Source organism: Diadema antillarum, unplaced genomic scaffold, assembly GCF_040938485.1.
Source record: "Diadema antillarum isolate AM-2024a unplaced genomic scaffold, OU_Dant_1.0 seq00000728_RagTag, whole genome shotgun sequence".
NCBI lineage: Eukaryota > Metazoa > Echinodermata > Echinoidea > Diadematoida > Diadematidae > Diadema > Diadema antillarum.
The window spans coordinates 21,991-143,445 of record NW_027271630.1 but is presented as its reverse complement, the minus strand read 5'-3'; the positions used below and the strand labels follow the sequence as shown (position 1 = coordinate 143,445).

Below are 121,455 nucleotides of genomic sequence, written 5' to 3'. Positions count from 1 at the left end.
TACGTACATTTTGGTAATTCTATGACTATTTACAATGTATGACTGTTTTTCTAGGTGAACTGATTTGATCTTCCAATACACTATCAGTGAGAGAGAGAGAGAGAAAAAAAAAAGCAAACAAGATATTTACAACCATGCAATTTCATTAAAATCTTTGGCTGTCATCACAAAAGCTGTTGTGTCACTCAAGTACAGTATACCAAATCTCCATGGCGAGTACTGTATGTGGTACTTGGTACATTTGACATTGATGTAGTATTGTCTATCATCTTGTCTACTGTTATAGTTTACAGTTCTGTTTTTTCTTCTAGCTGATGTTGGAGAAATTACTACAGTACTACAATGTGTAGGATGCAGTCTCTGCTGCTACTCACCATTTTATTTTGAATTTACATTGATTTCAAGTGTGCTCAGTCCATTTGCGGTATATCCAATGTGAGCCATGGAGCTAAGCTCCTAAGGTGGAGGATATACAGTGTATGCCAACCATACGTTTATAATTCATGCAAGAACAAGAAGTATGCTGGTTGCCCAACACTTAAGTAGAATATACTGTATATCGACAATGATACTGGGCATGTTTTGTGATAGCAAAATGCTTTTGAGACAATAGATAATTACAGGCAACGTGTTGCCTGTAATGGTAAATATGGATGTATCCTTGAGACAAAATAAAGTACACATACAATTGTACTACTTGTGAAAAAGTACTCCAGTTGTAAAATAAATGATTAAATGAATAAATGAACAAATAAATAAAGTAAGAAATATACTGATTAAATTGAATAGATAAATGATGACCCCATAGTAATAATGAAAAGTTATAAATGTGCATGTCTGTCACGAGTTCACTAACACAGTACATTGTACTATAAAAGTATAGCTGGCACTGTATGGTCTTTTTTTTTTTTCATTTGTTATTAATTACAGTGGACTCCCGTTATAGGAAAGTCCTCGGGACCGATAGTTTCCTTTCGTTATTCATGTATCAAAATTTCTTTTAACTGTAAAAATAAGCAATGAAAATACATACAGTAGGGTTAATAACATTGCGGCCTGAATTTTTATTTTGTTGTAGGGCAAGTCCAAGATAACACGCGTGTTACGTATGGGACATTAAGAGACTTTTATGACCTGAAAAATAGTGTTAATGGCCTTTGATCATATTGAACTTTATCATGGTGATTGATATCTAGGAGAAGTATAAGCATGTAAAAAATTGAGAAAAATGATCTTGACAATTATATTCTAGAAGAGAAAATATGTGCCGTTACGTATGGGACCAGAAAAATTTTGTTTTTTTGAACATTTTTTTCAACCTCAAAACTCTCTGAAAGTATTTCATTCTACAACTTGTAACTCACTGTGATGAAAGTCACAACACTCAAAATTATCACAGGTAAGTTTCATGTCATTAGACAAAAAGCTCTAATTACAGGTTCTAATTAAAGACAGACATGACGTGTTACGTATGGGACAGTTGCGTATGGGACACTTTGTCCCCCATTCATTTAGTGTGTGGAGAACCATGTTTATGGGTATTTTGCATAATTATTGAAGTAAAATCAGTTGAAACTACTCAAATACTGATCCAGATTGTCAAGGAACCAATATTCCCCAAATATTCACCATCATAGTCATATTCAATCATATTTTTATATTTTTGTGACCAACCCGAGTATGCATGCCCTTTGTCCCCCATTCGTTTAGTGTGTGGAGAACCATGTTTAATATGGGTATTTTGCAAAATAATTTTGCAAAATACCCATAAACAAATTTTCGCATAATTATTGAAGAGGAATCAGTTGAAACCAGTTAAAATTGATCCAGATTGTCAAGGGAACAATATCCCCCAAATATTTACCATCATAATCATATTCAATTATATTTTATATGACCAACCTGAGTATGTATGCCCTATTTTTATCAGGATAGTTACTACTAAAAAATTGAATAGTTTAAAGTGTTTACTTCCATTGATGAAGGGCAGTGTGCAATGTAGTTTCAATAAAAAACAACTTGACACAAGAAATATTAACTTTAATAAATAAGCAATACCTGCTGCGTGGAATTCCAGTAATCGAATAGATGTATGATGTCTGTCTAGCAGTCGGGTCATAGATTTGAGTCACACCTCAGTATGTATACCCATGAATTTTGTTGTGGCTGCTATTGAAAACTGAATAAGGACAATTTGTGTATCACTTTCAATAAAAAAAAAATCATTTAACTTTATATATATATATATATATATATTTATTTATTTTTTTTTTTGATATCACAACCGTTTCAAGTTGGATCTCCATCAAATTAACTTTGAATTCCTCTAGTCTTAGAATTCTATGTTCTTTGGTAATTCATATTACAGTTGTATTGGTTTCCAGTCCTTTCATAAAATGACGAAAACTAAATCCCCATTTCTACAAAAACTATACCATCCCTTTAATGCTGATTTCTATTGTGTATTTTGCCATCTTCCCTTCCCCCTTTCTGAAAATTGTTCAGTCAAGTACATGTATTGTTTCAAGTGTCCATAACTCAAAAAGTAGCTACAAAGTTGAGATGCTTTCTTCAGGATGATTGACCATTTGTGTACTGAGAGACCTTCCCAGCTAGCTACATGCATTCACATGCAATATGTATGAGGATGTCCCATATGTAACGCATTTGTCCCATACGTAACATTATTTCAATGCCTGATAAAAAATATCTCTTTTACTTTTTTTTTCTTTTTTCTATGGTATTTAATTTCTCTAAACAATAAATTAGAACTTTCCAAAAGGGCATACAAATAACCTTAGCAATTTCAGAAAACACCTAAAAGAATTACCTCAATTTGTTACGTATGGGACATCTCATGATAGGACACGAGCTAATTTACATAATCATTTGCATAATTCCTTAAATTTTCATACCAAGTTAAACTATTTGATGAACTTCTTATGTCCACATATTAATCAAATATCATTTCCTTTCCTTTGAATAAATATGAATTTTTATAAATGTCCCATACGTGACGCTGTGTTTTACAGTTATGCAAATGAAGCCCTTGAAATTTGCATAAATTTACATAATATCATTTTTTCCTCCATGGAAATCAAAACTCATAAGCTTCAAAATGATACCAAATATGTCAATATTGAGCAAAGATGAAATTTTGCCTTCTGAGGGGACCTTATCTTGGACTTGCCCTGTAGTAAACCTGAATTTCATTATAACCGTGTTCGTTATAATGGGAGTGCGCTGTAATATGTGTATGAAAGCTTGTCATGTACACGTAATGAAGTTTTCAATGCAGTCGTGTATGAATGACTTGTATCACAGCATTCCTTAGGATGCATCCTGTCTTGGATTGAACAGTCAACTCAAATGTCAGGATGATGGTCATATCTTGTGCCTGCTTTGATATAGTGCAGATGTCGACTTCCATGTAAACTATGACTGACATTCCAAGTGAGCTCATAAACTGTAGGAATATGCCATTATTGAAAGTTGCATGTATTTTGTGAGATATGAAGTTGATATTTTGAGTTGTAATCTAACTCAAAAGTTTTGACAACAGGGCCCAGTGCTAGAAAGTGTATATTATGAAATAATCTTCAGGTGCTATGGAAACCTTTGAATACCACTTCTGATCAGGAGCCGGTACAGAATCAATTCCCCCCCCCCCCCCCCCCCCCCCAGGTATTTCAGTTTGTAAATATGTGTATACTTTTTGTATATATGTGTATACTTTTTGTATTTATGTCATCATGTCATGTATGTACGTGTACATAATAAAAATTACATGAGCATGTATTGAAGCATACCTGTTATAGTGTTTTTGAGTAATATGATGATGTAAATGGGCTACACACACCTCCCATCAGAGATACCAAGTTCATTGTGCAGAGAGCAGGCATGAAATTTACATGTAGTGGCTCATAAGCAGCTGAGCAGCGGGAGGAGCTGTAGCATTTTTAAAGGGATGGTACAGTATTGGTGAAGATGAGAATTGGGCTTATAAGTGTTTGCAAGATACCAAGAAAACACTTATGGTATACCATAGTACAAAACATATCATTTTAAGAGGAATTCAAAGTTTATTTGATGAAAATCGAGTTTGGAATGACTGAAACATCCAAAAACAAAGTAAAACGAAGCGATCTGAATAAAGTGTTCTTAATAAAGTGTGGGTCCCACACTTTATTAGAAGTGCTCCTTTTTTGGATATCTCAACCATTTCAAAACCAATTTTCATCAAATAAACATTGAATTCCTCATAGAATTACATGCTCTTTCATATTTCATGAGAGGTTTCTCACTATCTTACCAAAAAATTTTAGAAACCTGAAATTAGGTCACAACCAAAACTATATGATCCCTTTCAGCAGTGAATTGTGTGGTCTGTTTCATATTACACATCAGACATCTGAGCAGTGTAATTTTTCAGTCTTATTGCCCCACTTTGAAAGAAAATGGAATTGCGGGCCAAAAACTTTCCTAATACCTGCTGATGAAAGTCAGTGGGCTTTTGGGTATACAATAAAATAGCAGGCGATTCCGTTGAATAGACACTATTGTAGACATGTACAGTATCTTTACAGCTACTACCAAGTTTGCCTGCTTGGCAAGTGTTTACCACTTTTAGCAAAATATGGGTAGCCGGCTGGCCATGCATCCAGTACATGTATTAACAACTTGCCCTGGCTAATAGTCTTCTACAGTTGTAGTAAAGTATTTGTTTTCCCTCACTGAAATGCAATTTATGAACTAGCTCTCAATACTTCCAAGTTTGCTGTAGATGTCTGATTTACACCTGTAATTAATGATATGGGCTGGCTACTTAGGGGCAATACATTAATTGCCCCCTCTAGAAACATATTGCTCTCATCTTCGACTCTGGCCGTACTATTCTACTTCAGACAATACATGTTGTACAAATGTATCCCCCTCGAGACCAGTCCATATCATTATACATGTATTTCCTAATCCTCGTATCAAACTACAGCTGTAAACCTAAAACCCTATCAAAACTTCCAAGTCCAAGTCCTAGTCCTTAACACTGGAGCAACTGTCGCAGGAGCAAATATATCTCCTGTCTATCACGACACATGTTTGCTTTTTTTTTTCATTGGTCATAAGGGTATAAACAATGTTTTTATATATGGCACCTTCAAAATGCCATGGTTTACAGATCATCATGGAAAAGGGAGGTTTTCAATACCTGTTGACACACATCTGATTATGAAAATTTGATGATTGGCTTTTGAGTTAGTCTAAACACATCCAAGATGCACAGAAAGGAACTGCATTAAGTTTCTGACAATCATCTGCAGGTATGACTAATGCAGTTCACCTAAAAACCCATTTCAGTAAAGTGGATGCAGTTTCAGATTTTTTTAAAGATTCTATTCAATGGGAGCAATTCTGTCACATGAAGCATACGGTTTGGAAATAAGGACCTCTTCAGTTGTTCGTTGCCTACACTACATTGTATAGTAACTGCAAGCAGGTAACCTGCTTGGGATTCAGTGAAGGCAGTTGGGCTAGTGGAGTTGGCAACTTCCCACAGCATATTTACGCTGCTTGCTTGAAATTTTGAAGTAACAAAAAAAAAAAACTGCCAGTCATGAGGACTTTGTTATGATGAGGAGTCACCTGTAGTCTCTGTGTGTACCCGGTAATCATAATTTGTCAGCATTTATGTTGCATTAATTAACCTGGAATGTGTACAATTAATGTTCATAAGCTATTTTACCGTACTAGGCATCTGGTTTGGTGCTCATAAGACTGAAACTTAGGTTTTTCAAGTGTTGAGACTAACAACAGCTCATTGATCCATTATCTAGACATATAGTACAGTACAGGGAAACCCACCACACAGAGGTTACTGTACCATACTCAAATTTCTAATCAAGATTATTATCAGCTCCAGATTAATGATCAGGCAAATACTTCTCGGGTCAATGACTGTTCTACATTGTGTACCTTTGAGCAGATTTAGATTTCAAAAGCAGAACTACAGTGTATGTCTGATATCACAAAAGATCACCATTTTTAAACAGAATAGTCGGATTATACTGAAAGAGTTTATATGTGCATGATTATGTATGTAACTTTACCCCAGTTCAGTTGTGTGTTTTGTTTGTTTTTTTGTTTTTTTGTTTTTTTTTACGTTCTTGTGTTGGAACATGCACTGAAGAGTTGAGAGAAACTCCAGTTCACAATGAAGTTGACTTCTAAAAAGGTGCAGCACCACGTCATGCTCATGGTGACTTTCACACAGGGAGTAAAATCACACAAATTTGTTTCATTCAAATTAGACATACCGGTACATCAGGAAAGTTCTGTAACTTTCAAGATGCCAAGCTTTCAAGAAGCTGTGATATTAGTTGCAACCATACTGTGAAAGTGGGATGAAGTGATGATGTCATCACCTCACAACTTTACAACTGCTTTATAAAGCGATTGTAGATATATACATGTACTGTATACACAAAATTGCAAGATGTGTACCTCATGTTTGGGTCTATCATGCAGCAATTGCAACACCTTCACTCCCAAAGTCAGAACAGCTTGACTTTTATTACAACACAACAATGGTCTGACATTAAAGAAAAACATACAGAGTGAAACATAAGTGCAGTTAAAGGACAAGTTCACCCTCATAAACATAAGGATTGAGAGAATGTAGCAATATCAGTAGAACACATCATTGAAAGTTTGAGGAAAATCGGACAATCCGTTCAAAAGTTATAAATTTTTGAAGTTTTTGTGCAGTAACCGCTGGATGAGAAGACTACTGCAGTGTATGAATAACTTAGATGTCACATGCGTACCATATAAGGAAAATATAAAGGGATTTTCACAAAATTTCATCTTTTGAAAAAAGTACACATTCCCTTGACTCGTTACCGACATATGTTATGGGTAATATTATTCCCCCTGCCCTTAGAAAGAGGCAAGTCAAGTGCTCTTTTATTATGCGAAAAAAGTGAAAATGTGTTAATTTTCTTTACATTTTCTTTATACTGTTGTATGCATATGACTCATAAGCTATAGTAGTCTCCTCATCCAGCTGTTCCAACACAAACATTTTAAAAATTCATAACTTTTGCATCGATTGTCCAATTTTCCTCAAACTTTCACTGATGTGTTCTACTTATATTGCTGCATTCTCTCAATCCTTATGTTTATGAAGGTGAACTTGTCCTTTAAAATTGTCCAAATGAAAATTTCATATGAAATTTGGGAAATTTTGTATTGTTGTGGATAGATGAAAGTCTCTGTCGCAAGACACCAAAAAGTTTTATGACAAATCATGATGGATACAGAGGAGGTTTGTGCAGTGAGTGCATGAAATTTTATATCCATTAAAGATACATTTGAAGTGAACTTAATAGGACATTCCAGACCAGTTAAAAACTTACTGTAAAACATGATATATTCGCGGCATGAAATTTTCGTGAATTGGAACCGACAGCCTTTTTCGTGGCATGAAATTTTCGCGAATTGCCACTGGCGTTCAATGCATGTAGTGTAGACAAAAACTTTCGCGTGCATTTTAATTTTGCGAATTTTGGCGCTCGCGAAATTCGCGAAAATAAAATGCACGCAAAAATTCCTCGTTTTACAGTAGTCTGAAAAGAAAGAGCAAAATCTTATAAGCACAACAATGAAAATATGATCATAATGGGATAAAGATTTCAATAGGGACTTTATGAAATTGTGAAGTTTCCCTTTATAGTTTGGCAGAACAGCTAGTCATCCAACAGTTGACATGAATAATTTGCATATTGTTACTGGTCATCCCAACCATGTATATTCCGATTTTCGGTCAAATTTTCAATTTTGATATTTTCAGTATTTCGATAGTGGACATTCCATTGTACACACTGTGATATTCTCAGTTTCTGCAATTGTAATTTGGTGTAATTTGTGTGTAATTATCATTTCTATAGAGTGTTGTCATTTCATTTTGTTCTAATAAATTTACATTTCCCCATAGAGGCGCTTGTTAAAGAACAGTGATATGCCAGCCTCTCCCATATATGACAGCTCGGATGACCGCAGGCATAGTGCGGTCGGTCAACAAAACTGTTGTACATCAGTGAATTGACTTTGCATGTAATATTGGTGATATACGATGGTTCAATGACTGCAAGTACAGTGCGCTTAGTCAACAAAACTGTCGTATAGGGGACACACACATTAAAAAACAATGGTTTTTGCAGACCGAAAAACATACATGTAGCTCTCTTGCGATTTCTCCCATATTTCGTAGCAACACAATTCGTGAAAACATCACAAGTAAGAGTAAGAATTAAAGTCTGCGATACTACAAAAGTAATTGGAAACACCAGACATTAAAGTGTTCCAATCATGACTTTTAAAAAAAGGTAAATTTTAAACACGATTATATCGAAATATCATTCTTATGTGAAAATTGCATATACAACTGTTCGAATGATCACAGACGAATGAGTGAGCTGATCATGTCATCATCTAACAATTTTAGATTGAGTGTGTGCACAAAAAAGAAAAAAAAATGACAATTAAATTTTTCTGCCATAATAATGTTAAACATATTCCCAGCTGAATAACCTCAGAATAGTGCTAAGTCAGATTTGTACAGTGTATATTATTAGGATTTGAGGGTAGGACATAAATCTATGCATTTGAATGAAATAACTGGAAATTTTAAGACCTTGTGCACAAGCTATAAGTATGTTGCAAGTTGTGAGGGGATGACAACAACTAACTCATTTCCATATTCATATTGACTGTCGATGAGAAGTGTTTTTCGAAACTGAGCAAAACTTCAAAATTCCCTCACTTCCCGAAGTTTTATCTGATTTCAAATTTTCACTGTTACCGGTATGCTTATAAATGTGTACTCTTTCTTATCAGTGAATTCAAAAAGTAAAATCTAACAAGCTAAGCAACCAAAATCAAGTGTATTTACGGACCACCATCCTCCCTATATCAAGAGATATCTTCATCATTGGTGTCTTTACAATCATGTTGTACATGACCATTTCAAGACAAAACCCCTACACAAAGACTGAAAGGGGGAGTCTACCCTCAAAATTGTTGGTGTGAAAATTTGTTTGTGTGATTAGAAGCACAGAAATGAGAGGAACAGGACAGTAAAAGTTTGAGCAGATTCTGAGCAAGACTAAGAAACAACAGTGCTATACTGTTACATGAATTTTGAGTTGTTACCTGAACCATCAGATGTGGGGCCCCAATGTCTGTATATAGGGCCCACATATTCATCTTTCACGCATGCATTTGACTGTACATGTGTACATTATATGTAGCTTTACAGATGCAAGCTTTGGTAAACATGCACACACGCACCGCGTGCGCGCGCACACACACACACACACATATACAACTTGTATATACAGGTTCTGTCACAGCTGCTTTCAATCAAAGTTCAAATCCATGCCATATTCACTGTGGCTCTTCTTCAGTATCAGAGAAAAATTACACAAACAGAATGGCAAGTCTTTCATTAAAATGAGACAAAGTGAGATGCAGTTAATGGATTTTCTCAATGAACACTGATCTTGGCTGCATGACAGTGGCGATCGAATCCAGAAGGGGCGCACTGGGCGCATGCAATCTCTTTACTTTTGTTAAAACAGAAGAAATAAAAAGAAAATATAGGGGGCGCATGAACCCCCCCCCCTTAATTTTGTCAAGGTGCCTCCCCTTTACCGAATTCCTGGATCTGCCCCTGCATGATGATAATGATGGCTTTGTTTCATGCAAAAATGTGAAACTTTAAAATTACAAAAATCTTTTTGTCTGATTTTTGTGAAACTTCTATGAATTTATTTTCATACTTTTCATAAATAGGTTGCACTGATCAGAAACATGTCACTCCACCCAACCACTCAACAGTCTGCACTCCAAAGTTACAAACGTGTAACAGTGGCTTTATGTGTGTTGGAAAAATTGTCAGAAGGATGGCATGTTTGAGATTGGTTGTGAACACTAACACTATTATGTGTAGCTACGACAGAAACAGAATAACTGACAAGAGAAAGTCATTTAGATATATTTAAATATAGATAGATACAGATATATCTGGGCATGCCAATTCCTGTTTCAACGGTATAAATCAAATTTTGCTGTCAAATTTGGTATACTGTAAAAGTGGTTTCTTTTGCGGTGGTTTTATATTCGCGCTTTTCGCGCTTTGAGGTTGAACCGCGAATTTAACATCACGCGAAAATATTTTGAACTCGTCGCTTGTTACAACGCTATCATTACCGACCGCGAATTTAAGCAAACACAAAAAAGTCGGCACCGATGGAAACCGCGAAAGTTTCTGTACGCGAAAGAAACCACTTTTACAGTAAAAGCTTGTCTTCATAGCATGCATATAAGTACATACATGTACATAAGTTTAAAGTCTGAGTTTGTAGGTGGCTTACAATGTTTTAATTTACACTATGATGGGCAGGCCCAGGTATTGAATCTCCCGTGTAATAGAGATGACTCGATTTCTGACCTCTTTTAATGAAGACAGCAGAGACTCCAACCCCAAGCACCTTCTGATCTGGAGATTCTCCCGCCCGAAACCCCTAGCAAATGGGAGACTCCAAGTTGATGTGTGCGAAGCGCGAAGTTCCTAGGATTCTAGGTGTTCTCTGGTGCTGTCTAAGGCTTATTTTTTCAACATACGATAGAAATAAGTAAGAAATCCTTTCCACCGGGAGACACACAGCCAGGGCGGGAGAAATCAAATCTCAAATGGGAGAACGGGAGATTGTGCAAAAATGGGCTTTCGGCGGGAGATCTCCCGTCGAAAACGGGAGAGTTGGAGTCTCTGAGACAGTTGCTTAATCTAACAAGGAAAAGTAGAAATTACGCGGTGCGTAATATATGTCCCTGCCAGAAGTAGCATTTTGTAGCAAAATGTACAATATAGGTCAAAAATCAAGGTCAAAGAAGTCGAAGGTCAAAAGTTTGTGCAGAAGTTTTGAAGCCCTCACCTAATGCCATCACATAAAGCAAACAGAATCGAAATTGGGTTAGAAATGGCAAAGGAGTAGCACTTTGTAGCAAAATGTACAATACAGGACAAAAATCAAGGTCAAAGGTCAGAGAAGTCAAAGGTCAAAATTCTGTGTAGAAGTTTGGAAGCCCTCACCTAGTGCCATCTCACATAAAGCAAACGGAATCGAAATTGGGTTAAAAATGGCGAAGGAGTAGCATTTTGTAGCAAAATGTACAATATAGGTCAAAAATCAAGGTCAAAGGTCAAAGAAGTCAAAGGTTAAAATTCTGTGTAGAAATTTGAAGCCCTCACCTAGTACCATCACATAATGCAAACAGAATCGAAATCGGGTTAGAAATGGCGAAGGAGTAGCATTTTGTAGCAAAATGTACAATACAGGTCAAAGGTCAAAGGTCACAACTGAAATTCTGTGTAGAAGTTTCAAAGCTCCCATGTAGTGTTATCATATAAAGCAAACAATCAAAATTGGCTCATAAATGACAGAGAAGTAGCAAATTGAACATTTTGATCACACACGGACGCATACACATACACACGGATGGACACACAGACACACACACGTACGGAGCCCGTTTCATAGTCCCCTAGTGCTCGAACTCGTTCGGCGGGGACAACAAAGGATATGTGGATACAATCACATTGTCCTGACTAATCAGTAGATACTGTATGGTATGTAAATGCATTACTTCCTCCCAGCATCATTATAAAAATCATTATCAATAAAACACAACAGAAAAATCTACCCGAGGCAACAGGGGTGCGCAGACAGTGGGGTGGGGGGGATGCATCCCCCAGCTCACAAAGTGGACGATGACATGTGCAGTCATGTTGTTTGTTTTGTTTAGTTTTTTTAAAGAGTGGTAAACATCAACATTCTTATCATTATTTTCGACTTAAAATTCGACTTATGAGAGATTAAAATCAATAAATTAATATAAAGAGAAGGGACTTGAAAGGACCTACCACTTACTATAGGCAATTATTCAACTTACATTGTATACTGTATTTCAAAAGTCATCTGATATGGCATTTCGTAGACAACTGTAGGAAAGCTAACATGGTTACTTGCTAGACTGTGACAACCCTTTGATAACACAAGGAATTCATTTGTGCATGAAGTTTCACTTGATTCATACTTCCTCTGAAATTAGATAATAGTAGTATCTGCATGATTCTGCTGAAGAATTTGATTTTACACTTCCTCCAGAGCTAGGGGAAAAAAATATAACGATACAATTCAATGCGATTTAATATTTGGCCACTTGTTCTCCTTTTTTTCTTTTTTTTTTAAACGGGCAAAACATGAAAATTTCTTTGTATGCAATGCCACCAAATTGTGACAGGGATTGTTACCAGGTACTTACAAAGAGATGATAGGGTACCATGTCAGATGACATGTAATCTAATGAGTTGTACATCATTTCTCTCCAATATTATGTCTACACGTTGTAAGTCCTGGTTAACAAAGGACATTACTTATCAATTTTTCATCACTTTCTAACTAGTGGGCTTTTGAACTTGTCAGTTACACTAAATCATGGCATTCATTTGTTGTTGTTTCTAAATAGAAACAGAAAACTACAGAAATGCAAGCTAACAATTTCCTCTGTATCATGCAAAGTAACAATAGAAACTGTAAAAACATTTATAGAAGGGAAAATGTTGGATGCGAAGGTCTTTCAAAGCTGATTTTCAATGATTTAAATAATCTTTTGTTGCTAAATAATGAATAGTCTCTACACAAAATCATTTTTGTGACAGGATAATCAGCAATAAACAGTAGAATTCTATCATGTGCATTATTACGTACAGCACATATGGATGTTTCCACATCAGTTTTTTTTTTCTTCTTTAAATTAATTATAGATTATTACAAGAGTACATTCGACAGTACCATAAATTGGGTGAGTGAGAATAGTGATGTGCTGGCAATAATGCAATGCATCTTAAAGGTAGAAGACATAGAAAAGCACCAAGGTCCACTATACGACATGTTTACTGCATGGGTAATAATTTAATACTCGTACTTCAATATTCAATTTGTAAAGCATGCAATCAATAAATATTAACTAGAATTTAAATATCACTGAAGGTGATTAATACCCCCGCCCCTAGTGTTGCTTTATAGTATGTGATATGAGGGCAATGACGTGAGTACCAAGTTTGTGCACTTGTCGAATTGGAAACGGAATAATTTTAGTTTACTGTGCAATTACAGAGTTGACACTGAGTTCCACAAGGTTTGGGTAAAAAGTATGGTTACCATGGCAATGCACTGTCTGATACAAACACAAGGGACATGTTGCATAACTACACTTAAAGACCATCATACACACCAAATTTGACCTTCATAGCTTGAATGGTTTATTTTGATACAAAAATGAGTGGTTACCATGGCAACACATTTTCCTTAAACTAACACATTGGTGTCTTGCAAAACTACACTTCTAGATCATGATACATATTAAATTTGACTTTAATCGCTTGAATGATGAAAAAGTTATTCGATCTGCAAGGTTTTGGTAAAATTGTGGTTACCATGGCAACGGTTTGTGTGACAAACACAAAAATCATGTGTTCCACATCTATACCTCAGGGCCATAATGCCTATCAAATTTGGTTTCAATTGCTTGAAAACTAAGAAGTTCACTCCACAGGATTTAAAAAAAAAAATGCAGTTATCATGGCAGCACATCGTCCAATACAAATACAAAGGACATTTTGCAAAACTACACTTAAAGAGCATCATACACACCAAATTTGACCTGCATAGATTAAATGGTTCAATTTGACACAAAAATGAGTGGTTACCATGGCAACACATTTTTCTTATATTAACACATTGGTGTCTTGCATAACTCATCTTGCATAACTACACCTCCCGATCATCATACATACTAAATGTGACATTAATTGCTTGATGTGGAAGTTATTCAATCCACAAGGTTTTGGTAAAATTATGGTTACCATGGCAACGCTTTGTCCGACAAACACAAAAATTATGTGTTCCACATCTATGCCTCAAGGCCATAATGCCTACCAAATTTGATTTCAATTGCTTCAAAACTGTGGAAGTTGTTCAACTCCACAAGATTTCGAAGAAAACATGCGGTTACCATGGCAATGCTTTGTCAACTACAAACACAAAGAGTGTCTTGCATAACTACACCTATAGATCATCATAGATACCAATTTTGAAATTGATTGCTTAAATACTATGGAAGTTATTCAATCCACAAGGTTTTGGTGAAATTATGATTACCATGGCAACGCATTGTCCGACAAACACAAAAAACATGTCTTGCACATCTATACCTCAATATCATCATTTACCCTAAGTTTCATTTAAATTGCTTCAAAACTGTAGGAGTTCGCGACGCAAGATTTTGCAACAGACCGACCGACCGACCGCCCGACCAACATCACAGTGATTCCTATATACCCCCTTCAAACTGTGTGTGGCGGGGGTATAATAATGCATAGTTAACAATAATGATGATAAGAGTTGAAGTGTCAAGTCGGCATATTCAAAATGTTTCTTACATTGACCACTGTGAACTGGCTTTGACTTGTTTCATCTGACAATTCTGTATAATCTAACAAAGACTTTACAGTACATTGTATTTTGGGGGCTTCATCAGCTCTTAAATCATGACTGAGACTGAATCCTGTGTCTTGAACGCCCAGAACCATCCCCATTACTTGCTGCCTCAGTGCTGGTTGAAGTCTCGACCTCTCTGGGACAACTGGCTGCAAAATCTGAGTTTCTGGATCCATAGTTACCGTCAGAAACTGTAATGCACAAATACACAACATAGGGTACAATTGTGATGGAAGATAATGGTTCACAGTTGGTATTCTTCTTGAGAATTTCAAACATTACTCTACAGATGTTAGGAATTAAAGCATCTTTACGGGGCTAGGCAGGTCTATAATAGCAATAGCAATACCATCAGCAAATAGGAACTGAATCATATCATAGCACTTTGAAAAGTCATAATAGTCCCCCCCCCCCCCCTACAAATTTGAAACTGCAGTTATCAATGTACTAACTCATAGTACACAGGAAACTCAATATAATGAACGCTGCTATAACAAGGAAAAGTAGAAATTACGCGGTGCGTAATATATGTCCCCGCCGGAAGTAGCATTTTGTAGCAAAATGTACAATATAGGTCAAAAATCAAGGTCAAAGGTCAAAGAAGTCAAGGGTCAAAATTCTGTGTAGAAGTTTTGAAGCCCTCACCTAGTGCCATCACATAAAGCAAACGGAATTGAATCGGGTTAGAAATGGCGAAGGAGTAGCATTTTGTAGCAAAATGTACAATACAGGTCAAAAATCAAGGTCAAAGGTCAAAAAAGTCAAAGGTCAAAATTCTGTGTAGAAGTCTTGAAGCCCTCACCTAGTGCCATCACATAAAGCAAACGGAATCGAAATCAGGTTAGAAATGGCGAAGGAGTAGCATTTTGTAGCAAAATGTACAATATAGGTCAAAAATCAAGGTTAAAGGTCAAAGAAGTCAAAGGTCAAAGTTCTGTGTACAAGTTTTGAAGCCCTCACCTAGTGCCATCACATAAAGCAAATGGAATTGAAATCGGGTTAGAAATGGCAAAGAAGTAGCATTTTGTAGCAAAATGTACAATATAGGTCAAAGGTCAAGGTCAAAGGTCACAACTGAAATTCTGTGTAGAAATTTCAAAGCTCCCATGTAGTGCTGTCATATAAAGAAAACAGAATCAAAACTGGCTAATAAATGACAGAGAAATTGCAAAATGAACATTTTGATCACACACATACACACATACACACGGACACACACACGTACGGAGCCCGTTTCATAGTCCCCTGCTCGAACTCGTTCGGGTGGGACAACAAAATATGATAATCAGGTATTACAAGGAAACATTTGTGGTTAATCAAATTTTGACATTTGTGGTTGATGTGTTATGACATTTATGGTAATTATGACATTAGTGGATGATTTTTACATTTGTGGGCTCTACAGGGTTTCAGCCCTCTGGGGGCTCCAAGGGGGAGCGTGGTGCCCCCAAGGGGGAGCGTGGTGCCCATTTGAACAAATCAAAACCCTATCCCCCTAGGGATGCTACCTGCCAAGTTTGGTGAAAGTTCATCATGGGGTGTTTAAAAAGACTGTACATTTTAGGCCCCTATTTAGACCCTGTAATCTCACTGTAATCTCACCCAAGCAAGCTCACGCATAGTATCCTGATAGTATAGTATAGTATAGTATAGTATAGCATGGTTGTTTCTTCCAAGCTCATCCTTGTCAGGGCTGACAAGGGTATACACACTGGCAAGATCCCTGTATACCAAGTTTCACAAAGATAACTTAAGCCACTTCCAAGATATGGAGGGAAAAAAATTTAGCACTTTCACTTCACCTTTTACCTTTGGACTTTGACTCAACAGCCTAAACTTTCCCTGGAGAATCTTTATCTGGTAATACATGTATATAAGCTAAGTTTCATAAAATACTAGGTGTTACAAAAAGACATTTCCCATTTTTGATCCTTAACTCTTTATGTGCCATGGTGTAAACCCCCTACTGTGTGCCACATTATTCAGAAACAGTGCTCAACATTAGTCATGCTTTGGGAAAACATTGTTTTTCAAATCTATATAACTTTCATAGATTTTTGTTACCCTGGGCATGTACAGTGAGCAAAGTTGTAGAGAAAAAGCCAAGCATTGCTTTGATGTAAATTGTATGAGAAATCTATTATTGTTTTTCTTTCAAATGACCAGCAGCAACATCATTGTAGAGGCATGACTTTTGCACACAAAACAGTGACAGAAACTTAAGATTTACTCGCAAATCCAGTTGGGCACTCCGCTCGATAGTCATTCACCACATAAAATGCAAGCTACATGTGACAAGAATGAAATCGCGAGAAATGCTTTCATTGTACTGTTGCATTTGGAGATTTATCGATCCATTTGGGCTGGTTTGTGCGTTTGAGCCGTCAACTGAGTTGGGAGTGCTTACGTGGCACATAAAGAGTTAATAGGAAATGAGCAATAGCTGAACAGTGTACAATTTTTTTGGAGATGATTTAATAATGAAAGCATAAATCGGTTTCATTAAATTCAAGATTTATTTTTAAGTTAGAGTTCAGAGTTTACTCTATTTTCAACCCTCTGTACAAAACTTCAACTTTGCACAGGGGTCAATTGGTGTGTTTGGGAGTGTGTGGTTAACATCCGGACAATTGTCCTGAACAATGGCCTGGGTTTGAATGCTCTATTACAGTACATATTCATGAGAAATTCAACTATCACTGCTAGTCTTTATTCATCCTGAAATGTGGTGTATGCAAACACATGAAAGCATGTCCTTACTTTTTCTTTTTTTTTTTCATGTGCATGCATTTTACCCTTTACTAAGAATTCAGACTAGCAGTGCCCAGGGAATCCATCATGAATTACATGTATTAATAAAACAATCATGTGCCTCGGAGCAAGAGACCAGAAGCCTAGTCAGCACAGCTCTGAAAAGGTGGTATTCGTGGTATTCCTTGTCTATTGTTCAGGGTCATTGCAAGCACACACTCACATACACATCATTAGTTCCTGTGTAAAGTTCAATTTTGCATAGAGGGTTCAGATTTGACCAAAATCTGAACTGAACTTTAAGAACTTAATGAATTTAATGAAACTGATTCATGCTTTCATATTCAAATCACCTCAAACTAAGTTGTACACCATTAAGCTATTACTCACATCAATGACAGTGTTATTTGATATATATGCTAATTTTTAACTATTAAAGATCAAAGTGGGAAATGTTTTTTGTAACACCTAGTACCTTTACATGCATTGCAGAGACATGGGTAAAAGAGTGAAATTTTAAGAATTTGACATTGACCTTTGAACTTTGACCTTGAGCACCCAAAGAGAGAAAAGCACAACTTTGTCCACTCATACATATATGTCAGGTTTCATTTGGATACCTGAAACAATTTTTAAGTTATGCTGTACACACAATTGATCATGGACAGATGGAAAAGCCGAAAAAATAACACTTTCAGCGACACTTTGTGGAGGAGGCATGGAACAAACTGTGATATTATGGTACCTGTGGTATGCTGTCTTGGTTGCTGTTACTGTTGGAAATGGCATGGCAATATATTATCAAGAAGCCATCTTACTCACACTTGTGATACACTGTACTTACTAAATGGAAATGGGTCCTTTGGTGGTTCCAACCTCTGATCTCTTTCCTGCTCCAGCATCTTGCTGTAACCCTTGGCTGTCTCCACCCCACAGAAACCCCAGGATGCCATCACAATGACCTTCAGGAAGATGTTCTAAAGAGCAAGAACTACAAAATCAGTTGGACTTGCCTCACTCCTTAAAATGACAGAGAATAGCACATAATAGATCCAGAGCTTGGGACACAAATGATACATCATTTTTTCTCTCTCTCTTAATGCAAAATCATTCTTCTTTAATACAGTAAACCTTGTGTAAGTCTTTAATGCATGGGACTGCAAAGTATCTGTCAACTTAATATGCATTTAAGATCACTTACATTGGTTGAAAAAATGTCCATTAACACCAGAGACTCCAACCCCAAGCACCTTCTGATCTGGAGATTCTCCCGCCTGAAACCCCTAGCAAACGGGAGACTCCAACTTGATGTGTGCGAAGCGCGAAGTTCCTAGGGTTCTAGATGCTCTCTTGTGCTATCTAAGGCTTATTTTTTCAACATACGATAGAAATAAGTAAGAAATCCCTTCCAACGGGAGACAAAGAGCAAGGGCGGGAGAAATTAAATCTCAAACGGGAGAACGGGAGATTTTGCAAAAATGGGTTTTCGGCGGGAGATCTCCCGTCGAAAACGGGTGAGTTGGAGTCTCTGTAACACAGTATAAGTGCCCTATACATTGAGAGGTATCTTCAGTCATGTTCAGTTGTTGACAAACACGTACAGTTCTATGATGATATGACATTATCTGCTGATGTTTTATCTTGAAATTACTGTTCTTGGATTTTCTCTGCCCTATAATGCTATGGTCACACCTTTGCATATTTGGCTTGCGTTTTGTTGTATATTGCCTGAATGCATACATATATTATATATGTGACCGTGCACCTCAAAACGAACATAAAGTCGCACACACTGATTTTGTGTGAGGACTGAAAATAAGTGAAATGGGTCAACCTAGCCGAACTTGACTTTTTCATATTTTCTGAAAGAGCGGGTCTTCTTTTACATTATGCTAAAATTTGGTATCACAAAACGGGCAGGAAAGTGTGTTTTTTAGCAGTTTATTTCGAACATTTTTGGTAGAATAGTGTGATTAGGTGTGTCTTTAGAATCCCTTTTTCATTTCTGAAAAACCTTGTCCACACTCTTCACTTTCAACTCTAATAACTTTTGAAAGAATAATGCTACTGCTTTGAAAGTTGGCATTAATTATGGACAGAATGTGTTAATGAGGCATGCTTAATTTCAGTTTAATCTAATAATCCCTTCATTGTTGTTACTCTGGTGGTTTACTTCCTGTTTTTTGTCCCATTCATCGCACAGCCAGCACGGTTTGGTAAAGATTAAGCGCTTGAATAGACACTGTACTTCAGAGCCTCTTTTCTCAGTTCACACTTTTCCTGAGTTTGTGCTTTCTTTCCAATATTTAGATAGGTTAGGAGAGTCCATTTGATTTGAGTTATACATCATTAAAGCTTAAAGTCTGCTCTTTCAAAATATGGTCTTAACTAAAAATTCATGTCTGGTGACTTTTTGTTTGTTTTGAGGTGCAGGGTCACATATGCAGTCATACCTACTAAAGGGCAATGAAATGTGCTCCACACATGCTCACTATGCAGATGAGCGCAAAGGCCTCCACTTATGGCTCGCTAATTTCAAAACTAATGCAAGCAAATGCGAGGCCAAACCACCTATGTTTGCCAAAAATTTTAGACATCTGCAAGAATTCTGGAAAAACTCTCATGTCACCTGCAATTTGTCACTGTGTAGCACGCTATTTTCATACTGTGGATTACTGGGAGTGATAAAACACTGGTTGAGCAGCTAACGGTGAGTTGTGATTGGTCTGTTGGCCCCCAAACAGTGTTATTAAGAGTGATTTCAAAACTTGTTTTATACTTTATGTACATTTTTTAAAATACATTTTATTTGCCAATGACACAAGGATATTTTTGTCTCATGATGATATGGATTCTTTACAAGAGGTTTTTAATAAGGAATTGCAATATGTTACAAGTTGGCTACAAATGAATAATCATTAATTAATATATCAAAAACTAATTTTATGATATTCACAAAGAAAAATTGTAGCATAGACACTGTATCTATTAACATGTGTGGTTCTCAAATCATGCAGGCTTCTTCACTTAAATTTCTTAGAGTTTTTGTAGACAATAAGTTGAATTGGTCTCATCATATCAATTATGTTTCTAATAAGTTATCAAAAAATATTGGCGTAATGTATAAACTCAATTAGTTTTCTACTCAAGTATGTTTTGAAATCAATTTATAATGCTATAATTTTACCTTATTTGTGTTATGGAATAACTATTTGGGGTAATTCTCATGAATGTCACATTCAAAGACTTTTAGTACTTCAAAAACATGCAATACAAATTATTTCCCATGCCTCTCATCTTGCACATACCCAACCACTTTTTTTATCCCTGAAAATATTGCAATTGAATGATATGTATAAATATCAAGTGGGGATTTTCATGTATTCAAGTAAGAATCTTTTATTACCAAAAATTCTCTTGGAATTTTTCACATACAATAGTCAAATTCATAATCACAATACACGAACCGCGAGTGATTTTCACCTACCTTTATCTCTTACATCTTTTTATCAATGATCTATTCTTTACAGTGGTCCTATTCTGTGGAATTCTCTCCCCTTTGTAATATGCAATGCTAACTCTTTGAATACATTTAAATCTGGTGATAAAAATAATTCTCCTCAATAACTACATCCAAACTCATGTAAGTTAAGAGCATCTTAGTCAGTTTTTATCCTTTATGTTATGAGACATCAGGAATTTTGATATTTGTCATTGTATGTTGATTGTCATGTCTTAGTCTTGTCCTGTTCTTTTGTTAATTGCTTCGAACACATTGGTAACAGAAATTTAACAAATGTTTTTAGGTCACTCGAAAATAGGGGACATTTCCTTTCTGGCTGCTGCCTATCATAGCATATCTTTTTACACTGTTTAATTGATATGTTTGTAATTGTTTTACAATGTTGTTGTATGTGTTTGTTTGTTTTTTAATATCTTTCCTTTGGTGAAATAAAGAAACTGAAACTTGAAACATACTTTATCTTACTACAAAGATATTTTAATAATTTTGTCATAATTACATTCTACACCCTAAAAATTAATCAAAGGATTTAAATCATTATAAATTTGTATCAAATTGATAAGTGCATTTGTCATTGTATCACTTGTACTCACTCAGCAAATTTCATTGTAAAAAACTCATCTCTGGTAGCATGAACAAAAATTACAGGACTGCAGATTTGCCTATAATAAACCTCTGTACAAAATTTGAACAAAATCCAAATGTGGCTGGTAGAGCGCACACAATAGCAGATCCTCAGAAATCAACCTTTTTGTGTATAAAGATGGAACAAGCAAGGGGGCTAGAACTAGAAGTTATAAGTAGAGCTTTACATTTTGTAATAAAACACCTCCATACTTAAGTAACATTTTTTAAATCCATCATTAAACTTGGTCAGGGTTGTGCACAAAAATGTGACACAGCAGTGTACATGTAACACTGCTGAATCAAAAATATCCTGCGGTACAATGTATAAGTTAAGGGGGAATCAACGAAAACCAAACAAACTGACATTCAGATGGGTTTTGACAATGATGACTATCAGTACAAGTAGAGCTTACCTGAATTATAGGTACTGGCAAGAGAAAATCATTCACAGCTAGAGCTAAACCTCCAATGACCAAGCCGAGGAAGAAGCCCTTCACAGTCCGCATACGTTTAGCTGCTCGAAAGGGACAAAGGTTATTAGTCAGAGTTATGTGAGAGTGATGTGGGACTCTCATCCTTTCTTCAACAGCCATGACATATCTATATAACATTTAAAGTCATCGTAACAAGCATTATATTGCTCAAAATTATATGATAATGGGTGTCATAGCAAAGGAAATAATGCCTCCGGCCACTTCGTTAGCGGAGGCATAACAAAGTCTACTGAAACAGGTTAACAACACCATCTACAGTAGACCTCGCTAAGTCGACATCGCATAAGTCGACAACTCGCCTAAGTCGACACGATAAAAAAGTCCCAATTTTTGCCTTTGTTATTCATTGAAAATTTCTTCGTCTTAGTCGACATTTATAAGTCCACAACTCGCGTAAGTCGTCCTGATTTTTGAGCCAAATGAGCTAAAATACGTGTTAATTCCCTCGTCTAAGTCAACATAATTTTTTCGCTCAAAATATTATTGCCATTCTCTGAAAAAGAATTGTTTTCCCGCTCCGATTCGCAGCATTTCTACTCGGTAATTCGCTAGTGTACGGCGCGGTAGCGTTCGCGCCACGCGTCCATTGTCTTGTCTGCCAGACTAGAAAGGGCATACACTCATTTACTTTTACATTGGAGAATTACATGTGGTACCAAAAGTAGTTCACTCTCCCCCTTTTCTCCTTGTCGTTATTCTCAAAACGCACAAATTTTGTAAACCTATAGGTCCTAGTAGAGAATCATTATCAGAACATAAAATATTATCCGAGTATTCTTACGTTGATTTTTCCGATGCGATATTAGAAACCTGGGCCCATTTTTAGAAAATCAATTAAAATGCAACTACATGTAATTAAATGCAACTAAAAATCAAATGTAGGTGTATCAAATCACGTGCAACATTGCACATAAACGCAAGTGCATTGCTGAAAAGGCTTGCCGTTTGATAATCATAATTATGAAACTGGAAAATAGTTGTACGAACCTGAAACTTAACTGCGTTTAAACGCAAAGTTCTCTAAAAATCAAATGAAGTCCATCAAATCACGCGCAACGCTGTACCTTGGTAAACTCAATTGCGTTTCAAGGCAATTCTAAAAATCAAATGCAAGTCCATCAAATCACAAACAACGCTGTATTAAAAACGCAAGAGCGTTGCAGAAAAGACTTGCGGTTTTTGTACGAAACTAGACATTGCGTTTAAACGCATAAAAATCTATTTGGAAATGCGTTATTCTTGAAAAGACTTGCATTATTTTTTATTTCGTAGTGGAACTTTTGCCATGACTGAACTTAGTCTGCATTAGCAGGGGAAAGACATCGCAACATTTACATGTTTCAAACTACCGAAACGCGTGCTGCTTCACGAAATGTCAATGAAAATATAGTACTTTAGCAAAGCACTGTTACAGTTTGCTATGCTTAAGGATTAAATCTCAGACCAAAGTTGAATTAGTCAGACATTGGGAAGAGATTTGTTTTTACGAAGGTTAGTAATCCGAAAGATGTCGTTTTCGGATTAACAAACTTTTTCTTCTTCTTTTTATTTCAGACTGGCCCGCGCCGTACAGAGCGGTAATGTTGCGAATCGGAGCGCAAGAACAATTCATTTTCAGAGTATGGCAATAGAAATTTAAGCAAAACAAATTGTTACGACCAAAATCACTCTGAGAATGATCGCACAAAAGAAACAATCAACTGATGTTCAGGCTGTTTATTAACAGTGATATTGTGGGTACAGACTGGTAATCGGCGTCACATCAGTACAATAATGATCACAAGAAACAAATATAAGTCAGTAATGGAATTACTTACGTAGGCATTACACGCAATATATCACTTACATGCATTAAGTAATCCTTTGAAAGTGTCCAAATACGATGTTCAATGCACAAATGAATGATCCGCGATGCACCGATGAATGATTCCTTCGACGTAAATCCAAACGCAGGTTGCGATAATCCTTGGTATTAATCCAGGTATATGTCCATGTGATAGGTCCACGGTATAATGTTCACAGCGAAATGTGCAGAATCCAACGACCACGTCCAGTCGATGCGTTGAAGGATGATTCACTTTATATTGTCCAGCTAGGAATCCAGCCCGTCACAGCTTTGCTGTAGCAATGTCCATTGACATAAAAACATGGAGTCTATCTCCAATGAAGAAATTCTCCGCAGGCAAAATGTCTCCCAGGCCTTATCTCCACAAACATAACAGGTCAGCAGGTAACACAGGACTGACTATAACAAGTCGCTTCAGAGCCAGAAGTGACGTAACTCTCAGAGCAGAGGTGTTGGGTACTCTGCCTACTGCAGAATTTCTCTAGCTTATATACTATCTATTCACCCCTTCTAGCACATTCTATAACTCTCTCCAACCTACTAGCCAGTCTAAGTTCCAGGAAACCTGGATGACTCACTGCCTAACTATGTACAAAACATCACTGCCAAGAATAACTACCAATCACATTGGGCTACAGGGACAGTGCCTCACTCAGCCAAATATGTTAGCACTTCCCAGAACTTTCTGGAATGGGTGAAATCATTCTAGATTGAGTGAGCTATAATGTATTTCCTGTTACATGCATGTACTGTATAGCTACATTGTATACCACCTAGAAAATTCTCCACTTATCTGGTCAGCCTGTATGTACTATATCTATACCACATAGAATGTTCTCCATTAATCTGGTCAACCTGTGTACATACACATTAAAACAGCCATGCATACAGTACATCATACTGTACATAACTACTAGTGTGTACATTTGTGACACCATCCCCCATGGGAAAAAGAAAGCCTTGCTGTAGCAAGGGTTTCTTTTACCTTCACAATTTCTCATTGTTATTTACAACGAATGTGAGGTAAAATCCAAGTCAAGCTACAATAATCACATACTATCACATGCCTTTTGGATAGCTGTATTAATTCCATGTTATCTTTTCATGGATACCATTTACAATGATATTGCTTGGATTCTCAGAGCTTGTACAATCATATCAAACTGTTTTGCACACATTAATGAATATGCTAAACACATACACTGGAAATGATATACGGTGAAAACTTTTCACCTTTGATACTCTCTTCATGTTACACTCTTGACAGAGCGTCGGCAATTACATTGTTTTTGCCTGCCACATGTTTGATTTTGAGTGCATATGGCTGCGTCATCATGCTCCATCTGAACAACCTGTTGTTCTTCATTTTGAACCGGTCTAAAAAGACCAAGGGGTTGTGGTCAGTATAGACTGTGACCTCCCCTTTGCTATTTGTCAAGTACACTTCGTATTGCTGGAGGGCAAGGATGAGACTAAGAGCCTCCTTCTCAATTGTGGAGTACTTCTTCTGGTATGTGTTCAATTTTTTGGAGAAGTAACTAACTGGTCGTTCAGTGCCTTCTTCATCTTCTTGGAGCAAAACCGCTCCCACTCCTACATCGCTAGCATCTATTGCCACCTTGAATGGCTTTGCGAAGTCAGGAGCTGCCAAAACAGGCTCATTAGCAAGGACTGCCTTTAGTTTCTCGAAGGCTCTTTGACACTCATCAGTCCAGGTGTACTTTGCCTTGCCCTTCAGCAGGTTTGTTAGGGGGGTGACTACAGTGCTGAAATTCGGTACAAATTTCCTGTAGAAACCAGCCATGCCCAGAAATCTGAGCAACTCCTTCTTGGATTGGGGGATGGGAAAGCCTAGTATAGCCTCTACCTTGGCTTCTCTTGGCAATACTTGTCCCTGACCGACTACATGCCCGAGATACACCACTTTGGCCTTCGCAAATTCACTCTTTGCCAGATTAATCACCAATCCGGCCTCCCTGAGTCGATCAAAAAGTTGCCGCAAGTGTGTAATGTGCTCCTCCCACGTGTCACTGTACACTAGGATGTCATCAATGTATACTACACAATTGTCAAGTCCGGCAATGATTTGGTTCGTCAGCCGTTGGAAGGTGGCTGGAGCATTTTTCATGCCGAATGGCATTACTTTGCATTGGAACAAGCCATCTGGTGTAGCAAAAGCAGAAATCTCTCTGGCTTTGTCGGTCAAGGGCACTTGCCAGTATCCCTTTAGAAGGTCTATCTTACTGACATATGCAGAATTTCCGACCCTGTCAATGCAATCTTCTAGTCTGGGAATGGGGAAAGAGTCTGTTTTTGTCACGGCATTCACCTTTCTGTAATCTATACAGAATCTTTGAGACCCATCCGGTTTGGGCACCATGACGATTGGGGAGCTCCAACTGCTTTTATTCGGTTCTATTATGTCATTGTCTAGCATGTATTGAACCTCTTCCCTTACTTTTTGCAGTTTGCTCGGGTTTAACCTGTAAGGGTTTTGCTTGATAGGGTCAGCATCTCCTACATCAACATCATGTACAGCCAGAGGGGTGCAACCTGGTTTGTCTTTACACAGTTCTTTGTACTCATGTAACAGACTAGTCACATCTTTCCTCTGATTTTCAGGTAGGTAGTTCAGTGCCTCATCTACTTTCCCTAACATCTCTGAGTTAGACAACCTGGCACTAGAGGGCTCACTTCCATTCTCATCTTGAGCTTCTCCCTCTTCATCTACTTCTTCTACTACCACCTGAGCTACGCCTACCGGCTGACTAGCCTTTCTCTCGTAGTACTCTTTCAGCATGTTTATGTGACACACCCTCTGATCTTTTCGTCTATCTGGCGTACTGATCACATAGTTCACATCATTGAGTTTCTTTTTGACACTGTATGGGCCACTGAACTTGGTTTTCAGTGGTTCACCTTGTATGGGCAGCAGTACAAGAACTTTGTCACCTGGGTTGAAAGTTCGGGCTTTGGCATTTTTGTCTGCCTTTCTCTTCATAGAGTCTTGTGACACTTTCAAGTGTTCCCTAGCTACCTCACAAGCCTTTGAAAGCCTTTCACGAAACTTTGACACATAGTCAAGTAGGTGGACCTCATCATCCTCAGTCATGAATTTCTCTTTGATGAGCTTCAGTGGGCCCCTAACTTCATGACCTTCATGACCGTACACCAACTCAAATGGGCTGAAACCCGTCGACTCATTTGGGGAGTCCCTCGTTGCAAACAGCAGGAAAGGGATGCCCTTATCCCAATCCTCGGGATACTCCTCACAGAACGCCCTAATCATTGTCTTTAGGGTCTGGTGGTAGCGCTCCAACGCACCTTGGGATTGGGGATGATAAGCTGACGACTTCAGCTGCTTCACACCCAAACGATACATCACCTCTTGAAATATGCCTGACATGAAATTTGACCCTTGGTCAGACTGCACTTCCTTGGGCAACCCATACCTAGTGAAAAACTGCACTAGAGCATCTACCACAGTCTTAGCAGTGATATTTCTCAATGGGATAGCCTCTGGAAACCGTGTAGACATATCCATGATTGTCAAGAGGTACTTGTGACCCGACCTAGTCCTAGGCAAAGGTCCAACACAGTCAACTAGAACCCGACTGAATGGTTCTTCAAACGCAGGTATCGGAATCAATGGCGCCGGCTTCACCGAATGCTGTGGTTTACCAGCCACCTGACATGTGTGACAAGTCTTGCAAAACTCAGCCACATCCACATTCAACCCCGGCCAATAGAAATGCCTCATGATCCGATCCTTTGTCTTTCTGACGCCTAAATGGCCGCCAACAGGTAACTCGTGAGCAATCCTCAAGATCTCACCGCGGTAACAGGGAGGGACAACAACTTGACGGACCACCGTCCAATCCTCATCAGCTGGCCTATGGGGAGGTCTCCACTTCCTCATCAAAATGCCATCTTTGACATAATAGCACTCAGGGACCTTTTCAGCCTCAGCCTCAGAACACGCCGTCTGAGACAAGCCTTTCAACTCAGAGTCTGCCTGCTGTGCTTCAACCAAGGAAGACTTGCTAAACAGCCCATCACTGTTAGCCTCGGAGCCTAATACAGCAACCCCATCATTCAAGTCCTTGAAAAAGGTTTCTGCCAACCAAACACCGGAATTCTCCTCCACATCAACAGAATCCGCATCATCTTGAACAGCTCTACGAGCCTGAGACCTAGTCACAACACAATCTGGGAAAATCCCAGGAAACTCCTCCTGCAACTGCTCAGTTTCAGCAACCACCACTGGTTTCTCCGAAACAACTGGAGACGCAACCACCTTGTCCCCAGCCAAGTCATTCCCCAACAGGAAGTCAATGCCTGCCATAGGCAACTCAGGAACAACTCCAACAGTAACAGGACCAGAAACTAGGTCATACTTCAAATCCACTCTATACAGTGGCACTGACATATAACTGCCATCAACAGTCTGAATTAAGACTTTTGCATTCACTGCACTATCTGGTGGAAAAGTCATACCACCATCCACCATCAACGACTGAGAGGCCCCCGTATCCCTCAGGATAACCACTGGCTTACCTGCCTCACCAGAAGTACATGGGGTCACCTCACCATCAAACAAAAAGCTACGATAGCTCTCATCCACCTGCTTCATCCTATCTTTGAATTTGGGAGATTGACTTTCAATGGCCTGTGTTTCACTGAACGGGACACTGTTTTCGGGTAGGACACTTTTTGACATAACAAATCCCAAGTCCTTCTTTGTTTTGTTTTGCAACTTCCAACACTGTGACTTTACATGCCCTGTCTTGTTACAGTGAAAACATTTGATGACATTTGCACTTGTACTGGACCCTTTGTCAAATTGAGGCTTTGGTGCCGATGAAATTTCAGAACTCGTGCCTTTTTCAGAACCAGCATTCTTTGGATTACTCAACTGATTTTTGTCTCTCTTGTTTCCAGAGAAATTCCTGAAAGGTGGTCTGTTGTCATTTCTGTGGGTCAGCTCATACTCATCAGCCATCAAGGCTGCTTTATGCAAACTTGTCACTTTGTGATCATCCAAATGTGACCTCACACTGAAAGCAACACTCTTTTTGAATTCTTCCAAAAGAACAACCTCACGTAGGTTATCAAAGTCCTGATCCACTTTCAGGGATCTGTACCACCTATCAAACATCATTTCTTTTTCACGAGCAAACTCAACATGTGTCTGGCCTGGTTTGCGGTACGAATTTCTGAACTTGTGTCTGTACGCCTCTGGCACCAACTCATAAGCATTCAACACTGCTTTCTTCACTGTAGCATAGTCACGTGATTGCTCTTTTGAGAGAGATGAGTACACGTCGGCTGCTTTGCCGACAAACACACTTTGAAGAAGCATGGGCCAAAATTCCTGTGGCCAGTTCAAACTGTCAGCCACCTTCTCAAATGACACAAAGTATGCATCAACTCTGTTTTCTTCAAATTTTGGCACCAATCGAATGTTCTTGGCCAAATCAAATTCAAAGGGAGCCCTTTCATGAGTTCTTACAGTCTGTGCATGAGCCAATTCCATCTCACGCAATTTCAGTTGTTGCTCAAGTTTCTTCATTTCAATTTCTTTCTCCACTTCTCTTCGTTCTCTATCCCTCTCTCTTTCCATTTCTAATCTCATCTTTTCTTTCTCTAGTTCCAATCGAGCAAGCTCAAGCCGTGTCTGATCAGAAATTTGAGCTTGATCTGGAATGTCGATTTCTTCTTTGAGCTCCATGTGACCAGCTACTAAGTCAAGAATCTCTGCCTTTCTTGCACCTTGTGGAACATCAACATTTAAATGCTGTGCAATAGCAGTCAAATCACATTTGCGTAACCTTTGCAAATCTTTGAGGGACAAATCTGTCCTCTGAACAAATGCCTGAACATCCGTTGTACTGATTGACATTGTCACAATGTATTACACACAATATACTATTGAACAATCAACTCAACCGGTATTTTGTCTGTACTAATATTCTGGATTCCGGAACGTTCCAAATTCTAAGTTTTGGCTTAAATTCAGTTCCCGGACAAGCCCCCAATTTTGTTACGACCAAAATCACTCTGAGAATGATCGCACAAAAGAAACAATCAACTGATGTTCAGGCTGTTTATTAACAGTGATATTGTGGGTACAGACTGGTAATCGGCGTCACATCAGTACAATAATGATCACAAGAAACAAATATAAGTCAGTAATGGAATTACTTACGTAGGCATTACACGCAATATATCACTTACATGCATTAAGTAATCCTTTGAAAGTGTCCAAATACGATGTTCAATGCACAAATGAATGATCCGCGATGCACCGATGAATGATTCCTTCGACGTAAATCCAAACGCAGGTTGCGATAATCCTTGGTATTAATCCAGGTATATGTCCATGTGATAGGTCCACGGTATAATGTTCACAGCGAAATGTGCAGAATCCAACGACCACGTCCAGTCGATGCGTTGAAGGATGATTCACTTTATATTGTCCAGCTAGGAATCCAGCCCGTCACAGCTTTGCTGTAGCAATGTCCATTGACATAAAAACATGGAGTCTATCTCCAATGAAGAAATTCTCCGCAGGCAAAATGTCTCCCAGGCCTTATCTCCACAAACATAACAGGTCAGCAGGTAACACAGGACTGACTATAACAAGTCGCTTCAGAGCCAGAAGTGACGTAACTCTCAGAGCAGAGGTGTTGGGTACTCTGCCTACTGCAGAATTTCTCTAGCTTATATACTATCTATTCACCCCTTCTAGCACATTCTATAACTCTCTCCAACCTACTAGCCAGTCTAAGTTCCAGGAAACCTGGATGACTCACTGCCTAACTATGTACAAAACATCACTGCCAAGAATAACTACCAATCACATTGGGCTACAGGGACAGTGCCTCACTCAGCCAAATATGTTAGCACTTCCCAGAACTTTCTGGAATGGGTGAAATCATTCTAGATTGAGTGAGCTATAATGTATTTCCTGTTACATGCATGTACTGTATAGCTACATTGTATACCACCTAGAAAATTCTCCACTTATCTGGTCAGCCTGTATGTACTATATCTATACCACATAGAATGTTCTCCATTAATCTGGTCAACCTGTGTACATACACATAAAACAGCCATGCATACAGTACATCATACTGTACATAACTACTAGTGTGTACATTTGTGACAAAATACATGTATGGCGATTTAGGGAAAGAAAATCACACATCATATTTCAACTCGGTCGGCACTGAAAAGTTATCTCGACAGAATCATACGAATTCACACGCATATCTTCGCAGCAACGCATTTGAATTTAAATCGCAAAGTTGCATGCAATTTGGGGAATATGCGTTTGATTTTTCAAATCAAATTTAAAACGTACAGTGTCTAGAAACGGGCCCAGGTTTCCTATACCGCTCTCTCAAAATCTCTCTAGAGATTTGGGAATTGAGCATTGTCGTTACTAATCCGCGCAAGATTTATGGATGAACTGAAACATAATTGTTGTTAATGTCAGTAGGTATGTTTTGGTGGCAAAAGGAGTAAGATTTGTGCAGCGATCCGCATCGTGATCTCACTCTGTATAGGGAAAATTAGTTTTTATTCATAAGTCAACAGGTTGAAGTGTTATGTTGACTTACGCGAGGTTGACTGTATTTCAAACTCTTTATGCCATGCAGTAAGCAGGAGTAAAAACTGACTGATATACCAGTACTCTAAGCTTTTATGCTCAGGAGCACCTGTCCATGGTGAAACAAAGTTAGTGACATCATTCAACAGACTCAAATCAAACCTCTACACAATATTTGGGGCACAGTCCATGTAAGTTCTGCATTGCATTTCTTGTCTAAGCCTCTCTATGGTGAACCAACAGAATGTCCGATTCTGACATTGATCGTGTACATTTACACTTTTGAGCTTGATGTTGAGCATTCCAGCAGTGAAGACAGTGACAGTGACACTGATAACTTATAAAGCACTCCGAGAGCGCCGACCTCTGCCAAGCAGCTCATTTCCACCAATGATCTTGTTCTTCCACAGAGATCAGTGATTTCCACCCATATGTATGCATGCAGAAAATTGCCCGAATTCCCAATAAAGAAGCCTTTTGTTACGTCATACAACCCTCAGATGCGCAGCATGCCTGGCAGTAGAGCACGCACTTTAGTGCGCATATGAAAAACCAAACTAGAAATGTCGCTATGGCGACTGATATGCCTCCGCCATTATGTATGATTCTCCTAATAGGTCTATAATACCTGTACATGTGGACAATGTGTGATTACATTTTCACAAAATTGGCAAAATATTAAAATGACATGTTTGTCACAAATGTATCGAATGTTCACCTTCCTTGACCTATGTTTAATTGGATGAATAGGAGAGCATGTATTTGGGGATTTAAGAACTTTAACTTCGACTTTGACCCTTTCATAAGTTTACGCAATTGAGTAATTTTCAGGGTATGGAGTAAAAGTGCAATTTCTGTCTTGAACAGTAAATTGTTATCATTTTCATCTGGCCTTTGATTCATAAGAGAATCACTGTCAGGCAGAACATACATACAGTGTAAATATGTACTAAGTTTAAAGATAACTTGAGCCACTTCCGATATACGGAGAAAGAAGTAAGTTCAACACTTTCACTTGATCTTTGACCTTTTGACCTTTGACCTTCTTGGCAAAAAAAAAAGAAAAAATCCCAGAGAATATCTAGTGGGTTATACATGCATACATCAAGTTTAAAGAAATAATCCTGCTGGCATTGCATAAACATAAGGAAAATAGTAAAATTTTGAAGCATTACCCTTGACCTTTGACCCCTGACCTTTGACCCCACGAACCCCAAATTCCCTAGATAACCACTGCCAGTCAGTACATGCATATATACTTTGTTCCATAAAGATACCTTGAACAATTTCCAAGATAGAGAGAAAAAAGTGAAATGCTAACATTTTACTTGACCTTTTGACCTTTGACGTTTTGACCTCATGACCCAAACTTTTACCAGAGAATCTTAATTGGGTAATACATGTATATACTAAGTTCCAAGAAAATATCTTCAGGCATTGCAGAGATATGGGGGAAATAGTGAAATTTTAAGCATTTGACCTTGACTTTTTGCCCTTTGACCTTGAGCATGTGCACCCAAAAGTTGATAGGCACAACTTCAACCCCTAATACACATGTATACATGCCAAGTTTCATTAGGATACCTCAAAAGGTTTTGATAGTTACCTTGTCCACAAAATTCATTACGGACGGACGGAAGGACGGACGGAAGGACGGACGGACGGACAACCCGAAAACATAATGCCTCCGGCACCACTACGTGGCGGAGGCATAAAAATGGGCAGCTTGAACTCCCAAGTTCATTGACCCTACCTGCCAAAATACTGAAAATCCTTCATAAAATCCATAAGAATTCCAGATCATTACCAAAATTTAATCATCTGTTCCTTGTGTCATTTTCAATCTTTCCTGCAAGTTTCATCCAAATCCATTCACAACTTTTTGAGTTATTTTGCACACGGACAAACAAACGGTAACAAGAACATAACCTCCTCCCTTGGCAGAGGTAATAATGGTGGTGAAGTCAGGGAGATAGAAGAGGAGAAGAAGCAGGCAGAGATGGGTTTGATCGCATGTCTGAAGTGACAGGGCAACTTTAGGCCTATGTGGAAGATCAAACAAACTGGAAATGTCGCTATGGCGACTGGTATGCCTCCGCCAAAATGCATAGTTCTCTGAATAGGTCTATAGCACAATGTCTTGACAATGTGTGATGACAGTTTCACATAACTGGCAAAATATATTAATATGACAGGTTTGTCACAATGCACTGAGTGTTCACTTTCCTTGAACTAGGTTATTTGGATGAATGGCTATACTGTATAAGAGTGCAGGTACAGTATATACCAAAAGAAACTTTGCGTTAATCAACATTAACGTTTCATTAACGCAAGCGGTTTCACCTGAATCGTTAGTAACGCAAAGTAACGATCGGGAAAATTAACGTTTGTAGTAACGATGAGTAACGATGAGTAACGATCCCTCACGCAAATTAACGATGTTTCGTTAAAATTAACGATAGGTAACGCAAGAACTCACACGAGATTTTGGTTTTGTAACGAGACCTGGTGAAAGGACGACGTAGCCCCTGCCGAGTGTAGCGATTTAGCGGAGTCTTTTCGCGAATCGAATCACGATTTCGCGAATGGTTTATTTGCGACCGGCGTCACCAAAAACGCACGCCGGGCCACCAAAAAAAGCCGGATGTTTGCCTTCAGTTTTGAAAATGAACAGCGGTAACTATCGGCTTCGTAAGCTCAGGCCTCGAATTAACCGACGGCCACCGACGGCCATGGCCGTCGGTGCCCCTCTCGTTGGCCGCAATGCCTTTTGTTTACGGCCAAAAAAAAAAAAATGTGCCCTTTTTCTTGGGGCCGTGGTGCCCTTTTAGAATGAAAGTTATTATTTATGACGTATGATATGCCCTTTCTCAAAGTCTCTTTAATAAGCTTGAACAACTTTCCTGATCTCAAATATCATACCTTCGGTTCACTCGCGTCCCGATGTATCTGATTCAAACTCAAAGTATCTTTCCGAGATATATACGAGACGACGTGTACGTACATGTACGCCCGACCGGCTTTTACCGTCCCGACTGCCTCCGCAGCGCAGCGGCCGCGAGTACTGTACTAGCTAGGCAGCGCATATTCAGATAGAGTAAACAGTGAACTCCAAGTTCACCAAGAAAAAAGAAAAATCCCACGATGCCAAGGGGTGCCAAACTGGGGAATGGGGAGGGGTGGAGAGAGAGAGAGAGAGAGAGACCAATCAACAGAAGAAACCGCGCGTACTGGCGCATTCTTGGAGGTCATGAACTGTCTGTCACAGACTAATCATAGCAATCTACACGCGCACGCAAATTCCTTTGCCTGGTGGTTTTGCCAGCCAGCTGTCGGAATGTGCTTTGAAGTTTCATGGCAGCCTGGGTGTGAATGGGTGTCGAGTTTCAATCAATACCTACTGTTGTTTTATTCCTGTTTAAAAAAAAAATGTTGTTTCACCTGATAGAAACGCGGAGATCGGGAATGTGTTACAGCTGTAGGGAAGAGGTTTTTGTTGTGTGTTGCACTGTGTATGTGTGTGTGTGTGTGTGTGTGTGTGTTTGTTTTTCTCGGTTTGTTTTTCTTCTTTCTTTTTTCATTAACACCAAACATGCCCTTTCCAATGTGGCCTTGGTGCCCCTCTGACTGACTTAAGTGCCCTGGCCTCTTGGAAAAAGTGCCCTTTTCTAAATGGCCTTGCCCCTCCAAAATCCTATTTCGAGGCCTGTAAAGCTGCTAGATTAAATGTCAGATGTTTGCTCTTAATTTTGGAAATGAATAACGGTAATATTCGACTCCGTATTATACAAAAATAAATGTCGGATGTTTGCTCATACTTTTGGAAATGAATAGTGGTAAGATTCAGCTCCGTACGGTGCTGAAATTAATGTCAGATATTTGATTTTGCGTTCGGAAATGAATAGGGATAAAATACGGCTCCGGAAGATGCTGAAATAAATGTCGAATGTTTGCTTTGACGGTCGGATATAAATGATAATGAATTTCAACTCCGTATACGATGATAAAATAAATGCCGGAAGTTTACTTTTACGTTCGAAAGTAAATAATAATAATATTTAGCTCTGGAATATGCTAAAGTAAATGTCGAATTATCCCTTTGGCGTTCGGAAATGAATAACAATAATAATAAACTTCGTACAACGACGAGATAAATGTTGGATGTTTGCTTTTACTTTCGAAAGTGAATAGCAATAACATTCGGCTCCAGAAGATGCTGAAATAAATGTCAGATGATTGTTTTTACGTTCGGAAGTGAATAACAGTAATATTTTGCTCCATACGATGCTAAATAACTGTCGGATGTTTGCTTTTAAATTTCGAAATGAATAACAGTAACATTTAAATGCGTTTGATGGTGAAGTTAATGTTTGCTTTGACGTTCGGAAATGAATAGCAATAGTATTCAACTCCGTGCGATGATAAATAAATGTCTGATGTTTACTTTTATGTTCGAAAGTAAATAGCAATAACAATCAGCTCCGGAAGATGCTAAAATAAATGTTGAATGTTTGCTTTGGCGTTCGGAAATGAATAACAATAGTATTCAACTCAGTACGATGATGAAATAATTGCTGGATCTTCGCTTTTACGTTCAAAAGTAAATGGCAATAACATTCAGCTCCGGAAGATACTAAAATATATGTCGAATGATCCCTTTGACGTTCGGAAATGAATAACAGTGATATTCAGCTCCGTACGACGATGAAATGCCGAATGTTCGCTTTTACGTTCGAAAGTAAATAGTGCTCAATAACATTCGGCTTCGGAAGATGCCAAAATAAATGTCAGATGATTGCTTGAACGTTCGGAAGTGACAAGCAGTAACATTCTGCTCCATAATTAAGATGCTAAAATAAATATCAGACATTTGCTATAAATTTAACATTTCGAAATGAATAACAATAACATTCAGTTGCGTTTGATGGTAAATGTAATGTCGGATGACGTTTGAATGTGAAAAACAGTATAACATTCGGCTCCGTACGATGCTGAAATATGTCAGATGATTCATTTCACTTTCGGAAGTGGACAGCAGTAACATTCGGCTCCTTCGATCATAAAGAAAATGTCGGGTGTTTGCTTTTGAATTTGGAGATGAATAACGGTAATATTCTGCTCCGTACGATGCTAAAATAAGTAACAGATTGTTGCTTGTACATTTGGAAATTATAAACGGTATCAATCGGCTCAGTTAGATGATAAAATAAAGAGCGGATGTTTGCTTTCACGTTCGGAAATGAATAAGGATGATATTCGGGTCCGTAAGATGATAGAATGAATGTCGGTTGCTTGGTTTTACATTCCGGAAGGTGTTAAAATACTTGTAAATGTTGAATGATTGCTTGAATTTCCACCAGAAATAAATAACGGTAATTTTTTGGCTCTTTACGATGCTAAAACAAATGTCAGATGTTTACAATGTCTGCAAATGCTCCCACTTTCTCATTTCAAACGTAAATTTTGACCAATTTAATAGGCATCAACTTTTATAATAATCTATAAGCCTATTTGCGAAATCTTAGAACTCAGAGTAACGGTATAAGATGATTAAATTTTCTCCCTATTTTAGACGTGGGTACCTGTATCACTTCAGTAATACTTGATATTTATTTTTCTATGTTTAGTAGGACCGATAGTTTTGCTTGTTTGTTTTTCTTTTCAGGCCACCAAAAAATAAAAATCAATCATTTTGGTGGCCCGATCGGGCCACCGAAATAAAAGTTAGTGTGGAGCCCTGGCCTTTTGTGGATAAAGTGTCTTGCTTAAAGGCAAATATCGGGCTTCGAGGGGATTGAAACCGCAAACCCGTACCATGGCTAATTGATTCAGATTTTACTTAAGTACATGTACTTGAAGGTCAACTTTAGATAGACTTTTTTTTTTTTTTTTTTTTTTTGCGATACAGCTGGGGCTCCATGCGCATTTATTTACAACAACAGTATAATCAGAAGACGAGCAGAAAGAATGTCAGCACCAGGAGTAATCGCACCGGGCCGAAAGGGGAAAAGGAAAAGTATATCCTGAATCTATACCCCCCACATTGACAAGAAGACAAATGAAAAAAGAAAAGAAAAGAAAATGAATGGACCCACATGACGCATAATTTTGGTAAATCTGCGGGATATTCGTTATTTCATTTTGCTGTGTTCAAACTATACACCAGTATAGCTTTTCGAGTGTGATCTTAATGCGTATGAATGTTCTATGGACTTTAAGTTTATAATGCGAAAGAGGGTAACTATATAACAATTAACGACATTGATAACGCCAAACAATAGGAAATTTCAGAGTGCAAGAAAAATAAGACGTCCCGGAAGTACGCCAGACATCATAATTGCTTTTTTTGTTCCTTTCTAGCTCCACAGCATCACCTAGGAAATCGATTTGACCAAGAACAAAAGCGCGTCCCTCTTTTCTTCCTGGGCAATTACCCCGGACCCTTCCCCTGGCCCTAATCCTAACCATAACCCAAACTCCTCACCCTAAACCTAACCCTAATCTTTACTCTAACCTTACCATTAACCAGTATTTAGCGGGGGAGGGGGGGGGGGGTAATTGCCCTCTGGGGTTAATTGCCCGGATTAGGTTGCAACACACAACAAAAACCTCTTCCCTGGCCCTACACCTTCCCGATCTCCGTGCGTTGTCAGGTGAAACGACATGTTCAAATACAAGAATAAAACAACAGTAGGTATTGATTGAAACTCGACACCCATTCATGCCAGCCAGGCCAGGCTGAAATGTAACTTCAAAGCACATTCCGACAGCTGGCTGGCAAAACCACATGGCAAAGGAATTTGCGCGCGCTTGTGGATTGCTCAATAAAATTGGAGGGCCTGGGAGCGGGAAAACAAGGGTGATTACTGAGTAGTCTGTGAGTTATCAAAAGCAGACCTTTCCAACAATTGCAAACGTCATGATACTATTAAAATTTTTGTCTTCCTTTTGGACTGAAAGAAAAAAATCACAAAGACGAGTTGAGTACACGTTGTATCACAATTTTTTACATAGCCATGCAAAACGATTACTACACTCATGTTATGACAAGAAGAATCAATATTCCAAGACAAATACAAAGCAGCCTCGGGTACTGACGGTGACAAGAAACGCCACGCATTCACAATGCACGTTGGGGAGCAACAGGGAGGTGGGAAGAGACTCTTCCCGCCTCCCTGGGAGCAACATGGAGTTGGCAGGGAGGGGTGATCCTGGAGTTTGTGGGAACTTCCCGATACTCGGTGACAACAGGGAGGTGGAAGAGAGACACTCCACCTCCCTGGTGACAACACGATTGTGACGATCTCAAAGCATGGACCCTACCACGCCCAGCAAATCTGCGTGCTACTTCTCAAAAATTTGAAGGAACTTTGTCTCTGATCTGTTGAGTTGTTTTTGCTGAATATCAGGAGCTTTTCATGCCTGACGTTCAAATGGATGGTTGCCAAAATTTCATAATCTATAAATCTCTCAGTAATTTATTTTAGGCTGTTGATGCTGCCGTAAAAACATTAGAAATTTCATAGGAACTAGTCAGGATAAAGACAAAAAAATCTCCACACAAAACAAATACAAGTATCTTTTATTGTCATTGGTAGTCAAATTTGTGTTATACAGATACATTGTATGATTAAAGCAATAGGTATAGTATTAACTATTGTATTACACGTAGTAACACTTTCATGGTAAGTTTGACGTTTTAAAAATCGCAGGAGAGTTTTTTTTTTTTTTTTTTTTTTTTTTTTTTTTTTTTTTTTTTTTTTTTTTTTTAAAGGAGCAGTGCAACCATTTCTAAACGTGAAGGCATGATAAATGAAAGGAGAAAAAAAAAACAATCAACGTTTGTAATCCTGGGTCTTCGACTTGAGCTATCTTTAATTAAACATTCCTTCTCTGTTCATCTCCAAGACCCCAGACTGTTCATGACCTCCGAGAATGCGCCAGTACGCGCGGTTTCTTCTGTTGATTGGTATCTCTCTCTCTCCACCCCTCCCCATTCCCCACTCTGGCACCTTGGCATCGTGGGATTTTTCATGTTTCTGGGTAAACTTTCATGTGAAGCGTGCCTATCAAGTCACCACTTGACTCACCTGCTGGCAGTGTAATAATGCGAGCAGAAAGTGGTAGACATTTTCTTCTGCTGCAGCTACTTTTACTGCCGAAATACTCGGCTTTGTCACCACACACTACCACCAGTTATTCGGCGAGACACACGTTGTGTATTGGAATATAAATGGACTTTTGCACCTTCCTGAATTGAGTAAGTGTCTGACCGTTGTTGAAATCGTGACATCGCTAACGTTAGACAGTCGGCGTTAGTTTTAGGCTTGCGTATGCGTGATTTCATGGGTTCAATGTTCGATGGAATATGTTGGCTGTGGGGAAAAATGTGGCTTCGAAATTTTTACTTGCCCGATTCCATTGACTGCGCCCATGAGTACAAATTTGACGACCATGACAATACGACATTGCCAGGGGAGTTCTGCTCAACTACAAAATCTTTTCGGTATTTGATATCGCTATTTAAATGCCTTCCGCCGGCAGGAAATTGTCCGTAGTAAATATTACGAACGACAGCTACTTAACCGAGGCATCTCCGAGTCTCGCAATTTCCGAGATTTCTTGCCAGTCCACATGACAAGTCCGCTAACGCAAGATCTAAAAATTAACGCACAGTAACGATCTGTAACGCACAGTAACGATCTGTAACGATCTGTAACGATCATTCACGCACGGTGATCGTTAATTTTGTAACGCAGAAAGATTAACGCAGTACCGATCGGCGCTTGCGTTACACGTAAATTTAACGCAAAGTTTATTTTGGTATATACTGTATTTGGGGATATGAGGATTTGTACCCAACTTTTGACCCTTTTATAAGTTTGAAGAAGAAGTGAAATTTTGCACTTTCACTTGACCTTTGACCTTTTGGCAAGACTCTTCCAAGAGAATCTGTATTGGACAATACATTGTACATGCATACACGAAGTTTCAAGAAAAAATCCTCAAAATTATGACGTATTTCCGGTTGCTGGTGCTGGGTTCGGTGTTGAATGTCATCTGCTGAACTGAGCTCGGCCGTTTGTGTTAGCGATTTACGTGCTTTTTCCCCATTGACTAACACTAGCCCCTAGGGATAATCATTTTCGTCATTTCAAGTTCGGTGCTGGTGTTAGCGTTGCCATGCAGACCCGCATTCACTCCTATAATAGATGCATGTGAAAGCCTATGCTAATACAGCGGTCACCCACTAAACGTACATGAACACTGCAGACATGGCTACATAAATTTGAGCCTGGGAGCAAGATTAAGATAGTTGTGTATTTAAGAAGGGATGAAATTTGAAGCATTTTAATGTGTTTTCCTCATTATGAGTCTAAAACTAAGCAGTCATGGCTGCATCTTTTAATATTTGACTGTAATCACACACGCTAATTTTTTTCGTCGCACAATTCCTGCGGACTGCGCGGTGGTGTTCATGCTATAACCGGGGGGCCAAAAGCTGAAAACAGAGGTCGAGTTGCACTCTCTCTACAAACTAAGTAGACCATGCTTATTTTCAAGTTTTTATTGTAACAAACAACATTCCACTGGTCTACCTCAAAAAATTTGTTGCGAAAGCCTCCAAATCCAAGATGGCGTCCAAGATGGCCGCCATATTCACTGAATTTGTTATTTGAAAGATAGAATTTGATAGAAACATCAAATTTCAACAAATGTGATGTCATATGAAAGAGAATAAAATTTTCTACAAGTTGATACCATTTTTGTGGGTTATTGTGATAACTGGATTGAGATTTTAAGGAAAAAACACTCATTTTTTGATATTTTTCTGAAAAAAGGAAAATCATGAAAATGCTTGATTCAGCATAAATCAGAGAAAGACTGAAGGATTATCTTGAAACATCTCAAGAATTTTGTTTGACACATAACTAATATTTGGAGAAAATTAGGGGTCAGTACCATTTTTGGTTCAGGAGTTATAATGTCTCAAACTTAAAAACTCACTACGTAAGAATGGCCATTTTAGTTGTGACCAAGACCTTGTTGGTCATAAAAAAGTCTGCGCGCGCCAAGACTACTACACGCACCACTGGCACTGGCGCTGGTAGCAGCGCCAGTAGTGCGTGTAGTAGTCTTGGCAAATGCAGACTTTATCTTTGACAAACAAGGGTTTGTGCCTGCAAACTAACTTTTCATATCAAGTGGTAGCTCAGGTGATACTGATCGCTATTATTTCAAAGTAGATTATTCTGAAGCAGATGAGATGAAGCAAACAAAATTTCAAATAGAGGTAATAGCTTGAAACTGGGCACCAATCTTGTTATAGATAGTTTAAGACACAATTTAGATCAACCGCTCAAAAAAAAAATCAAGATGACAGCCATCAAAGTTGACATAGATCTAGTGTATTGCGCCAAAGTAAATGTATTATTTCGATTTTGATACAATTTTGTCTGTTGTGATATCTTAAACCGTCTTAGGTTTTTATGGACACATTTTTAAAAGCAGTGATATTCTACTCTCTGAAAAAGAAAAAACAAATCGAGTGGAAGTTTTTACTTTTGATGTGAGGAGTGAATAACAGAAAACGGTGAATTTAGAGTGAAATTGGAGTGACTTTTGAGTGAAAATGTTCATTTTCACTCATTTTAGAGTGACCTTAGGCAGGGCTCCACACTAACTTTTATTTTTGGTGGCCCAAAGGCAAATATCTGACCTTTTTTGGTGGCCCGATCAGGCCACCAAATTCTTCATTTCTGACATTTTGGTGGCCCAACATGCGTTTTTGGTGGCCCCGGGCCACCGGACCAACGTTAGTGTCGAGCACTGCCTTTGAATAGGGATCACTCGTCACTCTTCGAGTGATCCCCGAGGTCACTCTAAAATGAATGAAAATGAATATTTTCACTCTCGAGTGATCCTGATATCTAATATGGGGAAAGCATCTACCAATGGCATAATTTCAGATCAATTGTGACACTATAACCCACATGAAGTCAGCCCAAAAACAATGTAAGAAAAATCTGATAACAGTAAATACAGTTTCAGCATGCTTATTTGTAAATGTGAATATACAGCACGAGTAATCAATTTGGAAAATTGTATTCGAACAATATACTGAAAAGTAATTTCGCACAACACATTTAAGAGCAAAGTAGAGAAATTGCCGCCATGTCAGATTTTTTTTTTTTTTTTTTGGGGGGGGAGGGGGGTTCGGATCAGAATGGCTTTCAAGGACATCTACGGATCAGACATTATTACACATATACTATCATCATTCACGTTTCTACAACAGCAGAGTAACATACAAGTAAAAAAGCATCTTTGATACAGAAGCATTTCTTTTTTTATCAAAGATTGGGCCTTACCCAAACACTGGAATGAGCTCCACCCCCCCCCCCAAAAAAAAAGACCCTTAATATGGTTTACACTAGTACAATATCGTTCGGATGTATAGAAACATGTAATAGACAGAAAGATAAGAAGATTAAAAATATATATCAAATTATAAGTTATAAGTTGAGATTTAACTTTGACGCAACACACTTAAGGTATTTTTTTGCCATTGGGAGAGATATCACATTCGATTTATATGTGCAGGTTAGTTGTATTACAAAACATTCTACTATGTAAAAAAATCATAATAAAGCCTAAAACATACGGAGATATCACCATTTCTTTTCAAGAAACCATAACCATGATAACTGTTAACAATTTAGTATTTGAATTTGAATTTGAATTTGAATTTGAATTATATAAAAAAAAAACATTCTTATCAGATCTATTTAGTACATCTAACAATATTTAGCATTAAATATACTGATTTAAGTTTGTACATTAGTTGTTCTATCCCTAACTCACAGTTTAGAACTAGTTTGAGGAGTTAATTAAAGCTGGCTTTTCGTTTTACGTGCACTAATGGTAAATAATGCCTTGAAAGAGAACGTCGATTAATTACCGCCATCTTGAATTTTATGTTGATACTGTTTTTATCGCTAATTATTACACATTGGAAAAATTTGTGCCAAATTCCAAGCTCCTATCTCTTTTTGGAAAATACTTTCTGTTCAATCTTATCTGCCTCAGAACAATCTACTATAATGAAATGCTACAGTAATAGCGACCAGCGTCACCTACCACTTGGCATGAAAAGTTAGTTTGCATGCAGGTACTTGCAAGTCACTAGACCATTACAGTATTATATGTGACCATCAGGTAAACACATTGTATGCAAAATTTATAATGCATGAATATATTTTTTTCAAGTTTTAGATGTTAACTTGTCAACAGTGTATGATATTGCCTGTAATTCCAGAAATATGAATTATGTCTCAATCTCAGTAAATCTCAATCTCAATCGCAGGTTTCAAAATAATTCTTCAGTTCTTCTTTGATAAATACTAAATCATGCATTTTTACATTTCTTCCTTTCTTCAAAAGAATATAAAAATATGGATCCCCCCCCCCCCCAAAAAAAGAGAGAAGCAAACAACCCCCCCCCCAATTTATCACAATACACAGCTAAAGTGGTATCAACATTTAGGAAGATTTGCTCTCCTTCATATGACATCAAATTTGTTGCAATCCAATGTCTCTATCAAATTTTATGTTTGAAATGTTAAATTCAATAAAAATGGCGGCCCTATTGGACCGCATCTGTACTTTGGAGGTTTTTGCAACAAATCTACTGAGGTGTACTTACGGAACATTGCTTAGTATGCTTAATATTATGTATGGTTTTGTTTATAGAGAGAGTTGAACTCGAAAAGTAAGCACGATCTTGGATTTGACCCTCTGTGACGTCTTTGGGAACAGATGCGTGCAAATACATATTATGTAAAATGGGATTTCAAGTTTGAGACATTATAATTCCTGAACCAAATACAATACTGACCTCCAAATATTGATTATATGGGAAAGATTTTGATTTCTGCATGGTTTTCATAAACATTTTTAATTTAATCTTTTGTAACTTTTTAGAGAAATATTCATGGTGCATTCTGAAAAATGTCTCCATAAAAACCTAAGATGGTTTGAAATAGCATTAAAATGTTCAGAATATATAAAAGCCATATAAATATACACCAAAACAGACAAAATTGTATAAAAATCGAAATGATACATTTACTTTGGCGCAATACACCATGTCAGCTTTTATGACCTCCAATCTTGAATTTTTTGAGTGATTGATCCAAATTTTGTTTTAAACTTTCTATAGCAAGGTTATTTCAAGCTTCTACCTCTATTTGAAAGATATTTTTTGCTTCATCTCATCTGCTTCAGAACAATCTACTTTGAAATAATAGCAATCAGCGTCACCTGAGCTACCACTTGGTATGAAAAGTTAGTTTGCAGGCACAAACCCCTGTTAGTCAAAGATAAAGTCTGCATTTGCCAAGACTACTACACGCACCACTGGCACTGCTACAACCGCCAGTGCCAGTGGTGCGTGTAGTAGTCTTGGCGCGCGCAGGCTTTTTTTACGACCAACGAAGTCTTGTCACAACTAAAGTGGCCATTTTTACATAGTGAGTTTTCAAGTTTGAGACATTATAACTCCTGAACCAAAAATGGTACTGACCCCTAATTTTCTCCAAGTATTAATTATATGTCAAACAAAATTCTTAAGATGTTTCAAGATAATCCTTTGGTGTTTATTTGATTTATGATGAATCAAGCATTTTCATGATTTTCCTTTTTTCAGAAAAATATTAAAAAATGAGTGTTTTTTCCTTAAAATCTCAATCCAGTTATCACAATAACCCACAAAAATGGTATCAACTTGTAGAAAATCTTATTCTCTTTCATATGACATCAAATTTGTTGAAATCTGATGTTTCAATCAAATTCTATCTTTCAAATAACAAATTCAGTAAATATGGCGGCCATCTTGGACGCCATCTTGGATTTGGAGGCTTTCGCAACAAATTTTTTGAGGTAGACCAGTGGAATGTTTTTTGTTACAATAAAAACTTGAAAATAAGCATGGTCTACTTAGTTTGTAGAGAGAGTGCAACTCACTCGTTAAGTAAGCGACTTTTTGGGGTTTGGCCCTCCGGTTACTAGCACCTGCTCAGTGTTGTGATCAATAATTTTGAACGCTATCGCTTTGTTAGTCTAAATAAAATACCTTCAGGCATTGCATAGATATAGGACAAATTGTGAAATTTTGAACATTTGACCTTGACCTTTTGACCTTTGACCTTGAGCATGCACGCCCAAAAGTTGATAGGCACAACTTCGCCCACTCATACATAAGAACATGCCAAGTTTCATTAGGATACCGGTACCTCAAACGGTTTTTTAGATACGCTGTCCACAAAATTCATTACGGACGGAAGGATGGACAGACGGACAACCCGAAAACATAATGCCTCCGGCGACACTTTGTGGCGGAGGCATAAAAACTGACATAAAAATATGAAACTATACCCACATACAATGACCAACAAAATAGACTTTTATGTTGAGTGAGGGTGTTAGACACTTCAGCCACCTGCTGCCTACCCCGAAACATGGGACATCATCAGCAGATGTCAACTAAATTCAGGATCAAGTCAAGTCAATCATACCCCAATGCATGCTTTGTATGCGTGTGACCCATGTGCATTAAAACTACATTTTCTTGTAGAAATTGGAATATACAGTGAGAAAGAAAAGATAGAGGGTGCCAGAGGCTGTTTCTGTGTGCCCAGTCATCTTTTGATGGTTTACTGTAAAACAAGGAATGTTTGCATGCATTTTAACTTTGCGAATTTCGCAAGCGCCAAGATTCGCGAAATTAAAATGCACGCAAAAGTTCTTGTCTACACTATATGCACAGAACGCAAGTGGCAATTTGCGAAAATTTCATGCCACGGAAGAGGCCACCGGCTCCAATCGCAAAAATTTCATGCAGCAAATATATCATGTTTTACAGTACCCAGTAACTCTACTTTGAGGATGTTGAATCTGAATCTGGATGATGCAACTCTTGTATCCTTGTAGGTTCTGAGATATTCAAGATGACCACCAAAATTGCTGCCAAAATATGAAATGTATACTTCCTTACAAAATGGTAAAAATTCTGCTCCAAAGTGATTTGTAGGATTGGTGTTATTGCGATAAATTTGCTCTACGACAAGTAAACAGAAATCTGAATTACTGGTTTACATACTGGGTTCAACCTTTTAGCCCAACAAATCAGTTCATAGCAGAATTTCTCACCACTTACAAGGAAATACTAGTATATTGAAATTTCAAAAATATCTCAAAACCCTAAAAGATGCAAGAGCTGCATCATCTAGATTCGGATTCAGCATTCTAGAAAATGGGGGCGGGGAAAAGATCAAATGCATTGGGTATGGGCAGATGGGAAAACAAGGTTAACCCCCAAATCTGACTTTGGCATCCACAGACCATCAGAATACTTTTGCTTCACACAATTTGTGAATATAAAGCGTCTCCCTGAACTTACTCATTCGTGCTGAAAACGTGGCTCTGGATGCCTTCCTTAGAGCAGTGATCAAATCATCATCTGAGCTGTAAGTTAGACCCTCCTAAAATCAAGAAGAAGAAAACAGGCATTATAATAGCATATTATCATGCCAACTTCAATATGACTTGGCTGTATGACTAGATTTGAAGACCAGGATCATTGAAATTTCAAAATGTTAGGCCTTTTTGGGCCCTATTGCTCAGCCCGAGGGAGAGGGGGTACCTGTAACAGTTGAACAAATTTGTTTCCCTGTGTAAAAGAATGAGGCCCATTCTCAGCAAAAGCGTTCAAATACGGAATTTTGGTGTCGCCGACATTCCATGACAGTTTGCGGTTCCCTGAAACCTATTAGATACTATTTAAATGTTTATAATATATCACGAGGACTTTATTTGTTAGAAATAAACACGATCAAATGCGGTCGTCTGCCTTTTTGTATAAAATTTTGCTATTAAACTTCGTTAAGACCCCCAAAACGCAGTGTCGCCGGCTATTTCAGAATTATGTTTTATTGCTCCTCTCCGTCCACAAACACACTTTCCAAATATCATTTTCATGGACGATGAGCATATCATATGTGCTAATCACAACACTCAAAAAGTTCCAAAATTTTTATTGACTTCTTTTTTTATAGCCTTTTGAAACCTGTCGCCAAATTCACCGCCAGATACGTTACCAGTTTCTTTAGTGTTACAGCATTGGGAAAATAACAAGACTATGCAATGACCCTGTGTATATGAAACCCTGAGGATATACTTCATACACTGCAAGTACTTAGATTTTTTGTGCAACAGCTCTTTATTGAGAATACGGTATAATGTTTGAAATATCGGTTTTCTACACTTTTATTTGGACAGATACGTTACATACTTTTCACCCCACCCACTGCGACAGATATTGCAATGTCAGACAAATTGTATATTATGCATTACTCCTCGGAATGACGCATCGATTCAACATTAAAGTTTAGTACAAGTGAGAAATATTTGGTAGATATCGCTCTCATAATAATATGATCGACCATATACGTTACCACAGATACGTTACCCCAGATACGTGACCGAATTTTGCTCATTGGTCTTGTGCTTTCTTGGGATAAAATCTGGTCAATATTCATCCCTACACATTACATGCTTCGTTTTGTTGGACCTCAGGATTATATTCTTACACCAAAAGGACAGAGAGGTGAAAAAGAGCAACACTTCCACATGATTTTTCTTTGTGCGTCAGTGTCTCACAACTTAATGCCAAGTTTTCCGACAGATACGTTACCACATAATCAAAATGCTGAAAAGAAATTGTAAATGTTTTTACAAACAAATCGTTGTGTGCTCATAAACTCCAAAGTTCTATTCTATAAAACCCAGCCACTTTCATATTCTATGCAACAACTTTGAACGTTTATTTTACAAGACGAAGCTAAGATTCAGCATATCAGTTTTTTGCTTTTCAGATTTAGCAGATACGTTACGTATAATTCAGGGCACCCACGGTGACAAATAATGTTATGTAAAACAAAGTGTTCATAAAACAATTCTGCATAGAATGACGCTTCCATAAAAAATTAAAGTTATGTTCAAATGAAGAATATTCAGTAGAAATCGCTTTGTAACTTCACCGACAGATTCATTTACGGTACGCCAGATACGTTACCAAACTTTGAAAGAGTAAAAAGTAGTTTATGAAACGCTTCCGAGAAAAGTTTCAGTGTTCTGTTGCGTATTTATTCTAGTGTTTTTCAACATATGAAGAACTACTCAAGATTCATTGATAAGTTGAACAATTATTTATTCATTTTCATTAAAAGGGATGAGCCAAATACGTTACCATAGGTCAAACAACTGTTTAGCATATCGAGTTCATAGAGACTGTACCTACTTCCTTCTAAGTGCCTGCAAAAATATATTTTTCAAACCTTGTTTGCATTATCCATCAAAACTTAATGAATATTTACAGTCAGATGGATAAATACATTCAGACGTAAGATGAGAATATTCTGTGAATGAAGAACTCAGCTTTCACATTTATGGCTCTTTTCCACTACATTTCATAGTTTAAGTATTACGTACAATGTTTAAAATGGTTAATTTTGGCTTACATCATTCATTTTTACATCAATTCATGAGGTAAATAATTAAACAGGTGATATTTATTAATTCATACACAACTAAAATTATTACTTATATTTTACCAGATACGTTACCAAAGGTGATTCGATGTTTTTCAATAGTTATTTCCCCAGGAAAGCAATTCATATTTGTTTCCTGTGGAAATTCCAGATCGGATCGTTCCCTTTGCATGATTTGTGGGATTCGAAACTTTATTTGTAAGCGAAATTTGCTAAAAATACAAAGTGAATCTTAAGGTTATATTTCATTTCAGCAAAAAGCATATTTCAACCTACCACACAGAAATAATTTCTACCAATTAGCAAGGGATGACAACATCTCTACCTCTTGAAAAACCCCAATATCTTTAGGGGGGACAGATGTCTTTTCCTGAACAGAAATTGGATCAAAACAATAAATTTAATTCAGAGTTAGGAGTCCATTACAACATGTAAATTTGCGGTAACGTATCTGATTGGTGATCAAAAATCATATATGATGCTCTATTTCAATTCATTTTTACTCAATGAATGGCCATCATTTAGAATGTTCCACTTTTTGTTTCGTATTTGACCGGTTTTGAAGTTTCCGAAAACACATCTTTGTATGTATTACTTTGTGGTTGATTTTTCGGTTTTACTCACATGGAATTGAACACTTAATCTGAGAATGGCCCATGAATCTTGTCAAAATTGGTTAAATCTGATCAAGCATTTAAAGGGAGACGATGAACTTGTCCATCTTGCTCCATCAAAACTTATCACATCTTTAAAGGGCATCTAAAATGTTTTTCTCTTATTGTGTGCAATAAGAATTGCTTACATAAATCATGACATCCCCTGTTGTGATGCCAAAGGGTGGTTTCATCCTGGGTACCATGTACAAATGTGACACTGTAAAAAGATAGCAAACAGGGGGCAACCAAGGTAACTGGAGATCATGAAGCTGGAACAAATAAACTCACCTCAAATGATTCCAAGGCTGCTGTGTAATGTTCTGCTCCAAATTCTGCAAGGCCTTTACAGTAATACCCCTATGTGGAGAACACATGGGAATTTAAGTGATGTCAAAATACAGAAGAAACATGGCATTTTTTGCGACTTCTGACAAGGTATCTCTCAATATTTCTACAATGTACAGTACCGGTAGTTACCCGGTGTTTCATAGTGATTAAATACACAAAGTTTCACTGTCTGTCCTGCAGAAATTTTTTTGATAACAGAATTTTAAAAATGGTCTGAAATGACTTTTGACTAAGACAATTTATTTTGAAAGGTTTGATTTGTATACTGCACTCAAATTCTGAAGACTTACTTCATGCTCTTTGCTGTGTAATTCTGGCTATCACAGATGACTGCTCAATGTATACCAGTACCTGAAAGCAGTGCCTTCATACCTAAAAATGTGTCATTATTTTGTCTGTGGGTAGGTAAGTCACTACATGGCCATATTCCACTACACATCACAGTTTCCCTTACTCTGCATAATGCATTAAGTACAGTACCTTGTCTACATTTTAGTTTGAAAACCATTTACTTCCTTTGTTATGAGTACATTATTTCTTTTATAGTAAAATTGTGATGCTTCTAACTTTCTTTTAAAGATAGTGATTTGACTCACAGACCATTTATCCAAGGCATTTAGAGTGTTCCAGGAGCCCTCCTGAAGCACTTTAAATGATGTACAAATAGATAATCAGGCCCCCTTGAGGGTTAGGCTCAGGAGTGCTCATGAAACTCCACACTCTATGACACTATCAGTGGTGACTGCGACCTGGTTGGGTTGAAGAGACATGTGTAATAGGTGCATTGAACTTTCTTGATATGAGTGCAAAAATTATTAGCAGCTACATTGTAAGAAAACAGGCAGGGCTAAATAGAGTAACAGTGTGTACTGCAAGCTGCAGTGCACACTTTGCAGACTATGCTCGAAGTTCCCACATGGCACAGATTATGCCTCTCTCAGCCAATTTATGTGTGGTCTCAGCGGGTGTTGGCTCGAACTCTCCATGAAAGCAATTGAAGGGGCATGAGTTGAAGTGCTTCAGGAGCGCTCCTGTGCTGCCTTTGTGTGTAAATAGGGTATTAAGTACAGCCTTTTCATTCATATGGAATGTCATGGACAGATGCCTTTAGGTAATAGAACAGCAAGCATCGAGTTTAGCTAAAAACTACTTACAGTTTAGCAAAAACAAGTGTTGAACAATTGAAAAAAATATCTAATCCCACTATGAACAAATACATCTCAGGTAGCCAGTAAACGTCTACAGGTAATCATTTCAGTGAATGAATAAAGAGGTTTCTGAATGTGTGACCTTGTTTTAGATTACTGTACATCTACACTGATCATTAATGAGATATACCTGAATTGAAAACATCTTAAATGACCAAATTCTAAATGCTCAACTGTTTAAGGCAATCTATAATAGCAGCTTGACACATTCACTCACATTCAAATTATGTTTCCAATTTTAACAATGAAAGAAATAAATGGTGACACATATGACATTAAAGGATATGTTGTTGTGCCATATATGTACCTTCCACCACTTGGGCTTGAGACGAATGACCATTTCGGCATCTTTGACAGCATGATAGTACTGCTGAATTATCCTGAAACAATGTGACCTTCTGGCATACAGCAGGGCATTATCACTGTCCAGTTTGATTTCCTTGGTCAGCTCAATGATTTCTGCTATGCCACCACCCCAGTAGTCTCCCGACATCTCATTCATTACTTTTCCCTGTTTTGTTTTTGGTAACTTTTCTTCTTTAATCCTGTGATATGAACAAATAACATATGAGAAAGTTTCACTGATCTGCGACAACACATTTATTTCACACAAATTTCAAAGCACATTGTTGTAGCTGACAATTATATTGTATTAGTACTACAGATAGTAGTAGGGGGGTCTCGTGCTCAATTGGGTACTGGTATGGCAAGTTCACATTCCACACATTCTTGCAGACTACTACCTGAGAACATTGCAAACATGGTAGCGGGGGCAACTTTGAGGGCTTCTATGGGGCATGGTGTACATTTGCTTAATTCTATCACACTGGTAAAAATACCTGCCAAGTACATTGTATAAATTATACAATGTACTTCTACAAATCTATTTGTTTTGATCAAGCTCTATTTTTTGTCAAAACAAATTGAATTTTTACTTCTCCTCACATGTACATGAGAGCGGACATGTGTAACAAAAAATCGCAGTGTGAACTTGCGACCATTTATATAGCGGCTGAGATGGAGGAGAAGTGAAGAGGAGACCTCATGAGCACTGCAGGGAGGGAGCCTCTTGAGTACTATACCCCAGAGGTGCTCATGAGGGGGAGAGTGCCTTCTGAGATGGAGCCCCCCCCCCCCCCCCCCCATGAGCGGATTTCCCCTACTACTCTAGAGGATCTATTACTTGTAATCTGCTGCCCAATCAGTTGACTAACATTAACATGCAAAACGAGCATTAAACAAAGCTTAACCACATTTTTTAGGGTGCCACTTCTAGGGTAAAAAGGCCGGTTGCGCCGGCCCTGAGTTACACCACCCCATCCCCCCAGTAATACAACTTGGGGTCTAGGGCAAATACCCCCTGGGCAAATACCTGGACCCTTCCCCTGAACCTAACCCTAATCCTAATCCTGAACCTAATCCTAACCCTATTGCCCTAATACGATAAGTTGTAATGTCTCACCTACTGACAATCTGTAATACAGCCAGTTGAGAAACTTGGTACCGTAGAACCTCTTGGCTCTGCACTTTTCTGGGGGGGGGGGGGGGGTATATTTGTAATCACTTCTCAGCTCATAATTAAACAATTAACTAGAGAAGCACTCTGAAAGCACAGCTAGACCTCCGCCAAGCAGTCCATTTCTACCACTGACCTTGTTCTTCCGTAGAGAACAGTGATTTCTACCCATCGTAATATACTATGCATGCTGAAAATCACCCGATTTCCCAATAAACCTTTTATTACCTCATCAATGCCAGTTGCGCGGCACACCTCGTCCTGGGCCAGAAACTAGAGCACGCTCTCTAGTGCGTGTGCGGATGAAAACCTAAAAAATATGCAGCTTGAACTCCAAAGTTCATTAACCCTACCTGCCAAAAATTGACAATCCTTCATAAAATCCACAAAAATCCCCAGATCACTACCGAAATTTAATCATCTGTTCCTTGTGTCATTTTCATCCTTTCCTGTAAGTTTCATCTAAATCCATTCACAACTTTTTGAGTTATTTTGTACACTGATAAACAAACCAAAGGTAATGAAAACATAACCTCCTCCCTTGGCAGAGGCAATAAAGGCAGTAAGCTGTGCAATCATGATCATAGCTGTCTGTTTTCTCTATTTCTGTCTTCACCCTTTCCACTACCTCTACTCTTCAATCATCCCTTTTCTTCCACAATGTCCCTGCCTAAAATAATAATCTAACACCCTAACGTTAGGCCAATAAGACAACTTAGGTCTAAAGGCGCCTGCCTCTCCTGCAGGAGTAGGCAGGCGACATCTATTTTCCCTAAAACCCATCCCCTTTTTCCTTCTGTGATTACAATATGTAAAACTCAAAAGCGGTCAAATGTCTTCTCACAGCACATTAGGCCTATACTCTATCACAGAATGGAATAATCTCCCAGGTTATGTGGTAAACAGCACATCACTCAACTCTTTCAAAAGCAAATCTAACTTGGAGAAAGCATGGAAGTCAGAAAAGGACAAATATGATCCTGAGCAGAAATTTTCATATCAATGCCCATGTTCTCATTACTTACACCACACAGCCAGAAAACATAAGTCTGTTATCATACTGTATCCAGACAATGGAGTAGCAGAGGGGCAAATAAGTTCCCAGGTAAATTATGTTATTACCAGTCCAAGTAGGGCCTTGTTAATAAGATTTTTGTAAATAATTAGCCGTAGGTTCTACCGGTATGGTAGCCCTACTACATATCGACCACCTTCTTTTAAACCGACCGCGTATAATTCGCGCACTGAACACTTAGTACGCACTTCTCTGCGCGCAAAGCACATTAAAATGAATTGGCTTTGAATGTAGATGAGGATGGTGTGGGAAAACGCGATAATTCACTGTTCATTAATGGTTTTAATCAAGGACAAAATTTCGAATGAATATTTTCACCAAATCGTAATGATAGCACAATGTAATGTCTATGGAAGTTTCTAAAAGGCTTCTAAAAAGCTTCGTACAACACGGTGTTCAATACAACTCGGTTTGCGTGCATTGTCAACGCAAAAACAGTGGTCGATCCTAATAACGAGATTTACCGCGGGGAGCTGAAACGAGGCCACGCAAGTTCGTCGGCGATATTTTTGCACTGAAACTTCGAATCGAAAAGGGAACAACGGCATTTGATAGAGCTGGATTTTCTCAATCACGTAGGTCAAGTTTTTTTCGTGAATTTCAGTGTTACATATTCTTATCAAGCAAATACACATTAGGCGGTCGATGAGTAGTAGGTCCAACCCTACTATTTAAATAAATAGGCATTATCGTGATATAGTCCCCACCTAGATCCCCACCACAGTGCGCGTGCACCCGTGCGTTTAGGGTTAGGGTATAGGGTTAGGTAGGGTAAATTGCCCACCCGACAAAGAGCTCCATTTTATTGATTTAAATTAAAAAGAACAACAACAACAACAACATAACAATAACTAGACCTGTAAATAGCTACGGATCGGGTTCTATACACAGCCTAGTCGCTGAAACGCCGCCGTGCAAGCAAGGCGTCTGATCTGGTCGATGGTCAGGCTAGGCTAAGAGCTAACCGCTAGGGTCGAGGAGGAGGTAGAAGACTGAGCTAATGACGAATGTGGCTGTGGTTCCTTCAACTTCAAGTTAAAGTTAATCCTCACGCCTCTCTTCAGTTCAGCAGCTCCAATACGCCAATACAGGATCTGCATGCAGGATCAGTCTCAGGAGCACTCTAAACTCGGGCGATCAGGCTTGCGAGCGTCCAGACCACAATACTAAATACTAGTAGGCAAAGAAAGATAACGTGTTTTCATTTGGTGATGCGCTCTTGTCGTTGGGAGGCCGGAGGGCCAGCCGGAGGTGCAAGTGTGTACCGTGAACCTGGCTGTACGTATGTACGAATACTACAACAGCTGACCACGGTGGGTGATCAGTGACGCAACAGATAAAAGCGACTGATTGAACACTTTACTGGGATCGTACGTAGAGGGCTCTGCTCTAGGTACACGAACGAGCAGTGCCGTACGAGATTTTAATCATAGACATGTGGGTTGAGTGAATGCAGCAATATTAGTAGAGCACATCATTGAGAGTTTGAGGAAAATCGGACAATCCGTTCAAAAGTTATGAATTTTTGAAGTTTCTGCACACTCAAGGCTGGATGAGAAGACTACTATAGCTTGTGATGTCACATGAGTACAACGATATAAAGAAAGAATAAAGAAAATTCAACATATTTTCACTTTTCTCAGATAACAAAAGAACACTTGACTTCTCTCTTTCAGAAGGCAGGGGGAATAATATGTCAGTAACAAGTTGAAGAAATGTGCACTTTATTTAAAAAGTAAAGTTTTGTGAAATTCTCTTTTTATTTTCCTTATATGGTTGTACGCATGTGACATCATACACTGTAGTAGTCTTCTCATCCAGCAGTGATTGGGCAGATACTTAAAAAATTCATAACTTTTGAATAGATTGTCCGATTTTCCTCAAAATTTCACTGATGTGTTCTCCTAATATTGCTGCATTCTCTCAATCCTTATGTATATGAAGGTGGACTTGTCCTTTAACGAGCATAAAATAACAAACAAACAAATAAACAAACAAACAAACAAACAAACAAAAAAACAAAAATGATTTTTTTTCCCTTCAAAATAAACTTTATATGTACCAGGATGTAATGCCAAAAAGGGGAAAACGAAGAAATGATTTTTAGATAAACAAATAAGACAGTAACAAACAGAACAAACATAAACAACACTGAGGAAAACGAAGAAAGATATAAAGAAACAAAAAGGAAATCGGAAAAATTGAGACCAAAAAAAGAAGGAAAGAAAAGAAGATGTGCAATATGCAAAGCAATGCAAGTCAAGGGGGAAAAACAACATAGAAAAGAAATTACGTCAAAGAGGAAAAGCTATTGAAAGGAAAACAAAGACATAAAAATAAAAGAGGAAAGGATAATAATAAAAAAGAATAAGGAGAATTCAAGAAGAATGAGAAGAAGATATTGAAGTAAAATACTTAAAGGGAGAAAAGAGCAGGCCAATCAGGCCTGAATCCAAGGTTTTTATTTGGAGTCAAACTTAGAAATAGTGGACATTTTCATTCCGAGAGAGTGAAGTGACCGAGCAGGAAAGCTGTGTGGAGGTGTTGGTGTATGAAGGAGGAACTTTGGCATATTAGAACTCTTTTGACATATTGGATGATATTTTCATATTTGGAAAATTTCCAATAAAAAGATATGGCAATACGTTTATCACCAGTAATTTGACTTGAACAAAAAATAAACAAAGAATTATCTTTCAAGGGTTTAGTTTTTTAAAGACTTTTATTTATTTATTTTTTTTTTTGCAGTTTTGATTTACTAACCAATGTACTGTATTGTCTTCCTAGTTTAAAAATTTCCAAAACATTCCAGTTAAAGGGATCGTACAGTTTTGGTTGAGACCTAATTTCAAGTTTCTAACATTTTTTGGTGAGGTAATGAGAAACCTCTTATGAAATATGAAAGAGTATGTAATTCAACATTTATTAGATGAAAACTGGTTTTGAAATGGCTGAGATATCCAAAACAGAGCGATTCTAATAAAGTGTGCGACCCACCTTTTAATAAGATCTCTTTGTTTTACCTTGTTTTTGGCTGTTTCAGTCTTTCCAAACCGGATCTTTATCAAATAAACTTTGAATTCCTCCTAAAAAAAGGTTTCCTCTGTAGCCTTACTATTTCACAAGTGTTTTCTTGATATCTCGCAAAAAAGTTAAAAGTCCAATTCTCATCTCCACCACTTTACCATCCCTTTAAAGTAGGCCTACAGATCACCAAATTTCAATGCTGGAAATGCAAAATCTCCAGCTTGGAGTCCTCTAAATTGCTATGGGATCAATGTTGATTGATTTCAAAATAATTATTTACATAATCAAACAGCAAAAGCCCCTCACTGAATTGACATCCATATTTTCTTTTGTCATATGAGAATTTATGTGTTAAACAAGAGACCCGCGGGTCTAGCGCTCACCTGAGTATCGCAAGTTCACCTTTCACGCAGTCACTAACCTAAATTATTCACAGCTCTACCAAAATTTGACCAGGCATTCTCAAGTAGAAGATGAAAATGTACAATAAAGGCCCATTTTTTTTTTAAGATTCCTTAATTTGGGGGGATTGGGGCCCCCTGGGGCCCTCTGGGTGGAGCATGGTGCCCATTTTGATAAATTGAGATCCTGACCCCCTAGGGATGCTACCTGCAAAGTTTGACAAAAATCCATCATGAGGTTTTCAGGAAGAAGATGAAAATGTACAATTCAGGCCCCCATTTGGACCCTTCCAACCACCCCCCCCCCCCCCTACCCAAGAGGGGCACCCCTGGATCTCCTATGAACAAACTTGAAACTACAGTCATTAATGTACTCACTCATAGTATTATCTCAGCTCTATAACTTCTGATTCTAGAGAAGATTTATAAAGATTCCTTCATTTGGGGGGTTTGGGACCCCTGGGGGCCCCCTGGGTGGGGCATGGTGCCCATTTTAACAAATTGAGATCCTAACCCCCTAGGGATGCTACCTGCCAAGTTTGGTGAAAATGGGTCATGGGGTTCTCAAGAAGACGATAAAAATGTACAATTTAGGCCCCATTAGGACCCCTCCTCACCCCCTCCCCTGGGTCCCAAGGGGGGCACCCCTGATTCTGCCATGAACAAACTTGAAACTACAGTCATCAATGTACTAACTCATAGTATTAACTAAGCACTATCACTTCTGGTTCTAGAGAAGAAGATTTTTGCAGAATCCTTAATTTTGGGGGGCTTGGGCCCCCTGAGGCCCCCCTGGGTGGGGCATGGTGCCCATTTTAACAAATTGAGTTCCTAACCCCCTAGGGATGCTACCTGCCAAGTTTGGTGAAAATGGGTCATGGGGTTCTCAAGAAGAAGATGAAAATGTACAATTTAGGCCCCATTAGAACCCTTCCCCACCCCCCTCCCCTGGGTCCCAAGGGGGGCACCCCTGATTCTGCCATGAACAAACTTGAAACTACAGTCATCAATGTACTAACTCATAGTATTAACTTAGCTCTATCACTTCTGGTTCTAGAGAAGAAGATTTTTACAGATTCCTTAATTTTGGGGGGTTTGGGCCCCCCTGGGGGCCCCCTGGGTGGGGCATGGTGCCCATTTTAACAAATTGAGTTCCTAACCCCCTAGGGATGCTACCTGCCAAGTTTGATGAAAATCGGTCTTGGGGTTTTCAAGAAGAAGATGAAAATGTAAAAAGTTTACGCACGACGCACGATGCACGACGGACGACGGACGACGGACGACGGACGACGGACGACAGACGACGGACGACGCACGACGCACGACGCACGACAGACGCCGGACGAAGGGCGATCGCAATAGCTCACTTGAGCCTTTGGCTCAGGTGAGCTAACAAAAACAAAAAAAAAGGCCCTCAGCCCAACTTCTGCTGCCACTTCCGGGTTTCATCATCTAACACACACACACACACACACACACACACAAACACACACACAAGGGGGGATCCTCCAGCAAAACTTTCTACTGCCACTTCCGGGGTAAACAAAGTGGGGGGGAGGGGGCCAAAGTGGGTATACAGTCATGTATTCCTATATCTGTCTCGGATTTTTACCAAACTTGGCAGATAACATGCATCTTAGTGGTGATAATGATCTTAATTTGTTTAAAATGAGTGCCCCACCCCCGCCCACGGGGGGGGGGGGGGGGGGGGTGGGAGTTGAAGCCTCAGAGTACATATGTATTTTTTTTTTGTATGTTCTGTCGAACAGAAAACGGTAGAGCTAAGTTACTAGTACATGTAGGTTTGGCCCTTACCCCGCTCCCCCCCCCCCCCCCCCCCCCCCCCCCCGGACATAGTGCACCTTCGAAAAAAATGTGATTCTATGCGATAACTGTACGTCACGTTTAGTGAAACTCTGCCATGTTTGTTTGTTTGTTTGTTTGTTTGTTTGTTTGTATGTTTTTTAAGGGAATGCTGAAAATAAGTCCCTAACTCTGTAGTTTTTGTTATATTCTTCTGTCGAACAGAGAGTTAAGTTAGTGGGGCTTATTCCCCCCCCCCCCCCCACACACACACACACACCCGGCTCCCGGCTATACAGTCAAAAGGGTGCATATGTAAAGGCAGGCAGGAACAAAATTAGTGTTTGGATATCAAGATGAAAAACTTGTGACTTATATTTTCCTTTTACTTAAACATTCTATCTTTATTTGTAAATTTCAAAATAATTCTCCTACCTACCAAGCCTTTAAAACATACCTGAAGGTAAATAAAGAAACAGTGTATACACTCTTAACATCCGAGTCAGAACTGACCCGGAAATGAGTCCGTTGGGGTCACACACCGTTCCGGGTAAAAAATGACTTGGAATTTGGTCATGAAGACCCCGAACGGGGTCACCCTGAACCAATTCATGACTCTGAACAGGTCATATCTGACCCCATTCCTTGTCATTTCTGACCCGGAACGGTGTGTGACCCCAACGGACCCAGTTCCGGGTCAGTTCTGACTCGGATGTTTTAAGAGTGTAGGATTGCGAAAAAACAAAACAAAACAAAAGATATTTGAATATTGTAGAACAACGTCTCTATCAGCTATCAATGTCATATTATATTTTATGAAAATAAAAGTGTGTTTGCTAGCCGGCCGGAATGACGTCTTAAACGCATGTACATTTAGACCGACTCACAAAAACACTTTTGGTTAATGCATGTTTTGTGTGTTACCGTTACGTAGGGGTGGGGGTATAACGGAATGACACTTTACAGGCATGCACCCTTGGCATGGAACATAACGTATCTCGAATAATTCGCGTTAGAGATATTGCATACACTATTTTCTAATTGGAGAGAGAGAGAGTCGGGTAACTTTGGCCACCTCGATCCTCCCACAAGGTTGCCTTTGAATACCTCCCACAGGTTTGCCTTTGAATGTGCACCTTTTTTACTATGGAAATACACGTAGGCCTATTACAAAACAATATCCCCCCACATTCTTGGTATGAGTGAATATAATGTAAATAGGCCTGGAATAAGAAATTGCCTTGTTACCTTTTACACTTGTTCAGTCGTCCTTTTATAACAGGGTCAAAGGTAGTGTACAGTACTAGTGGAGGTTAGTTCAGCACTTTCACTTGATCTTTGACCTTTTGTCCATTGAGAAAAAAAAACAAAAAACTTTACAGAGAATCTCTATTAGGTTATATGCATACACCAAGTGTAAAAAAAAAATAATCCTGCTGGCATTGCATAAACATGAGGGAAAGAGTACAATTTTGAAGTGTTGCCCTTGACCTTTGACCCCTGACCTTTGACCCCATGAACCCTAAATTCTCTAGATAATCACTGCCAGTCAGTACATCTATGTTCCATGAGGATACCACAATTTCTAAGGTACGGAGAAAAAAGTGAAGTTTTAATATTTTTACTTGACCTTTTGACCTTTGACCTCATGACCCCAAACTTTCACCAGAGAATCTTAATTGGGTAATACATGTATACACTAAGTTCCAAGAAAATATCTTCAGGCATTGCAGAGATATGGTGGAAATAATGCAATTTTATGTATTTGACCTTGACCTTTTGACCTTTGACCTTGAGTATGTGCACCCAAAAGTTGATAGGCACAATTTCACCCCCTAATACACATACATACTAAGTTTCATTAGGATACCTCAAAAGGTTTTTTAGTTACGCTGTCCACAAAATTCATTTCGGACGGACGGACGAACGGACGACCCGAAAACATAATGCCTCCGGCACCACTTCGTGGCAGAGGCATAAAAACAAAGAAATACACAAGAAATTCATAAAACAATACAATACATAAGAAATAAATTTTGAAAGCAGATTTTTTTTTCAAGTGCATTGTTAGGAATGCTACAAGGAATAATGTCACCAAAAATTAGGATGCCATTAGCTTTATTTTCTGAAATAGAGCAAAATTTATGATTTCACACATATTAATCAATATAAAATATAAAGTATAAAAAATTAAAAAATTCAAGTTTTCTTTTATATTTTGTTAGATTACACGACAGGCTATGTATGTGCCAATTGCCCTGACCTGGTTAGGGTTAAGCTCTTGCATATCATCATTACATATAATGGTTAATTTGCAGACGTTTTACTCACTTCTAAGTTCATTTACTTTGTACCTGATCTTTAAGTATGACACAATCATCAGTTTGTTCCCTGTAACGGCAGAAGTCATCACAATAGGTAATGTGCTTTTGTGTTGTATTGTATGGCAACAGTACTTTGCATGTTAATGACTATTGTGGGATTACATTGTATTGACTTCTTTTCTGCAGACCCACATATTTGATTTATAAAATCAGTATTACTTTGTCATATTTGTTGATAATTTATGAGGGGTAGTGGGCAGCAAGAATGTAAGAAGGTGATGATTTGTCAGCCATTTTGTTTATGCAAATTCAATGGTTTTGTATGAGGAATTTTGATTGGGAATCAGGTCTTTTAATTCAGCATACTTGAATGATTAAAGAAAAAGTCTGGTTCCCAACTTTTACTCTAAAATGCCTCTAACAGTCAGACTTTTCAAAGTCCCACTAGACTAGAAGGACAAAGTGAATGCCTAAATTGCTAAGTTTTCGGCTCCTGAACACCATGGTTGTAAAAATGCACATCTTATTTCTTGTTTTATATCAGAAATAAACTAGAATTATCACTGAAGGTGATTAATACCCCCGCCCCTAGTGTTGCTTTATAGTTTGTGATGTCATGAGGGCAATGACGTTAATACCAAGTTTGTACACTTGTCGAATTGGAAACAGAATAATTTTAGATTATTGTACAATTACAGAGTTGATACTGAGTATAAAACTTACAGCAAATGGAAACATGCTTTCCCCCAGCATCACTACACTTAAAGACCATCATACGCACCAAATTTGACCTTCATAGCTTGAATGGTTTATTTTGATACAAAAATGAGTGGTTACCATGGCAACACATTTTCCTTAAACTAACACATTGGTGTCTTGCACACTACACTTCTAGATCATGATACATACTAAATTTGACTTTTGCTTGAATGACGGAAAGTTATTCGATCTGCAAGGTTTTGGTAAAATTGTGGTTACCATGGCAACGGTTTGTGTGACAAACACAAAAATTATGTGCTCCACATCCATACCTCAGGGCCATAATGCCTACCAAATTTGGTTTCAATTGCTTGAAAGCTGTGGAAGAAGTTCCCTCCACAGGATTATAAAAACAAATATGCGGTTACCATGGCAATGCATAGTCCGATACAAATACAACGGACATTTTGCAAAACTATACTTAAGGAGCATCATACACACAAAATTTCACCTTCATAGATTAAATGGTTCAATTTGATACAAAAATGAGTGGTTACCATGGCAACACATTTTTCTTATATTAACACATTGCTGTCTTGCATAACTACACCTCCCGATCATCATACATACTAAATTTGACCTTAATTGCTTGAATGATGTGGAAGTTATTCAATCTACAAGGTTTTGGTAAAATTATGGTTACCATGGCAGCGCTTGACAAACACAAAAATTATGTGTTCCACATCTATGCCTCAAGGCCATCATGCCTACCAAATTTGATTTCAATTGCTTCAAAACCGTGGAAGTTGTTCACTCCACAAGATCTTGAAGAAAACATGCAGTTACCATGGCAACGCTTTGTCAAGTACAAACACAAAGAGTGTCTTGCATAACTACACCTATAGATCATCATAGATACCAATTTTGAAATTGACTGCTTAAATACTATGGAAGTTATTCAGTCCACAAGGTTTTGGTAAAATTATGGTTACCATGGCAATGCATTGTCCAACAAACACAAAAAACATGTTTTGCACATCTATACCTCAATATTATTATTTACCCTACGTTTCATTTAAATTGCTTCAAAACTGTAGGAGGAGTTTGCGACGCAAGATTTTGCAACAGACCGATCGACCGCCCGCCCGCCCACCTGACCAACATCACTGTGATTCCTACATACCACCTTCACACCACGTGTGGCGGGGGTATAATTAGACAAAATACAGTGCGCAACTCAATTAAAAAAGACAACATGGACTGACTCAACATAAATACATTTCAGATTTTTTTTTTCCATTTTATTTTTTTCAGTGATTTACCTAAGATACTGCAGAGTATTAAAATATGTACAATAGACAAATATCTTGATGCAATGTATGATACATCCCTTTATCAATGGGTGCTAATACTACTGACACAAACATTATACACTTGGCATTCTTCTACCAAATGTTTTACTATGATTACTGTGAGCTTCAGGCTGGATGGTGGACACACAAGTGCCATTAAGTATACAGTATACAATGTACATGTACTGCACTGAACCCTGGTCAACTACACCAAAATTCATGCACACTTAGGTTCTGATCAGGTCTAGTGCAACCTTTCCCTTGAGATACATGATGAACTTGTTTCAGCTCCATGCTTATACAAAGTGATTATAAAAATACCCTTCTGTTTGTTCTCCACTAGTAGACATCGGATATCACAAAATTTTGCTTGCAATAACATAAAAATCTTGTAATCTGTTTCAGTATAGATTACACAACAGAAATAGGTAATAACCTCTATATTGAGGTCAGTAAAGGTATATATGCTATGTTAACCTGTCTGAACACTATGTGTTGACCTCACAGAGTTGGTCTCAATTGTCATCTGTTGTAGTGCTCACAAACATACATACAACTTCATCTGTTTCCTTTCTACTACATAACTAACCACATTCAAAGCTGAAGCGATGGCTGTAAATGACTTTCTAGGGCAACAAAAAGTGATTCTTTGAACTTAACCTCTCACTGCTCATTAAATCATCACCTACAGGCAATTGTCCCTTCCTTTCAACACTTCTTACGAAGTTTTGTTTCCAATGGATACCCCTTGCTGAACTTATGGCTGACAAATTACATCAGCTGACAAAGATCAGTGACTTTGGCTCTTAACCTTTAGCACATCTACACTTCACCTAACACATCTGAGACAAATATATATATCTACAAAATCCACATGAAGAGTATTTCTTAAAATAAAAAAATGAGTCATCATTGTGCAATGCTCCTACCCTTCTTCTCTTCTATACCAGAACTGTCGGCAGACACATATCACAGAATACACATTACGAGGGTCAGATTTTTCATTAAAAATGAAAAAATGAGAAAACCTTTTGAAATAATGGTTAAAAATATCAAAAATGGCCAATACATGTACTACACTTATAAACAAATGAAATAGCCTTACAATAGATGAATTTCCCGACTTTTTTTCTTTTCCTTAAAGGGAGTGATGTGATGCTGATACAATGTATGTTATCTATCAATCACTAAATCATTAGCTTTAGGTTCTTGCAGTCTTTATCATACAAATACTCCATCACAATGTCTGATGGTGTTGCTTACTCATCGGATTGCATCTATAATCCATGACTGCACACTGGTGCTACTAAGAAATGACAGTTCCCTAGTGTTTGCTTGAATATTTCAATACGTGAGAGGACGTGATACTTGCTCAAAATATAGTTTGATAAACATAAGTCATTTTGGATTTTTTTTTCTGCTTTTTCACTATGTGTGTGAGAAAGGGAGTATCAAAAAGTTTCATCAAGCTCTGAAAGTCTCGAAGAAAGTGTAATAGGAAAATGAAATTATTACTCATTTCATAAGACAAAAGACTTTGACACCAAACTTCACTCCAGCAAATTCCTAGGAATATGCAAGAAACCTCATCACTTGTGTTGCTCACGTAATAAAGATGTACAAAAATTCACTTACAGGTAAAAGAAAAAAAGAACCTATCAAAGAGTATGTTGATATCCGTGTTTGGATTGGCAAAATCCCTAAATATGGGAGGGAACTCACTCTGTATTGCTTCTACAGATGTCAAAAAACAAAACAAAACCAAAATCATACACAAAAAAATTGATAATGGGGCACTTTATGTATACAGTGAACTTTGCATACCTCAACATCCGACTGGCTAAATATCACTTATCTTGAGGTCAAATAAAAGTCCAAATTTTTCATATGTATTTCCTCCTCTTAAAACATGCATAAGTCTAAGTGACTTACTCAAAGTTCACCTATGTCGAAGGGAAATCCTCAGTCCTCACTACTTGATCGTTTTTCCCATACGTTACTTGAAGAAATCAAACATCGCTCAACATCAAACTTACAAACCAAATACTTAAATTAAGTAAATTAAACTTCATATATTATACTTAAATTAAGTATGCCAGTGTGGCAAAGATGGCATCACAAGCCTTTTCACACTTGATCATAAATACTCCAAGATCAAAACGATCTTCAGTGCAACACAATACACTGTATGTACGAAAAATACCCCTACAGCTACACACATGTATGCAGTATTCACTACTTGCCCGTGATGTGCTTATGGCAGCATGATGCTCTGCTGGGGCTATGTGATGCATTAGAAGAGCGAGTGTTCTCTCTTTTCTCCATAGAACATGTACATGTGAGTAAATATACAGCTAGTTTGCTACATACACACCATATGCACATGCAGACACAGTTCATCCTGCAACTCTTGCCTATGTTTTCTTCTGATTTTCTTCAAGGAACTCAAGTCTTTCAAATGAAATATATCATGCACTAAAGACAGTCCATTTCCATTCCATTTATTCACATTCTAATTGACTTACGACTGTGACAAACATGCAAGCAATCAGCATTACTCACACCACTTGAACATTCAAAACAAAGCCCAATGTCAAACAAGACGAGTAAATTCAACGTAAACAGAAGATGAATTTTTAACCCTAACTTACCTGGGCTATCTAGCAAGCTTGAATTCTGGGGGGGGGGGGGGGGGGGCATTATGGCCCGCGCGATTGCGCAATCGCCGCAAAATTTTGCATGAACATAAAGCCGGATGTAATCTACAAGACTATTAAGTTAAATTTTCAAAAAATTTGCATTTTCTATTTTAAATTAATTAATTATGCAAATATATGCAAAAACCTCATTTTCGTCTGTAATTGGTTTATAAAAGCTTATGGAATGCTTATTTTTGTTGTAAATGTTCCTAGTGACATTCCGAACATTTGTGCATAAAAAAAATTCAGTATTAAAATTAATTTCTTATGTTTTTTATTGTTTAATCATTTTTTAATGTATCTCTGTTTTTTTTGAACTTTTGTTTTTGTTTTTTTAGCAGAATTTGTCATACACATTTTTAGAAGCATAATTATACTAAAATAAATTGATTTCAGCCATTAGAATTAAAAATATGAATCTTTATATGAATTAATTGAAAAAACACAATTTGTATTGACTTTGTATACAAAATCATGTTTTTTAGCAATTTTTGAAGGGGCGTGGCTTTGGAACGGTATGCCCGGGTGCAACAAATTGGGTCTCAAAAGTTGCGCAAGACTTGAAAGTAAAAAGTCAGCGAGCGGCGCGGTCAAAAATATTTGCGCGGCGGAATGGTCGCGGAATTCGTCGAAGGGGGGCCATTATAGCCCCCCCCCCCCCCCCCCCCCCCCCCAGGTAAGTTAGGGTTAAGTTAAACATTTTCTTCAGTCATGACTGGTATGAGGTACACAAGGTTGACTGTACAGGAGATACATGTATAGCTCTCGGTAATCTGTTCTTCACTGGTGATACAGTTTCCTTCAATTTGCTAAACCAAATATGATATATACACCTTTCCTTTCTATGGTGAGACCTACACTATCCACAACACAGGACCACTGTCTTTATCTAAAACTCATATGCAAGCTCTTTGGAACTTATAATGCGATTAGTGTATTGACTTTAATTATGCTAATCACAACATATGATCTATGTACACAAAATGGCTCTTTCATGGAAAAAAATATTCATTCTTCTCTGAAATACTTTTCCTATGTACATCTAGTAAACTGAGGGCAGAGTACACAGCCAGAAATGACAGGTGACCCTGTAAATGACATGGAATACTCAACTACAAACACACTGGAGAGTGACGAGCAAAAATAATAACAGAGGGAAAGTACAGATAACCGAATCAAGTTAGCAATATAAATGGATGCTAAGCAGTTCACATTATTTTGATTCTTCCTTTGAATTCTCTATGGAACAGGAGTAAAAAAAAAAAAAAAAAGGGGGGGGGGGGACAACTTTCACCTTATCCACTAAGCGTGGACAGCTAAATGACTTCTGTATTCTTATAGCATTGATATCCAATCAAAACCTACAGCATTTTTGGTGACACACTTAGTGGGAACAGCTCTTCCCATTTCATAAAGTTGCTTCAGATAAACAGGTAGTGAGTGCACACACTACGTGTACAGGTCTTCACCATTTATTCTTTTAAAAAAAAAAAGTAATCAGATCACTATGCAACAGATGTCTCTCAGTGGGGGACTTATGGGTTTTCTGAAATGGTATTAAAAAATAACATGAAATTAACACTACAAAAATGTAATCACAAAGAGTGATGTTGGTCATGACATGTGTCCCTCCTTAAACCTGGATGGCTTCAGCAACTGGTTCTGGGTCCACTGGTTGTGTTGATCTGTGAATGAAGTCAGGCTGCTTCTTTCCCAGGACAGCAGGTGCGTCTACAATGACCTCCTCAATGTCAGATCCCGGTATTTCAAACATGGACTCCAACAAGATATTTTCCTGCGTAAACATCGTTTGAGAGAAATGGGCCTTTTCTTTTAATAGGAAGACGGAGGCATAACAGCATCATCATCATATGAAAAGTAAACTGGTGGGCCCAATAAAAGCACTTCAGTGTCATGACTATGTTTTACTTAGGGACAGGAGGGAAATAAATAAGATACCCAAGCTCAACCAAGCAGCACACATCACCTTCAGGGAACTTCACATGAGGCAAAGTACTCCAAAAATCTTCAGATTTGTGACTTGTTGTAGGCCCTTTGGGAAGCATCCTCCTAGCATTAGTTTCCAAGATGATGAAAATGTGAACAATTTTATGTACTACGCATAACGGGCAGTACATAATCACAACAGCTAACCTCGGCCATTCGGCTTAGGTGATCGAAAAGGGAGGAATACCCTGCATGGCACGGCGAGGCAAATCATAGTGATTCTAGCCATGGCTGCATGGCTGCATAACAATGTCCATAAGAACATTGTAAAACATGTTATCTGCTTCTTTCCACACTTAAAAAATGGCCAATTTCAATGCACTTATGGTATCACAATGTCTACTGCCTGTGTGATCATTTTCATGCATTGGACTACTGGTCAGTGATGGATTGACCTTCTAAATGTAATAGCAGTACACCTTGAAGTAATGCTCCTCCGCCAACTCACCATAATAGAGCGGAGTCCTCTAGCTCCTGTCTTCCTCTCAAGGGCCAGCTTTGCTACAGCTTTCAGAGCATCAGCGGTGATTGTTAGTTGGCACTGGGTTTAGAGTGAAAAGGGACGGTTCTTCAAGATTAGACATTCAAAATTGCTAGTTTTTAGTCCACAAGTTTCTTAACTCTACATAAATATAAATTTGACGAGCATAATTTTTCATGAAAGAAAAAACAACCAAGCACAACTGAGAAGTATGGGGATGTATTGGTGTATAAACATGTCTACACTAAGTTTCAAGAAAATACCTTCGGGCATTGCATGGATATGGGGGAAATAGCAACATTTGTAGCATTTGACCTTGATCTTTTGACCTTTGACCTCTTGCCAATGTTACTAAAATCTACTCAACTAATTGCCCCATCATACATCATCCTTGGACCAAGTTTGGTGAATGCTGCTTCATCCAGTCTTGAGTTATCACATAAACAGATAAATTTTAGGATTTGACCTTGATCTTTGACCTTTGACCTCTGTCCGATTTCACTCAAAAATTAATCAAGTAATTGTCCCACCATACATCATCCTTGGACAGAGTTTGGTGAAATTTGCTTCATAACAGATACAATTTCATGATTTGACCTTGACCTTTGGCCTTTGGCCGATTTCACCCAAAATCTAATCAAGTATAGTAATTGCCCCATCATACTTCATACTTGGACCAAGTTTCGTAAAATTCCAGTCAATATCACTCAAGTTATCGCGTACACGAATGCGGACGGACGTACGGACGGACGGACAACCCGAAAACATAATGCCTCCGGCACCACTTCGTGGCGGAGGCATAAATAAAAGTCTCATAACAACGAAATATTCAAATCCCAAAATTATCATCTATACATGTACATCTGCATAGTATACAATTAGTGCAATGGTACAAGATTTCAAACGAGGTGAAAGATTGCCGTGCTCTATTTAACAAGACAAAGCCGAGTTGAAGAGTGTGCCTATCTTTCACAGAGTGACAAAATGAGTGAGAAAAGAATGCGCTTGTAAGCGCATTTGTAATTGTCAAGTGCGAGTGACAAGCATTTGTTTATCGTGACATCAGAGCCGTGCAATGGAACAAAAACTTCAAGCAGTCCTGAGTTTAACATAGGAGTCAAGGGAAATTGGTGACGTTAGCCATGCGCTATCCATTTTTGCTCAAACAAAATTGCACGGCTGGAAGCCACAGAGTGTGATGGTACTTTTAACTGAACGTCACGTGATGGGCAATTGACCAATCTGAGAGTCTACATTCTTTGTAGGTGTTGTATAAACTTCACTGTTCAAGTAAAACAACATTTCGGCATAACGTAAGAAAACGCCCAGTCCCAAGGGTTTAGTTTCACAAGAGTTCACTGCAGTACATTGATTTCCATGCATAGAAATGTCAAATTGAATTCAGTCTCATTTGTGAATTGATAGAAAACTTACTAATGAGTAAGCAACTTCACACGCGCAACAAAAATTTAATTGCATGAAAATAATGATATTTACAACATTGCGTGCATTAACTGCATGTGTGTACAATGTTGCAGAAACTTTCGAATGTTGTTAATTTCAAGAATATACACTCTGCTTACTTAGTTCTAGTTAAAAATATGGTGCATGTAAAAATATGTCATGAATTTAAATCATTGAGGGATAGGTAAGTACCCACAAATCATTAAACATGCAATTTCATCAGTTGAATCCCCTATTATGACATAGATTTCATACAGCACGATCGTTACTGCATCTTCATAACAACCAATCTTTAGCACTTCCATGAATACATAGTTGCAATGTCTTCTTTGGTATGTGAGGGCAATCATTTCATTATTCCTTTTTATAACCCTTGGAGTAACATGTGCCTAAGAGCATGACTCACATTATCCATCTTGAAGAGGGCCTCAAACTGGGGGATGATTGCATTGCGAGGTTCAGTCAGGATGCGCTGCAGCATCTCTTCATCAAGGGAGCCAAGGCTGACAAAGATCGGGAAGCGGCCAACAAATTCGGGAATCATGCCAAATTCAATCATATCCCTCGCCTCTACCATGCGCAAGAGGGCATCCTTCTCTTCATTATCCTCCTTGGCCGAGGACCCATCAGACTGATTAATCTGGTCTGCAATAGTTGCTGCCCTCCGGCCTGGACTCACATTGGCCGGAGCACCAAAGCCCAGATACTGTGTTTGGAATAAGAGTTTTCAGATTATCGCTCTAGATATCACTCAATTCTACATGCTCAAAGAAGTGTTTTCCATAAGCTTCAAAAAAGATTATAGAACTTACATCAAAATATATCACAGACTAGATCAAAATCATCTGAACATTCTGCAACAGAGTGTCATGACAAGGGTGTTTTCCTTCCTAACTCCCAAAATAGGTCTACATGTTATTTGAACATTGAAATGGTGTCTAGCATCACCGGAACAAATTTTGATAACACTAAGCTTCTGTGAGGCAGCTTGAGTTATTGAGACTCAACTTTTCTAGAAGCAGACCTTTGCTATATAATGTACATTTGAAAATAAGCAGATATCCATAGAAAAGCCATTTTCAATTTCAACACTAGGCTATTCCCACCTTCTGCTGTTTTCTCCTGCTGATCAATTTGTCAAGGCCATTGAAGGCACCCGAGGCAACAAAGAGGATGTTGGTGGTGTCCACTGGAACACTTTCGCCCCGTAGCTTTCTGGAGCTCCTCTCAGGCACATTGACCACAGTGCCTTCCAGAAGCTTGAGGAGTCCCTGCTGGACCCCTTCCCCACCTACATCACGCAGCTGGTGTATGCCTGGCACGCAACCAATCTTGTCCACTTCATCCAGGAAGATGATACCTGGTATAACACAATGGCAGTGCACAAGTGGGCAGAAAATGTTTGAATAATATGTGTGCCTTGTTCTGAAGATGGACGTGGATCCAATTCTGTTAAGATACTAGAGCAAAAAGTATTCACATTTTTTACATAGCTCTTTTTGTGTGTGTGTGTTTCAAATATATCCATATCACCATGTTGCTAATATGGGCATCCTCGGTGAAACCTCAACCAACACCACTGCATGACTTGAAGTCACAAGAACTTTCGCAAGTCACACCCAACAGCTAAATAGGACTTGGAGGGATAGAAAATCAATAGTTCTGAATTTTCAAAGGTTTGCTTGATTTCATAAGTGACTCCCTTCAAGGAAACTCTACAACAATAAGTAATTTAACAAAATAGAAGTACATACTGCAGTTATGGCCTAATCTGGGAGTGTCAAGCAAAATATTTCTTACCTAAAAGAGCTGCATACCCGATTAGCCTGAAAACAATGCAAAACATCAACTGGCACTCAAAAAACAGAAAGTGTGTAGAGAAAAACAAAACAAAATTCACCTTGCTGAGCCTTTTCTACATTGAAGTTGGCATCAGCCAGCAACTTGGCTATGACAGATTCAATGTCTTCTCCGACATAACCAGCCTGGGTTAAGGTAGTGCAGTCACAGATTGCAAACGGTACGTCAAGACAAGTTGCTATTGTCTGGGCAAGGAGAGTCTTTCCTGTGTGAAAAATAAAAAACATTCACAAAACCTCAGCATTTGCAGTTTGTGCTTCAAATATGCTGCATGTTAACTTCCTTATTACATGTATATCAAAATGCTTTTTACTTACATTATTATCAAACATTTCAATGTGATTTGTATTCACTTTTTCGGCTTTAGAAGCCAGTCATTCTATGAAATATCAAATTATGATATACATCAAAACCATATCATTCACCTGGAATATGATTTGGTGTATAAGCAGGGCTCCACACTATCTTTTATCTTTGGTGGCCCAATCGGGCCCAATCGGGCCACCAAAATCATTGATATTTATTTTCTGGTGGCCCGAAAATAAAATCTGGTGGCCCGCAAAAAATCGAGAAAAACATAAGAAAAACTAAATCGGTCCTACTAAACATAGAAAAATAAATATTAAGTATTACTGAAGTGATACAGGTACCCATGTCTAAAATAAATTAATAGAAAATTCAATCATCTTACCGTTATTCTGAGTTCTAACATTTAGCAAACGGGCTTATAGATTATTATAAAAGTTGATGCCTATTTAGGTGGTCAAAACTTATGTTTGAAATGAGAAAGTGGGAGCATTTGCAGACATTTGTAAACATCCAACATTTGTTTTAGCATTGTAAAGAGCCGAAAGTTACTGTTATTCATTTCTGATTGTAAAAGCAATCATCCAACATTTACTAGTATTTTTTAACACCTTACGGAGCCGAATGTTACCATTAATCATTTTCAAATGTAAAAGCAAACAACCGACATTCATTTTAGCCTCTTACGGAGCTGAATGTTATCCTTATTCATTTCCAAATGTGAAAGCAAACATCCGCTATTTATTTTAGCATCTAACTGAGCCGATTGATACCGTTAATCATTTCCAAATGTAAAAGCAACAATCTGTTATTTATTTTAGCATCGTACGGAGCAGAATATTACCATTATTCATTTCCAAATTTAAAAGCAAACATCCGACATTATTTTATTATCGTACGGAGACGAATGTTACTGCTGTCCACTTCCAAAAGTGAAATGAATCATCTGGAAATTATTTTAGCATCGTACGGAGCCGAATGTTACTGTTTTTCATTTTTGAACGTCAAGGCAGACATCAGACATTTAGTTTACCATCAAACGCAGCTGAATGTTACTGTTATTCATTTCGAAATGTAATAGCAAATATCCGACATTTATTTTAGCATCATATGGAGCAGAATGTTACTGCTATTCACTTCCAAACGTAAAAGCAATCATCTGACATTTATTTTGGCATCTTCTGGAGCCGAATATGATTGCTATTTACTTTCAAAAGTATATAAAAGCAAACATCAGACATTTATTTTATCATCGTACGGAGTTGAATATTATTCTTATTCATTTCCAAACGTCAAAAGGATCATTCGACATTTATTTTAGCATCTTCCAGAGAGAATGTTATTGCTATTTACTTTCGAACCTAAAAGCGAACATCTGGCATTTAATTTATCATGTACAGAGTTGAATATTATTGTTATTCATTTCCGAACATCAAAGCAAATATCCGACATTTATTTTAGCATCTTCCGGAGCCGAATGTTATTGCTATTTACTTTCGAAAGTAAAAGCAAGCACCCCACATTTATTTCATCATCGTACGGAGTTGAATATTATTTTCATACATTCCCAAACGTCAAAGGGATCATTCGACATTTATTTTAGCATCTTCAGGTGCTGAATGTTATTGCTATTTACTTTCGAACGTAAAAGCAAACATCCGGCATTTATTCTATCATCGTACGGAGTTGAATACTAATGTTATTCATTTCCGAACGTCAAAGCAAACATCAAACATTAATTTTACCATCGAACGCAGCTAAATGTTACTGTTCTTCATTTTAAAATTTAAAAGCAAACATCTGACAGTTATTCTAGCATCGTATGGAGCAGAATATTACTGCTATTCACTTCCGAACGTAAGAGCAATCATCTGACATTTATTTTAGCATCTTCCGGAGCCGAATGTTCTTGCTATTTACTTTCGAAAGTAAAAGCAAACATCCGACATTTATTTAATCATTGTATGGAGTTGAACATTATTGTTATTCATTTCCGAACGTCAAAGTGATCATTCGACATTTATTGTAGCATCTTCCGGAGCTGAATGTTATTGCTATTTACTTTCGAACGTAAAAGCGAACATCCGGCATTTATCTTATTATCGTACGGAGTTGAATATTTTTGTTATTCATTTCCGAACGTCAAAGCAAAAATCAGACATTCATTTTAGCATCTTTCGGAGCTGAATATTATTGCTATCTACTTTCGAACATAAAAGCAAACATCAGGCATTTATTTCATCATCGTACGGAGTTGAATATTATTTTTATTCATTTCCGAACGTCAAAGGGATCATTCGACATTTATTTTAGCATCTTCTGGAGCTGAATGTTATTGCTATTTACTTTCGAACATAAAAGCAAACATCAAACATTAATTTTACCATCGAACGCAGCTACATGTTACTGTTGTTCATTTTGAAATTTAAAAGCAAACATCCGACAGTTATTTTAGCATCATATGGAGCAGAATATTATTGTTATTTATTTCCGAACGTCAAAGGGATCATTCAACAATTACTTTGGCATCTTCCGAAGCTGAATGTTATTGTTATTTACTTTCGAACATAAAAGCAAGCATCCGGCATTTATTTCATCATCGTACGGAGTTGAATATCATTATTATTCATTTCTGAACGTCAAAGCAAACATTCGACATTTATTTCAGCATCTTCCAGAGCCAAATGTTATCGTTATTCATTACCGAACGCAAAATCAAATATCTGACATTAATTCTAGCACTGTACGGAGCTGAATCTTACTGTTATTCATTTCCAAAAGTATAAGCAAACATCCGACATTTATTTTAGTATCATACGGAGTCGAATATTACTGTTATTAATTTCCAAAATTAAAAGCAAACATCTGACATTTATTAGCATCTTACGGAGCTGATTGTTACCTCTGTTCATTTTCAAAAGTAAAGGGAAACATCCGACTTGTTTTGGTGGCCTGATCGGGCCACCAAAATCTTCATTTCTGAAATTTTGGTGGTCCGACGTGCATTTTTGGTGGCTCCGGGCCACCGGGTCACTGTTAGTGTTGAGTCATGGTATAAGAACTATGATCAGCATAGCTTTCCATACACAAACACAGAGTTTAAACACAGACAAATGGGCAGGCACTAAAAATGACAAACTCAACATTTCTGTTACTGCTTACAACAAATTAGAGAAACTCTACCTGAGCCTGTGGGTCCTAACATGAGAATGTTGCTTTTGTCCAACTTCAGGTCAAAGACCCTGGCATCCAAGAGCTCGCTGCCACGGTGCTGATGTTCACCCTCACTGGATCCCTGGGCCTGTTGTTGATTAGACGATGCCCCCAGTGCACTGCCCTGATTGCCTATCCCTGCCAGCTGCAACAGTTCTACATTTCAAATACCAATGACAAGGAAATCTGTAGCTCCAGATGTCATTGCAGATCAAACAGTCATGCGACCTTACTAATTCTCTGTCAGTGAGACAGTCTGCTTTTGCATCAAGTGAGAAAATTCTAAATATTTGTTCAGAGCTTACTGCATTCCCAATTGTGCCTTTGTAAACAAATTAAAGTGACTTTGCAGTGCAAATGCATGTTGACTTGTGTGGATTCATAATACCTCGGTTAAGACCTGAGGCCAAAAGAATAACTTAACCCTAACTTACCTGGGCTATTTAGCGAGCTTGAATTCCTGGGGGGGGGGGGGGGGGCATTATGGCCCCCCCCCCCCTTCAGATCTCGGCCGTTGATCGCGTGATCGTCGCAAAATTTTGCATGAACATAAAACCGGATGTAATCTACAAGTCTGTTAAGTTAAATTTTCAAAAAATTTACATTTTCCATTTCAAATTAATTAATTGTGCAAATATATACCAAAAACCTCATTTTCGTCTGTAACTGGCTTATAAAAGCTTATGGAATGCTGATTTTTGGAGTGAATATTCCTAGTGACATTCCGAATATTTGTGCGCAAAAAAAAATTCAGTATCAACATTCATTTCTTATGTTTTTTATTGCTTTATCAATTTTTTATGCATTTCTTTGTTTTTTCGAACTTTTGTTTTTGTTGTTTTTTTCAGCAGAATTTGTCATACACATTTTTTGAAGCATTATTATACTAAAATGAATTGATTTCAGCGATTAGAATTAAAAATATGAATCTTTATATGAATTAATTGAAAAAACACAAATTTGTATTGACTTTGAACAAAAAAAAATCATGTTTTTGAGCAATTTTGGGGTTGACGAAAATTTTTTTGAAGGGGCGTGGCTTGGGAACGGTATGCCCGGGCGCGACAAATTTGGTCTCAAAAGTTGCGCAAGACTTGAAAGTACAAAGTCAGCAAGCGGTGCGGTCAAAAAATTTTGCGCGCCGGAATGGGTCGCGGAATTCGTCGAGGGGGGGCATTTTGCCCCCCCCCCCCCCCCCCCCCCCGTAAGTTAGGGTTAATATGTGTCATACATTGTATATTCTATTTAAAAAACAAACAAACAAACAAACAAACTTTTACTACTTTTCTTCAGATCACCTGGATATGCCCATAAAAAAAAACCAACAAAAAAAAAAAAACACCTTAAAAACCTAGGTTCTGTCAGTGACATCATCTGTCAATCACTGGTCAAGTACTGATATGACAAAACCCATAATAGGGGCCAACAGCTTCCCATACATGTACATGTATACTGGGCATAACTTGCATGTTCCATGCAATGACTTTTCAATGGCAGTTACATTCACATGGTGTTCCTTAATTTCAAGTTCAGCTAACTTTAATGATATGCTTGTAGTTAAGTACCGTGTAGACGCACTTGAAAGTTTGCTAACTTAACAGATTACTCAATGAAAAGAACCACAAGATTTCTCAGGGTTTACGCTCCATCCATGAGTTACAGGGGGTCCCCACTCGCAGTTACGGATTGTGTGGACACGATAATTAACGAACTCGAAAGTTAGTGTGACCTCTCCGTGAACCGCCATTCCCCTTACCTTCCAGGTCAACCTGCCAAATGTAAATACAGTGCCCCTCATACTGGGGTCATTACCAAACTTCTGCTTCTGTGGTTTAATCATTGAGTGGGACTCTCACTCGCGATTAAGGGGGCAAGAGCTTATCATCGAAGTTGGTATTACTTGAAGTTAACTAAGCTACACTGTGTAGATGTAACTCTAAAGGGATGGTATAGTTTGGTTGAAATTGGGATTCAGATTTTAATTTTTTGTGATATACAAGTGTAATTAGAAACCACTTACAGGGGGTACATGAAATATTACGGAACATACAATTCTACGAGGAATTAAAGGTTTATTTGATGAAAATCAGTGTTGAAATGGCTGATATTCAAAATATTTATAAATATATTTTAAATATATATTCTCCACAAATCTTGTGTAGAAGTCAACTCAAAAGTCCTCGGACAATCAACTTCAAACTCATATCATGTAAGTATGATGTCCCAGGGATGACAGATCTGTTTCATTATGATCTGTCAACTGTGATGTCAGTATGACGTCATTATCTAAAATCATGTTATCAATCATAAAGTGGGTTTATAGGTCAATTACGCTGCATTCTGTATCTTCTTTAGTATGATATGCCCTATCACCCCTGTATTTTGTTGCACACATATAGATGATGTTGCAAGAATCATTTCTTAAAATTGTACTGCTATTTCCTCAGACACTATTCTGGCTTTGGGCTATATGCAGCAATACACAAGTCAATACACAAAGGTGTGACAAAGGCATTACACAATATGTGCGGCTGGGATCTCATGATTATCTAAAGAGGAAATATTATGCACATTTGGCTTTCGCACAAGATCACACAATATTTCAAATTTCTGAGCTATCATAGTCTGGTAATGTATGAAACTAACCTCTTGGAGTGAAATTTCCACTCTGACTCTTGCCCTCTGTTTCTGATGCACCCTTTTGGGAAAGGGATGGGATGTTGTTGTAGATACGCTTGTAGTGGTTGTACACAGCAACTGAGAGCACCTTTTTGGCCTGGGCCTGCCCGACAACATACTTGTCAAGGTATTCATAAATCTGCATGAATGCATAACACAGATATTATATCAAATACTAGTGACACCAAGAAAAGCACACACTTTTGACATCAAGAAGGACGAATATTGAAGCTGTTTCTGGCATTGAATTTGTCCCATCTACACATATATATCATGCATATTTTGAACAGAAATTCTACATTATGTTCACACTGACATAGTAATATCAGAGAGGTAAGAGAAGAAAAGTTACGGAATTTCATGTTTCTATCAAATATTGATATTAGTAGCAACTACGTATTCCAATAAGAAGACATGATAATACCATGGCCTTAAAGTCTCCCATTGACCCACACATAAATGTTCATGTTAAAGGGGAAGGCTAGTAACTGATCAGTGGGAATCAGTGGAAATGCTGGGAGATGATTGTTCCAATCCTTATGGGATTCATTCAAGAGTTCATTGTATATCTATTGTTGTGTGAAAATGATTTGCTTCAGAATGGTCTCATATTCAAGTAATGTGCAGTTTAATGCTTCCAGGTTAGCGTCCCTGGTCAGTGACGGAGCATTAATCTGTACATTACTTGAATATGAGACCGTTCTGAAGCAAATCATTTTCACACAACAATAGATATACAGTGTACAATGAACTCTTGAATGAATCCCATAAGGATTGGAACAATCATCTCCTAGCATTTCCACTGATTCCCACTGATCAGTTACTAGCCTTCCCCTTTAAGTCACATGAAGTCATGAAGAAAAAGATATATTGCAAATAATGCCCTTATTCTTTGGTTGCATTTCACCAAGAATAATAACTTTTAATGGAGAAAGGATGTCCAGTCAGTCGCTTAATTGTTAACCAAAAACATAAATCTTATGATATTCCTTTCTTAAACAAACTAATGGGATATTTGTGAATTGATTTGTAATAACATCATCACCTCATTTAAAGCCACCAATATTACTATTAAATGAATACATGTAAGAGTTCAAAATTTGATGAAAAAACTTCTCATTTTGTGAGAAACCTTCCCCATTCTTTATGTCTGATCTGATATCAATTATTGAAATCTGATTTGTTTGGGTTATTTTTTTTATACAAGTTTCTGACAAGTATTACCGATACTTCATTTTCATACAGTGGTAATAGCATTTACTGCTAGTCGTCATTGGCGTATCATGTGAAGATGTACATTTTCACTACAATTCAACTTCCAATTAAAAAAAAAAAAGTAAGGAAAAATACAGGCAAACATGCTAGATATCTTTAAAAATAATGTTCTATTTCTTTTTTTATAAGTATTTGAACTGCAAGAATAAAATTAGTGCATACGCATGATCATACAGACATCCCCAAATCATACCACCCCTGTGACCCATGATCTCATACCTACGGAGTTTAGATGGGCACAACAATCATGTGTAATGAGTGTTTCCACCTATAGCAATAAAACAATCAGGATCATACCTTTTTAGGTGGAGGTGGCGGGGGCCTGTCTGTCTTGGGAGCAGCTGTTTCTTTCATAGATTTCTTGCTGTCTGTCTCAGATAGCACCACAAAGAAATGATGGCACTTCTCACACTTAACAAACCGTGTTGAAGCTGTGGCACAAGGGGAGATAATAGTGATTGTGAAGACAAGTGAGAATATAGTAGACATACCTGGCAAGTCCTAAATTCAACAGATAGGCTAAATGAAAGTACTACTACAGAAAATTATGGATGAATAAATACAATACCTCGACCTTCAAGATACTTCAGAAATGTATAAATACACGATATGAATAAAGTTCTCCTTTTTTGCTTATGTTCCTCAGGTGAAAAACAGTTGGAGGGTGTGCAAAATGATAGCGAAAATGAGGGACAAAGGAGACACACCAACAATCATTTGTGTTAAAAGTTGTCAGCTCTCACCTCCACAACATTAACAAACTTAACAATTAGTCGTTCAGAAAACAGGAATTCAAGAGCTTCGAAATATAAAATATCAGTTCATCATGTAATATTTACTTATAACATGGTTGATATTCCAAATGATTCATGATTTTCCTCATACTTTTTAGATGTGCAATGGTATCAAATAATTAACAATCATTTTTTTTTTCAGGAATAGATTTGAGTATACATGTTTGAACACTAAAAAAAAGACAGTTGCCATACTCATTGATTACAATAGTCGCATTATGTCACAGCAGAAGAGCAATACAAAGACATTATGAATAGAATTCCACAAAATTTAATTTCTAATGAAAAGTACTCCTCTGATTTATTACCAACATAATATTCTTGCCCCTGCCTTAGTTCTGAAGGAGGTAGGTCATGGGTGTTTTCATTATACTAGAGAATATATAATATACAGTGTATATGGAATGTTTTCTTTGAATCATTCTCCTACTGTGACACCACATATCTTTGTACTTTGTGTTACATGCTTCCTTATTTCATCTTAAGTACTGTGCATTATAGCAATAACTGAAATTGATGATGGCAGTGACATCTATAACAAGATTATTCTCAGAGGATATGAGATACAGTGCACTCCCGTTATAACGAAAATAGTTATAGCAAAATTCCAGATGCAACGAAGTAAAAATTCAGGCTGCAACATTATCCACTTTATGCATCATAATTGTTTATCTGTCTGATAATGAAATTTCAATATAACAAAAGAAAACTGCCAGTTCCAAGCACTTTGTTGTAACAGGAGTCCACTGTATATCAACAAAATGTGACAGTTCACATAAAATCAGACCACCTCTAACCCTCCCCCCCCCCCCCCAATCAACTTGCAATGGTTAGCATGTTTCATCTCTTGCAATGGATTGGTGATTTCAAGTATAGGCAGACTTACATACAAACGTTTCTACATGAGTGCATGGATCTCCACATTTAGGACAGCTGAGCTGGCCTGATTTGCCCCCTCCATCACCACTGCTGCTACTACTGCCACCTCTGGATGACCGTCTGGTTGGCGGAAGGTCACTTTTAGACCCATCATTGCTGCCAGAGGCAGAGAGATGGAGAATTGAGATGCTGAGAGTGCGGCATTGCACAGGGCTAGCTAGCAGACTCGAGTGGTGGGGTGACTGAAGGCAGACTCTTCGTATCAGATGTCTTGAACAAACTGCATAGTATGAACAAAAGATAAATTTCACTTTCAAATCACTGTATCACTTGGCTGATAGATAAGAAATAGAAAGTTCTATCAAATACTCACATTAACACATCATGCATCAGTCAATGAAGCAAATAATAATTGTGGTTTCTAAAAGAAATGAAGCTCACCTGGCTTTTTAAACCATCAATATCACATCTTACATCTTACATTACAATAAGCAGTCCTGAAAGAAAAGTTGATTTCAATATACCGATACACAATTCTCATTTTGGAAACATCACTTCAGAACATCACAAAAACAAACAAACAAATAAACATTGCTAGTACAGTAATAGCAGTTATAACTTTTTGGAATACTAATTATTCTACAACATATAAAACAATCTTTGGTTCTGGGAGAGGGAAATTTACATGTACATTGTAAGTGGACAGTGTTCACATGTTTTTATACACCTATCGTGTGTATAAAACCTATATTTAGATTACCCTGACAAGTCATCACAGTTGGTGGCAAATTTCAGCTGTCACATATGCAGTACAATTCTACAATACACTGAGTAGAAAGTAAGGAGTCGCAAGCAAATACTGATACATAATATACACCTGGCAATATTGCAATAATTTTGTAATTTAGGGCCAAAGTTGGATTGTAATAAATCATATGCCAGAGAACTGAAACATGTCAGAATACTATTCTGTAATCTACTGTATAAAGTAATTACACAGAAATGCACATATCATACCACTAAGTCAAGTCTTTGATGTCCGGAATATCCAATGTTCTTCTGATACTGTACATGCTACTATGTACATGAAACAACACCCAAAGAATTATCATTTGCCGAAGTCTTGGATACTGTCAAACAAATACCCCATTTGTACCAAGCAAAAAGCAAAAAGGGGGTTCTGAAGCCTCCTATAGCAGCCTCGAGCAGCCTTTCAGCTCAGTATAAACAGACAGAATTCAGAAAAGGAGATCCGATAAGGTCAGGTTCTGAAACCTCCTACTGGGGCTGGTTTCAGAGGCTGCTATAGCAGCCTCAAGGAGGCTCACTGCAATATAAACGCTAGGGGTAGGGGGTTCGAGAAGCTGCTTTTTGGCCGACTTGGAAGTAATTACTGAAGGTCATCGCCTGCTTCACATAAACAACCCAGCCCTCTCGATCAATTCCCCCTGAAGAAAGCCTTTCAACTTGCACACTTTCACTCAAAAGCCTGCGCCATGTATCAGAGGGGAGGAGAAGTTTGGGCCTGCTAGGGCCTGCCAAAGTCTGCTGTTGGCAAGCAGTATAAACAGACTAGAGGCTGCTTTTTCAGAGTGGGCTTTCGAACCTCCTCAAGGAGGCTCTGAAACCCACTAGCAGTATAAATGGGGTAAAAGTCTCCAAATCTCATTTTACGACCTGTGCCACAAGAGGAGTCAGTAGTTAGAGAAGAAAGTGCCTCTTTTACGTGTGCTTGCCCATTCAATACACAAGAGAGGGACCCTTTCAGAACTAAACTGGCCTGTGTACGTCAGCAAGCACTAGTGATTAGTACTTTTTTTTCTCTCATTACTGTATCTTCTAATGGGTTGTAAAGTCACATCTGAACTTGTCTGACTGTGCCCAAACACTTAAGCATATGTTACTTTCTGAGTGTTTGATCTCTTAAACTGAAACTCCATGGGTGTAGCTACCAGACATACACATGTGTACCAATATTTAGCACACCTCAGGTGGGTATTATGTGGAATTCAAAACTAAACAAAATGAAAGAAAAAAAAGCATGTTTCTAAGTACATGTATGAGAAAACTATGTTGCTTGTTAAATAATTTGTGTTCCAGCATACTGTATGTTATTTCTACATGCACCTGGTAATATTTATTGTAATACTTTGTTTTTAATACTGCACTAGGGCTTTCTATAGCTCAGTCGGTAGAGCACCGGTCTGGCAATCCGGAGGTCTCGGGTTCGAATCCCGATGGAATCCCATTTTCTTTGCTCACTTTTCCACTAATAATTTATATTCTTTCTGGTCAGTTTATTCTGTCTTTATTTGTTACAAACTCAAAAAGCTGCATCACTTCGGTGATCCCTCGCATTTATCCCCAAGTTGAATTATCCTTCGGGTTTATGCCAGGTTCAAGTGTGTGCGTGTGTGTCACACACAAACACACTGCTATAGCTTCTGACCACCCGAGCATTGAGAATTAAGGGTTTCTGGGACGAACACTGCACTAGGGCTTTCTATAGCTCAGTTGGTAGAGCACCGGTCTGGCAATCCGGAGGTCTCGGGTTCGAATCCCGATGGAATCCCATTTTCTTTGCTCACTTTTCCACTAATAATTTATATTCTTTCTGGTCAGTTTATTCTGTCTTTATTTGTTACAAACTCAAAAAGCTGCATCACTTCGGTGATCCCTCGCATTTATCCCCAAGTTGAATTATCCTTCGGGTTTATGCCAGGTTCAAGTGTGTGCGTGTGTGTCACACACAAACACACTGCTATAGCTTCTGACCACCCGAGCATTGAGAATTAAGGGTTTCTGGGACGAACACTGCACTAGGGCTTTCTATAGCTCAGTCGGTAGAGCACCGGTCTGGCAATCCGGAGGTCTCGGGTTCGAATCCCGATGGAATCCCATTTTCTTTGCTCACTTTTCCACTAATAATTCATATTCTTTCTGGTCAGTTTATTCTGTCTTTATTTGTTACAAACTCAAAAAGCTGCATCACTTCGGTGATCCCTCGCATTTATCCCCAAGTTGAATTATCCTTCGGGTTTATGCCAGGTTCAAGTGTGTGCGTGTGTGTCACACACAAACACACTGCTATAGCTTCTGACCACCCGAGCATTGAGAATTAAGGGTTTCTGGGACAAACACTGCACTAGGGCTTTCTATAGCTCAGTCGGTAGAGCACCGGTCTGGCAATCCGGAGGTCTCGGGTTCGAATCCCGATGGAATCCCATTTTCTTTGCTCACTTTTCCACTAATAATTTATATTCTTTCTGGTCAGTTTATTCTGTCTTTATTTGTTACAAACTCAACTAGAAATGTCGCTACAGCGACTGGTTATACCCCCGCCAAACAACATTTCATAAGCTTTGGTCAAAACAACATTTGATAAGCTTTGGTCAAAAAACTGAGGAAGTAGTTAAATCCGCAAGATCTTTCCTTGATCGTCTGCCATTAATATGCCGTTACCATGGCAACGTACTTTTGGGTACTGTCGAAAAATGCATCTTGCACATCTACAACCAAAGGCACACATCTGTACCAAGTTTCATGGAAATTGGGCAAAAACTGAGGAAGTAGTTTGCAACACAAAATTTTCCATCATTTTGGCTCATAATATGAGCTGTTACCATGGCAACATACTTTTTGTCACTGTCAAGAAATGTGTCATGCTGACCTATATCCTAAGACAAACATTCAATATGAATTCCATGAGAATTGGAAGAACACTGATGAAGCAGTTTTGCCATGAAGCATTTTGCCCTATATTTTACCAATAACATGCCGTTACCATGGCAACGCACTTTTTGCCACTGCGGAAATATGTGTCTTGCACATTAACATATTCAGATGAACATCTGTACCTAATTTCATAAAAATTGATCAAAAACTGTGGGAGGAGTTCGCAACGCAAGATTTGTACCCATTTTTGCCCATAATATGCCGTTACCATGGCAACGTACTTTTGGGTACTGTCAAAAAATACGTCTTGCACATCTACAACCCAAGGCACACATCTGTGCCAAGTTTTATGGGAATCGGTTGAAAACTGAGGAAGTAGTTCGCGACGCAAGATTTGTACCCATTTTTGCCCATAATATGCCGTTACCATGGCAACGTACTTTTGGGTACTGTCAAAAAATATGTCTTGCACATCTACAACCCAAGGCACACATCTGTGCCAAGTTTTATGGGAATCGGTTGAAAACTGAGGAAGTAGTTCGCGACGCAAGATTTGCAACGGACCGACCGCCCGACCGACCGCCCGACCGCCCGACCGCCCGACCGCCCGACCGACCGCCCGACCGACTGCCCGACCGACCGTCCGCTGATTCCTATATACCCCCTTCAAACTTCGTTTGGCGGGGGTATAAAAAGCTGCATCACTTCGGTGATCCCTCGCATTTATCCCCAAGTTGAATTATCCTTCAGGTTTATGCCAGGTTCAAGTGTGTGCGTGTGTGTCACACACAAACACACTGCTATAGCTTCTGACCACCCGAGCATTGAGAATTAAGGGTTTCTGGGACGAACACTGCACTAGGGCTTTCTATAGCTCAGTCGGTAGAGCACCGGTCTGGCAATCCGGAGGTCTCGGGTTCGAATCCCGATGGAATCCCATTTTCTTTGCTCACTTTTCCACTAATAATTATATTCTTTCTGGTCAGTTTATTCTGTCTTTATTTGTTACGTATATATATCAAATACTGCATCTTACCTGTACTTGTTAGTTGTGTCTGTCTCGATCCCGACAATAAGGCTATTCGTACCGCAGACACAGGTTGACGTATTGATGGCGGCATGTTCCTCTTGTGCCAAGGCAAAGTATGTACAGTATGCCAATTCTTTGTCAAGTGAGAGCTCCTTCTCGCATTGGTAGATCTACGATGTAAGAAGTTTCAAAAGAGCAGCAGTTATCTACAAGATGGCACTGGTAAATGACTGTGACTGAAAGAGGGCAAAGGCCATCCCCACTCATAATTTTGAGATACATGTATCTCTGGAGGTCTATTCACACTCAAAAATACATTGTAGACTATCATATATCACATCCACATGCCACATATGATATACCATGAATGACGACCAGCTCATAAATATATAATGTAAGGAGATGTGATGTATTGATTATGAGTTCAGTTACATTGTACATGTATGCTCTAGTGAGATATTCATGCAAAACGCAAGTTAAAATGTACATGTAAAAGCTCAAGAAATGCAATAACAAATTCCTGGTATTGAGTATTGGTAGAACTATTTTCTATTTTCATGTGTCATATCGCAAGATCATATGTCAAAGCCTCAAACCCTTATATTTGAACTGACATGTCCCATTGATCTCTCTCTCAATAACATCAGACACAGCACTACTGTAAATGGGGAAATTTTTGCACATTTCACCCAACATGAAGCTAACACAAAAATAAAAATATGCAATATTTTTTGCTTCTTATATGTCCAGGCACTTGTCTACTTCACATTGTGGTTCCATGGAATTAAAAAAAAGCAAAATTCATCCCACTAATCTGGGCATGAAATATTACTTTGTAGACCTACAACTGTACATACAGTTCCAAGTCTCATGCCTACAGCATGGGTCTCACTCCGGACAACCCATCTCATACTCTCCTGCCCATTAATCATTTCTCATGCCTCCTAGAAAAGAAGTGAAGAAGAAGGGGAAAAAAAAAACCACAGCAGGTAGATCAATAATGTAATTGGATTTGTACGTTGGCTATAAAGGAATGACGTAACCCTGGGGTGCTCCACTGTACTGTTGCAAACTCAGGGAGCATCCTGAGTAAACAGGGTGCTTGCTTTGTATGATCAGAAAAAAAAAAATCATGTCATCACGCACATCTCTAAAAGTATCCTATTTCACCAGCAACAGGCTGGCATTTATACTATATGAATGGCTTTTATCTAACTTTCTGTATACCTGTAGTGGAATTCTAAGACTATTCTGCCGCTTTCAAACACGCGACAAATGAAACAATGAAAACCGATTCACGCGAAGTGATTCTCTTTCCCATTCTGTAGTCTGTGCTGAACACAGTAATGTGCATATACACATGTGCTTTGTAGATGCATAACGATCCCCATACTGTCTCTCTACATGAACTATCTGAAAAAGGAAGAGGACACAAACATGCTAGGCTAAGTCCCGCCATTACCCCTCTTTATCCCCTACACATGTTAAATATTAAAGCTGAAATGACTCATGAAATCATCGCAATCCCGCCGGGCATCAAGAGCACCATCCCCCATATTAAACTTATATGTGTAAAATATTACAGTTGAAATATTTCATGAAATCATCGCAATCCCGCTGGGCACCAAAAGCATTAAAAAACCCATGTTACTCTACTTGCCCCGGTGTTTTAATAGACAAACTGTGCATTTTATACAATTTGATTTTGTTCATTATCGTTTTAAACTGTATTTCACAAACAAAATGTTTCATTCTTTCAGAATGGTTCAATACAAGAGAAAGACAGAAACAAGTAGAAAGCGCAGAATATGACCCTGCTGTGTACTTTTCAAGAACATGTGTACAACACTATGCGAGGAGATTTTCGGAAGTAAAATTTAAAAAAATATAAACGCCTCCTTTTTTCTTCCTCTTCTGTTTCATATCAATTCGGAAATTATTCCTCTTTATTCTTTCTCAATAATAGTGACTCATACTTGTGTAATTACAAGATGCAAAGACCGCTCATCTATAGGCTTATTTTTAAATATTTTTCAAAATCTCTCTTTATTTCTTTTTATTCTTCTTTCTTTCTGGATTTTGTGTCATCAATATCTCAAGTGACATGGAATACATGACATTTTCATGTCTCATGACAAAATCTAGCCACAATAAGGTTTTCATGACAGTAACATATCTATGACGTCATCTAGGCGCCATTTTGTGATTTTCGGACGTTACATGATCGATCAAACTTCATTATCATTTTCGGCGGACATTAAGTTCAGGTCACGCTTATCATACATTTTAATGCTAATTACCTAAGACATTATTACGCGCGCGTACGCGCGCGTCAAACTTTTAAAAGGCTCAAAACAACTTACCAATGGGAAATCTCGAAGTTTCAGACAATTTTAAGCGTTTCGCGCGTTCGCGTCCGTCCGCAATTTTCGCGCGTAGTGCGCGTAAGCAAACTTGCACAGACAGATTTGCGATACATTAAGTAACAATATCCATTGATTTCATCAATTTTGACCTATAACAAAGGAATGCGTAAAGTTGAAATTTCTAAATATAGCAGTCTTTGTTTATTTCGCCATAGCTCTTTAAAACGTCTGGTTACCCTATGTTTTTATTGCATATTACAAAAGCATATGAATTGAAAATAACGTTTCAAGTATCAATATCTCCCTAAATACATTATGTGCTCGTATCTCTGTTGTTTAAGCTCAATATTATCCCAAATTCAGATATGTTGTACTTTGAACATTTGCCTTTTAAGTCCAAGTCATGGTTTTGAAATTTGATGACGTCATCATACCTTAAATTGTGTTAAAGGTAAAGATGCAAAATCGGACAAGATGTTATGTCTATGGGAGGTGATTTTTTTTAAAACCATGCATTGACTTGACAACGTTTAAGCACCTTTATCTCATGATTTTGCTTCATTTCCTCTGAAACTTAAGTATGTTGTAGCTGAGACAATAAGCTTCAGTAATCATGCATTTTATTTTTTGAAATCTCATCATCAGGTTGACAATTTTGCAGTTTAAAACTGAAAATGAGAATGGAATGTGGACAAAACGATTCCCGATTCAGCTTTCACATACATAAGTTTACGTTCCTCATATTTTCTCGCCGAGACGTATGGCCGAGTGGTTAAAGGCGACGTCTCAGAGACGTGAGGTATCAACGATTACATATTCGTCCATGTAAATCACGTTCGTATATAAACGCACCTATACACACACACAGACACACAGACACACGCCATATCCCTCTTTTTTGTGTGTTGGAGACCACATTGCTTCGACTGCAGCAACATTTTGAAGGTTGACTTTGTCATATTTGTCTTTCAAGACCATGTCATTGTTTTGTACTTTGATGACGTCATCACACTGAAAATTGTGATTAAAGGCAAGGTATCAAAACCAGCCGATTATAGGCTTTATGTCTACGGCGCGTATTTTTCCCAAGTTGCCAGAAATGGCATAGCGACATCAGTCGTTACAAGCCGTCTAGCAATGCAATACATGTTCACGCGGCCACGATTGTTGAGTGGGCATTGACTTTTTCCCCCTGTAATATCCATACATTTCTTTTTTGCCTTACCATTTCCGGGGATGTCCCGTGGCCGATTGGTTAGAAAAACGGTTTTGCATGCACGCTCAATATAACTTCAAGGTGCCTATATCACATTCTTTTCTTTGTCGATCACAGATGACCGACACCTGATGACCCCAAGCGTATCACCTAACTCGTCAGCGTGACGAGTTTCATATCTCGTTAAATATTTTTCTTTGATTTTAGTGTGTACGATTATACAAGGAACCGGTTATAACGAGGTAATATCGGCGGTCCCACAGACCTTGTTACTACGGGGTGTCACTGTAGTTAGTAAAGCCTTAACCCGGGGGGTTCAAGGAGCGCCCCACAGACCTTGTTACTACAGGGTGTCACTGTAGTTAGTAAAACCCTAACCGCGGGGCTCTCCTTGAACACAGTTATACTGTGGGAGTACCCTGAGTCAACACAGTGGCGTGTCTGTACTGAAAAAAGAAACACAAATTTAAGCACCTCTAAAAGTGTCCTATTTTAAGAGCAAACAGCTTTAATACTTCGAAACTACAGTGCATATCCAAAAAAAAAAGAGGGTAATCCAACTTTGGAGGGCTACTATTTTATAATTGTAAGCTACATTGTATGGAGAGTGCAACATTGGTTGTAAGGAAAGGGGAACTCTTCCTCTTTCCATTAGTACCTAATTATGTTGACAAATGTCATGCATGACTGAGCACAAGAACTTTACAAACAATGACAAATTGCAATTTTTCCAAGTATGTGTGTTATTGTGAAGGAACAATGCATGTCTCACTGCGTGGATGAGATCTGTCAATGAAAGTGGTCCAATCATTAGGCCAGCCTGTACAGCTGCAGGTCGTGTCAAGGGTTTCTTCTAACCTTTTATGGTTCATAACCTTCAACATGGCCACGTTGTCGATAACGTAGTCCTTCCCATAAAGGCTAACCATTATCCATTTTTCTCTCTTCATATTCAAGACATGGTTTGTCGCTGAGAGCTATGTGTTGAATATGAACAGAGAAAATGGACTGTGTGCATTAGCCTCTCTGGGAGTGGCCAAGTTATCGAACTGGTGGCCATGTTTAAGGTTATGAACCATAAAATGTTAGGAGAAACCCTAAACACAAACCTGCATTCGTACAGGCTGCATGGCCTATTTGGCCACTTTCATTGGCAGATCTCATCCACGCAGTGAGACATGCAGTGTTCCTTCATAATAATAAAAAACTTGGAAAAAGTGCCCTTTCGCTATGTAGCGGCGAGTGAAAGAGTTTGAGTGAAACACGCCCACCAGAGAGCAACCGGGCGCCACACGATGTCACGCACCGAGAGTGCCTTGTAAAAAGGCTACAGTGTACAATACGCTGCTATGTACAGGCTAGCGCATGTGCATAGGTTTCAATTCCGTCGTACGGAGCAGTTGTTGTTTTCACAGATTCCTCTTGGCTGAATCATTTAAAGTCATCAATTTGGACCGAAAGAGTATAGAAGTAAGCCTTTTGCTGGTGAAATACGTAACTTAAGTCTTAAAGAGCCGCAAAAATTAGGGTTTGTCTTCCTACGTTCAGTTACTTACAGCACTCTTTAAACTCGGGGCGCTCCCACAGTAACTATAACTGCTGCTGTGTACAAGGAGCGCCCCGGGGTTTATGCTGGTTACTATTTACCTGTGCTAGCTGCACTACCTGCAAGGCTGCAGGACAGATTTGGACCTAACTGCAATCAGCCCCAACGCAACGCATAGCGTTCACTGTGTATGGTAGAATGCTTAGTACGCACTGCACTGCGCGCAGAGCACATAAAAATGTATTGGCTCTGACTGTTGATGAGGATGTGTGGGAAAACGCAAAAATTAACTGTTCATTAATGGTTTTAATCAAGGACAAAATTTCGAATGAATATTTTAAAGGTGCACAGTCCCCGTGTTTTAGTCAAATGCATACGCGGGCGCAAGTTTCCCATAGAGACCTACGCTATCGACTCCTCTTTAGCGCTTACGCTTTGGCCCACTTCCCCGAGTCCGAAGAAGTCCGATTCACTGTAGTCAGTGGTCGGATCACAGTTCGGCTCATGATTCGGCTGAGGGGGATGACAGCTTTAGCAAATTTCTTTTGTGATGTCATAATAACAAGCACATATGCACACACCCTGGCATTACTACAGACTGCGCGATGCGCAGAGAAGACAACGAAGGCAACGTTACTTAGCAACAGCTACGCACTTTACTCTTGATGACAGCTCAACTTCGGTAATCTTCGTATCAATGCTAACGGTGATCGGCAGTATCATCAACAGCGCCCTCTACACTACCGGGATTATGCCCCTTTAAGCAAATCGTAATGTAATGTCGATGCATTTTCTGAAAGCTTCGTAAAACACAGTGTTCAATACAACTCGGTTTGTGTGCATTGTCAATGCAAAAACAGTGGTCGATCTAAAAAAGGAGCAGCACCGCGGGGAGCTGAAAAGAGACCAGTCAAGTTCGAGGGCGATATTTTTGCACTGAAACTACGATATGAAAAGGGAACAACAGCATTTGATAATGCAGGATTTTTCAATCACGTAGGTCAAGCTTTTACGTGAATTTCAGTGTTTACTGTTAAATTAACTAAGTTATACACAGCCCTGTTGCTGTACACAAGTGTAAGTCGCGACAGGGCTGTACCGTGTGGACACTACGTAATCTTATAATTCCTGGGCGCCGATTCTATTTTGAATTTACTGGTCGGGCTAGTGTTAAATATTCTTAATCTTATCAAGCATAAAAATTAGGCGGTCGATGAGTAGAACTACGTGTAACGTTGTTAGTAGGTCCAACCATATACGGAGCGCCCCGGGGTTATTTGGACCTGAATACAACAATATGCAATAAATTACACAGTTTGCCCAGCTCCCCAGTTAAGTAAGAATTAAATTTTTACAGTCAATATTCTATTCAGGATACATGATACAGAGGCAGAGCCTACACTACAGTACACTGCACTGTCAACTCAAAGTCACGAATAGACGACTGTCTATCTGTCTACGCCTCTATCGACATCATATTACTACCGTAGTTAGTAATAGGAGCCTATTACCTAACGTTACACGTATTCCACTAATGTAGTAATGACGTATTCACTGAGTGTCCACTTGTTAAAGCTGTTACTGTGTTAGTAATGTTACTGCACAATTACTTGCCTTTCCTAATCAGGCAATGAAGCTTTTGGTTGCCGATGTGTTGCCGTTGGGCGTTGGTGTACGATTCCACGACCGGTACTCAGATCTCCTTGTGGTCCTTTCCAGCAATATAACTATGCTATGGCCATGGGGCTAGAATATTAAGTATTATGAACTAAAGGTTGATCTTTGACCAGGAGTTTTTTTTTCCACTAGACGAACGTTGCGAAAGACCAACTCGGACATCTACGGCAGCGACTGTTATGTTGCGTGTAAATACTAGCCAGTGCTAGCCGTGTACATTGCTAGTGCAGTAAATAGTGTTTTGTTACATCACATCGCCTACAACACACACGGGACCACGTAACCTTCAGGGGAGTGCATCAACATAGAGAGCACAGGGCAGCAGAGTGCTGGAAACGCGTGCGGTGCGGGCGTGCGTCTTTCAAAACACCAAGCCATATCCGACCGATCGACTGTACTGACGTAAAACGTCCTTCATTGTGAAACGACTGTACGAGATCAGTGACCGTACCACGTCCCAAAGAGATCACGTCCTTACTGGATGTACACTGCTGTCCACAAGCGAATACCACGTATGGATGTTTGCACAAAGTCGCTAGTCCCAGGATGATTATTTCATGACCATTTATACATCAAGATGTTAACAGGAAAAAAGTGACTCTTCTCGATTAAATTAAAGGTGAAATATTCAAATTTCACAACAATTTTTTTTCAAAGGGTATAAGCCATACATATATCTTTCCTTTTGATCAACCAATATTCAAGTTTCCAAACTACGTGTAGTTGTAGGAGGCAGGCTTTGGAAATAGGCCCAATGAGCAATACCAGAGACTCCAACTCTCCCGTTTTCGATGGGAGATCTCCCGCCGAAAGCCCATTTTTGCACAATCTCCCGTTCTCCCGTTTGAGATTTGATTTCTCCCGCCCTGGCTCTGTGTCTCCCGGTGGAAAGGATTTCTTACTTATTTCTATCGTATGTTGAAAAAATAAGCCTTAGATAGCACCAGAGAACATCTAGAATCCTAGGAACTTCGTGCTTATTCGCACACATCAACTTGGAGTCTCCCGTTTGCTAGGGGTTTCGGGCGGGAGAATCTCCAGATCAGAAGGTGGTTGGGGTTGGAGTCTCTGCAATACATGAATGAAAAATCATTATGTTCGGTGAATATATTTTTTCATGGTGACGAAAAATATCTCATTGAAAGTATTATAAGGTTATTTCTTAGAAAAAAAAAACCCAGAAAATTAATTAAGTACGGGTAAGTACGGGTAGTTACAACTATTTCCCGTATGTGGCTAGCCTACATAAAATGACATTTCAACAATACGGACCATACACTGGACCAGAAGCTCAATATGTAAAAAAAAAAAAAAAGTGAATTTCTCTGCTTCCATGGCAACAAGTTGAGCTGAAATTGCAGCTGTTTTCAGTTCTGTTTAGACCCATATTGTGTAGGCCTACATAATTGTTACTCACTTTGTTATGGCCATTTCAAATCAATTATGAAATTTACAATACACTTTTGTCAAAATCTGAAAATTTTATACAAACTATATAAGAGTAATGGCATTTGAGTCATTGTCAGAATCTCCCATGTCGTCACGTGGGGCGCTGTCGGCCAAATTGTAATACAAAATGAAATGGACCTATAATTATTTCAAGTATACGTAATAAAGGCGGTTTTCTAGTATTTTTATGATAATATTAATGGGTTTTAGTAGCTACTGAAACTCCAGTGTTAAAGATTCAGCTTTTTTTTTTCAGTTATTACGCTGGACTGGATATAATTACAATTAATGAGTTTTGAAATGGATGTGGATACTGATTTGATGGTGGTTTTTTGTTTTTGTTTCTTTCTTCTTCTTCTTCTTTTTTTTTGGGGGGGGGGGCGATTATACAGAAATTGTGTGATTTATAGTCTGAATGTTTAAATAATTATTTCATATTGAATAATGTCGGGAGGAGCATACATTGCAGATTACAGATAGATATCGTCAATACAATCTCGGAATGGGGAAACTGAAACAAATATTCACAAGACCGAAAAATCCAATATGCCATGCAGTGGTAGACAACCAGCTGGGGCCGCGGAACCGGGTGGGGGGGGGGGGGGGGGGGAGGCTGCAGCTCCCCACACTTTTGGTGCGTTGAAAAAAAAAATCGCCCGGGGGGAAAATCACAACACCTATATATGATTTTTGAATTCTTCCCGTGCAAGCGGGGAGGGGGGGGGGGGGGTCTTGACCTTGAGACCCCCCCCCCCCACCCCCACACACACACACAGTACACACACTGAAAAACGTTCCGCTGACCCTGACAACGATAGCTTCAGTACAACTTGTGGAGGGACTGCATGTGTACGAAAGTGCTGGAGCTTTTCAAATTTGGATTTGAGTCAGATAATTTTTTATCTTTTTGTAGACATAGAGTAGAACTTTATCAACCTCTATTTTTAGATTATCCAAAACTAAAACGATCATGGCAGAAGATAAATTTATATTTAAAGGAAGTTGATATCAATGACTGGAAAATAATCTCTATATCGGGACAAAAAAACAAAATGTTAGAATAATAATGTAACAAGCTGTGTGTGGTTTTTAAAGTAAAATGTATCATTTCAATGCTAGATAAGAGGCTAGTCTGAAATCTGATCTGCAAAAAGTAATAGATCAGACAAATAATTTGAATTAGCCACTTAAGAATGAGAATGGGGTGCATCTGGGGAGCATAATATCGTTTTTAAAAGGATTTTTTGTCATATATCTATTTATTTATTATTAATTTATTAATATATTAATTCATTTATTTAGTCATTTAGTTTGTGCGTGCGTGTGCACACACATGAACCGGAACTGCATGCAGGATACGCTTACTTCTGTTGGATGCGTTGTATTTTGCGTGAGATGTGTGCATAAAAAGGGAAAGAGAATAAAAAATGCTCTCGAAATATGAAGATGCAATAAATGTTGGGCAATGTAGCAGTATCAGAAGCAACAGATATGATATCATCGGGAAATATCCCAGTCAAAGTAACAACATATAAACGCCTCTTCCAAACAACATTTGAATGGTGTCAGAAAAAGATCGGTATCAAGCGAAAGACCTGTGAATGTGAGCGGCATACCAAGAAAGAAAAAAAGAAAAGAAAGACGGGATGCCGTGTATAGTGCTGCCCACCTCAGCACTAATTGCTATAACATTATCACTATATACAAAAGGAAAACTCTCCCATGGGTTTATTAACGACCAGGATATTGAATCCTATAGCTCCCCGGGATGTGAACACCCAGTTTCTCAGATGTTGGAAATGCCAACAATGCGGACACGTCGCTGACATCTGCAAATCAAAATGAAATAGACTCAGAAAGACAGTCCCACTAATGCTTGAGATGTGTACTTGGTATACATAAATAGTCAGCCGCATACGCATGGTTGTCACGTATATATAATAAGTATATAAAGAAGTGAAGAATAATGTATACATGACTTGAATGGGCAGACAACAACTTGAGAAGCATGCAGCTGCTGTTATGTAAAGGAATACTCCCAAATACAATATAGCCATGTTCAGACGTATTTTCTAGTCGGAGTAAAATTTTATGGCGCAGCAATTAGAATTCAAAATGTATGCTTATCTTACCACGACCCTGTGTCCACACGACGGTCGTGGGAAGAAAGTCTGACCAATAGCCACGGCCTTAAATTCGTGGGGATCACCGTGGAGGGTCGGTGTAACTTCCGGGAATGGTAGCGCCGCGCACGTCGACCATACCATTGTTTTGTTTTGTCTTGTTTTGTTTTGTTTTGTTTTGTTTTTTCTTTTTGTTTTGTTTTTTTACCAGCGGCATTTAACTTCTCCATTCTTGTTGATGAGAATTTCTGAGCGCTAGCTTCTCCGTCGCGATCGACTATAGGTTAGAATTGTATACTGCACGCGCACGTGTACTCGCATTCAGTGGCGTATCTATGGGGGGGGGGTGGGCAAGGGGGGCACGTGCCCCGGGCGCCACTCCTTGGGGCGCCGAAAACGAAAAAACGAGAAAGAAAAAAACGAAGAAGAAAAAGAAGAAATAAAAACTCGCCCGGACCGGGAAAGGGGGGGGGGGAGAGAGAGAAAACTAAATCAAACAAGATAAAAACAAAAAATGGCAATGCTTATTGTGTTCACACAAGAATTCCATGTTTTGTACGCTGAAATTTCGGCTCGCTCGCTGCGCTCGCTCGCCAAATTATATATATAAAAAAGAAGATAAGAACAAAACGTGATGATAACGCGGACAAAATGACAATGTATATTGTGTTCACACAAAGCAGCGGCTGCAATTTTATTTCTTTCGTTCTGAAGCGATCGCCCATTGGATCAAACGAGGGCGCCAAATGTGTCGAACATGGGGGAGGGGGCGCAAAAAACCAAATCAAACAAGATAAGAACGAAACGTAATGATGACACGGAAATATACAAATTTCGGCTCACACGGCTCGCGCGTACTAATTTAGAGTATTTTTTTCAAGTCCTCAGTTTGTTGGTATAAATCGTTATCTATAAGGCAGTCACTATATCTTCATTAGAATAAGCAAAAAATGACAAGAATTCCATGTTTTGTAAGCTGAAATACAGAAATTTTCGGCTCGCTCGCTGCGCTCGCTCGCCAAAATTTATCTAAAAAAAGGGATAAGAACAAAACGTGATAATAGCGCGGAAATATACAATTTTGGGCTCACTCGTGCGTAATAATTTGGAGTATTTTTTCAAGTCCTCAGTTTGTTGGTATAAATCGTTATCTATAAGGCCGTCATTATATCTTGATTAGAATTGTAAGATTTAATAAGCGTAAAATGACAAGAATTTCATGTTTTGTATGCTGAAATACAGATATTTTCGGCTCGCTCGCCAAAATTTATAAAAAAAAGAAGAAGATAAGAACAAAACGTGATGATGACGCGGAAATATACAAAAATTTTCGACTCGCTCGCTGCGCTCGCTCGCAAAAATTTATCTAAATTTATTATATACATTACTTAAATCACCCTCAAAAGACCCCTTTTAAGTGCTTGAAAAAGCATATCATGCGGACTTTTTTTAAAGTCCCTATACAGGATGGGGATTGGGTTGAACACTGTCAGAAATTAGGGGCGCAATTTTCGCGCTTGCCCCGGGCGCCGTTTTCCCTATAAATAGATACGCCACTGCTCACATTGATTTTGACTCCGGGGAAGTTTTACCTATAAGAGGTCGTATAAAAAGGTCACAGATACTCCGAGGGCTTGTCCGCACGGGCAATTTATTCCGACCGGCTAGTCGTGGTAGCGAGATATTACTCCTGAGAAAACTCAGGAGTATCTTGATCGGAGCATGGACCTACCGTAGGTCCATGATCGGAGGAAGATGTCGTGGTTCATCCGACTGGAGGAAGTTACCACGACCTTGTTCAGACGGGCACTACTCCGACCTTTCCTCCCAAGTTACTCCGACCAAGCTTCCTCCCGACCCTTCCTCCGAAGTTTAATACTCCGACCAAAACTGCTCCCGTCTGAACACAGCTAATGATTTGAACACTGCCACCAAATCTTCCGCTCAGATCCCACTCGGAATAACGAATCTTATTTTGCTGTCGGATTAAAACAGATATTCGCAATAAGGAACCTCATTTTTCTGTCGGATTAAAAACAAATCTTCGGAATAACGAACAATATTTCATTTTCAAAGTACTGATCGATCCTTCGGAGTAGGGCCTAACAAACCTAATATAGTTGCCATAATCTTTGGATTAAAGAACCCTTTTTCATTTTCGAATTTACGAACCTCTGAGGTTGGAGTTTGTGCGTTTCGCCGGAATAAGGAACTTTTGGAATAACGAACCTTTCGGATTAACGAACCTTCGCATGCATGGGGTAGGCCCTATACAGTGAATTTAACGTATACACAGATTCCAACTTCAAGGCTCTCCATGTGCACGATGTCATTACCTCAAACGATTACAGAGCTCTAGATAAAGTCAGAAATAATAATTTTGATAATTATGATACAGTTGCAAAGGAAAATGTGCATTGTCGCTTTTATTTAATAAAGCTGATTATTGTTGACTTTGCCTGTATAAGTTGAAGAAAATGATTATACATGATGATTTCACTTTTATATTTAGAACTGGCTATAAAAACTGCATGGGAAATCAATTGCGGGTAGTGATGAAATAGGCTAAGCAACGATTTCATAAAGTATATATATGACAATGATATAACGAAATCTTTAAATTGATGAAACATAATGCTATAGTATCACGCAAATGCCAATTTCCCAAGGAAATAATAAAATATCAAACACATTCCGAAATGCAAAGAGTCAGGCAGATAAGTTATGGGATTATATCGTCACATATTTTCTCTCATCTTCGACGCACACAGGTGGTGTGTTTTCTATATGAAGAAAAACGTAGAAAAAGAAGAAATACTATTAAAAAATAACTTCTTCTTCCGAAACTGCTTTAGTCTTCAATGCTGCTCAGTTCAATGACATTTACTTTCAGGAAACATTAAACATAAGTGCATAGATAACAATGCGATCGATTTGAACATGCTGGGATTCATCTCTTTAGAAAAGAACTTGTGGCGAGTGTATAAAAAAATGCGTAATATAATAATGTTATTGTAATCATGTCTTTATAAAGACATGGTTGTTGTATATGGAAGAAAATTGCTTTATGGGATCAGAAATGTCAAAATAAAGACGAGTAGACGACGACGAAGATGATTATAATGATGATTATGATAATAATAACGAATGTTATAAGAACTTTGATAACAATAATAGTCATGATGATAATATAAATGATAATGATGATTATAACAATGATAACAATAAAAAGAGTATATCATTGATAACAAAATGTGATAAAAAGTATAACACTAAAAAAAAAAAAAAAAAAAAGTTGTGGGGGTGGGGAATGATTGTACATGTCACCCCACCTTGTGCATGCGCCGGGGGATGCATACCCCCATCCTCGCTGTCTACACCACTGTATCTACAAAATGTCGACATAATAGCACGTAAATACTGATGTATGTAATGAGAACGTCAAAAAGATCTACTCCAGGAATAAAAAACAACAATAAAATATTCATCATTTCAATTGAAACAATTCTGTACCTGCATATTTACACAAATGCATCCAAAGTATCAATTGGGAATGTTGTAGACGTTGTATGCCTTCCACATTTCTTTCTTCTAAGTATCAGCATGAAAAAAAAAAAAAGAGTAAACGGCATATTGATATGCCATAGAACCGATCAGGTTGACGAAAGCAGCTACCACAGGTTAATTCAAATACAAATCATGAAAAGCTACTAATAAATCACAATAACATTATAAATCTTTGCCAACAACGGTGGCAAACTTGTTCTCATTGGAGGATTTTTTTTTTTATTTGACATCATGAAGCGTGTACAATCTCATTTGAATCACACAATAGAAACAGACTGGAAGAAATTGCGATGGATAGATTAAGACTAGGCAAATGTCGACAACACCAGAACAATGTCTCGTTTTGTTTTATTCAGGCCAATTAGACATACATACAATGTCCAAGCTGCATGAAACCTGAACCTGTCGAACGCTGTATTATACTGCATAAAATATTTGCCACATAGCAACGAAATGACATGCAGCTGGCACTAAAAGAAAAATGTATTTATTATTGTTCTTATCATCATTAGTGTGGAGCCTCACAGAATTGCCCCCTATTTTTAGATTTATTTTTACTTTTATTTTATTTCAATTTTTCATGTATTTACTTATTTATTTATTTATTTGTTTTTTTTTAATTTTTTAATTCAATTTATCTATTTATTATCATTATTACTTTTTTTTGAGGGGGGGGGGTTAAATCTCCGTAAGAAAAATAAAACACAAGGGAAGAAAGAAAGAGATGAAACAAGAGACATGCGGGCTCAAGCTCGCACTCACTCGAACGTATCGCATGTTCACCTCGGGTCACTTGTGCCACGCATTCTTGCAGACTATTATTGCCTATAAATATAAAAACGTAGGGGGCAGCTTTGAGGGCATCCAAGAGGGCATGGTGTCCATGTTCTATCACGCTGGCAGAAATATCTGCCCATGCATTGTCAAAAAGGAGCTCAAATGTCAAACTGGCCTCCCATCTTTTCCATAGGGCTCCACCCCTGGATCTATATACCATAAACAACATTAAAAGCAAAATTCCGGTCCAGATAAAAATTTAGTAGGAAAAGAAAAAGTAAAATATGACACGTGCAACAGTAAAACAAACGAACAAAAAAAAAAAAAAAAAAAAAGAGGGTCATAATCTGATTAAAAACACGGAAGTTATGAACAGTTGATATATGAATATGTTAAAGGTGATGTCATCTCCACACAAATTTCCATTGATCGCATACAAAAAGAAATAAAAACAAAATACAATTTTCTGCTATGAAAGTGTGAAATATCAAGTTATTCAGAGTTGAATAACTTCAATATACAGTGGCGTATCTGTGGGGAAAACGGCGCCCGGGGCAAGCGCGAAAATTGCGCCCCTAATTTCTGAAAAAGTGTTCAACCCCATCCCCATGCCGGAAGGGACTTTAAAAAAAGTCCATATGATATGCTTTTTTCAAGCACTTAAAGGGTTTTTTTGAGGGTGATTTAAATGTAATAATTTTTTATACATTTTGGCGAGCGACTGCAGCGAGCGAGCCGAAAATTTTGTATTTCAGCTTACAAAACATGGAATTCTTGTTTTTTTTTGCTCATTAAATCTTACAATTCTAATCAAGATATAGTGACAGCCTTGTAGAGCCGAAATTTGTATATTTCCGCGTCATCATTACGTTTTGTTCTTATCTTGTTTTATTTGTTTGTTTTTTTTGCGCACCCCCCCCCCCGTAACTATGTTCGAAACCGTTGGCGCCCTCTTTTGATCCAATCGGCGATCGCATTAGAACGAAAGAAATTGCAGCCGCTGCTCCGTGTAACATTTTGCCTGCTAAATATAAAATGACATGTGTGAACACAACATAGACATTGTCATTTTGTCCGCGTCATCATCACGTTTTGTTCTTATCTTCTTTTTTTTTAATATAAATTTTGGCAAGCGAGCGCAGCGAGCGAGCCGAAAATTTTTGTATTTCAGCTTACAAAACATGGAATTCTTGTGTGAACACAATAAACAGTGTCATTTTGTCCGCGTCATCATCATGTTTTGTTTTTATCTTGTTTGATTTGGTTTTCTGCCCCCCATTCTCCCTCCCCCCCCCCCGTCAGAGCGAGCGTTTTTTTTCTTCTTCTTCTTTTGTTTTTCATTTTTGTTTTTGTTTTTGCCCCCATAGCGCCCCGCAAGTACCCTCCGCACGTGCACGTGCCCCCTTGCCCCCCCCCCCCCCCCTAGATACGCCACTGTCGATATAGTACATTCCTATGATCAGCCAGACATAGTGTTTCATGTATCAGGATTTGAGATTGGGACATAATTGTGTCAGAACAGCAGCAACAATAACAAAAGGGGAATATCACAACTGTATATGTACAAACTATAAAGACCCTATCCATGTCAAGTTGTGAAGGGATGATAATCATGCATAACCACATCGACTATCCGAGAACTGTTTTCGCGAAAATTAGTGAAACTTCACAATTTCAGTCAATTTCCGTTATTTTCGTCCAATTTTGATCAAATTCCAACTGTTATGCCTTGAAAAATTTACTCTTACCTTACAGACTATAGCTTTGTACTGGCCTGGATTTCTTCTTTTAAGTACAGTCACTCATTTACTCAGAGTATATCTGGTTTTAAAGAACTTTAAAAAATGCGGGTTCTGGGATCCCCTGGGGACCAACCATGGTGCTCATTTCTATAAACATAATATTCTGTCACCCTTGTGAAGATGCCCCCCCCCCCCCCGGCCCAATTCGCGAATCTGTCTGCAACGCTCAAGGGGAAAAAAACAACAACTTAAAATTACATGCAGTCACCAGTCGGCTGATTTTATAGCACTGACTGAGCTTATCACAACTGGTTTCAGAGAAGAAGATAATTAATTTTATCTAAAGATTCCTTGATTGGGGACTACGTCCCCCCCCCCCCCCAAAAAAAAAAAATAACAACAACAACCTGGCCAGTGTGCCCCCAGAGGCCTCAATAAGTGCTTGGGGAATGATGCCCATTTGTACAAATTATATTCTACACTCGGGATGATACCTGCTAAGTTTGGTAAAAATCTGACCATGTGTTTTTTCAAAAAGATGAAAACGTGAAAATTAGGCCTCAATTTGACCCCCCCCCCCTTTCCGGCCTTCCCTCAAACGCCAGGAGCAAGCTTGAAACTCGCATCATCGATCTGTGAACCAACAGCACCGACAAGGATTGCGTGAACGCAAAAATAATAGTAACAATTTATCAGTAGACAATCCTTTCAAATCGTATGAATTTTACAACGCAATAACTGCAATTGGTGGATAAGAAGACTGCAATAGTTTGTGATATTACAGTTGGAACAACGCTATCATAACAAAAATTTAAAGAGAATTCCATGTAAGTGCTCAATTTTATGAAACTACACATTCCTTAATACTGATGGCACACGTTGAAGGTATACATAAATGTGTAATACGTTGTATCATCTTCCTTCCTCCCGCAACGGACGCAATTCATTATGCTAGAAAAATGAAAATATCCATTAATCGATCTCTGCAGTCTTCTTACCCCGCGATAGCGGTACGGAAACTTTGAAAATTCTCAGCTCTTGAAAGGATTGTCCGATTTTCTTCAAACCTTACTTACATGGTCTAATATTTCTGCATTCACTCAATTCACACCATAATCTCTGATATCCGCTTTGTTTCTTCCTCTGCCGCCGAATATTCGGGGCTTACAGTCACACAAGCATGCTTATATGGTATGTCTCGTCATAGCTCTGATATCTGTCCAACATGAACCACATTGTCCATACCGACCAAAACTACTATTGTTTATATTGTTTTGTATATAGGCCTGTCTAGACCTTTTAATGTATGTTGTTATTGTTGTTTTTATTTTTGGTCTGTTTACAATTAACAAAGTACAACAGTTTGTGTTCATGTTATTTACAGTGTTACCCATAATGAGAAATACAGATGTCCCAAAATAAATTGAATTGACCTTACTGTGAGAGACGATGTCATTTGATGCCACGTTATAGTCAACTGGCATTTCACTGCAATGGTACCACAGCAGCAACATTCAACGAGTCACCATCTCAGTCTCATTCTTGGTGAACATTGATGAAACAAACATGCATATGAGAAGGCTTATCTTATTCACAATTTATTTCATTTCTCCGTCATTTGAATTATGGAAACATGACAATACCGTATGCAAATCATCATAGTATAGGATAATCGTGAATAACATGTACAAAACTTTATATCAGGCTTTTTATAATTCTCTATTCCATGTCTAATTCTTCTCTCTGCATGTTAGTTTATACTTCTTTTCATGTACAAAGTAATTGTAATAATATTGCTATTTCTATTGTATGTTTGTATATGATTTGATACAAAATATTTTAACAATCCCTTTCTTCCACAGGCGGGTGACCACACCCTTGCCCCCCCCCCCCCCCCTGCTCTTACGACTCTCTTTCACACTTCTTGTCATGTAAAAATACTTTTTGGAAATAAAAGTGACATTCACCAAAGAAAGACTTAAATACAATAGTCATGCATACACATGTACGTATGTATAGATAGTATGCATATGTGTACATACATACATACATACATACTAGTCATTGCAGTACAATGCCCTCTCTTTCCATTGCCCCCCCCCCCAAAAAAAAATACATAACCACCACACACAGAATTTTTCGATCCTTCCTGTACTGCATTGATGACTTGATGACTTGTGCTTAGTTTGTCTCTACACACTAATAGAGAAACCGAAGTTACATTTTTTTTTTTCAGTATCTTAAGGAATAATACTGCTAAGTGAGCTACAATCTATTCCAAGTTAGTACAAATATTACGTGCATGTATTTGAAAAAAAAAAGGAAAAAGAGAAAAGTGAAATAACCGGCAGGCATCAAAATATGGACTGCTTGATGATTTCAAATCCCTATTCTGTCCTTAAGATAGGACACTCATACTCTTTCATGTCATGCCTGAAGCAGCTTTTCATATATTGTGACCGGAGTTTTCACCGCATTTATATTTCTGTGCATTATGATTAACTGCAAATCTGTCCATGAAAAAAAAATAAAATAAAAAAGGAAAAAAAAATGATCACTTATAGAGGAAATCCATCCCAAAAATAAAGAAATTGTAAAAGAAAGAGAAAAATATTTCCTACAGAACGATACAGAAATTACCAAAATGGGATAAGACATAAGGAAAATATGACATTTTGAAATTTCACATTTTTTTTCCCAGAAAGCATTTCTTGGTCAGTCCTTATGAATATTCAAATGAGCGAGTTAATGATGCCAGACCCTCACAATTTTTCATGCATGTAGTATATGAAATTCGGAAAAATTGTCATTTTTAGTGAATACAAGTAAAAGCATGTTCTCATATCAAGATTTATCAGAATTCACTTTTGTGTTTTTTTTAAAATATTTTGGGTGGTTTTAAGGCAAGTTTTATATTCATACAGATGAAATATGAAATTTTTGTCATTTCTGTATAAACAGGAAAAAGCAATTGTGAAAGCACGACATCGTCAACATCGTCAACAAGCTGAAAAGATAATGCCTTTAGCGACACTTCGTGGCAGGGGCATAAAAACAAACATATGGTTGGGGATATTATGAGGGTTAGGTGGGTTACACCATGACAACAATGGGGGGGGGGTGCTTTAGCTTATAATGCATAGTTTTAGTCTTGGCAAAGAAATACCTGTATGCTTTGAAATCCCCATTGTCGCAAATCAATTATTTGTTTGTGTCGTTGACTTTTAAATGTCATGTGTTATATGCCATATCTTATCAGCCTCACTTGCCAAAAGAGCAATGCAGGAGTTTCTATTCATAAATTGGCGTTTGATGAAATGTCCAAGAAAAAAGCTGTGTCCTCACAAAAGATTACACTTCGAAGGCCTTTTCCAGCATGTGTGTCAGATCTTCATTACTGTATCCATAGGAACAGCTGCATATCATCAGCTCCCAGGAAACAAGAGTAAGACTGTCCATGTGCCATCAGGTACTTGTATACCTTGGACAGAAGTTTAGTAGAGCAAACAGCTAAACAAGCAAGTCCTCTTCCCATAGGCTTCAGATGTTATTATTCCCTCTTGAAGTAGAAAGCCTTTCCCTGAGCACGGAGCTCCTGCTCGTACATTGCATATTCCTGTTCTATCTGCTCCCTCAGGGCTGCTCTCCTCACCTGTATTAGAACATTTAAACAATGTTATCATAAGAGCACATTTCTGCTCAAAAAGTCAGAAAATAATGCCATTTTTTTAATGAAAAGGCTGGAAATGTACAAAGTTTAGGAATGGTGGTTGATGAATGATCACAATAGCTAACTTGAGCCTTTGGCTCAGGTGAGCTAAAAAATCCATTAAGAAATGTGGATGAGAGATCACACACAAAAATATAACATGGTGGCAGCCCTTTGACCCATTAAAATGCAGAATATCCCGGGCAGCATAAGCAAAACTAGTACAACTGAAGATTTTACAATACTTTTCTGCACAAAACTTGGATAAAATTCATCAAGAAATGTGTCCAGTAGAGCGCAGACAAGGAGACCATAGAAACTCAAACAATTTGTGTATAAAGATAAGAACAAGTGATGGCGCTATCATTAAAAGTTATAGCTGGCTAGATTTCTGAATAATACGCTTCCATATCCATTGAGTAATATGCATCAAGAAATGCAGCCCATTTTAGGCGACACAAAAGACACCAACCAAAATATGATCTTTGACCCTGTAAAAGGTGAAGCTCTAGGGGCAACATCACCAACACAATCAGGGGTCAAGTTTTGAAAAAAAAAATCAATCAGAAAATGTGCATAGCAGAGCACACACAAGATACCTAATATGGTGGCAGTCTTTGAACCTGTAAAATGCAGAACATTGCAGGAAGTGTCAGAAAAAAAGAAAAGAATAAAAAATAAAAAATGAAAAATAATGGGGTTCAGATTCAGACTCTGAACAAAACTTGAACAAAATCCATTAAAAAATGTGGCTAATAGATCACACCCAAGCAGACCCTAAAAAAAATCGCCCTCTTTTTGTGTATGAGGATGGAACAAGCAAGGACACTACAAAGTCACAGGCAGCTACACCTGTTGCCTTTTTAATGAGACACTTTCATAACAAATTGAATAAAGTCCATCTAGAAATGTGGCCAGTAGCGTGCATTAAATGTGATGTGGTGGTTGCATAACGCTGCTGAATCCAAAGTTTCCTCTAGTACACGTACCAGGGAATACAATAAAATAAACTAGAATTATCACTGAAGGTGATTAATACCCCCGCCCCTAGTGTCGCTTTATAGTATGTGATGTCATGAGTGCAATGACGTTAATACCAAGTTTGTACACTTGTTGAATTGGAAACAGAATAATTTTAGATTATTGTACAATTACAGAGTTGACACTGAGTATAAAACTTACAGCAAATGGAAACATGCTTTCCCCCAGCATCACTACACTTAAAGACCATCATAAACACCAAATTTGACCTTCACAGCTTGAATGGTTTATTTTGATTCAAAAATGAGTGGTTACCATGGCAACACATTTTCCTTAAAGGGAAGATAAACCCCAAGAGCAATGTGGATTGAGTGAAAGCAGCAACATTAGTAGAACACATCAGTGAAAGTTTGAAAAAAATCGGACAATCGATGCAAAAGTTATGAATTTTTAAAGTTTTGGTGTTGGAACCGCTGGATGAGGAGACTACTAGAGGTTATGACGTATGAGTGGACAACAATACCAAGAAAATATAAAGAAAATACTACAAAAATCAATTTTTCATGAAAATTACAAATTCCATCAACTTGATATTGACATATGTTAAAGGTAGCAATTATTCCCCCTGCTTTCTGAAAGCGGTTGGTCCATTGCTCTTTCATAATTCTAGAAAAGTGAATTTTTGTTGAATTTCCTTTATATTTTCTTTGTATTGTTGTCCACTCATACGTCATATCCTCTAGTAGTCTCCTCATCCAGCGGTTCCAACACCAAAACTTTAAAAATTCATAACTTTTGCATCGATTGTCCGATTTTCCTCAAACTTTCACTGATGTGTTCTACTAATGTTGCTGCTTTCACTCAATCCACATTGCTCTTTGGGTTTACCTTCCCTTTAAACTAACACATTGATGTCTTGCAAAACTACACTTCTAGATCATGATACATACTAAATGTGACTTTAATTGCTTGAATGATGGAAAAGTTATTCGATTTGAAAGGTTTTGGTAGAATTGTGGTTACCATGGAAACGGTTATGTGTTCCACATCTATACCTCAGGGCCATAATGCCTACCAAATTTGGTTTCAATAGCTTGAAAACTGTGGAAGAAGTTCACTCCACAGGATTAAAAAAAAATGTGGTTACCATGGCAACACATTGTCCGATACAAATACAAAGGACATTTTGCAAAACTACACTTAAAGAGCATCATACACACCAAATTTCCCCTTCATAGATTAAATGGTTCAATTTGATACAAAAATGAGTGGTTACCATGGCAACACATTTTTCTTATATTAACACATTGGTGTCTTGCATAACTACACCTCCCGATCATCATACATACTAAATTTGACCTTAATTGCTTGAATCTTGTGGAAGTTAGATTTCGAAGAAAACATGTGGTTACCATGGCAACGCTTTGTCAAGTACAAACACACAGAGTGTCTTGCATAACTACACCCATAGATCATCATAGATACCAATTTTTAAATTGATTGCTTAAATACTATGGAAGTTATTCAATCCACAAGGTTTTGGTAAAATTATGGTTACCATGGCAACGCATTGTCCGACAAACACAAAAAACATGTCTTGCACATCTATACCTCAATATCATCATTTAAATTGCTTCGAAACTGTAGGAGGAGTTCGCGACGCAAGATTTTGCAACAGACCAACCGACCGACTGACCCCCCGATCGCCTGCCCACCCACCCACCCACCCGACCAACATCACGGTGATTCCTATATACCCCCCTTCACACTACGTGTGGCGGGGGTATAATAAAGAGCTGTATACATACATTTGGCAGTCTTCCTTTTTCTTGAGTTTTGCGAGTCAACTGATATTCATGAAACAAGCTCAAAGAATATCACCTCCTGTAACACTAATGCACTGTATGTCCTAATCCAAGGTGGGAAATCACACATTTTTTCTCATGGAAGGGATTATACTGCATATAATGCCATAACATTCACAAGTTTGACATTTCACAAAACTGACACTTGGAACACGATTTTGCAATTGGTTGAATTCAACACAAATACAAGTACACTTACGGCAACAAGGGCCTTGCTTGCTATGGCAACCTCTGCTTTTACTGCTGCCTTTTCTCCCCTCATTCTCCTGGCTGCACTGGCTTCTTCAAGATTTTCAGTCCACTCTGCTTTCTGGTTCACTTTAAGTTCACTGTGTGCAATCAAGAAATAATTTTAACACCTAATCTATCTAGGTATAAGAGTTAGAACAGAATATATTCTGCATGCAATTCTCATGAATAGTCACTGAAAAGTCAGCTTAATACTATGAAGTATTGCATTGTCCCTTTTTATTTGTATGAACACCTTTTTGCACGATACGATGTGATATTTGCGAAAACTTGGTAGAATCGTCTCTATTCACATAAGAAAGTATTCAAGTACTTAAAGGGGAACGAAGCCCAAATATACATGTGGACTGAGAGAACGCAGCAACATAATGTGTAAGTAGAACGCACCAGTAAGGTCTGAGAAAAATTGGACAATCTGTCGAAGAGTTATAAATTCAACATTGGATGAGAAGACCACAACAGTTTATGATAGCAAGGACTATATTTAAAAAGGTACAAAGAAATATAAAGAAAATTTCACAGGATTTCATTTATTTTTTCAAATGAAAGGTACACTCTGTACACAATCCCTCAACCTGTTATTGACATGTTAAGGGTAATATTATGCTACTGTTCTCTGAAAGAGGCAAGTGTTCTTGCATAATGCTGGAATAGTCAAATATCTTGAATTTTCTTAATCTTCTTTGTGGCTGCACCAAAATCTTAAAAATGCATAACTTTTGATCAGATCGTTCAATTTTCCTCAAACTTTGCTACTGTTTTCTACTAATATTGCTGCATCCCAAACATGTTGAGAATTCATGTATTGTCTCCACGAAGAAATGATTGTCAAGACTCCTGAAGAAGGCGGAGGCCGCTAAAATTTGAGTTGAATAAACTCATTCTTTATTGGCAAGAAATGCATTACCAGTTTATTTCTATCACACACATATATATATCTTGGAAGTTTCCATGTGTTGGACTTTGAATGTAATTATACACTGTAGGTAGAAGAAGGAGTCTCGAGTATCATTACAGCAAGGTTTTATTAACGAAATTTTCAGCCCGCCTCTTTGTTAAAGGACAAGTCCACCTTCATAGACATGTGTATTGAGTGAATGCAGCAATATTTATAGAACACATCAGTGAGGGTTTGAGGAAAATTCAACAACCTGTTCAAAAGTTATGAATTTTTGAAGTTTCTGCTCAGTCACTGCTGGATGAGAAGACTACTACAGCTTGTGATGTCACGTGTGTACAAAAATATAAAGAAAACAAAGAAAATTACACATATTTTCACTTTACTCGCAAAATAAAAGAACGCTTGACTTGCCTCTTTCAGAAGGCAGGGGGATTAATATTACCCTTAACATACGTCAGCGAAAAGTTGAGGAAATTTGCACTTTTTTTAACAAAATAAAAATTAGTGAAATTCTCTTATTCCTTATATCGTTGTATGCATGTGACATCATACACTGTAGTAGTCTTCTCATCCAGCAGTGACTGTGCAGAAACTTAAGAAATTCATAACTTTTGAACGGATTGTCCGATTTTCCCCAAACTTTCACTGAAGTGTTCTAATAATATTGTTGCATTCACTCATTCCACATGTATATGAAGGTGAACTTGTCCTTTAATGGAAACCTTGTTGGAAATCCTACTACAAATGGCATACTCAAGACTCGATCCTTCTTCTACTTGTATAAAGAAATTATATCATATATATATATGGGTTTCACTCTCCTATTAATAATTCAATAAGGAGTAAAAACTTTGTGTACAAAGTTTTTTTGCTATTAAAGTTCAATGTGAATCTGTACCCACTTACTTATTATATCATGATTCCTGAGTACATTCATGAGGCCAAAGTGATATATGCCTAAAAAAAGGTCGAGTGAGAATGATAAGGGCATTAAGGTGCTTGAGGCTTTAGTGGCAACTTTAAACCCCCTTATCATTCTCAGCTGACAAAATGTAGTTATATCATTGTCACCATGGTCACATAAATCCAATAAGAGCAATGCTTCTTTTAGCATTATCATTCTTACAAAACACTGAAACAACTACTGAAATCAGTTTCTTTTCTAATCCTAATCATATTCATTCATGGGAGGTTTATCTTTTTTTTTTAAATTATAAGAATGAGGAATGTACTTGTTATATTAATTTCTTTTCTGTCTTTTTCTATTTCAAATTAATGGTCAAACAAGGATCAAGCAGCAAGTACTACTGGCAATTCTGATACCCCAGAACAAATGAATTTGATTTCACATTTTTCTATGTACAGCAATATCAGTTTAGGGCTTTCAAAAGAGAAAGGACTTTGAATATCAATTATGTATACCTACATCATGTATATCATCAAGGTTCTGATAACTTTAGTATATATACAACAAATAATAATCTTACCTTCTCACCACTGCTTCTCTTTCTGCCATTAATTCATCATGCTGCACAAAGAGGTGATAAAAAGAGATTTTGTTCAAGAACTTCATATTCTTCCTCCTGCTCCTCTATCTAGCAAAGATTGACTATATACTACTGTATTTCATAACGAAAGGTCATATAGAGGTAACAGTAATACTACCCCTGTTGTTTTTTTCTGTACAGTGACAGAAAACTGCATTGCTATGTATACTGTATACTGCTAGCAATGCTGTGCTTTGTTAATCAAGATGAAAATCAATTGTCTGACACAAACAATGAGGAAATAACATTTCGATTTGAGTTGGTAGCCCGACCAGACACTGTGCGAAGCCTGTCGCTATTTTACAGCGACTGGGCTGTGTATAGTTATTGAGTTGGATGTAATTTCCATGACAAAAGTAGCAATTTTGGACATATAATTACTGCCTGGTAAAGGTCAAGTGTTTTTGCATTCTATTTTTACAGTTTTACTTCAGATCCGGAAGGATACACTACATATGGGAGAAGAAGAAATACTTCTACGGTGCTTCTCATCAAAGCCAGCATCAGTTCAGCAACTGGTAGCCCAACCAGACGCCGTGCGGAGTATTTATACAGCGACTGGGCTGTGTGTAGTTAAGCAACTGGATGAGGGGTTGTGGTGCAGGCGCAGGTGTGGCGTTTCTGACAGTGGATGCAGTTTGCTCTTTATGTAGAATACAGGTGCTCATTGTGCAAGTAAAAAATCTCTGCCATGCTTAGTTGGGCAGTTCCATGATGTGTTGTAACTTGTATTGAGAGGAAGCTTATTCGATTCCAGTCTCTGATTGTCCTTTTGGGGAAAAAGTTGTGGAAAATAACCCGGAAGGTTCCAAGAAACATAGAGGCCCCGTATAAGCTGGAATCTCCTACAAAGTAGTGCTAGTTTCAACTAGGCCTTCAACTACTATGTTACTCAGTACCGCTAGGGAGACTCCAGAAGTAAAATAGCGCTGACGGTTTGTGTGTTGATTCAGAAATCTAATCAATGAAAAGTCACTACGAACTCCGTCTACGTGACACAATTGTAGATATACGGGACTGAGGTACAAGTACCAAGTCCAAGGTGCACGAAAATTCGTAGTTTGCTGGCTGGACCTAACCTTCTCACCTTAATTCGTTCCTTTTGTCTGTTTAAAGCCCTTTGCAAGTTTATATTTTCAGTGTTTGACTCAAATCTGTACGATGTGGCTTCACTCATGATGCAATCACGATATTACAGTGGTCTTCAACGGCAGGTTAGTAAGGTCGCACAAGCTTGATGTTGTTATGGATACAAAAATCTAGAACGATAAAAAACAACAACAACCAGCTAGCTTCAATGGCGATGGCACTGACGCAGCTCGCACAGTCATGCAATACCGAAGTTGGGATCTTTACCTCCTATCACTGTGATCAGTCTCACGGGCTTTTAATTTTGGAAGGCAAGCCATCAAAATAACCCCATCACAGATTTTTGGAAGGGAAGCTAAATGAAGGAATGAAAATACATAATGAGTGCCGATGTACAAAGGATCTTTGGTATAATAACTTGGTGCCACTCAAACAAACTCACAATTTGAACATGGAAGAAACTATATATTTCAATACACGTATATTTCAATACACGTATCAGGTCATGAATATCCAAAAAAACAAAATATATGCTTTTTAGTAACACTTTAGATAATTTAGATATGGACATTTGTTTTGGTGACGCTGTCTTAGAAAGTGTTCCCCATATAAAGTTTCTCGGTGTTACAGTTGATAACAAACTTTCTTGGAAATTTCATATCGATAATGTTTGCAAGAAAATTTCACGTAACATAGGTGTTATTAATAGATTAAAACTGTCTATTCGTCAGCATTCGCTGTTGACATTGTATTCATCGTTTTTTTTTTTTATAATTTTGTTTTTATTCAAAAAATCAATGAAAAATCACATTTACAAATGATTTTACAAGATTAGCATACAAATCACAAAAATAAAAGAAGAAATAATAACAATAATAATAATAATAAAGGGCAGAACAAAGATAAAATGCATGTATTATTCAAGAGCTGAGCTCCGAAACACAGGAAGAGAAACTAAGGTATTCACATTATGTCTTATGTTTAACTTCCAGTTTAGTATTTTGGCCCTGCACTTCATTTGACCCCAATAAATTACAAAACATCCTTTGATGTGCGCAACCAGCTGGCATTCCTTTGATGTACTGAAGGCGATTGGAGTCTGAAGGTCGACTAGCGGAGCGATCTACATAATAGAGTTTACACCACCAGATCAACTTTTCTTAGCTAACGCAGCCACCTGAAACAAACTCTCTCCCCCTTCCCCTTCTCTCTCCCCTCCTCTCTCTCTCACCCCCATGCACATTTAACATACATGTATATTCAACCTCCATTGCATCCCGAAACAACACTCGAAATCACTGTTATAAAGGGAATCGCTCCGCCACCCGATCTCCCCCATCCAAATATCCCAAAATACGTACATGTACAATCGTATATAGATGTATTATTCCATTGGAAGGTTAAGAATTCAAAGGACATTTTAAAAGCAGATTGTTATTTGCTCGCAAAGGCCTTGTGAGTCAAGATGTCTTAATTAATCGGGGAGCTCGCCCTTGGAAGTATAAATGAATTAAAGGTACTATAGTATGTGAATATGCAGTATAACACTGAGCATTGTACTTATACTTTATAATTATGTTATTATAGGTACATAGCATAAACAAGATCTTAACAAGGAAAAAAATAAAGGAAGAGTGGCAGTGTGCACCACTTTTGTCGAGGGTTGCAGAAGTATATCAGCACAGGCAATAAATCATTTAGTACAAGTGTAGGGATGAATATAAATGAGCAAAAGGAGCAGGCATTGAACTACAATATAAAGTGTAATGCATACATGTACATCGCATCACTCAAAATAAACAACAAAGTAAAATATATCAAAACCCATCATCCAAAATAAATATGGCTCGCATATACAAATTTGATGAGATAGAAAGAAAGAAAAAGTGAGGGAAAATTATAAATCAAATCGCCATTTCTTAAAGTGCACGGGCAATTTGTTTCTTTTTTTAGCAGAAAAATATTCAACTTCTTTCTGTTTCCTAACAAAGCATTTAAATGCAGTAAAATTGGGGAGACTGTTATTAAACTTGCAAGTATAAATGTAGTATTTTACAAGCAAAAACAAATACGTAACAAATTTATCACTACAAATGCCAAATAATTTTTCAAAATTGGTTACATTGCAAACATTCTCACATTACTGTGAGATTACATCCAAAACCCCTTGCCAGATTAAAATGACTTTATCACATTCACAAAATAAATGAATCATTGTTTCGTCCCCAGTATCACACAATGAACATTTTGGAGAATCTCTTCTATTAATTTTATAAAGAAATTGATTCAAAGCAATTGCCTTATGGAAGATTTTAAAATAAAATGATCTCAATTTTGTGTCAATGGTACAAAAATAATTAGAAATATGTATTTTCTCCCAGTCTAAGTTAACAGGCACGGGTATTTTATCACCCCAATACTGATATCTCTTATCTGGAACATGGGAGCCTATTAAAATATCATATGCATTCTTTGGAACTTTCTTTGTGCTTAAAAGCTTTTGAACTATAGTTTCATGAACTCCAAAAATATCTTTGTCAAAATTCCTAATCCATTTTTCAGGTATATTTTTTATCAAGAAATTAAATTTTCTTCTATCACTCAAAGGAATGCCAAAATCTAAAACTAATTCTTCGAATAATTTATGACCTGTTAAAGGAGGGTTGAATAAATCCGACATGGTAAGAATATTATTATCGAACCAGGATTCATAAAATAAACACGATTTAGATTTTGAACGAATAAGCCGGTTAAACCAAAGACACTGACATGCACTTAAATCTGAAAATTTATGGCCATAAAACTCTACAGTAGCTACTTCTCGATATATATACCATGCACGGAGAGATTCTGCAAGTTGTGTACTGCCAAGTGAATTAAGAATATTTTCTGGAGCAAAGGAATTCCACAAAAATGAAATTTCAGCATTAAATTTTTGCAAAAAGGATAATTCAATAGATTTCCAAGGGGCAACAAAATTTACATCAAGGAGGTGTTTTACCCAAACCAACTTTTGGGCATTGGCAAAAGATAAAGGATCAATCATTTTTAAACCACCTTCAGCATAATTATTACACACAATCTGTCTCTGGACTCTGTCCTTGCCTCCATTCCAGATGAATCTAAAAAAGATTGAATTTAACTTTTGGAAAAAGGAACGAGGGATTCTAATACAAAGCACAGAAAATAGAAATATCAATTGTGGTAATACCAAAGTTTTAACAACACACACTTTACCTATTAGAGAAAGATTCCTCATTCGCCAACAGTTTAATGTTTGCTCAATTCTGTTCAATTTACTATTAAAATTTAAATCAAACATACGGTGAACATTCAAAGAAAATCTAACACCCAAACAATTAAATTCTGACTTTTGCCAGGATACACCATGACTGGTGAATGGGAAATCCAAACATCCTTTTTTTGCGCCAATCCATATAGCCTCCGTTTTACTAAAATTAAGTTTACATCCAGAGTACTGGCCAAAATTGGATAGAGTTTCAAATAACTGAGAAAAAGAAATATTAGACCCATCAATAAAACAGACAGAGTCATCTGCAAAAAGAGAAATTTTGGCTTCTTCATCTACAAATGAGATACCTCTTATTAGGTCATTTTGTCGTACGGACAGTGCCATAATCTCAATTACAAAAAGAAAGAGATAAGGTGAAATTGGGCACCCTTGAAAAATTCCTCTCTTCATAAAAATACGACTGGATAAAAACCCATTATTTATTACATAACTTTGACGAGCTGAATACAAGGTTTTAATAGAATCAATAAATTTATGACCAAAATTGAATTTTTCAAGGATTTTAAATAAGAAATCATGAGAAACACTATCAAATGCCTTCTCAATATCAAGCAAAATAATTGAACCAGGAATGTCATAAGCTTCAGCATATTCAATAATATCTAAAATAAAACGGATGTTGTGCCCAATATTTCTCCCTTGCAAGAAACCAGATTGGTCCACATGAATGAGATAATCCAGACAACGTTTCAATCGGTTGGCTATGCATTTGGCTAGAATTTTATAATCAGTGGTCAAAAGAGTAATAGGTCTGTAATTTTTTACTAACAGGGGGTCTTTATCTTTTTTGGGAAGAAGGGTTATTATACCATTCCTTTGGGAGGCTGACATTAAACCATTTTGCAGAGAGAAATTAAAGGAATTTACAAGCATATCACCAATATCACTCCAAAAAACAATGTAAAACTCAATAGGCAATCCATCTAACCCCGGGGTTTTATTCTTTTTCATGGACTTGACCACATTAAATATTTCATTTTTGGTAAGGGGAGCCTCCAATAACTGTTTGTCATCCTCATGTAAGAGAGGTATGGAAATATTATTCAAATATGTTTCACATGCTTCATTATCAAAATCAGTATTAGGAACTGAATATAACTTACTGTAAAATTCATAAATATTATTCAGAATATCTTTGGAATCTGTAATCACATTATTATCATTATCTTTCAATTTATTTATATTTTTCTTTTGCCAAGATCTATTTTCCAAGTTACAAAAATATTTGTTACTTTTTTCACCTTCTTCTAACCATCTCACCCTTGATCTTATTATTAGTCCTTTTGTTTCAAAATCAAAAATTTTATCCAATTTATCTTCCAATTCTTCAAGTTGTGAGTACAAAGGGTCGTCAGATAAAACAGAGTTGTTTGACAGTTTTGATTTAATCTTGTCAATGCTTTCTAATAATTCATTTTTCTCTTTATTTCTATCCCTTTTTTTTCGTGCAGAATATTCAATAGCGACCCCAGTGATGAAACATTTTAAAGAATCCCACAATATATTAGAATCACATTGGGAGTCTTTATGAATGATCTTAAAATCCTTAATTTTTTCCTTTATTAAATTAATAAAATCTGTATCATGATATAAATAATACGTATTCAGTTTCCAATATCCTCTGCCTCTGGGAGGCTGATTATCATTGAAACAAACAGAAACAGTTGAATGATCAGAATTAATTCCAGGCAAAATTTTAGTTTCTTTACAGTTATTTACAAAGTTATCTGAGACTAAAATAAAATCCAACCTAGATAAGACTTGAGGTGTTTTTTGGTGTCTTGTATATTTTTTCAAATTAGGATTAAAAAGTCTCCAGATATCACACAAACCAAATTCATCCATCAATGCAGAAAGCATTTCACTTGCTTTTATATTAGAATGTTTATTCCTAGAACCTTGGTAATCAAGAGGGCCAAGAACAGTATTAAAATCACCAGCTACTAACAGGGAAAAAACATCAAGTTTATTAATTTCAGCAAACAAATGAAGTAAAAACTCAGAATCGTCATTGTTAGGAGCATATACATTTACAAGAGTTAGGGGGAATTCATTGAGAGTGGAGTTCAAAATTAAAAATCTACCATTGGGATCTCTAAAAATGGATTTCACCTTAAGATTTATTGAATTCCTAATAAGGATTGCTACCCCACGGCTATTGGAGGTAAATGAAGCAAAAAAGGCATGTTCACCCCATTGAGAGTGCCACAATTTTTCATCCTCTCTACTGCAATGCGTTTCTTGGAGAAACAAAATATCACAATTAAGAGAGCGAAAGTAATGAAAAATCTTTCTCCTTTTCACATAATCCTGCAACCCTCGACAATTGAACGAATGTAGTTTTATATACATTAAAAAACATCTATTAATAATACCATTAAAACATATATGGCAAAACAAAAGGGCCGAGCCCATGAAGGAAAGAGTACAATACTCAAAGCCAAACAAAATATATATAATATATAATACATTCCTAGGTTGCCTTGAAAATAGATTATGCAATGTCTGCCAAACAAAAAGAAAAAATTAAGTAAAAAACAATAAAAGAAAAAAGAACTAAAACCGAGCATTGGTGTAATCATGAAAGAACAAACTGAGCAAAATGTGGTGCAAGATGAAAAATGCAGGCCTCAAATCAAACCACGGACCTGCACAATGCACACTTCTCTGGCTTGGTGTTTGTGGGCAACATCTTTTTCATGCCCTTTATCCAGTTACTATAGTCAGACATTAAAACAAGCATATTTAAAAACAAACATACTTATGAAAACAAACAAACTTAAAAGCAAACATGGAATAGTCATAACATTTTATGACACGATCCAAAATATTGTACAAAGCTGTGACAATATGATCCTCTTGTTTGATCCCGTTCATATTTGGATGACAGATTTCTTTACATTTATATCCAATGATCTGTTAAAAATCACTATCACGGACACAAAATAAAACCATGATGTACTCTTGATTCTTCACCGCTATTTGAAATCCAACGAGGATTCTTGTTGGTATCTTATTTTGATTGCTTCTGATCTGCAACAGCTGGTGGGTCTGATGGTGTTATGATCCGTCCACTAGAGTCCTTGGCTTTCAGTATAGCGGGAAAAATGAAAAAGGGTTTCAGACCCTTTTCCCTGAGCGCTTTGAAGGATGACATCTGAGCTTTTCTTCGCTCCAAAACACGCTTTGACAGATCATCACTGATGAAGATCTTCCTCTCCCTTTCTTCTTTGCTCGACACGAAGCGGATCAACTCCCTTTTCACTCTTTCTTTATCCCTGTAGTGGTTGAATCCAACATGCACTGGCCTGGGTCTCTGATGTGCATCATGCCTGTTGCTACGATAGGTGGGCGTTCGGTGTACTCTTGAAGTGCATCTATCAATGTCGACATCAACTTTGGCGATCTGAAGAAACTGCTTCACTACTTGCGTGGTGTTATTCTCCTCCTTATCCCCTTCGGGTAGGTTGTAAATCACAATGTTATTTCTCCTAGATCTATTTTCTAGATCGTCAATTCGGTCCTCAGCCTTGGCTAAAGCCACCGACAGACTATCAACTTTGGCACTTACTTCGTCTATGTTGTGTTGCAGCACGCCATGAGTATCCGCGCACTGAGCAGTAAGTTGCTCAAAACGGGCGATTTGCCTAGCCTCGTACGCCTTAAACCACCGGGGAGCGTCATTGTCGATTTCCGTACCTTCGGCCACGCCGACCATATTTCCACTGTCAGTTTTCAACTTTTTCTTCACTGGGCTGTTGGAGACTGAACCAGAGTCCATGTTTGAACCAAGAGGATCCTAAATGATAGTCTGACTATATGATTATATGTTAATTACTTGAAATGGCGTAAATCAGGGCATGATATGAAATTTCCTCAGAGCACTGTCACAGCACGTGTCGCTCTACCCGCCGCCATATTGCTCCCCTTTGTATTCATCGTTGATATTGCCTTATTTAAATTATGGAAGTTTGGTATGGGGAAACACGCATCAATTATTATTGGATAGGATTCTACTGTTACAAAAGAAGGCTCTTCGCATTATTTGTAATACTGTTCCATATTCTCATACAGATCCTTTGTTTTTTGATAACAAGATTCTGAAAATTAAGGATTTGTTTTTATTACAATTAGGGCAGTTTATGTATACTTATGATAATAATTGCCTCCCGTTTGTATTTAACTCCATGTTTATGCGTAACCGGACATACCATGGATACCCAACTAGACAGTCAAATGAATTTCATTTACCTCTGTTAAGAACCTTGTTAGCTCAACAGACTTTTATTTATGTAGGTCCAAGATTCTGGAACTCCCTTCCTATTGATATAAAAAAAAATGCACCTTCATTGAATTCTTTTAAAACGAGATCGAAAATGCTTCTTTTGAAGTCTTATAATGTAACTGAATGTTTCTAATTTTGTAATATATTTTGTGAGCACGATATCATCTTCTCTTCTTTGACTGAAAGGGTGCGTTCTCTTGAGGCATCAATTATTTTTACTACCTGGTAGTATTCTATACGTGCTCTCGTTCTCTCGTCCTCACAGTTGAATCTCTTCCGCTGGAAAGCTGCTCGACAATTTGTCACTTTCGAAAACACTTGGATAATTGTCTCTGTGGGCTTTCGCCCTTGGTGTATGCATCAACAAATTTTGGGTTTCTCTCTCTCTCTCTCTCTTCCTCTTTTCCCTGTTTTTTGTTCCTTTTTTTCACACTTTTGCTTTCTTTCTTTTTTTCTCTATTCCCCGCTTCCCCAGTTTCCCGCACTCTTTGTAGTTGTAAGTTTTCACCCCATTTCCCCCTTTCCCTCAGAGGTATCCACATGTTACAAGCTTAGTCTTTTGAGTGGGTACCTCCACTTTTTTTCTCCTCAGTGTGTATATAGACTGCATGTATCTTTATTTTACTGATCATGTAGACAAGAATATGTTGTTAATCCTGTCTGGTTGTATATATTTACAACGATTCGCATGTCAAATTCATGATATTGTTTCTTATACATTCTGTTGAAGAAAGAAAGTGAAAATAAAGTTTGAATTTGAATTTGAATTTGAATTTGATCATGAATGATACAATTCTAGAGTCAATTGAGTCAACATCGTTCTTTGGAATTCATAGGGTCTATAGACAAAAATTTGGCATGGAAGAATCACATGTATTGTATGCAATGTAAGTAAAAAGATTAAGACACTTTGTGTCAAGAATAGTCATGCTATACTTTTATTTCACCCCATCTAACGTAGCCTATTGATTGGAGGTTTGGGATGCTGCTTGTGAAACAACTCTTAATCCTATTCTAAAGCTACAGAAACGAGTGGCGCAAGTAATTACATTTAAGGAAGGGTTCGAAAAATTACTCTGCTCTCCCGTTATTTCATGACCTTAAAGTGCTAGCCGCATTTCCAAAGAATACCGCTATGTAATAAGTCCATTGGTATCTCGGGCATAATCAACTGCCTCAAGTTCCTTATCTGTATATAT

At 37.9% G+C, this 121,455-nt stretch overlaps 3 protein-coding genes and 5 non-coding genes across 9 annotated transcripts; 5 read left to right on the top strand and 3 right to left on the bottom strand.

Moving 5' to 3' along the window:
- Window positions 1-12,872: 12,872 nt before the first annotated feature.
- LOC139738191 (uncharacterized) lies at window positions 12,873-55,131 on the bottom strand. 2 transcript variants are annotated; one of them, XM_071648850.1, is made up of 7 exons: window positions 54,852-55,131; window positions 51,603-51,840; window positions 50,028-50,096; window positions 46,935-47,016; window positions 21,933-22,033; window positions 18,214-18,346; window positions 12,873-14,809 (listed from the first exon to the last, which is right to left on the bottom strand). In XM_071648850.1, exons 2-7 carry the CDS (start codon window positions 51,795-51,797, stop codon window positions 14,667-14,669), a joined length of 723 nt encoding a protein of 240 aa, XP_071504951.1. In that variant the 5' UTR covers window positions 51,798-51,840; window positions 54,852-55,131; the 3' UTR covers window positions 12,873-14,666. The 2 variants fall into 2 exon arrangements, with proteins under 2 accessions (XP_071504951.1, XP_071504952.1); XM_071648851.1 differs by having other exon boundaries at window positions 54,939-55,131.
- Window positions 55,132-66,860: 11,729 nt separating this feature from the next.
- On the bottom strand, window positions 66,861-92,840 carry LOC139738190 (ATP-dependent clpX-like chaperone, mitochondrial). Its single transcript, XM_071648849.1, has 11 exons — window positions 92,597-92,840; window positions 85,861-86,024; window positions 81,157-81,429; window positions 79,774-79,907; window positions 78,169-78,340; window positions 75,493-75,678; window positions 72,044-72,208; window positions 71,250-71,503; window positions 70,550-70,849; window positions 68,647-68,739; window positions 66,861-67,986 (listed from the first exon to the last, which is right to left on the bottom strand). The coding sequence occupies exons 2-11, from the start codon at window positions 85,943-85,945 to the stop codon at window positions 67,825-67,827; spliced, it is 1,824 nt and encodes a 607-aa protein (XP_071504950.1). The 5' UTR covers window positions 85,946-86,024; window positions 92,597-92,840; the 3' UTR covers window positions 66,861-67,824.
- On the top strand, window positions 83,321-83,395 carry Trnaa-ggc (transfer RNA alanine (anticodon GGC)). Its single transcript has one exon. It is a non-coding gene; the product is annotated as a tRNA-Ala (tRNA).
- On the top strand, window positions 83,647-83,721 carry Trnaa-ggc (transfer RNA alanine (anticodon GGC)). Its single transcript has one exon. It is a non-coding gene; the product is annotated as a tRNA-Ala (tRNA).
- On the top strand, window positions 83,973-84,047 carry Trnaa-ggc (transfer RNA alanine (anticodon GGC)). Its single transcript has one exon. It is a non-coding gene; the product is annotated as a tRNA-Ala (tRNA).
- Trnaa-ggc (transfer RNA alanine (anticodon GGC)) lies at window positions 84,299-84,373 on the top strand. The gene has a single exon. It is a non-coding gene; the product is annotated as a tRNA-Ala (tRNA).
- On the top strand, window positions 85,687-85,761 carry Trnaa-ggc (transfer RNA alanine (anticodon GGC)). The gene has a single exon. It is a non-coding gene; the product is annotated as a tRNA-Ala (tRNA).
- Window positions 92,841-105,867: 13,027 nt separating the features above from the next.
- Window positions 105,868-112,797, bottom strand: LOC139738189 (uncharacterized). The gene is made up of 4 exons (XM_071648848.1): window positions 112,657-112,797; window positions 111,510-111,550; window positions 109,072-109,201; window positions 105,868-105,969 (listed from the first exon to the last, which is right to left on the bottom strand). Exons 1-4 carry the CDS (start codon window positions 112,744-112,746, stop codon window positions 105,868-105,870), a joined length of 363 nt encoding a protein of 120 aa, XP_071504949.1. The 5' UTR covers window positions 112,747-112,797.
- Window positions 112,798-121,455: the final 8,658 nt, after the last annotated feature.

Bases quoted from the DNA above. Each gene is read 5' to 3' on its own strand.
- LOC139738191 (XM_071648850.1), bottom strand. From the start codon at position 51,797: ATGAATGAGATGTCGGGAGACTACTGGGGTGGTGGCATAGCAGAAATC. The intron at 50,097-51,602 runs GTACATATATGG...TTCTCCACATAG, and splicing joins TCAAGCCCAAGTGGTGGAAG to GGGTATTACTGTAAAGGCCT. The intron at 14,810-18,213 runs GTAAGTACAGTG...TGTGCATTACAG, and splicing joins AAAGGACCCATTTCCATTTA to TTTCTGACGGTAACTATGGA.
- LOC139738189 (XM_071648848.1), bottom strand. From the start codon at position 112,746: ATGAGTGAAGCCACATCGTACAGATTTGAGTCAAACACTGAAAATATA. The intron at 109,202-111,509 runs GTAAGATTATTA...GATTGCACACAG, and splicing joins AGAGAAGCAGTGGTGAGAAG to TGAACTTAAAGTGAACCAGA. The intron at 105,970-109,071 runs GTAAGTGTACTT...GTTCTAATACAG, and splicing joins CAAGCAAGGCCCTTGTTGCC to GTGAGGAGAGCAGCCCTGAG.
- LOC139738190 (XM_071648849.1), bottom strand. From the start codon at position 85,945: ATGCCGCCATCAATACGTCAACCTGTGTCTGCGGTACGAATAGCCTTA. The intron at 71,504-72,043 runs GTGAATTTTGTT...GTGTTATACCAG, and splicing joins TGTAGAAAAGGCTCAGCAAG to GTATCATCTTCCTGGATGAA. The intron at 67,987-68,646 runs GTGAGTTGGCGG...ATGTTTACGCAG, and splicing joins GAGGACTCCGCTCTATTATG to GAAAATATCTTGTTGGAGTC.